Genomic DNA, 144,179 nt, shown 5'->3' with positions numbered 1-144,179 from the left:
TCCAAATTACCTCAATATCACTAGGAATGAAATTAAGTAGTGAATGAATTGCAAACAACAAATTATTTAAATAAATGCATAAAAAGAATATTTTGAGCAATATGTAGCGATCTCTTTTAAAATTACATTCAATTATTTTAATGGCCGAAAGTGAAGACATTATTATCTATGAGTAATGTACATCGTCATTGGTCAAAGCCGACGGGTTGTATCCCATGCTTCACTATACCGATATTAAGCTAGCTACACCGGAATCAGGTGATACCGTGGCCCTGTAGTTGAATGTTGTCGACAACAAATAAGTATGCACAAACATCAGAAGCATCAATCGCCAAAGTTGGCTGACTTTTAGATTTTATTCAGGAGCCATAAAGTATGTATCTGAAAGTGTTGCCAAAGGTTAATTAATTTCTATCCAATATGGCAACAGAGAACCGAGCAGAGTGTCTCTGCTACACTCATAGCATGGGAGGCAACAGCTCACGAATTACCATGCTCTGATATCGACTAGGGTAAAGAAGAGACGACAACGAAGACATACACGAATACATATACAAACGGTATACGTGGCGCCTTACAGTACAACACAACGGACGTCACGGTATAACGCGTTTCCTATCGCATTTTCTTGAGGGGTACGGAGAACTGTTCGACACACTATAACGGCAATGAATCCAAAAAGCACATGGCAATACAGTGTACAATAATTGCTGATGGCAAGGCAGTGGTTGCCTCGATTCAAAACGAAGCGACGCTGAGGTACGCTTGTGACACTCAAAAGTATCCGGACACCTATTAAGCAGCGTGGAGTGGTCGCACGGTTTGAAATGCGGTGTGACGGATTGCTCGGCCTCTCCCGCCAGAGGTTCCAGTTCTCCCTCTAGCATGGGTGTCTATGTATTGTTCTTAGCACAAGTTAGTTTACGTTAGTTTAAGTAGTGTGTAAGTCTAGGGACCGATGACCTCAGCAGTTTGGTCCCATAGGAATTCACACACATTTGAACACCCATTAATGTGGGGTGCGTCCATCCTTCGCATACATAACAGCTTGAACTCTGCTGGGGCAACTTTAGTGAGCTGTGTTAATGTCTGTGTACGAAAGGGCAGACCGCTCTTGGCCAAGAGTCGAAGCTAAAGAAGCTGGTGATGATGGACGCTGGGAAGTGGACTGAAGTCGACCTTGTAACTCATCGCAAGAACGTACCACTGGGTTCAGGTCGGCACTCTGGGCGGGCCAGCCCATTTCAGAAATGTTGCTGTGCACAAACCACTGCCTCACAGATGCAGGGTGCACCGTCATGCAGTTGCAAGCAATCATCGGTCCGGAATTGTTCCTCTCCTGCAAGCAGTACAGAACACAGTGAAATGTGTTAATATCTCTTCGCATTTTGCGTTTTCTTACGCGCAATAAGGGGACCACATCCAAACCACGAAAACCATTCCTCCATACTGAACACCATCTCCTCTGTACTTTACTGTTGGCGCTAGACGTGATGGCAAGTAACGTGTTCCAGATATTTCCGAACCAAAACCCTAACATCTGTTTCTACAAAGTATAGTGCCATTTATTCCTGTAAACTATTCGTTTCCAGTCAACCGCTGCCCAGTGGCGTCTCTCTTTAAATCACTTCAATCGTCGCTTACCAATGACTACAGAAATGTGTGGTGTATGAGGAGCTGCTTGACCATTTTACCCTACCCTACACGTTCTTAACGCCCTACACACTTTGTCGTGGCTGGACTACTGGTAGCTACTGGGAATTTCCGAGTGATTTCTTCCACTGATTTCATGAAAGTTTTTACAGTCATCTCCCAAATGCGCGACGCTACCTGTCCGTCACTACCTGAGCTGTACCCGGTCTTAGTTTAGCTGTAATTGTATTTTTACCTTTCTGCTTCACAATCACAGCACTAACAGTGGACTTGGGCAGCTTTAGAAGAAGTAACATCTTCCTGGTGGATTTGTTACTCACATAATATCCAGTAACTAGTCCACGTTCGAAGTAATTGAGATCTCCTATACCGACCCTTTCTGATTTACTGCTTCTTTACTGATAACACAGTATTGCCAGCCTCTTTTTATACTGAAGGGTACACATATCGTGAAACCTAGTGGCCTAGTATCCGGATGCTTTTCATCAGTTAGTGTAAACATGCAGTCTACGTAAGTGATGTTCAGATCCGTGTCCAGGTACAGAATTTCTGTGATTTCTCTACTTGCTTCAGATTAATGCCTGGATGATTCTTTCCACAAGATAATAGCCTATTTATTTCTTGTATCCTCGTACAATGAGAGTTAGTGCTCTATCCCTTGAAGATCACAACATCTAAGAGATGTTAAACTCTTAACCCAGTTTCCTCCATGCATGTCGGTTATGTGATTGCCATATTTGTGAGTAAATTAATGAGGCACTGAATCTAAGGTGACACGCTGATTGCCTCTTCGAATGTAAAAAGTCCTAAATATAAAAATAAAGACGTTTCCTCTCCTTTTGCACCATGGCAAGCAGTTTTGTTGTGTAAGTAATAGTTGTTCGAGCATTACGACGAACGCACACAAGTCATCAGCACTGGTCTGTCAATAAGTGTCGATCATAGTGGGCATATGCAGAACGTCGTTGTGCAGTCACTTTAATTTGTGAACTTTTAATATTGCAGCGCGTCAGCAATCGTGATAATTTAATGATTATAAAGAATCCGCCTCGATAGCAAATAGAAACCTTTTGGGCGTTCTGTTTTAAGGCGTGGTTATCCGCTCCGAAATCTAGGTCAACATCCGGTTTCTATTTGCAATCGAGGCGGACTCTTTATAATCATTACTCTAATTTGTATGAGTGGTTCATTATGGACGGTTACCCATTGTATTAGTATCGGAGCTTCGTTGAAAATGCTTTCCAAAAATTGAATGATGATATCTTTTTAACGTCACGACTACGCTGCAAAATACCTTCGCTCATATCCTCTTTGAATTTTTCCCACACATCGTTTGGTTTGGTTGACGAACATACCGTGAAAATGGTAGCGGATAATGTTCGCGTTTGAAGCGAACAGAGAGCTGACAGAGACGTCCATCCGTGTACGAGGGGCATTCAATAGGCGATGCAAACCAATTTTTTTGAAAGCGGGTTGATTTCACTCAGGACGCCAAAACGGCATATTATTCCCGACTGCTTATTTTTCAACATAATCCCCGTTTAGCGTGACGGCCTTACGCAACCTTACTATGAGGGCCTTTGTGCCTGCGTGGTCCTGTATGCCTGCACTCTACTGGTCGATGTCGAAGCCAATGCCTTGCTGCATCAGTAACCTCCCCATCAACCATGTACTGCTTCCCGCCTACTGCATCCTTTATTGAACCAAACAGATGGAAGTCACAAGGTACGAGATCCGTGCTGTAGGGTGGATCCCAGCGAGCATACATCTCTCGGTACCACAATTGGTGGATTAGTGTGCACTACCAACAGAGACGTCCAGTTGAGCAGCGAGGTGTTTGATCACGATCCGTCGATCGCTTCGAATGAGATATCCGCACGTTCCAACACTGCGCTGGTCACAGCGGCCGATCGGCGCGCGACAGATCGGGCGGGTTTACGCGACCTTGTTGCGACGCTGACAAACGACTCGCCCAACGACTCACCGTGCTTTTGATCACTGCCAAGTCTCCGTAGACATTCTGCAAGAGCCTATGAATATCTGCGATGCTCTGGTTTTTCGCCAAAAGAAGCTCAGTGACAGCTCTCTGCCTGGAATGCCGCCCCCCCCCTTCAAACACCATTTATAAGGCTACATTTAGCATCTCCACCTATCACAACGTCATGAAACTATAGTGACTGAAGATGGATTATTCCACGATGTTCTACCACAAATTCCCAATTTCTTAACCGAAACTGGCTGAGAAAAAAAGTGTTGGATTACTTACTACACGCCACTCGTAGTTCTGAGTGTCCATCACTTTCAAAAAAACTGAGTTCTTCGAAAGCTTCACTGTATGTCTGACGATGTACGTCGATCGTTCTCACAGTTTCTAATACAGATCGGTGTTTCACATTAATCAGTAGCAGTCTCAAATAGTAGCTTGTAATGTGGAAATACGGTCCAGCGCGTTATATATATATCATTTAAGACTGATTATGCCTTTCAGCTTTCAGTCTGGAGCATAGCCCCCTTATAAAATTCCTCCACGATCCCCTATTCAGTGCTAACATTGGTGCCTCTTCTGATGTTAAACCTATTACTTCAAAATCATTCTTAACCGAATTCAGGTACCTTCTTGGTCTGCCCCGACTCCTCCTACTCTCTACTACTGAACCCATGAGTCTCTTGGGTAACCTTGCTTCTCCCATGCGTGTAACATGACCCCACCATCTAAGCCTGTTCGTCCTGACTGCTACATCTATAGAGCTCATTCCCAGTTTTTCTTTTATTTCCACATTGTCTACACCCTCCTGCCATTGTTCCCATCTACTAGTACCTGCAATCATCCTAGCTACTTTCGTATCCGTAACCTCAACCTTGTTGATAAGGTAACCTGAATCCACCCAGCTTTCGCTCCCATACAACAAAGTTGGTCGAAAGATTGAACGGTGCAGAGATAACTTAGTCTTGGTACTGACTTCCTTCTTGCAGAAGAGAGTAGATAGTAGCTGAGCACTCACTGCATTAGCTTTGCTACACCTCGCTTCCAGTTCTTTCACTATGTTGCCATCCTGTGATAATAGCAACATCGTACTGACTTTTTTATTTGCTCTTAATTTTGTCCTGTCATTACTTTTTTTCTTTGGAATCTGCCTGTGTGGCCTGTAATGTGCAACCAAGTGCCAGAACTGCTGGACTGCTGAAGCGGCAGCTCGTGTAGGATTCTTTCAGGTGACCAATGATAGCTACAAATTACAGTTTGCTTTCAGCGATGAAACTGAAATTTTTTTGTCTCGGTTTAACTCATTGGGACTAGTTTTCATCGCCGTGAACTAAGTGATCGTGATCTTAGTTCTGCCACATTCTGTTGATCGCCGTTTTCTCGGATGCACTGCGCATCACGAGATTGTTGCCTGCCTGCTGCAATTCTGTCACTGGTCACTTAAAATCAGCTGCTTAGAGAGCACCTCGCGTTTCCGTTACACCTCGCGGCAGCGCTTCCATCATTACTCGGCGTTACACATTAAAAGCATTTGTGGAGTGACTCGCCGTGTTTGTGAGTCGCCTATAACGAAGTGATTGTCGGCAACCCATCTGGGCAATACTGTAGCGGCTAGTGACAGACCTCAACTGTCAAGTAATTTTAATTGGACTTTAATAATTCGTTGCCTATATTTTTTTAGTTCGTCACCTGTAAAAAGAATGAGAGAAGAGAAGCGACTAGGAAAATGGAAGTCATATGTATGAAATTAAGGAAAGATAGTTTCTTGTTTTATGTCACGAAACGCGGGCAAGTAATAATCATAGCACACACCTCGGCTAATTTGAATAATATGGAAGTGACATCTGCCCTCCCCATCTAAAAAAATTGTGGAATATTGCAACGCATCATAATATCGCTGTTTTAGCGACACATACGATTGTGCTACTACGTCGCTGTAGAATTACGTCGCCTGTATCGCAATCTTCTTCATTTATAACAGTCGTTACTTAATTGGTGGTAAGTGCGTCGCAAGCGCCTAGAATGCTGTGTAATTGGTGTTTTGTCAGCTCTTATATGGATTGTCTGATTATCTGCTGGCCTAGGTTCAATTGATGTTTTGAACAATTTCATTAGGACGTGGTGTTGGTGGAAAAAGTTTCCAAAGTAGGTAATATAATGTTTGGTGCCTGGAATCGCATAGGCTCGCTGATCAGCTTGCGTATCATAGTCGTCCATGAAGCAGATTTGTAGAAATTTATGTTCAGCACCGGGAAACGAAAGAAGTGATCCCATGCGATGATGTACGAGTATTTCCCCTTGAATTTTAAAATTTGTTTTACATTGGACTTTGAATACTCAGTGGGCTCCAAACGATGTCTTACCAAATGCCGAACTTCGCCTCTTCACAAAGTTGCCGATAAGTTTCAATCTTTGTTTTCCCACGCTGTCATGGCTAGATACCGACTGACTGGAAAAACGCTCAGACAACGATATGACCGCGCTTTCCCCGGCCATTGTAGATGCAGGCGAAAACGTAAACTACTTTCTGCAGAGCCCTCGTAGAAGACGAAAAGTCTGGAATTGCTGCGTCGTCTTCCTAGCAGTCGCTTTTAACGGAAAACCGGTGCATTGTTACTGGAAAAGTTATGTAGGTAAGTCTTTTCCACAAAATGCCTACTATTTTGCATAAAGCCCCTCGGAAATAGAACCATTACATTTTGAGACCATATCTTCCTTAAACCCTCACATCTTCACACCTGTTATCTTTAAGAATTCACTGATAATTTGCTTGATAACTTTTAGTAGCACCACTGTCACGTTTCGTATTATGTTTTACGTGTAGCGAGGAGAGTGGTGCCGTTATCCGTCCTTGTCTGCTCCCGCTTTTTATAGATTGTTTCTTCCCAAAGGGTGTCAGTGTCTGAGCGCGGGAGAAGGGAGTTCTGAACAGTGAATATTTGGGAGGAGACTTAATAACGGTTTGTAGGTCATAGTCGAAAACTGGAATTGAACGTATTTCATTTCGTTGTTAGCACTGCACTAGGCCAAACAAAAATATATAAGTGTAATACAGGTTTGTATTTGTTTGTCCACTGAGTTTCTCTCCATATACTCCAACGTATGTTTCGACAAGCTTCACCCCACTGAAAGTAGGGAGGCACTGTGAGATGAATGCACAGTAGGTGGAGCCTTCATTTTCAGGTGCTGCTTAGTTGGAAAAAGACTAGCACACGGACAATACTGGCTCTCTACAGAGCTTCGCTTCGAAAGTCGCAATTTGTGTTGAATCACAATATTTGTTGGCTCATTACCAGCCCACATGTGGTTTGCAATCGTATCAATCAAACTTGTGTACTGATACAGGGTGTTTAAAAATGACCGGTATATTTGAAACGGCAATAAAAACTAAACGAGCAGCGATAGAAATACACCGTTTGTTGCAATATGCTTGGGACAACAGTACATTTTCAGGCGGACAAACTTTCGAAATTACAGTAGTTACAATTTTCAACAACAGATGGCGCTGCAAGTGATGTGAAAGATATAGAAGACAACGCAGTCTGTGGGTGCGCCATTCTGTACGTCGTCTTTCTGCTGTAATCGTGTGCTATTCACAACGTGCAAGTGTGCTGTGGACAACATGGTTTATTCCTTAGAACAGAGGATTTTTCTGGAGTTGGAATTCCACCGCCTAGAACACAGTGTTGTTGCAACAAGACGAAGATTTCAACGGAGGTTTAATGTAACCAAAGGACCGAAAAGCGATACAATAAAGGATCTGTTTGAAAAATTTTCAACCGACTGGGAAAGCAAGGGATGAACATGCTGGAAAGGTAGGGCGACCACGTACGGCAACCACAGAGGGCAACGCGCAGCTAGTGCAGCAGGTGATCCAACAGCGGCCTCGGGTTTCCGTTCGCCGTGTAGCAGCTGCGGTCCAAATGACGCCAATGTCCACGTATCGTCTCATGCGCCAGAGTTTACACCTCTATCCATACAAAATTCAAACGCGGCAACCCCTCAGCGCCACTACCATTGCTGCACGAGAGACATTCGCTAACGGTATAGTGCACAGGATTGATGACGGCGATATGCATGTGGGCAGCATTTGGTTTACTGACGAAGCTTATTTTTACCTGGACGGCTTCGTCAATAAACAGAACTGGCCTGCATCCTCAAAAAGTACTGGTCTGGGCCGCCATCTCTTCCAAAGGAATCATTGGCCCATTTTTCAGATCCGAAACGATTACTGCATCACGCTATCTGGACATTCTTCGTGAATTTGTGGCGGTACAAACTGCCTTAGACGACACTGCGAATACCTCGTGGTTTATGCAAGATGGTGCCCGGCCACATCGCACGGCCGACGTCTTTAATTTCCTGAATGAATATTTCGATGATCTGTGATTGCTTTGGGCTATCCGAAACATACAGGAGGCGGCGTGTATTGGCCTCCCTATTCGCCAGACATGAACCCCTGTGACTTCTTTCTGTGGGGACACTTGAAAGACCAGGTGTACCGCCAGAATCCAGAAACAATTGAACAGCTGAAGCAGTACATCTCATCTGCATGTGAAGCCATTCCGCCAGACACGTTGCCAAAGGTTTCGGGTTATTTCATTCAGAGACTACGGCATATTATTGCTACGCATGGTGGATATGTGGAAAATATCGTACTATAGAGTTTCCCAGACCGCAGCGCCGTCTGTTGTTGACAATTGTAGCTACTGTAATTTCGAAAGTTTGTCTGCCTGAAAATGTTCTGTTGTCCCAAGCATATTGCAACAAACGGTGTATTTCTATCGCTGCTCGTTTAGTTTGTATTGCCGTTTCAAATATACCGGTCATTTTTGAAACACCCTGTAGATGTGAGCTGTTCATGTTTCTGCAGGATTCTCGCAATAAAACATTTATACATATGTGGAGTAATAATTGGATTACGTATCTATTGCATAAGCGCTTTTAGCCACTCCACCACTTTTCTTTTCTTTTTTTTTTGCGTTGAAAGTTCAAAATGTGTGTGAAATCTTATGGGACTTGCCTACTAAGGTTATCAGTCCCTAAGCTTACACACTACTAACTAAATTATCCTAAGGACAAACGCACACACCCACGCCAGAGGGAGGACTCGAACCTCCGCCGGGACCAGCCACACACTCCATGACTGCAGCGCCGAAGAACGCTCGGCTAATCCCGAGCGGCTGCGTTGAAAGATCTAGTCGGTTTGTTGTTGAGTTGTGGAGAATATCTTGAGGCCATATGTGATATCGCGTAAGGTGATCGAAAAACTGTGCCCTACGATTTCACTTTATTTTTGTAGCTATAAGCTATAAAAAGCGAAGCAAAGGTTGAAGTTTTTCTGTACTGGTAAGCAATCACTGGCTCTGAAATAAAACACACGATTGCAGGATATTGACCCCATTTTGCGATTAAATTAATGGCTTAACGACAAACAGACCACATGTGTAGTTCTTTATTTCACGAAGCGAGGCACATAAGCAGTGCCGCTTATGAAAATGCTATGTGACAGTTACTGCTCACTAGACGTAAAGCATCCAGCTGATAAGCAGTTTAACGTATCGAAATCATGTTTTTGGCAAAATAATGTTTAAGTATATAATTGAAGCTCATAACATTTTTACCTGATGTATTTGAGACGCCATGATATTTTTAAATAGAACAATACACTTTTTTCAAACGAATTTCAAAGATCGTACAAAGAGGAATAAAATGATACAGCGAATCTCATGCTCACAGTGACTTATTTCACAAAAAGTGCGTGAAAAAAAAAACATTGTCTAGAAAAGTTGTAGGAAAACTAATGCCCCTAAGCGTTTCGCTGATTGGTTTACTTAGATGAGAAACACACGTTTTGTGATACCCTTTTCTCTAAATTAATCAGACAAGCAAACGAACTTGGAACGGCGCAACGTTGTACGAAAATCATGTAAACGTTATGTGTGACTTTTCGAATGTGACCTAATGACTGTTGAAACAAATGATTCTAGTTTCTTTAGCGGGGATCTTGTCTCCCTCACTCTCTCTTCTGACTTTGCTTCCGACGTAGACGCACGTTTTGATAGGTGTGGCATTTTTAATGTCTACATATTTTGTTAATATATCACTTGAACTCTGAAATATTCTTATTTAAAGTGCATCGGTGCGTATGCCTTGTCCGCCATTTTAGCAGCCTATATGCAGATTTGCGTGATCAGTTATGGAAACAGCCTTCATTAGCTTGTCGTGAGTTACGAAGTCGGATTACAATTTGTTGTACGAATGTTTGTTGCCGGTATATGGTCTCACTCTATTAATGACTAACCATGAACACCAGCTACATAGATTTAATTAAAGCTTTTATTCATTTCGTTTTCTTTATCAGTTAGTAAACATTTTTAACTCGGAACAGAAATATTACAGTATGAAATTCATAATGCCGGATAAGCACGTATGGAATTCAGGGAATAAAATAAACATTTAATAAGCACATGAAAAAAATACGTGATGCTATTCGTTTCATGGACTACATTAGTACTTCACTGACTTGGAACCTCCGTATCTTTGAGGTAACGACAGTCAGATTATGTTTACAGACCTTGAAGATGTAATCTTTATCATATGCTAAATTCTCTGAAAACGGTAATACTTAGTGGAACTAGAATGAAAAGGAAGTAAGAAAATAAAGTATCTTTGAGGTGACGACAGTCAGATTATGTTTACAGACCTTGCAGATGCCATATGCTAAATTCTCTGAAAACGGCAACACTTAGTTGAACTAGAATGAAAAGAAAGTAAGATAAAGTATTTTGTCAATATTTAGCTTATGAGAGATATAGATCAGGGCCAGTTGGAAAGCGACTGGAGGAAGGAATAGGCAGTGATCTCATGAAAGGAACCATCCAGCACACATCCGAAATGATTCAGGCAAATCGCGTAAAGCATAAATATGGACAACCAGCCGAAGATTCGACCATCTTCTAAATGTAAACAGGTAATCGCTGCCCCGCCTCATTCCGAGAAATGAATAGCGATGAGAGGTGTCAGGGCAGTTGCAGAACGAGAAACGAACATCATTGTTGTAACTTATTCATTTCTAATTATCTCAATCATTAGCTTGAATCATTTGGATAAGTATTCAGTGACTAGCACTCTGTCCTCTACTCTTTTTCACACGCTTTGAGAACCTCCGCGCGGACATTATGAAATGTGCACGTCACACAAAGAAAGAGCAGTAAAAGGAACTTAGAATGTCTTTGGTTACAATGGGAACACTATTATTGATCCTTTAAAGCAGAATGTAACCTACTGAACCATGACTTACGATTTGCACAAAAAAAAATTTATCCCTTTGGCCTAGATGTCCACCGCTGCACATGTCGAATATTGAAGCTCGGACCAACTGCTGAACAGTGACAACCTCTGGACGTTTGTTTCTGTCATGATTACAAGCCTTATGTTGGTACAGGCTGTAACATTGCTTAGAAGCACAACCTACCGTCAAAGAAAATTACGACAGAATGGTTATCAGGTTCCATGGTACGCGAAACAGATTGTTCTACTAGAGAGTATCACGTCGTTTTGCTGTCATAAAGACCTTAGAATGGAAAGAACGGAATCTACACCTATGCCTCATCGACCTGGTTCAGTTAAATCAACTATAATAAAACTACACTGATTCTCTAAAAATAAATTTTCTGATCTTCTCCTATCAAGGAATTCACCATTAATCTTTCTGCAGCAAACATTTTTAATTACTTTGGCGATTCCTTATTCACTTATTGCTCCTGGTAAATATTACAGGTATATTTGTAGCAATTTCCGATTTTTAGTGGTAATCACTTTGTGCAGTTCTTCAGAAGACCTCTTTCACCGCACCCAGTGCAGTTCCTTGCCATGAATTTCCTCTGTACGACGTAAATCAATAATAGCTGATACACTGTATAGCTGATACATAGTAACAGATCTACTAAGGAGACTGTCTACACTTCGCTTGTCCGTTCTCTTTTAGAATACTGCTGCGCGGTGCGGGATCCTTAGCAGATAGGACTGACGGAGTACATCGAGAAAGTTCAAAGAAGGGCAGCTCGTTTTGTATTATCTCGAAATATGGGAGAGAGTGTCACTGAAATGATATAGGATTTAGGCTGGACATCATTAACAAGGGCGTTTTTCGTTACGGCGGAATCTTCTAACGAAATTCCAATCACAAACTTTCCCCTCCGAATGCGAAAATATTTTGTTGACACCCAGCATGATAAACTAAGGGAAATCAGGGCGCACTATACGAGTTTGGAATAACAGAGAACTGTGAAGGTGGTTTGATGAACCCTCTGGCAGACACTTAAATGGAATTTGCAGAGTATCCATGTAGGTGTAAATGTAGATTTTTAGTGTCAATATTCAGGTAAATTAATAATAACTGATACATTGTTAGTTTCAATATTCATACTGATACTACTTACTGCATGGTTATCATTATACTTTTATGTAGTGAATGCACATTGACATAGTTTTCTTGTAAGCTTCCAGAGAGATAACAATTTTTAGTCAGGGAAACGGTTTTTGAATAACAGACTATGCCGGACAATACCTACTTCTCACACAGTATATTTGGCATCGTGCAAATTGAAGTACAGTTTATTGTTCGATGATTTAGATGGGACGCATGCCGTCGCTATTTCGCAGACCTTGATCTCGGCTTTGTGAGCCTGCACGCAGCAGTGTGTTCAACGTCGGTGATAAGCTGGGCCCCTATCCACCTTAATCCCGGCAGGATTATCCGGGGCGGCGGGCGGATGGATCTTTGTCGGTCTGACAAGGTGAAGCGCGGTAACTGCTAACGGCACTGTAGCTGTGACGTCATCAGTACCTGCTGCATCATGAGGTGGCTAACGTAGCCTCTCGGTGGCCGCCGGCTGACACTTAGCCTCCTCATGACTGCACTGCACACTGTACTCATTTCTGTACGTTCCTAGCCAATTATCTACGCGTTCCTCTCTAATCAACATGAGTTTCTCTGGAGACCAAACGAGTAAGTGCAGTAGTGAGGGCAAGGGGAAGAGAGGCAACGCTAGCTATAACATTCTAACCATGCTAAACAGAATTGTGGTGTTTGTTGATTGTTTGTACCGATTTCTACATCTAAAGATTCGGAATTCGATACTTGGTTGACACTAGAATTTTTCACGGAGGTTGATGTGCATCGTTAGTTCTTTGACTTCCTCTAGTGTGACGTGATAGCATAGCTTCCATGAATTTCTTACCGAACGCCCCCTCTTGGTCATATTCCTAACGTTCATCATCCGTTGTTAATGTTCATCTACTTTTCTGATCTTGAATGATGTACATGAAGATCATACCTCTGTTCGTTTTGGTATGCTTGCTTTGTCTTCACTGAACATTTATTCCTAAGTGACATTTAGTACTGTAGATAGACACGTAGCTATAGTTTTTATGGTAACTGTGTATTATCGTCTGTGAACGGTTATCCTGGTGTTTCCTTACTATTTCGACAACCTCTGGCTTGATATGCTACAACAAATAATTGGGTGATTAAACACTTTTGTTATGTTCAAACGGTGTTTCGCACACGCCTTTTGTAGTGGAGCGTCGGCCTTTAGTGAACTGAATTATTTTTGCGCACTACTATGTTTTGTAAATTGACAATGTAGTTGACATTCACGTTTATGCTCATTCAGACAATTCTCGAGGTCATAAATTGAAAAAGATGTACATTACATGTGGAACATTTAATCAGGTAAGTGTATTACCCGTGTGTCATACCTGTACAAATTATGAAAGCATTTTAGCACACTAAGAAGTCAGGAGCTCCATTTTATGTTTTATGGGTAATGTTACAATTGCAGGTAGTATCGTCTGACTAGCTCTGTTTTTTTTAATAATCTTGTAATTGTAGTAAGATGATTGTAAGCATAAGCAGTGATCGTCTCGATGTAACAATAAGCTGTGTGCCAAATGCTCCAGAACCTCGCAAGTGCAGTGCTGCCATGGGAGATCATACACACACAGAAATGCACAGAGAATTTTCGCAAGAGTACCAACTTTAATTACTCTTTAAATGGAAATTAAAACACCTGCGGCCGTCACTTTTGCATTTAATTTATTTACGTAACCAGCTTCCGTGTTTCATTACACGATCTTCAGGTCCCCTGACCAATGAAAATTGGGAGGAATCCACTCTCGTGAGCAGTCATAACAGGAGCCAGTATTCCACAACCGGTGTCCGCAGATCTCTGGTTTACACGAAAGTATCCCTTCCTTCAACAACTGACGACCGTGAGGTATGAGTAGCAATATGTACATGCTGTATTGTGGATCGTGTCACATGCATTGTTGCGGTACTGGTACCAAATTGACACATCCACTCCACTTCTAAGTTCTGACATTAATTCTTTGTTGGGATCTGCGTCTTGTATTTTTATTTATCCAACATTACATATTCCACACATGATGTTTAGAAATCAATGTAACTGAATGTAAAGAGTATTGGCTGGTTACCTTGAAGAGTTAAAGAAACCAACGATTCGCGAATAATCGACAGTACTCAAAATCTGCATATTACTGAAGCAGGTTTATAACATATTAAGGAAAGATAATTTTGGTTTCCAGTACATATTAGAAATGTGTTATTGCAAAAAACATCTTAGATTTACAACTACGAAAGTACTAAATGAACCACTGACCTTCAGCACTTCTTTCTACAAGTCGTAACGTTGTTCTATACAATCGTTGACCGCTACCGTTTTTTACAAAATACATGGGTACAATTTTATTTACTGTCCTTCTTACGGACGTTGCTCAGAACTGGTGAAGCTTTGTAGACATGGCTGATGCAAGAGTGAACAGATATTGCAGTACAGTACAGCAGCCTTCAGAATACAGATGACGCAATCACATTCTGTTTCGTCATTTGAAATAAAACTGTATCAAATCGCATACATTCTTTGTAGTCACTGATGCAAGTACAACCAAACTGGTTCGTTTCTAACATAGTATTATTTTTTGATAGAGTACTATATTTTCATATTAATTTCGTGTATGGAATATACATTTACTTTTATCCATGTCCAATGGAATTTTCCTGGTTCCAGTCCCTCCATGACGGCCTCAGGTCCACTCAGCCTGCTATCAAGTGAGTCCTGGCGGTATTTCTCATGGGTAGAAGGCGACCAGAACGATGGCTCCGCTCCCCTCGCCCTCCTCGTGCCGAATCGAAGAAAGTCTGCACTCCACCTGCAGCCAGGCCAATAGCCTGAATACGGGCTTGTGACATAGTCTTTAACTTTTTCTACATGTCCACCACTTACGTTTATACATGTTGAGAAGCATAACACCTGCTCTGTCGACGTTTCTACATAATCCACTGTGTCGGCGACATTATTTCCACAGTGGTATCATTTCCACTTTAAGAACAAGTTAAAGCAGTTAAAATTAGCAAAATAAAACGTTTAGAAGAGCAATGACAGACCACTCTTGAGTCAGTCTCCATAATAGTTTAATTAAGAATATTGCACCATGAGGAATAGTACATAACGAAAATTAATTTAAAATTTGCAGATGCTCTGCGGTATACACTGTGGGCAATTTATTACACAGCGCTGCCAGCTCTGCCACAAACAACGGCGCTAACTGGCTAGGCATTTAGTCTGATACTGGATGACAATAACCATGCTGCCTTCAATTCTGTGCCAGGGTTCACAAGTGTTAGTGGCAGGTGAGCGGTGAAGTGCAGTTTGTCGGCAAGAACAGACGTATTCAGTAGGTCAAAGGTCAGGGGAATTTGCTATCTAGTTCATGAGTCGAACAGCCCCTCTACTGAGAGAGGTCAGGACAAAAGGGACATTATTTGGTCTATCGTTATCTTGTTGAAAGATAACGATATGGGCATCCTCAAGATAGGGGACAACAATCAGTCTTAAAAAGTCAGCAGAGTATCACCTGTTGTCCAAATGAGCAGTTATGTGAACCAGAGGTAACTATTTTCTGTACGCAGTGCCAGTCCATATCAGGTGAGTTCCCAGATCTGTATGATGATGATGAATCCAATCTGGTAACGTTCGTTCCCACTGTTGCCGGAGCTCTTGAAGCACCTGCTACAAAATTACTCTCCCGTCTAGTGGAGAACATCGAAAACACCCAGAAGCTTATCAACAGACGTTCTTTCCACGTAGCATTTGTGACTACAACAAGAGAGGGAGGAGTGACAGTGGTATACAGAATACCCTCTACCATATACGTAAAGTGGCTCGTGAAGGGTAGATGTAGATGTAGAGGTAGATGTATTCTTCGGAAAAAAACTCATCATCATTAAGGAACCAATATTTTAGTGCCAGACCATGGAACTCTTAGACAGGAATCTGCACAATGGCACCGTTTTACAGTGTTAAGTCTTCCACAGGGTTAAAAAAACACCTTTTTATTCCCTGCAGAATACTATTAAGACATTTAGTCATGTACTGCACAGTTATGTATCATCTATTAACAAGTGGTTTGAAATATAAGAATAGTATACGATTCAGAAACCAGTTAGAGCCTCTCAGAAAGAGCCAACTTGTACACTCCGTTAACTCAGTTGCAAATCGAGGCAGCAGCAGGATGTGTAACAAGGAAAAGATCGGATTCTATTACCACACGACTATAATTTGTTGCCTACACCATATTCTAAATCCTTTTACAAGTCCCATGTTAGTAACATTACATTGATTTATAGATATACTAAGAAAAAGTGGTACACAGAGAAATTGCTTGAGATTTGTCACTGAAGCTGCGGGACTTTAATATAAAGACTACATGTAAGAGGGAGATAATGCCACATGTGTTTACTGTAATACAGGGCAGATAAAACATATCAAGTTGTACATCAAGTTGCATATTGCATGGATTGAGCAAATGATGTAAACACCAGCTGTCAAATGAGAATAGGCTACAGCACATGAGGGGGCATGACACCATAACACTAAAACTTTCATCCTCTTGTGGAAAAACAAGAGAAACTAAAAATTTCCATGCGAGATCTGATTTCTCTTATTCTATTACAATGTCCACTTCTCCGTATGTTTTAAGACATGACTAAATATTTCCGCGTTGTTTTTCTGAGTATCCTCCCATGACACACTCTCCCCATATGTAGAGGTGCCAATTATACAGGAGCAGGCTGTTTATCATAACACACGAGTACGATTACAGATCTCTGACCGTGAACGGAGAATTCATTAGCTCTGATGACAAAGTAAACATTGTTATTTCTATATCAAAATTTTACCGAGAATTGCGCCATTCGGGAATGGGACAGTAGCTGGAGTTAAATGATAGAGGTCTCAGAAGTTGCGTCTTCGGAACAAAGTGTAAGTAATAGGTTTCTTTATTAACTAACTTCTTTTCTGCTGCCATCGTGACTCTCTTAGTAAAATAGAGACTACGTAGCAATGGTAAATGCATGACCTATTTTTAGAGACATCGTTGTTACCCTCGTTTCTGTTTTTAAGAAATGAAGTCATATCTGTTTTCATAAGTAGAGGAATCAGAGGTGGGTTGGCGATGTTCCATGAATAATAAAGTAGAAGTGGTTTGGTTTTTACTTCTGATTATGTAAAGGAATTCTGCAGCACATGTTTTTAAGTGTGAAAGTCTGCAACACGGTTCTGTGACACAAAACTTGACACAGCATAAGTTTTGTGACGATTACTCTGCCCATAGGCATTTTTCCAGTCAGTCAATGATCCCTGTATGGAAGACACACGTATGAGTGACAGTGGATCCCAATGCATGCGCTACTCCCGTATCCGTTTACTTTTTAACTTTTGCGAAGTGTGTGTTTTAGTAATTCTCACGTGATTGTATACTTAATATTACTATAGCAGCACTAATTACACCTGAGTCATAATCACTATCCCATTATATTTGGTTTTGTTCAGCGTTATCCGTCATTCTCTATGTACAGGCGTTCGTTTAGCCTTTTTTTTTTTTTCATCACTCTCCTCGTAGTGTGTGCTTCACGTTTGTGGCGCTACGGTAGCGAATCTCATATGGCTGAGAATTGTGTATGTCGTTTTAGTGTTTTGTTTTTTCGTAATATGGCGGTCTACACAGTCAGAGGCAGGGTACGGTCGAGATGGCTTTCTGTCCAACGGAATGGTACTGTCGTATGGTGACAGAATTCCAGGAGAACTACACTACACTTCTTCGACAACAAAGTGCTTAAAATGCATATAACGCCCTTTATACTGCGGATGGGAAACCAGACCGGGAGTGATATATATGGACGTCAGAAAGCACTCAAAACAATGCTCTCAGGCTAATCTGCGTACCACACAGAGAGCTGCAAATCCCGTGTGAGTGGACAATGGATTTTTTTATAAAATAACTATTTTTCTAAGGCCACTCACGATTTTATTTTTAAATACTGTATGCGTTTCGACGATTGACACACAGCATATTAATGCCCACTAGTAGTGACCAGATACTTTTGATCAGACAGTTCGTGCACAACGTACTTCACACAGAATACTATGCACAAGTAACAGGGCAGCACGTTTGTGCATGCCCACAGCCCAAGTGGCAGGAGGCATATGCTGTACCTAGCCAAAAATCGATATCAAAATCATTGTGTCGACCATTCCATTCTGAAATAGCACATGGAAAAATGAATAATGCGTATATTAAACACCTAAATCTTACCATGCTTTCGAAGTAGCTCTGCATTCTGTGCTGTCACCTTGTGGCATAATGCTATTGTACAAAGTAATGCTCGCCTGTGGATGTGGTACTAAGCAATGTACAGTTATTACTAACTTAATTTACTAGACAATCTACTATTGACGAGAGGATGTACTCGTAATGGAAGCAAATACATTTGTGTTAAGCATATGATTGTATCTGATACCTCACTTCCGGTGCTGGCCAGTAGATTCAGTAAAATTATAATATTATTACAGTTGAAACCATCTGTCTGCGTTTGTGAATAAAAAAAGGTGGTGAGACTGATGGCACGCGACTATCATTTGTAACATTTAAGCTTGTACGGCAACTGTTATGGATCATGCTGTGTTTAAACAAACTGCAGGTATTGTACCCATCCTCTGTGCAAGCGTTCTGTAGTAATAAAACGAGACTGTGGTGTGACTGTCACGAGCTGCTCCCTCCATATAGTGGTCGAGTCATATGCTGCCTAAAGCTGACAGTACGATGGCACATGAACAGCAGCTGTTTGTGCCTGTTTTCCTCACTCCATATGCTCAGTATATGATCTAGCAGCCCTCCAAACGTGAAGTGAGCTCCGACCCTTAACGGCTTATCGTAAAATTTATTTATTAGAAACATTTTCCGAGTGAGAGAAACTCTGTGATATTCTATGTTTATCTATGGCATGTGGGATACTGCCATTACCTATGGAGGCAAAAAATGCACCCCCTAACATGGTACATTGAGTGACGTGAGGAGATAAGACAGGCCTGGCACTGACACGGTCTAGGGCACGCAAATGCATGGTGGCGCACGTAGCGACTAGGAGCACTGCGGAGGATGGTCTGGCCGGCACCTCCGTATGTGTGGTGTGAATGGTGAGCCGCATACTTCATGTGTTTATTCAAGTGCGATGCCGGCGTGCATGGGCTGCACAGGCTCATAGAGGATAGGTAAGACCTTGGTTGTATGCAAGAGTGGCGATGAGCAGAATTATATGGCACATGCCGCAATAGGCCCCTCAGCAACGCGTTTCATGCCTATATGCTTATGCATAGACGTGGCGTATTTATTGAGACTGCTTTTAGTGGATGGAAACTTTAAATAAAGCATCTGGACAACTCTACTAGTGCTGATAATATTGTCTGGTGTGAGAATGGGCGGTCTGTGAGTTTCTTACAATGGCTCAGTTTTTGATGTGCACGAATAGAATCTGTTTACACTACTGGCCATTAAAATTGCTACACCAAGATAAAATGCAGATGATAAATGGGTATTCATTGGAGAAATATATTATACTAGAACTGACATGTGATTACATTTTCATTCAACTTGGGTGCATAGATCCTGAGAAATCAGTACCCAGAACAACCATCTCTGGCCGTAATAACGGCGTTGATAAGCCTGGGCCTTGAGTCAAACACAGCTTGGATGGCGTGTACAGGTACAGCTGCCCATGCAGCTTCAACACGATACCACAGTTCATCAAGAGTAGTGACTGGCGTATTGTGACGAGCCAGTTGCTCGGCTGCCATTGACCACACGTTTTCAATTGCTGAGATATCTGGAGAATGTGTTGGCCAGGGCAGCAGTCGGAAATTTGCTGTATCCAGAAAGGCCTGTACAGGACCTGCAACATGCGGTCGTGCATTATCCTGCTGAATTGTAGGGTTTCGCAGGGATCGAATGAAGGGTAAAGCCACGGGTCGTAACACATCTGAAATGTAACGTCCACTGTTCAAAGTGCCGTCAATACGAACAAGAGATGACCGAGACGTGTAACCAGTGGCACCCCATACCATCACGTCGGCTGAAACGTCAGTATGGCGATGACGAATACAAGCTTCCAATGTGAATTCACCGCGATGTCGCCAAACACGGATGCGACCATAATGATGCTGTAAACAGAAACTAGATTCATCCGAAAAAATGACGTTATGCCGTTCGAGCACCCTAGGTTCGTTGTTGAATACACCATCACAGGCGCTCCTGTCTGTAATGCACCGTCAAGGGTAACCGCAGCCATGGTCTCCGAGCTGATAGTCCATCCTGCTGCAAACGTCGTCCAACTGTTCGTGCAGATGGTTGTTGTCTTGCAAACGTCCCCATCTGTTGACTCAGGTATCGAGACGTGGCTGCACGATCCGTTACAGCTATGCGGATAAGATGCCGACTGCTAGTGATACGAGGCCGTTTGGATCCAGCCCGGCGTTCCCTATTACCCTCCTGAACTCACAGATTCCATATTCTGCTAACAGTCATTGGATCTCGACCAATGCGAGCAGCAATGTCGGGATACGGTAAACCGCAGTAGCGATAGGCTACAATCCGACCTTTATCAAAGTCTGAAACGTGATGGTACGCATTTCTCCTCCTTACACGAGGCATCACAACAACGTTTCACCAGGCAACGCCGGTCAACTGCTGTTTGTATATGAGAAATCGGTTTGAAACTTTCCTCTTGTCAGCACGTTGTAGGTGTCGCCACCGGCGCCAACCTTGTGATAATGCTCTGGGAAGCTAATCATTTGCGTATCACAGCATCTTCTTCCTGTCGGTTAAATTTCGCGTCTGTAGCACGTCATCTTCGTGGTGTAGCAATTTTAATGGCCAGTAGTGTATGTCTATATAACACAATGATACATCATTAATTCTTTTTAAAAAGTAAACTATCTTGTTGCTTGTCTTCAGTAACAAATGGCTGCATTCCAAGTTTGATCTATGCACTACACTTTGTTTAAGACACAACAGACAAAAAAGCAAAAAAGGCGACTAGGAGTCCCTTGGTCCCGTAGTCGATGTTCCCAGTAGTGACAGCAGTGTCACCAGAGCTGCATCGTGCTCCTGTGTGACCTCGACGTCTGCTGCATCGCATCTGAGATGCGCCAGCCAGTGGTCGCCAGCAGCAACATAACTAAGGTCCACCACCACCCACGCACACATGACAATAGTAAGATTACAGAGCGAGTAAGAATTGTAGGATTGGTCGCTATTGCCTTTGAGCTATCATGCATGAGAAATGAAGACATGCGTACTGGATTTCGTTGATACACAGTCTTAAACGCACTCTTACCTCACCTCTTAATCGTTGAGGATATTTCCAGAAGTGAGACGTTATTAATAATCCATCGCCCTGACACTTTTTTCCTTAGCAAGTGATATACAGTAACCACTTTTACGTTGTCTGTAACTTTGTTGACAGACAGATCGTGAACAACACAGTGTAAGCAATCGATGTCTCCTCTCCACCTGAAGAGGATATCCACACAATTTTTCACCACATTAGAGTCTATAGCAACTTGATGCACATGCTATTACAACTACCACAACCACCTCACTTTTTAGTATATGCATACCGATTTTTTTCGTCTGTAATCGGATTTTAGATTTTCTCAAAATGCTTCCCAGAATTCTTATCACTGTCACATGGTCCCTCTCAAATAAAAGAAATGATACTTTGACAACAACGTCGTGTTTCACAGAGACGAACTTCGACATGTATCTCGCTAGTTCGGAACGTCGCCATGCCAAAGACAAAAGTAGATCAACGTAAATAGCAGACATTCTAGGAATTTGGGAGGACAGTGAATAAGAACATACGAAGCAACGGGTCATTGTAATTACGGCAGATGTCACACCAATAACAGAAGTACAAAGGGAGTTCAAAAAGTTTTGCACAGTCGTCTCTATTTTTTTTATTTTTTGAAGGAGGAGAATGAAATTTTTGTGAACGTACTTGGAACGTTTAGCTATAAGTTGGTTGTTGTTGTTGTTGTTGTGGTCTTCAGTCCTGAGAATGGGTTGATGCAGCTGTCCATGCTACTCTATCCTGTGCAAGCTTCTTCATCTCCCAGTTACTACTGCAACCTACATCCTTCTGAATCTGCTTAGTGTATTCATCTGTTGGTCTCCCTCTACGATTTTTACCCTCTACTCTGCCCTCCAGTACTAAATTGGTGATCCCTCAATGTCTCAGAACAAGCCCTACCAACCGATCCCTTCTTCTAGTCAAGTTGTGCCACAAGCTCCTCTTCTCCCCAATTCTATTCAATACCTTCTCATTAATTATGTGACCTACCCATCTAATCTTCAACATTCTTCTGTAGCACCGCACTTTGAAAGCTTCTATTCTCTTCTTGTCAAAACTATTTATCGTCCATGTTTCACTTCCATACATGACTACACTCCACACAAATACTTTCAGAAACGACTTCCTGACACTTAAATTTATACTCGATGTTAACAAATTTCCCTTCTTCAGAAACGCTTTCCTTGCCATTGCCAGTCTACATTTTATGTCCTCTCTACTTCGACCATCACCAGTTATTTTCCTCCCCAAATAGCAAAACTCCTTTACTACTTTAAGTGTCTCATTTCCTAATCTAATTCCCTCAGCATCACCCGACTTAATTCGACTACATTCCATTATCCTCGTTTTGCTTTTGTTGATGTTCATCTTATATCCTCCTTTCAAGACACTATCCATTCCGTTCAACTGCTCTTCCAAGTCCTTTGCTGTCTCTGACAGAATTACAATGTCATCGGCGAACCTCAAAGTTTTTATTTCTTCTCCATGGATTTTAATACCTACTTCAAATTTTTCTTTTGTTTCTTTCACTGCTTGCTCAATATACAGATTGAGTAACATCGGGGAGAGGTTACAACGCTGTCTCACACCCTTCCCAACCACTCCTTCCCTTTCATTTCCCTCGACTCTTACAACTGCCATCTGGTTTCTGTACAAATTGTAAATAGCCTTTCGCTCCCTGTATTTTACCCCTGCCACCTTTAGAATTTGAAAAAGAGTATTCCAGTCAACATTGTCAAAAGCTTTCTCTAAGTCTACAAATGCTAGACACGTAGGTTTGCCTTTTCTTAATCTAACTTCTAAGATAAGTCGTAGGGTCAGTATTGCCTCACGTGTTTCAGTATTTCTACGGAATCCAAATTGATCTTCCCCGAGGTCGGCTTCTACCAGTTTTTCCATTCGTCTGTAAAGAATTCGCGTTAGTATTTTGGAGCCGTGACTTATCAAATTGATACTTCGGTAGTTTTCACATCTGTCAACACCCGCTTTCTTTGGGATTGGAATTATTATATTCTTCTTGAAGTCTGAGGGTATTTCGCCTGTCTCATATATTTTGCTCACCAGATGGTAGAGTTTTGTCAGGACTGGCTCTCCCAAGGCTGTCAGTAGTTCTAATGGAATGTTGTCTACTCCCGCGGCCTTGTTTCAACTCAGATATTTCAGTGCTCTGTCAAACTCTTTACGCAGTAACATATCTCCCATTTCATCTTCATCTACATCGTCTTCCATTTCCATAATATTGTCCTCGAGTACATCGCCCTTGTATGGACCCTCTATATACTCCTTCCACCTTTCTGCTTTCCCTTCTTTGCTTAGAACTGGGTTTCCATCTGAGCTCTTGATGTCCATACAAGTGGTTCTCTTTTCTCCAAAGGTCTCTTTAATTTTCCTGTAGGCAGTATCTATCTTACCCCTGGTGAGACAAGCCTCTACATCCTTACATTTGTCCTCTAGCCATCCCTGTTTAGCCATTTTGCACTTCCTGTCGATCTCATTTTTGAGACGATTGTATTCCTTTTTCCTGCTTCATTTACTGCATTTTTATATTTTCTCCTTTCATCAATTAAGTTCAATATGTCTTCTGTTACCCAAGGATTTCTAGCAGCCCTCGTCTTTTTACCTACTTTATCCTCTGCTGCCATCACTAATTCATCCCTCAAAGCTACCCATTCTTCTTCTACTGTATTTCTTTCCCCCATTCCTGTCAATTGTTCCCGTATGCTCTCCTTGAAACTCTGTACAACCTCTGGTTCTTTCAGTTTATCCAGGTCCCATCTCCTTAAATTCCCACCTTTTTGCAGTTTCTTCAGTTTTATTTTACAGTTCATAACCAATAGATTGTGGTCAGAGTCCACATCTGCCCTGGAAATATCTTACAATTTAAAACCTGGTTCCTAAATCTCTGTCTTACCATTATATAATCTATCTGATACCTTTTAGTATCACCAGGGCTCTTCCATGTATACAATCTTCTTTATAAGTTCGTACATAAAAATATTTTCTTTCATTTGCAGGTGAACCATAACGGACCGTGAAGAAGATGTGAGGTTGCGACAACGGTCGGCGATGGAGCTCCTCTTCAAGACCGGCGATGAGTCTGCCACATCTATTCACAGAAAGTTACTCCCTGTTTATGGGGAAGACACAGTGGATCGCAGCGGTATCCAGCGGTGGTTGCAGAGGTATACAGAAGGTGATTTCTCTCTACTGGTCAATCCACAATGCGGTAGACCATCGATGGCAGTGAGTGATGTGAATAGGGAGACCATTGACCAGAGCATCCAAAATGACAGATGTGTGACGACACGAAAGCTTGCTGAAATGCCTCGTTTGTCATTGGGTAATGTGGTATCACTGGTACAGTCACTAGGGTACAGAAAAACCTGTTCACATTTGGTGCCTAGACTATAGACAAGAGAAATGAAAACGATGAGGAAGATTGTGTGCGAGGGTCTCGTCAAGACCTTTACTGAAGGGTAGAAACAGTGTTTTGACGGCGTTATTACCCAGGATGAAACATGCTTGTTTCTGTCCGAACCTGAGAGGAAAACCCAATCCATGGAGTGGCGTCGTCCGGGCTCCTCTCGGAAGAAGAAACCAAGACTTTCACGAACAGCAGGTTGAAAGGTGATGGCTTCCTTCTTCTGGGATCAGTGTGGTATCATTTTCATTGACTTTTTGGAACATGGCTACACAATTAACCGAGACCGATACTGTTAGTTATTGGACAAGCTGCGACGTCCAATCAAGACCCACAGCCTCAGGGTCAGCCCATCAGACTTCACCATTTCAATGCCAAACCGCATACAGCCCTTATGATGCAAGGGAAAATCAAGAAAATGGGTTGGAAAATTCTTCCTCATCCTTCCTACAGTCCGGATTTGGCTCCGTCTGATTTTTACACCTTTGGTTGTCTGAAGGCCCACTCGCGCGGTAAAACATTTGATGGTGAGAAAGACCTTATTTCCTGTTTCAAGCGATGGTGTAAAAGTCAGTCCCCAGAGTTTTTCCAAAGCGCATTTACATCATGGCAAGAACGTTGGGCCAGATGCATCAGAGCTGATGGAGACTACATTGAATAGGCTCAATGTACAGCTAAATGTTCCAAGTATGTTCACAAAAAATTTCTTTCTCCTCTTGCAAAATTAAAAAAATTAGAGAATACTGTGCAATACTTTTTGAACGCCCTATATATGTTTCAAGTCTGACGCACGTGAAACTTCTTATAGTTGAAACCAAATTCTGATTACTCCCACGGTAAAATACTTTCCCTCGTTTACGTTTCACTATGACAGCGATCAAAGATACAGTATTGGTCATTCTACAGAGTGGTTTCAACTCTTATTCGTTTAGTCGAAATGTTCTAACAGAGACGTTAAAATATAAAGATGTTGTGATGCAACAGTTGCAGAAATAAAAGCGAATTACATTTCAAATCAGGAAGACGAAATGTGTTGTATATCTAGAAGACAATTTCTCAGTTGCGAGAATATAGGGTAACGCAGATTAACAGTTTTCAGAGTTATGATAAAATGCGCCCTGCTGCTAAAACTGTGCTTAGTATAGTATCCGCATGATACTGGATTTTGACTAGAGCAGAATATATCTCATCCCATAAGGACGCCGCAAGTGCGCGAACACGTCCTTCTTTAGTTACCTGATAGTACAGTGTGTGATCTGCATTATGCATATGTTATATGATCAAAAGTATCTAGACACCTACTAGTGGACATTAATTTTGGGTGAGTCTTCCACTCGAAACATAGACCGTATTAAAGAAAGAAAATAGCAACTGATAAGACTGAGACGTGCTTCCAGGATCTGCGACTGTTTCACAGTTGAGGTTAATAGTTATCCGGCCACGAGCATGTGGAATCCCTGGATTGTTTTTTCATCTCCAGAATAATTGGAATTCCATGGAAAAACGACAACGTAGTTCTCACGAAACACTGCTGACTAATTTTACGGAACATATGGTCGCGGTAGGCTGTGAGATAAACTTATGCCAAGCAATATATATCTCACGTAGACGCTATAGGAATAAGATGAGAGAGAGTAGAGCTTTTGGACACAGTCACTATTACACTGCTCAATATATGTGGAGGGTACGAAAACCTCTAAAATCTGTGGTCAGCATTCTTCGATGTGACTTGGAAAACATGCCCGGAAAACAATCGTTCCCTTCCTACAACAGTTTCAATGTAGATGATGAACTCATCCACTTCTGCTTGAGGAAATGGATTATGCACGATGCAGTATAATTATTAGGTAACAATTCGAAAGGAAACATAACGAAACATCAATTTATCATTTAAGCAAATTTCTATTAACTCTTAAACATTACGTGTTTACAATATTCCAGAACCAAAACGAACTCAGCGAACGTACCGAATAGTACTGATGTGTTACAAAGGAGGCTCAATATCAATGTTGTTACAGACATTGTACCTACATCTACATTGATACTCTGAAAATCACATTTAAGTGCCTGACAGAGTGTTCATCGAACCACCTTCACAATTCTCTATTATTCCAATCTCGTATAGCTTGAGGAAAGAATGAGCACCTATATTTGTACGAGCTCTGATTTCCATTATTTTGTCATGGTGATCGTTTCTCCCTATGTAGGTGGGTGTCAACAAAATATTTATTCAGAGAAGAAAGTTGGTGATTGGAATTTCGTGAGAAGATTCCGCCGCAACGAACAACGCCTCTTTACTTTTTTTTTTTTTTTTTTTTTTTTTTTTGATGATGTCCACCCTAAATCCAACATCATATCAGTGACACACTCTTCCGTACTTCGCGATAATACAGAGCTTGCTGCCTTTCTTTGAACTTTTTCGATGTATTCCGTCAGTCCTACCTGGTAAGGATCCCACTCAGCGCGGCAGTATTCTAAAAGAGGACGGACAAGCGTAGTGTAGGCAGTCTCTTTAGTAGGTCTGTTACATTTTCTAAGTGTCCTGCCAATAAAACACAGCCTTTGGTTAGCCTTCCCCACAACATTTTCTATGTGTTCTTTCCAATTTAAGTTGTTCGTAATTGAAATACCTAGGTATTTAGTTGGATTTACGGCTTTTAGATTAGACTGATTTGTCGTCTAACCGAAGTTTAACGAGTTCCTTTTAGCACTCATGTAGATGACCTCACACTTTTCGTTATTTAGGGTCAATTGCCAATTTTCACACCATTCAGATATTTTTTATAAATCGTTTTGCAGCGACAGCGTCATCTGCAAACAACAGAAGACGGCTGCTCAGATTGTGTCCCAAATCGTTTATATAGATGAAATGAAATGAAATGTCGTGTGACGAGGGCCTCTCGTCGGGTAGACCGTTCGCCTGGTGCAAGTCTTTCGATTTGACGCCACTTCGGCGACTTGCGCGTCGATGGGGATGAAATGATGATGATAAGGACAACACAACAACCAGTCCCTGAGTGGAGAAAATCTCCGACCAAGCCGGGAATCGAACCCGGGCCCTTTGGATTGACAGTCTGTCGCGCTGACCACTGTGCTACCGGGGCGGACGTTTATATAGATAATGAACAGCAAAGGGCCTATAACACTACCGTGGGGAACGCCTGAAATCACTTCTGTTTTACCCGATGACTTTCCGTCAGTTACTACGAACTGAGACCTCTCTGACAGGACATCGCAAATCCAATCACATAACTGAGACGATATTCCATAAGCACGCAATTTCACTACGAGTCGCTTGTGTGGTACAGTGTCAAAAGCCTTTCGGAAATCCAGGAATACGGAATCGATCTGAAATCCCTTGTCAAGAGCACCCAGCACTTCACGTGAATAAAGAGCTATCTGTGTTTCACAGGAACGATGTTTTCTAAACCCATGTTGACTGTGTGTCAATCGACCGTTTCCTTCGAGGTATTTCATAATGTTCGAACACAATATATGTTCTAAAATCCTGCTGCATATCGACCTTAACGATATGGGCCTGTAATTTAGTGGATTACTCCTACTACCTTTCCTGAATATTGGTGTGACCGGTGCAGCTTTCCAGTCTTTGGGTACGGATCTTTCGTCGAGCGAACGGTTGTGTATGATTGTTAAGTATGGAGCTAAAGCATCAGCATAGTCGGCTGGGAACCTAATTGGTATACATTCTGGACCAGAAGACTTGCTTTTATTAAGTGATTTGAGTTGCTTCACTACTCCGAGGATGTTTACTGCGACGTTACTCATATTGGCAGCTGTTCTCGATTCGAATTCTGGAATATTTACTCCGTATTCTTTCTTGAAGGCATTTCGAAAGGCTGTGTTTAGTGACTCTCCTTTGGCAGCACTGTCTTCGATAGTGTCTCCATTGTTATCGTGCAGAGAAGGCATTGATTGTTTCTTGCTGCTAACATACTTCACATACGACCAGAATCTTCTTGGATTTTGTGCCAGATTTCAAGACAAAGTTTCGCTGTGGAAACTGTTATAGACGTCTTGTTTTGAACTCCGCGCTAAATTTCGAGCTTCTGTCAAGGATCGCCAATCTTGGGGATTTTGCGTTTGTTTAAGTTTGGCATGTTTGTTTCGTTGTTTCTGCAACAGTGTTCTAACCCGTTTTGTGTACTAAGGAGGATCAGCTTCGTCGTTTGTTGGTTTATTTGGTATGAATCTCTCAATTGTCTGCCGATACTATTTCTTGGAATTTAAGCTACATCTGGTTCACACTTATATTATTAATTTCGAATGAGTGGAGATTGTCTCTCAGGAAGGCGTCAAGTAAATTTTTATCTGCTTTTTTGAATAGGTATATTTTTCGCTTATTTTTCGAGGATTTGGGGATTACAATATTCAATCTTGCTACGAGAATCCTGTGGTCACTAATACCTATACCGGTTTTGAGGCTGGTTATTAACTCAAGAATATTTGTTGCTAAGAGGTCAAGTGTGTTTTCACAACCGTTTACTATTCTCGTGGGCTGATGAACTAACTGCTCGAAATAATTTTCAGAGATTGCGTTTAGCACAATTTCGGATGATATTTTATGCGTACCTCCGGAATTAAACATGTACTTTCGCCAACATATCGAGGGTAAATTAAAGTCATCACCAACTATTATCGTATGGGTCGGGTGCATGTTTGAAATCAAACCCCAGTTTTCTTTGAACCTTTCAGCAACTGTATCATCTGAACTGGGATGTCGATAAAAGGATCCAATTATTCTTTTATTCCGGTTGACAACAATGACCTCTGCCCATACTAACTCACAGAAAGTATCTACTTCAATTTCGCGACAAGATAAACTACGTCAGACAGCAACAAACACGCCGCGGCCAATCGTGTTTAGCCTATCTTTCCGGAATACCGTGAGGTACTTCGCAAAAATTTTGGCTAAACTTATACCCGGCTTAGCCAACTTTCAGCGCCTATAACGATTTGAGCATCATTGCTTTGTATTAGCGCTTGGAGCTCTGGTACTTTCCCAACACAGCTACGACAATTTACAACTGTTATACCAATTGTTCCTGTATCTACGCTCTTCCTGTGTTCAGCCTGCACCCTTTGTGACTGGAGCCCTTCTTGTGTCTTCCTGAGACTCTCTAACCTAAAAAACCGCCCAGTCCACGCCACACAGCCCCTGCTAGCAGTGTAGCCACTTCCTGCATATAGTGGACACCTGACCTACTCAGCGGAACGCCAAACCCAACCACCCTTTGGCGCAAGTCGATAAATCTGCAGCGTACACGGTCGCAGAACCGTGTGAGCCTCTAGTTCAGACCCTCCACTCGGCTCTGTACCAGAGATCCGCAATCGGTCCTGTCGTCTACGCTGCAAATGGTCAGCTCTGCTTTCATCTTGCAAACAAGACTGGCAGCCTTTACCACTTCTGTTAGCCGCTCGAAACCAGAGAGAATCTCTTCTGATCCAAAGTGACACACATCATTGGTACCGACGTGAGCAACCACCTGCAGTTGACTGTACCCTGTGCTGTTCATGGCATCCGGGAGGACCCTTTCCACATCTGGAATGACTCCACCCGGTATGCACCCGGAGTGCACATCCGTTTTCTTACGCTCCTTGCTATCCAAGTCCCTAAGGGACCCCACAACGCGCCTAACGTTGGAGCTCCCAACTACCCATAATCCCAACCTCTGCGATTGCCCTGATCTTGCAGGCTGAGTGGTTTCCTCTGAAACAGGACAGGCGACAGCATCCGGCTCATCGACAGTGTCAGTCACATACAGCACCCGGAACCTGTTTGTCAGAGAAACTGGAGAGGCCTTACGTGCGGCCGCCTGGGAAGTCTTTCGCCGCCTGCTTCACCCTGGGCGACCTCCCACTCGACCACAGGTGAAGAGTCGGCCTCAGTGCGAGCAGTAACTGGGTTTACCACCAGTGAGGATCGATCGGAGGACTCTGACGTGCTGGTCGTCCGTTGGCTCCCCACGGCCAGCCCACAACAGTGGCGCCCATCCACTACAGCCTCAAGCTGTGTAACCAAAGTCATCACAGCCTGAGGCTGAGAGTGAAGTGTCACCAACTTGGCTCGCATCCGCTCACAACAATCGCAGTTCCTGTCCATACGGAAGGCCGTGGAAAACTAAACTATTCACATAAACGGACTATCGGCACTAGCTGCGCAACTCTACTGTAGACCCTGACGAAAATGCACGAGCTGTTTCTAGTAATACGCAGATATCCAGAAACCTAACTACGGAAGCATTCAAGTGAAACTAAATAATTTGCCCCTGATTAGGAACTTTTAATATCTCAAAAAATCAGTTTACTTTCTGATGCAAACGAAAACGCGAGAACTGTGGCTATTAGATGCTAAATTTATTAACAGAAACTCAAGAAACTAGACTATTAAAGCACATAGATGATACAAGAAAATTCGCTCCTGTTTAGGAACTCGCAAATGACACAAAAGCGGTTACTTTCCTGTTGTTGCGTCTGTCTCGGTCGGCTACTGCTGCCTGACTGGAAGCCTGACTATGAAGGAAGTTCTGGTACACACTGTCCATCCCACCTGGTGTCTCTTCAGTTTCTAGTGCAGCAGCCAGAACTCGTGCCAGCACATCTTCCTATGTCTCTACAGGAGTCTCGCAAATAAAATTTTTCTTATGACCTAACAACAAGTAGTCGATAGGATAACACACAGTGTGACATTTATTGAACTGTATGAAATGAAATCTTCATAAAATCTGAATGGTTTGTGTTACAACGTTCAAATTGCACGATTGGACGCGGAGCATGATGGGAATTAGTATGCGCATTTATGATTTGGTTTAGCGACAGAGCTCAATTTCTTTTGGATTGGTTCGTCAATAAGCAAAATTGGCGCATTTGGGAGGGACTGAGAATCCTCATTTAGCGATCGAGAAGTCTTTTCACCCTCAGTGGATGACTGTGTTGTGTGCCGTGTCCAGCCACGGAATAATGGGTGCGATATTTCTTGATGCCACGGTGACGTGAAGGTTTTGGAGGATGATTTCATCCCCATTATTCAAAGTGATCCTGATTTCCACAAGATGTGGTTCATGCAAGACGGAGCTCTACTGTATCGAAGCAACAGAGTGATGTCCTGGAGGAGCACTTTGGGGGTCGCATTCTGGCCATGCGGTACTCAGAGGCCACTGGCACGGGTCTCGTTTGGTCGCCATATTATCCGGATCTGAACACATGCGACTCCTTTCCGTGGGGCTATGTTAAAGACAAGGTGTACAGCAATATCCTAAAAACCATTGCTGAGCTGAGAACAGCCATTCAGGAGATCATCCACAGAATCAGTGTTCCGACACTTCAGCGGGTCATGCAGAATTTCGCTATTCGTCTGCGCCACATCATCGCCACTGTGGCAGACATATCGAACATGTCATGACCTAAATCCGAATATCTATAGTGGCGTTTATATGTTGAAGAAAGAGTGTGCACACCGTATTTTGTAACTAATTTGCGTATTTTTTTCATATAGTTCAAAAATTGTCATCCTGTACGAGGACAATAAGTCTAAGATTTTTCTCTTTTCCTCTACAGAAGTGGCTGCTTTGCGTGTCTGATAGGAAAAGTCGTGAAACGCTTGTGGTACATTTCCAGTCGTGGGTGGGTTTCTATTCAAAATATTGTATACTCATTCCCCTCTACAAGTCCTAGAAGTTTGTAACGGATATTTTCGAACATTCTGTATATAACACGAAAAGTACAATTAATACAGCGAGGTCTGCTTCGGTTAACAATATTACAGACAGAACAATGAGATATGTAAAGATTTATGGGTGGGAATAGCACTCCAAAGGAATGTACAATCCACTAGCTTGTAACAAATTAATGGTGTGTTGGGTTGTATTGCATGGAAAGATATAATTCCGTCACCATACTAACCGTCCGCAACATATCAATAATAATTCGTTACTTAAGTCAATATGTCTTATTACTTAAGTTACACAGTGGAAGTAATCGTAATTTCTGATATAAGCTGGGAGGACTTGATACAAGAGATGGGCGAAGCCACATGTCTGTTCTTTAATAAAGGGAAGGTTGAACATTGTAGAGACATGATGTCAAGACGAAGCTACCGTTTCTCCTACATGGATGCAATACTGAGGAAGCAAGAAGCATACTGCAAAAAAATTGCCAAGGTGTATTCGAGACCATTTTGAGGAAATATACTTTCAAGCTACAATTTATAATTATGGAGTAGACTGTTGGTGTTTGACCCTGTGGAGAACTGTGTGAATGTATTAATGCTAACAACACGGAAGTGTTATATTAAAGCAGGTGAAACGCATTTCTTCTCAATCCAGGACATTGTTCACCACAATACCATAAAATACAGAGATATTACCAAACTATGACTGGTGCACACAAACCATGTTATGCCATTGGTCTTAAGAATGAGACCCTCTGAGTTAAATAGACTTAAACCAATCCCAGTTAAGAAATATCAAACATTGAAGTAGAATTATCGAACAATTTCATTACGAATATGGCTTTCGCTCCGCTGTGGAGTGTGCGCTGCAGTAGTGTTTCCTGATATACGTCAAATATGGATTCTATTTCTTTCTTCAGGCAGTCACGAGTGGCGTTCTCACCCTGTGGCTCATGCAAGCGCATCCCAGAAGGCCCGTCAAAGCTTCAGTTCGCCAGTTTTTCTCTCATAATTTCCATCTCTGTACTCCCCTATACTTTAATGAACAAGAACTTTCGAGTAAGGACGTATGGAATCAATTAATCTTTGACAATGTGGGTATTCCAGAACAATCATTCGGTACGCAGGGAAGTGTACGCTGCACGTTGTACAGCAACCTCCTGGTAGCTGAAATCTGTGTGACAGATTTGGACTTAAAGCGGAGCCTTCACCTTTTATTTAAATCTGGCGATTTCTTGTGCATGGGTTGGTCCATCACGAGTACAAACACTTGGCTGCAAAAGAGTTGCTTCACTCGTCCGTAGTTGTAGCTCATAGAGAACCACTGAAACCGAGGAAAACTTTACAGAATCAGTTTCGCTCTCAGCTGTCCAAGCACTCTGGGAGACCGTTTCCATTTGACAGTAACGTTTAAAGCATCACACACTCAATCTAAAGAGAAAGAATTCGATTAAGATTTAAGTCTTCGACTATGAGTAGTTGGTGAATATTCGTTCTTCGTGGCCTTTCATGTTGTTTGTGCTTATTTGTAATAGTTGAATGTATTTACTTTCCAAACTTTAATGTCTGAATGCCTCATATCCCATATTTGTACATCACAATTTCATCATCTCTGTTTTAGGATTGTATGTACTCTGTATCATGCTTCAATTGGCTCGTAGTAGATAGTATGGCTCCCAGACAAATGACTCAATTGAACCCTTTAGTATTAAATATCCCATTAAAATGCATTATCCTAAAGTTCAAGCTTCGATGTCCATTTTATTATATCATAATACTTTTCTACGTAGAGCGACAACACGATAGAAGAATATTCCTACTTCCTGCACTGAAATCTGAAACAATATTTCAGCTAAGATGTCGCTGAAGGAATTGTATTAGAATTTGCACTTATTAGTCTAGACAAACAGCAGAAAACGTGAAACAGCATAGCTGAACTCAGAATTGGACCTTTTCCCTCACGAACGTTGTTTCCAAATACTTTCATGAAATACATATTCTGCTGATGTGAAGAAATAAAATAACTAGTGAGGTATTTGAAGACATGATCGATGAGACGTCAGAGAGTCGCACTAGTATAGCTGGAACTGAGAGTAGCTTTCTTTTCCAATTAACTTAGTAATCTTAAAAGAGAAGGCAAATTTTCAGCAATTTTTTATGCTAGGGAATTCAACGACGTTTTTAAAATTGCGTTAAAAAAGGACAGTGATGAAATGTAACTACTACTTTACTTCAAGTTACTTTCAAACGAGGGTCTGTGCAGTGTGATCCTTACGGATGCAGGATGATGAAGCGTGTAGCATGGTGGTGAGACCCTCTAGGCGCCTGGGCGCTAATGAGGCAGCACCAGCAAATTAAACATTTATTGACGTTGGCTTTGCAATAGAATGATCTTCTTCGTGGCAGCAGGGAGGAGGGTGGAGATCGCAGTATGCGGACTGCAACACGCTGACACGTACAGCTCAGCAGTCTCTCGAGGCTGGCGACGAGATCACCTCAGTTAACACAGCAAGAAAGGCGCTGAGCAGGGTAGCCGGCCAAGGTGGCGGCAGACGTTGGTCGTCCGGCGATGGTGCAAAGTCATGTCCTGGCCTCTCCAACACAGGAAGGCCGTGGCTGGCAGTGTTTGCTCACAGATGCAAGTAAGAGGGTGACAGCAGCTAGCACGCCTCTCCAGAACAGCGACAGTGTGACAGTGTACCAAGCCCTATGAGTTTGGCCCCCACTGAGCCAGTGATAGAAGTCTCCATTTTTTCACATCAATAGAAGAGAGATTGGCAGCTCGTAATGGCTAAGTCTAGCAGATCAAGCTGACTGCAGTCTCGAAGGTAGTTATCATCCGACAAACAGTAGTTAGCATATCACAGGTCCTTACTCAAAGCTAGCTCACTGCAAACGGAATATACACACATCAAAACAAAGTTTTGCATCACCCCTGTTCCCAGAAGTCCTAAAGACAGACGTTGACTGTGGATATTGTATCACAGACACAGTCCCTTTGACTGTTCAGAGATGTCATTAAACCACCCCAACCATGCATGAGCAGTGCCTACTAGACAGAGGAAGTCCGGCAGCCGATCAGTTTCAGTCATTCCGCCAGGAAGGAGGTACACAGCTGTTGTTGTCTATAGTTCAACCATGCCTAGAGGTCAATACCGAGGTTCAATCGCGTCCGCGTTGTTACTTTGTGCCAGGAAGGGATTTCAGCAGGGGAAGTTTCCAGGCGTCTCGGAGTGAACCAAAGCGATGTTGTTCGGACATGGAGGAGATACGCAGAGGCAGAAACTGTCGATGACATGTCTCTCTCAGACCGCCGAAACACTACTACAGCAGTGGATGATCGCTAGCTACGGATTATAGCTCGCAGAAACCTTGTCAGCAACGGCACCATGCTGAATAATGCTTTTCGTGCAGCCACAGGACGTCGTGTTACGACTCAAACTGTGCGCAATACGCTGTACGATGCGCAACTTCACTCTCGACGTTCATGGCGAGGTCCATCTTCACAACCACGACACCACGCAGCGCGGCATATATGGGCCCAACAACATGCGGAATGGACCGCACAGGATTGGCATCACGGTCTCTTCACCGATGTGTATCGCATATGCCTTCTACCAGACAATCACCGGAGACGTGTTTCGAAGCAATCTGGTCAGGCTGAACGTCTTAAACACACTGTCCAGCGAATGCAGCAAGGTGGATGTTCCCTGCTGTTTTGGGGTGGCATTATGTGGGACCAATGTACGCCGCTGATGGTCATGGAAGGCGCCGTAACGGCTGTACGATACGTGAATGACATCCTCCGGCCGATAGAGCAACCATTTCGGCAGCCTATTGGCGAGGGATTCGCCTTCATGGGCCATAATTCGCGGCCCCATAGTGCACATCTTGTGAATGACTTCCTTCAGGATAACGACATAGCTCGACTAGAGTGGCCAACATGCTCTCCAGACATGAACCGTATCGAATATGCATGGGATAGATTGAAAAGGGCTGTTTATGGACGACGTGACACACCAACCACTCTGTGGAATCGACGCCGAATAGCCGTTGAGGAGTGGGAAAATCTGACCCAACAGTGCCTTGGTGAACTAGTGGATACTATGCCACGACGAATACAGGCATGCATCAGTGCAAGAGGACGAGCTACTGGGTATTAGAGGTACCAGTGTGTACATCTATCTGGACCACCACCTCTGAAAGTCTTGCTGTATGCTGGTACAACATGCAATGTGCGGTTTTCATGAGCAATAAAAAGGGCGGTAATGATGTTTATGTTGATCTCTATTCTAATTTTCTGTACAGGTTCCGGAACTCTCGGAACTGAGGTGATGCAAAACTTTTTTTGATGTGTGTAGACAAGCTCGGGAACCTGAGTATTTATAAGTGTCTGTTGTAAGTAATGAGTTATGTCATGGCGATGATGACCAAATGTGACCTTGTTTTCTGGATTTATCAGTGGTTGTCACTCTATCTCAGTGTCTCAGCTGTGACTTTCAGCCCTTCAGCTTGGAGCTTTCTGCAAATCGGCGGGCTGAAAGGTGTTGTGTAAGATTTATATGTTATTATGGCATCTCACAGGGCTGTCGGAATGATTCCATTTACACTGTCACACTGCCAAACTGGCAATTGAGGCATCTCTCTCGAGTGATGTGTGGCATTGACCTCGGTTATGTGCCACAGTATTTGCAGTATCCTCTCTCCTGTCTGTTTGTCATTCCATTTGTGAGACTGCACCCGAGCCTGGTTTGGCTACACGCTGGCTGGGAAAAACATTTAAAAAATTTATATTCGTCCAGTATATCTTTCTGTAGCACAACAGAATAACTCTGAGAGTTTTGAAGGTAAAAGACATCAGTTAACCTTACTTACAATGTGTAAAGCTTGTACTTCTTTTTAATGAATGAAAACTGTTTTCCTGTCTGTTTGAGAGGAACAGTGAAACAAACTACTCCAATAAACAAAATTTTTGATTCAATTGTACATATGTCTCATTTAACTACTACTCCTTAAGATGTCCTCTGTTTGTTCCTGCTATTGAAAAGAACAATTGACCAGTACAACAAGCTATGTAAGTGGAAGGATTTTCTTCAAAGAGAACCTGGAAAAAGTATACGAGCTGCAAGCAGTGGTGGAGGACATGGCTCATGACTTCCAACAGACCATGACTATAGGTTACACCTTTTAGTGCAAACAGAGGCATGGGAAACACAACAGGCGCATAAAAACGTATTTTCCGTCACGACCAAATTCGACAACTGACTAGGAATTATTTAATGCAACACCCGTCTTACTGAGAATGAACGAGTGATCTGGACACACTGTGCACGGATATCACTGAAAACTAATGGATGATGCCCGCCATGGAACTGCAAATATCAGCAGCAAGAAGAACAATAATTACTGACAAGGAGAGGTCGCCAGGGGTGGCACCGACTTTTCAGAGCCACCTGTATGGTGTCTAGGTTATGGTCCGGAGTATTACACCCTGCAGAAATAATTGGATTTTCGGGTAATATTTTAGAGCATTAAATATCACAAGAGACATGGATGCTTTCAAGAAATCGACTCCACGCTGGAAACTTGTCACTGTGAGTAAGCATTTCAATATATAGCTAAATTTGTATGAGACAGATAAACATCAAAACAACAATGAAGAGACAATTGTAACAGAGTGAGATGTTAATATGCGAGTCTAGCATTGGACTGTAAAATGGAATTTTGTAGGATAATAACAAAAAGGGTTAGAAATTATTTATAAATTCATGATCTTTATTACTACTATTTCGCTAGGTTCTAATATTAATTTGATGAGTAATCAATTATCACCTGAAATTTTGAAATACGATCAGCGGTACATGATGGAACAAAAACCATAGATTCACAGAAGAAATAAATCTTCAGTTACCCCAGAAATTAATTCTATCGGTAAATGTTTTCCTTATATTGAAAATCGAAAAATTAATTCCTGGGTTTTGTGACCAATTTGAGTGAATGAGGAATATCTTCACGTTCTGAAATGAACCACAGTGCAACTACTAATATTCTGCGAAGACAACATAACATAGTTCTTGATAAAAACAAAAATAGCGTTCACCTATCCTTGCTGGTGTGAGAATGATTTTTTGACTACAGTGGCAATGGAAAAAAACAATTACGATCACGCCAGACTGAATATAAAGAATTGTTGAAAATCATCAGTACCAGTCGCCTCATTAACACAGTCCTTCTTCCTTTAATAAAACACTTCTAAAACATACGAGTTTCATCTATTTAAAGGTCATTTAACTCTCACCTTTGTAATGATAGATCTGTTCAGAATTAAAAACTAAAATATTCATTTGTAGTTCAGTTAGATGCCAAACTTCATTGGGTTTTTTTGGCTATTTTCTGATACTGTTTATGTGTAACGATCTCAGAAAATTTGTTACCTACTGCAGCAAATGATATCTCATTTAGAATTTGATCAGAAAATCATCTCTAAACATCTCCAGATACATAAAAGAGCTCCTCGCCAGGGCGGGAAGCCGCAAGGGATGTCTACTCGCTGCCGTGTCATCCTCTGACTAACATCATCACGTGGACGCGGTATGGAGGGGCATGTGGCCAACATACCCTCCTGACCGTTTGAAGACTTTCCAGACGTTGGAGCCGCTACTATTCCGTCAAGTAGCTCCTTCGTTGTCATACAGAATCCTTCTCGTGGCACCCATCTGCACAGACCACTCAGCTACAGAGGTTGACCCTCCAACTGCTACCCAACGCCCAAGGACAGGTGTGGATAAATATATGGAAACGCCAAAAACACAACTCACTACCATGCCTAACACAGTGTAGGAAAAGCGCTGGCATTCGAAATATCTTCCAGTTCCTTTAAACGGATAAACACAGGTCCTATATGGTTTTCAGGGGAATCTTACATCATTCTTCCTGCAAAAAGGTTCGATCAGATAATGAGGTGTACAGCGATCACGCACACTGTTCTTCAAAGTAGACCTAGTTATAATGGCAGCCTGCGGAGATGCGACAATTCATTCTCGTGCTCACAAAACCAGTCCTGGACGAAGCAAGCTGTGTGAGCAGGGACCATAACGTCTTGTAACACAGCATCACCACCACTGGGGAACAAAAATTGTACCATGGGATGGACCTGACCAGGCAAAATGTTCACATAATTCTTGGCAGTTATACGACCTTGAAGAATAAGCATGGAGCCCATGGAACACCAGCTATGTCTGCCCGAATTAATCCCGAACACCCATCATGTTTCACTCTTGGGATGTAAAGTCTGCTAGAAGTTGGAAACAGTGTGAAACAAGGCTCATACGCCAAAATTACTTTCTGCCAGTGCTCCATAGCCCACGTTTATGTTTCCTGTTACAGGCACGTGCGTCACCAATGAGATGTTTTGACGTTCCAGTTGGCCCTGAAATTCCCTGATTCTAAAGCTCCGTAAGTTACAGCAAAGAAAAAACTCGGAGAATATCCTACAGTTGTTGAAATTCACAACACTCTCAACTGCAACAGAGAAGTTGTGTGAAGTTGTGACCTGATGATGCATCTAGGCCACAATAAAGTTATAGAAGAATGCCAAAGCGAAGGAGTGATCGAGATGAGAAACGTGTTGCAATGTATGAATTACGGATTTAAAAAAAACACCTACCTTGATACACACCTTTAATTGTCCTTCGTTACCTGAATATGAAAGGGCTGGTTTCTTAATCTTTGTCTGTATGTCTCCAATCCTATGCGTTGATTTCAATGCGAGGGGTTTGAGAACACAGTCCCAGCGTGCAAAGACAAGTCTACCTGCGAAAGATATGGTTTAGACGCTCATGATTCATGTTCACCGTGCACCCGGCCACCTTTTTGTGTTAACTGAAGTGGCGCACATTCAGGTGGGTCAAAGGAATGAGCTCTCCAGGTACTCGATCGGAAGATTCAGGGGCTTTGGATCGTCAGGCGATGCCGTACATGGAGGTAAAAAAGATTTTCAAGACGGTCGCAACCTCATTCTCTATCAACTTTAAGCAACCTGATTCTAAGTCTGATTCCTCAGCTGAAACAGCCAATGCCGAGGCTCACATCCACCTGCGGCAGCCAAGGCACTGTTGGCGTTATTAGCTTGCCGTACCCTCCAGTGTAGTTCCAAGTAAACGCAGGAGACATCAACTCCAACTTCTTCATCTTCCAATCAAAAAGGAAAGCCACAGGATGTGCAGGTCAAGCCTAAAAAGCTCCATCTCCCCATGTAGTATCCTTTATGTACATACCACCGAAGAAACCTATTGATGGCACGACACTTAAGATATCTCATGTGGCACTCCTCTGGCCATTCCTGTTACTTGATGACATATGCTCTGGGTCTCTTCTACCATTTGCCCCAGGGGTTGGACAGTTGAGAGGCTGTTAGTATCAAAGGACATCCGCACACTTAATACTGGGGAAATGACGCACATCTGCATCGCTAATGAGGTATTCTCCATCTCCCTATACACTCCTCCTAATATTCTCCTCCTATAGTAGATACCGTAGTGCCCAACGATTTACGCTCAAGTGCCAACTTTCCACATCTACATCTACATTTATACTCCCCAAGCCACCCAACGGTGTGTGACGGAGGGCACTTTACGTTCCACTGTCATTACCTTCCTTTCCTGTTCCAGTCGCTTATGGTTCGCGGGAAGAACGACTGTCTGAAGGCCTCCGTGCGCGCTCTAATCTCTCTAATTTTACATTCGTGATCTCCTCGGGAGGTATAAGTAGGGGGAAGCAATATATTCGATACCTCATCCAGAAACGCACCCTCTCGAAACCTGGCGAGCAAGCTACACCGTGATGCAGAGCGCCTCTCTTGCAGAGTCCGCCACTTGAGTTTGTTAAATATCTCCGTAACGCTATCACGGTTACCAAATAACCCTGTGACGAAACGCGCCGCTCTTCTGTGGATGTTCTCTATCTCCTCCGTCAACCCGATCTGGTACGGATCCCACACTAATGAGCAATACTCAAGTATAGGTCAAGTATAGGTCGTGTGGTTTCACCTAGCTGCGACTACAACGCCTGAGCGGCACCGTTAGGTGGTTGTTCGAAGAGGCGACTGGCAGTATTCCAACTCCGTGAGAGCATCCAGAAGTTGGTGGACCACATCACGAATATGATGCACGATGCTACTGATTCCTTCATTTCTACATGTTCTAGGCAACCTAGAAGAAAAGTCATCCTCCAGTGGAACGAGAAATGTCCTTTAGCAATTGTGGAAAGGCATGCTTCATTACGTCGATTTAGGAACAGACCAAGTGGAGAAAATCTTGCAGCCTTTCGGCAGGAGAGGGCTAAAGCTAAACTAATCATAGTGAAGGGAAATAGAAGTGCGCGGAGAGACTTTTTGACAACTAGTAACCATTCCACTCCATCAGCGAAAGTGTGGTAGTCAATTCGGAAGATATAAGGTAAAAAAGATCCATGTCGAATATCTGTCGTATTAAACGATGGTTTGCTCCAAACAGCATCTAGTTAAACAGGGCAGACGCTGGCCAAGAAACTCTTTTGTGGTTTGTCCTTTACTAATTACACGACATCTCGATTTTGCCAACACACGGAACATACGGAGAAACAGTGACGAGACATTCCATCTGACAATTCGGACCCATAGAAAAGCCCTTCCTCCTTGTGGGAACTACAGTCAACACTAATGGTTGCGCATGACTCTGTTCCAGGACCTGATAGGATTCAACATGGCATGTTAAAATACCCAAGGATGGATGCGAAAGAAGTCCTTCTGTGCCTCTACTATCAAATACGGACTGAAGGGTGTTATCCGGATTTGTGGAAGGAGGCGATTCTAATACCACTTCTCATGTCAGGGAAGCACAAGTTATCTCCAGATAGCTACAGAAGTGCTTCGATCACTAGCTTTGTAGGAAAAGCCCCTCAGCGGCTGTCAGACCGACGCCTAATGTGGACTATTGAAAGCAAGGAATCGCTCCTCCATTTCTGATCCGCTTTTCGGAAATACCAGTCCACGTTTGACAATTTCCTCCAATCAGAGGGTGAGATACAAGAGTCATTCCTATGAAAACAGCAGTTTATTCGTATCTTTTTCGATCTGGAGAAAGCTTATGCTACCACCTGGAGGCATAACATTTTTCATCAGGTGCGCAAATGGGGTTTCATGGTCGTCCCCCATCTGGCTGTAGTCCTACCTCGTCGAAAGATATTCCTGTTATCGAGTCGGTGCAGCACATTCCGATCCATTCCCTCAACGAAATGGAATTCCTCAGAGTTCCAAGCACCACCCTCTTTTTATTACAGTAGTCAATAGTATCTCTACCATAGTAAGGAACCCAGTCACTTATTCCTTGTTTGTGGATGACTTTGCAGTATTCTACTCCTCCTCCAGTTTCATGAATACTACACGATAACTACGGCTGACCCTCAAGAGCCTGGAAGATTGGGCTAATACCAATAGTTTTAAATTCTCCACGGGAAAAACTATATGTGTGTATTTTAATCTTTCTAGTTGAGGAGAATCATCTTAGATTTTAAGACCTCAGTGAAGTTCTTGGGCCTCAACTTTGATCAGAGGTTAACACGTCTACTACATCTCCACGACCTGAAATGTAGATGTCTAAAGGCACTAAACATCTTTAAACGTGTTAGCGTTAAGAAATAGGGAGCAGATTGATCCAGTCTGCTCATGTTCAGACACCTTGACTAAGTCAACATAGTCTATGGGTCAGCTATGCCTACTTATTTAAATACACTCCTGGAAATTGAAATAAGAACATCGTGAATTCATTGTCCCAGGAAGGGGAAACTTTATTGACACATTCCTGGGGTCAGATACATCACATGATCACACTGACAGAACCACAGGCACATAGACACAGGCAACAGAGCATGCACAATGTCGGCACTAGTACAGTGTATATCCACCTTTCGCAGCAATGCAGGCTGCTATTCTCCCATGGAGACGATCGTGGGGATGCTGGATGTAGTCCTGTGGAACGGCTTGCCATGCCATTTCCACCTGGCGCCTCAGTTGTACCAGCGTTCGTGCTGGACGTGCAGACCGCGTGAGACGACGCTTCATTCAGTCCCAAACATGCTCAATGGGAGACAGATCCGGAGATCTTGCTGGCCAGGGTAGTTGACTTACACCTTCTAGAGCACGTTGGGTGGCACGGGATACATGTGGACGTGCATTGTCCTGTTGGAACAGCAAGTTCCCTTGCCGCTCTAGGAATGGTAGAACGATGGGTTCGATGACGGTTTGGATATACCGTGCAATATTCAGTGTCCCCTCGACGATCACCAGAGGTGTACGGCCAGTGTAGGAGATCGCTCCCCACACCATGATGCCGGGTGTTGGCCCTGTGTGCCTCGGTCGTATGCAGTCCTGATTGTGGCGCTCACCTGCACGGCGCCAAACACGCATACGACCATCATTGGCACCAAGGCAGAAGCGACACTCATCGCTGAAGACGACACGTCTCCATTCGTCCCTCCATTCACTCCTGTCGCGACACCCCTGGAAGCGGGCTGCACGATGTTGGGGCGTGAGCGGAAGACGGCCTAACGGTGTGCGGGACCGTAGCCCAGCTTCATGGAGACGGTTGCGAATGGTCCTCGCCGATACCCCAGGAGCAACAGTGTCCCTAATTTGCTGGGAAGTGGCGGTGCGGTCCCCTACGGCACTGCGTAGGATCCTACGGTCTTGGCGTGCATCCGTGCGTCGCTGCGGTCCGGTCCCAGGTCGACGGGCACGTGCACCTTCCGCCGACCACTGACGACATCATCGATGTACTGTGGAGACCTCACGCCCCACGTGTTGAGCAATTTGGCGGTACGTCCACCCGGCCTCCCGCATGCCCACTATACGCCCTCGCTCAAAGTCCGTCAACTGCACATACGGTTCACGTCCACGCTGTCGCGGCATGCTACCAGTGTTAAAGACTGCGATGGAGCTCCGTATGCCACGGCAAACTGGCTGACACTGACGGTGGCGGTGCACAAATGCTGAGCAGCTAGCGCCATTCGACGGCCAACACCGCGGTTGCTGGTGTGTCCGCTGTGCCGTGCGTGTGATCATTGCTTGTACAGCCCTCTCGCAGTGTCCGGAGCTAGTATGGTGGGTCTGACACACCGGTGTCAATGTGTTCTTTTTTCCATTTCCAGGAATGTATGTTGGACGCTGTCCACCATGCAGGCATTAGGCTGGCCTTAGGAGCCTACTGAACCAAACCGATTCCTAGCCTCTGTGCAGAGGCTAGTGAGGTGCCTCTTACCATTAGGGGAGAACTCCTAATGGTGCGACTTGTGAACAAAGTACACTCCATCTTCGACCATCCTGTTGCCTGTGTTTGAGTTGAACAACCCATACAACGCAGATTGGTCTGTGGCTGGCCTCCTAACCTTTTTCTGACCTTCTAGCAAACATACAAATTGTTGAGCAGGGATGGAGCAAATACCCTATTTGAATGATTAAGAGGTCCACTCTTAACTTGAACATGACGGAGTACAACAACCACACAACTCCTCCTTTAGCTTTAAAACGGGTTTTTAGCAGCATTTTATCGGAGTATGCGAAGCATACTTTCTTTTAACTGATGAATGGAAGCAAGGAAAGACCGCTGAGTGTTCTGTTATCTTCCCGCAAGTTGTCATTAAACGTCGCCGACCTACCCACTTCTCAGTGTACTATGCTGAGCAAGAAAGCATTGGAGCACATGAGACTTCTTAGCGGAGGGGACTTCCTGGTCTACATTGACTATCTCAGTGCTCTGAAGGATATTCAGCAGATAGGATAGTTCAGAGAGGCCAGCACACTATCCACCTCCCGCACAGACAGAAGAAAGAGGTGGCCTTCTGCTGGGTCCCAGTCTGCTAGATGCATGGGAATCGAGGGGAATGAGGAAGCCGACAGAGCAGCGAAGGCAGTCTGCTGGGAAAAAAACCACACCTCAACTTCACGTCCTCTTACAAGCTGTTATAGGCGACAAAGCTAGTATTGCCTGAATGGGTGCCAACGAACGGTAAAACAGACTGTTTAGCCATGGCGCACTTCCTTGAGAACTCCACGAGGGGACGAAATGGTCCTCACTCGCCCTCATATCGGCCATTGCCCAATGACGCATGATTATCTCTCTCTCGTCAAGAATAGCTCCGAAATGCAGATTTTGCGTCGTGACACTCAAGGAGCATCTTGTTTCAACATCCTGTGTGTTGGATGCTCTTAGGATGGAAGCCTGTGAGCTACCAGGGCAGTTACCATCCGTTTTAGGCTATGACGAAACAATGGCACTGTAGTTGCTGACATTTTGTGTGGCGTCAGGACTCCCATACAGTTCATTGGCCGGAGGTTTTAATGTGCTTTTCAGTGAGTGGCTCATCCATGTAGTTCGGCGATCAACCAGCTTTCTCACTTTCTCCCACTGCTTTGTTAGTTTTTACGACATGTGACAAGGATGCTACTACATCTACTGAAACTTGTAAGTCACATTTTCTGTTGGTGTGACTATCGTTACATGTGGCTATCGTTACATTACATTTGCTTTAACAAGAGTACTCCTCATTCACCAGTACCGCAGTCCTGTGAAAGAGCGCTGATGAACAATCTCTTTAACACCCAACAACTTTAAATCCATCCATCCATATACAGGGTGTTTGAAAAATGACCGGTATATTTGAAACGGCAATAAAAACTAAACGAGCAGCGATAGAAACTCACCGTTTGTTGCAATATGATTGGGACAACAGTACATTTTCAGGCAGACAAACTTTCGAAATTACAGTAGTTACAATTGTCAACAACAGATGGCGCTGCGGTCTGGGAAACTCTATAGTACGATATTTTCCACATATCCACCATGCGTAGCAATAATATGGCATAGTCTCTGAATGAAACTACCCGAAACCTATGACAACGTGTCTGGCGGAATGGCTTCACATGCAGATGAGATGTACTGCTTCAGCTGTTCAATTGTTTCTGGATCCTGGCGGTACACCTGGTCTTTCAAGTGTCCCCACAGAAAGAAGTCACAGGGGTTCATGTCTGGCGAATAGGGGGGCCAATCCACGTCGCCTCCTGTATGTTTCGGATAGGCCAAAGCAATCACACGATCATCGAAATATTCATTCAGGAAATTAAAGACGTCGGCCGTGCGATGTGGCCGGGCACCATCTTGCATAAACCACGAGGTGTTCGCAGTGTCGTCTAAGGCAGTTTGTACCGCCACAAATTCACGAAGAATGTCCAGATAGCGTGATGCAGTAATCGTTTCGGATCTGAAAAATGGGCCAATGATTCCTTTGGAAGAAATGGCGGCCCAGACCAGTCCTTTTTGAGGATGCAGGGACGATGGGACTGCAACATGGGGCTTTTCGGTTCCCCATATGCGCCAGTTCTATTTATTGACAAAGCCGTCCAGGTAAAAATAAGCTTCGTCAGTAAACCAAATGCTGCCCACATGCATATCGCCGTCATCAATCCTGTGCACTATATCGTTAGCGAATGTCTCTCGTGCAGCAATGGTAGCGGCGCTGAGGGGTTGCCGCGTTTGAATTTTGTATGGATAGAGGTGTAAACTCTGGCGCATGAGACGATACTTGGACGTTGGCGTCATTTGGACCGCAGCTGCAACACGGCGAACGGAAACCCGAGGCCGCTGTTGGATCACCTGCTGCACTAGCTGCGCGTTGCCCTCTGTGGTTGCCATACGCGGTCGCCCTACCTTTCCAGCACGTTCATCCGTCGCGTTCCTAGTCCGTTGAAAGTTTTCAAAGAGATCCTTTATTCTATCGCTTTTCGGTCCTTTGGTTACATTAAACCTCCGTTAAAAACTTCGTCTTGTTACAACAACACTGTATTCTAGGCGGTGGAATTCCAACACCAGAAAAATCCTCTGTTCTATGTAATAAACCATGTTGTCCACAGCACACTTGCACGTTGTGAACAGCACACGCTTACAGCAGAAAGACGACGTACAGAATGGCGCACCCACAGACTGCGTTATCTTCTATATCTTTCACATCACTTGCAGCGCCATCTGTTGTTGAAAATTGTAACTACTGTAATTTCGAAAGTTTGTCCGCCTGAAAATGTACTGTTGTCCCAAGCATATTGCAACAAACGGTGTATTTCTATCGCTGCTCGTTTAGTATTTATTGCCGTTTCAAATATACCGGTCATTTTTGAAACACCCTGTAAATCTTCCATACATTGCCCTCGTTTTAGAAGCACCCACGTTCGAATTCACTTAGCTCTGACATCCTTGCATTGCGAGGAACTCTATTCTGACCGGGACTAACACTTTCAAACCATCAAGGATATTGCACAGGTGCCATTCGTGGTCAGATACAACAGCGCAACCTTGAGGCTTGGCTATCACTTGCATTTATGTTCTAGCATACATTTATCACGGTGTTTCCACGTTTTCTTCGAACCCGTGTAAATGAATTACTAATCAAGTAATGTCACTTAAAGCGACGCACGTGTCGGGGTAAAGGATTTAGTCTAACTGACCTTCAACTACGATATCCTTTACCGCATGATGTGGTGCAGTGGTAAGACACTGGACTCGCACTCGGCTAGACGGGGGTTCAAAATCTGGGCATCCTGGTTTAGAATTTCCATGATTTCCCTAAATCGGTTAAGGTAAATGCTGGGATAGTTCCTTTGAAAACGGCACGACCGATTTCCTTTTTCATCCCTCCGCAAACTGAGCTCTTTCTCCGTCTAATGACCTCTATTCCGAACATTAAACCCTACATTTCTTTCATTCTTCTACAGAATGTTCCATGCTGTCTTCTAGCGACTGCACGCAGTTGCGTGTCTAGATTAAAATACAGAAAGGTTTTGAATTGTCTAATGAGGTTGTAAAAAATATCACATACAGATACGGATAAAAATGAAGTAATCAAATCAGCCAAAAAAAAAATATTCGTGAGTTACTTTATTATATTGGCTACCTTATTGACAGTATGGAACTACATTATGTTCCTGATATGAAATTATAAAATACTTGCAAGGATAATTATTAACATCTACGTTTCAGTGCAAAGGAGCACCTAATCAAAATACAAAAGATAACATTAAAATGTTTTATCTTTCAAAGACCGTTAACGAATAATTTTACTCAATGAACTTCAAAGAGAATCTAATTGTCAGTCTTCATACAATTTATATTTATTTACTCGCATCAGATGAAAGAAACTCACATTTTCATCCATGGAGCATTCAGAAATCCAATGAATGACAGCAGAGATATTGCACCAGAAATTAAGGATTGGTTAATTATTCTGCTTCTGGAGTTGGTATTCGTAAATCTTCCCTTTTACACATTCATTTAGTGATACGTTGACAATAAGAAACTTGTTTCACAGAAACATGTTTCGAGTTCGTGAGTATTTATGTACAAAATTACGAATGAGAATATAAATTAAACAATTTTCTTGAGAATTTCTTGAGAACATTATCTGTACTATTCGCATTCTCCATTTTCCAGTTGTCCATCAGCTTATTCCATTCTTCTTTGTGTGTTCTGTCCCTCGGGCCCCACTTCTTGGAAGGTCTGAACGATTTCAGTAAATGCTGAAAAATGTTTGGTAACATTTAGGCTCATGATAAATCATTAACAATTTACTAGATTTAAGATAATATTAATTATACCTTTCTGAACGAAATATTTCTTTTCTTGAAAATTCTCAGTGCCATCCACAAGGGAAACTGGACAACACCGAATGCAAACAAAACCCAACCAGCCGCTGCAAAATAAATACAATTTGTTAAAGCCTTTAGTGACTTAAGTCGCTACATTCATGAGCTTACATGAGACTATTTACAGAACACTGAAGTACACTGTTCGATCAGTACATTACAAGCGCTCTTTTTCAGTTAACAAAAATGCTTGAATCAACTGCAGGGAACTTAATATAATATGAAATCTATGTAAAAGGGACCATTAATAAAAAATAATTCTGACATTTTCTCTGCAGAGAATGTGCTTATGATAAAGCCCAGATTATTTCTTTCTGGTGGCTGATAATGCACCATAGTAACATAGGGGCTTGCAAGGTGATCACACGTTGCTGTCAACATGGTTTAGAGATTGGAGATGAATGAAGGTGAAACCCTTAAAGAGCTACAAGTTGTCGGAAGTTCATACCTTAATCAAAAATACACTCCTGGAAATTGAAATAAGAACACCGTGAATTCATTGTCCCAGGAAGGGGAAACTTTATTGACACATTCCTGGGGTCAGATACATCACATGATCACACTGACAGAACCACAGGCACATAGACACAGGCAACAGAGCATGCACAATGTCGGCACTAGTACAGTGTATATCCACCTTTCGCAGCAATGCAGGCTGCTATTCTCCCATGGAGACGATCGTAGAGATGCTGGATGTAGTCCTGTGGAACTGCTTGCCATGCCATTTCCACCTGGCGCCTCAGTTGGACCAGCGTTCGTGCTGGACGTGCAGACCGCGTGAGACGACGCTTCATCCAGTCCCAAACATGCTCAATGGGGGACAGATCCGGAGATGTTGCTGGCCAGGGTAGTTGACTTACACCTTCTAGAGCACGTTGGGTGGCACGGGATACATGCGGACGTGCATTGTCCTGTTGGAACAGCAAGTTCCCTTGCCGGTCTGGGAATGGTAGAACGATGGGTTCGATGACGGTTTGGATGTACCGTGCACTATTCAGTGTCCCCTCGACGATCACCGGAGGTGTACGTCCAGTGTAGGAGATCGCTCCCCACACCATGATGCCGGGTGTTGGCTCTGTGTGCCTCGGTCGTATGCAGTCCTTATTGTGGCGCTCACCTGCACAGCGCCAAACACGCATACGACCATCATTGGCACCAAGGTAGAAGCGACTCTCATCGCTGAAGACGACACGTCTCCATTCGTCCCTCCATTCACGCCTGTCGCGACACCACTGGAGGAGGGCTGCACGATGTTGGGGCGTGAGCGGAAGACGGCCTAACGGTGTGCGGGACCGTAGCCCAGCTTCATGGAGACGGTTGCGAATGGTCCTCGCCGATACCCCAGGAGCAACAGTGTCCCTAATTTGCTGGGAAGTGGCGGTGCGGTCCCCTACGGCACTGCGTAGGATCCTACGGTCTTGGTGTGCATCCGTGCGTCGCTGCGGTCCGGTCCCAGGTCGACGGGCACGTGCACCTTCCGCCGACCACTGGCGACAACATCGATGTACTGTGGAGACCTCACGCCCCACGTGTTGAGCAATTCGGCGGTACGTCCACCCGGCCTCCCGCATGCCCACTATACGCCCTCGCTCCAAGTCCGTCAACTGCACATACGGTTCACGTCCACGCTGTCGCGGCATGCTACCAGTGTTAAGGACTGCGATGGAGCTCCGTATGCCACGGCAAACTGGCTGACACTGACGGCGGCGGTGCACAAATGCTGCGCAGCTAGTTCCATTCGACGGCCAACACCGCGGTTCCTGGTGTGTCCGCTGTGCCGTGCGTGTGATCATTGCTTGTACAGCCCTCTCGCAGTGTCCGGAGCAAGTATGGTGGGTCTGACAGACCGGTGTCAATGTGTTCTTTTTTCCATTTCCAGGAGTGTATATGAATCAATGGTTTTCTAGGATATAGCCGACAGTGAAATTCAGTGTTGAGGGTGTCAGCACTGTATAGCACACAATCCATCCTTCATGTGCTGTTGAAGATTCACTAACATTTCCAGTTACGGCTGTTTTAGCACATAAATACGGTCACTAGACAATGGGACAATGTAAGGGAAGTGGCTTATAAGGTAAATCATCTTCCGCCTCTACATGGTGGAAGTGAAGGATATTGGGAATGGATGGCATATCCATGGGCATAAGCCGACTACTTCGGCTTTCGGCACAACGCCCGTGACCAGCGGGTAGTCCGTTCCACTATCGCAGGCGCTCCTCCATGGCATACAATGACGCAGCCAGCGGCGATAGCACGCTGCTTATATTGGGAACATTATTGCAGACACGCCAAAACACGCCTGCTGACACGCCGACATCTAGCAAACGTCACCAGGGGCGCCAGCTTACTGCCAATCAGCTTGCGAGTCGGCGGCAGTGGCGCTGCCATCGCAGTGACGACGTTGCATCTGCCGTTACGTCTCGCCGAGCGCCGCGCGCTGTCCTTGGGCCTGCTGCTTGTAAAGACGCAGCAGCCAGGCAGCAGTATATCACCTCGCGGTTCTAGTCATGCTCTGGAATGAACACCGGCCCTCACAGCCCATCATTCGAAGCTCACACCAGCCGTGCCACGTTGGCCCAACATCCATCGCCTTCGGAGCCTTCGTTCGTCCGATGCTGGGCATTCTCCGTACTCGGTACCTCAGCGGCCATCCAAGTAAGATACGCAACAGAATCTGCACTGAGCGGCCAATCGTCAGGTCGGTGTCTTCGTCCCCTCTGACTCTGGCCTTCCCAGATTTGGCGTCCCCTGAACTGGTATTCTGTTTGAACCTGTACTTAGCAATTACCGTCACGACCTATGTCGTGATAGACTTTTGGCTTCGCCACGTCCATACCAGATCAAGAGGATTCTTTCAGTTGTGCCATCCAGAAGCCACGGTACGTTGAACTTTGCCATTTCCATGCCGTGTTAATGAAATGTCACTTAACTGCAACTCGGGGTGCAGCCTACCCAGGACAGATCAATATGAATTTGAGGTCAACTTCTTTGGGAGATGGAAATTCGTTAGGAATTCTTTTGGAATTGTGCTCTAGACAGTGTGTTTTACTGTCGAGCTCTCGTGCGTTTTTACGTACCGGCAATCATTGTCGGTCGCGTCGTTAGAGTGGGGACAGGCAGGCGAAATAAATGTTGATGACAGGTAAGCAGTGGTAATGGAATGAGATGAAGAATGTTAATTGGGGAATGCAGAGGAAGGGGTGACACTTAATAGCTGCTAAGGAAGCTACGTTCGATTTAAAGCTGCTCAGTTATTTAAGGTTGATGACCACATGTGAATGACAAACAGTAACTGTCCTATACGAAGTTTCATGGAAACGTCAGTAATTTTTAAGGAGAATTTTCCGTAATGGCATTAATCAACAATGTATTTGGATCCACTCTAAGTCACTGCAGCTACAATCATTCAGAACAGTAACTACCACTTCTGAAGTCCCGATGTAATTTCTGTCCGATGTAATCTACAGGCGAACGAACAGCTCCACGCCTTCACCCATCTCGACTCTCCACAACCCCTCTCTTGAAAAACATTTTACCAATGTACGGTTTCCTAGCCTCCTTTTAAAATTATCAATGCACCAGCGACCTGCTCCAGCTTCGCACAGATAGTACTAGGTGTCTACAACCGGACTTGTCTGGAGTAGCGGTAATTCTGTTTACGACCCACCAGAGAACACTAAGTAACTGAATATCAACTCAAAATTCTAGCAGTGATCATATTTGTATAGAAAGTGGAACAAAGTTGTTGCATTTAGCCTCTTGAAGAAACTCTTAAAAACTTATTTTTCATATTTTGACTGTGGTCCAGCAGGCATTTTTTACGCATTTAATTTTTTTTACTCCATGGATAAACTCTTCAGAATTACTAGAAAAAATGAACATATTACATTTTGATGTCACACTTGATAGGGCCACGCACAAATGACCACGTTAAAAACACTGTGCACTTAGGTCAATTCCAGTACAGTTCAGTGTCTGGCCCTTCTTTTTTGGTGGAGTCTTTTGACTGGGTTGATGCTGCCTGTCGTGAACTCGTCTCCTATGCCAAACTCTTCATGTCAGAGCAGCAACTGCAGCCTATGTCCTAAATTATTTACTGGATGTATGCTAACATCTGTCTTTCTCTACAGTTTTCACCCTCTGCAGCTCCATCTAGTAGTTTAGTACCATGGAAGTTATTCCAAGATGTCGTAACAGATTTCCCCTCATTGTGCCACTCCTTCTTGACAGTGTTTTCCATATATCCATCTTTTCGCAAATTCTCCTGATCTTCCTCATTCCTTCGTCTGTAGCAGGACATCGCAAATGATTCGATTCTCTTCTTTTATTTTTCCAACAGTCCATGTTTCACTACCATACAATGCTGTATTCCAAACGTTCACTCTCAGAAATTCCTTCCTCAAATTAAGGCTTGTGTTTGATAATAGTAGACTTCTCTTGGTCAGGAATGTCATTTTCGCCAATACTAGTCTGCTTTTTACGTCCTTGTCGCTCAGCGTATCTTGAGTTATTTTGCTGCCTAGGTAGCAGAATTCCTTGACGTCGTCTACTTCGTGATCCCAAATTCTCATGTTATGTTTCTCGCTATTCTTTTGTCTGCTGTTTCTCATCACTTTCGTCTTTCTTCGATTAACTCTCAATCCGTATTATATACTCGACAGACTGTTACTGCATTCAACGGATCCTGTAATTCTTCTTCACTTTCACTGAGTATAGCAATGTCATCAGCGAATCTTATCATTAATAACCATTCACACAGACTTTTAATCTCACTCTTGAACCTTCCTTTCATATCCGTCATTACTTCTTCGGTGTACAGATTGAACATTAGGGGCAGAAGACTACATTCCTCCTTTACACAAGTTTTAATCCGAGCACTTCGTTCTTGGTCTTCCAGTCTTACTGTTCCCTCATTGTTCTTGAACAAATCGTATCCCGCAAGAATAATGACACATCTCAAAAATGCATCTATATCTACAGCGTCATCGTACTGCGCAAACCACCTAATGGTGTGTGGTGGAGGGTACTTTCGGTACCACTATCTGATCCCTCCAACTCTGTTCCACTCGCGAATTCTGCGTGGAAAGAATGATTGTCGGTAAGCCTCTATATTGGTTCTAATTTATCGAATTTTTTCCTCGTAGTCATTACGTGAGATGTATGTGGTGGGAAGTAATATATTGACCGACTCCTTCTGAAAAGCGGTGTCCCGAAATTTAAATAATAAAACTCTCCGTGATGCACAATGCCTCCCTTTAACGTCTGCCAATGAAGTTTGTTTAGCATCTCCGTAATGTGCTATCGCCAGCAAAACGATCCCATGACGAAACGCGCCGCTATGTGTTGGATCTTCTCTATCTCCTCTATCAGTCGTACCTGATAGGGATCCCAGGTAGATGAACAGTACTCACGAATCAGGCGAACAAGCGCTTTTTAAACCACTTCTTTCGTGGATGAGTCGCGTTTCCTTAAGATTCTTCCAATGAATCTGATATCTGTTTTTCCAACTTAAGGTCACTCTAGATAGTTACGCCTAGATATTTAATGGCTGTCTCCATCTGTTTGTCATCAATAGTGTAGCTGTACAGTAGTGGATTTCTTCTTCTATGTATGCTCAATTTGTTACATTTATTTATGTTCAGCGTCAACTCTCAGAGCCTGCACCATTCATCAATTCTCTGCAGGTCGTTCTGCAAATTCTTACTATCTTCTGGCGTTGCTACTTTGGTATAGACAACTGCATCATCTGCGAATAACCTTAAAGAGCATCCGACGCTTTCTACTAGGTCGTTTGTGTATATTGTAAACAGCAACGGTCCTATCCCACTTCCCTGTGGTACACCGGATATTACGTAGGTCTATGATTGTGTGGTTCTGTCTTACAGCCTTTCTTAAAAACGGGAATGACCTGAGTTTTTTTCCAGTCGTTAGGTACCTTTCTTTGCTCAAGCGATCTACGATAAATTACTGCTAGAAGGGGAACAAGTTCTTTCGCGTAGTCTTTATAGAATTTTATAGATATCTCATCTGGTCCTGACGCCTTTCCACTGCTAAGCGATTGTAGTTGCTTTTCAGTTTCGAGATAGGTTATCTCAATTTTTGCCATTTGGGCGTTCGTACGGCGATTGAAAGGAGGGACAGTGATACGATTTTCCGTGGTGAAACAACTTCGGAAGACCGAATTCAGTATTTTGGCCTTCTGTCTGTTATCTTCCGTTTCGGTGGCGGTGTATTTGCTGAGATAATGTGTAGATGATTTTGACCCACTTACTGTTTTTACACACGACCAAAATCTCTTAGGGCTTTTACTCAGGATGGTTGACAACGTCTTACTTTCAAAATCATTGAACGCTCATCTCATTGCTCTCCTTACGCTCATTTTCACTTAGTTCAGCTTTCGTTTGTCAGCTAGGTTTTTACTTCTCTTGAATCTGAGATGAAGTGCTCTTTGTTAACGTGGCGATTTTCTAACACTGCTATTAAACCATGGTGGATCCTTCCCATCCCTTAAACCTTACTCGGAACAAAATTGTCTGGGGCGTATTGAATGATGCCTTTGGATTTTTTTCCATTTGTTCTCCACATCTTCGTTCCTGTCACCCTAGCTGAGCAAATATATCTTCCTATGTTTCTTAACATTCTTTGTAGGACACGTCGTCATGGATGCTGTCACAGCCTTATCATCACTGATACCATCCTTTACGTTAACTGATTTGATGAGTTCAGACCTGTTTGTTACCAGGAGGTCTAAGACGTTACCCTGTCGATTTGGTCTCTAGCTATCTACTCAAGGTAATATTCGGACAAGATATCCAGAAAAGTGCCACACGACTCCCTGTCTCAGCACCAGTTTTGATGACGTAACACTCGCAGTCTATACCTGGCAAGTTGAATTCACCCTCTATTACAACGCCGTGATTAGGAAAGAAAGAATAAAGGCTGTAAAGCTTATACTGAAACAGTATAAGCTTCCGTTAAATTTCAAGTAAGTATTGTCGGCAGCAAATTCCATTATATTTTCCGTGCACTTTGGGGCACCTCTCTAACATTTTTCAGACGTATGGGGTGTGATCAGAAAGTAACGGGAATTTTTTAATTTCTCTGGCTTGATATACCCAATTAAAAAGTTTTTTTCGTCTTGTTGGTACTCATGTTCCTGATGTATGTTTGCATTTTTAGCTGTTTTCAATATTTAGTTTACTGTTGATAATCTAAAAGATCATACGTGTTTTCGAGTGCTCGGCGAATTTTTACTTTCGAAAAATATGGCTCAAAGAATCTGCACTAAATTTTGCTTGAAAATGGAATAAAATGCAGCACCGCGTTCTAAACGTTTACTGTGGCTTTTGGCAAATATATTTGTAAGACAAGACTTAAACGTTTCAAAGAGGGTCGCGAAGATGTTGAAGTCGAGGACGGACGCCCAAGCACGTCAATTACTGATGACAATGTGGAAGGAGTATAGAAAATGGTTCTGGAAAATGGCCGAATCACCGTCAGAGAGATTGCTAACGATATCGGCATATCCCTTGGCTCACATCAAGCATTGTCCTCGGATGTGTCGGGCATGAAACATATTGGAGCAAATTTTGTTCCGAAATTGTTGAATTTTGACAACAAAAGCATAGTCATCGCTCAGAAATTACCGAATGAAGTCGGCAACGATCCAGAACTCCCAAACACGGGTATACGGGTATTACGCCGAAACCACGGTCCAATCTTCTTAGCGGAAACTCCCTGAAGAGCCAGGATCGAAAACAGTTCGGCTAGTACGGTAACATGTGAAGTTTTTTCTCACTGCTTTCTTCGACTAAAGTCGAATAGTGAATCATGAGTTACAACCTTATTGTCGTGCAGTCAATAAGGAATATTACCTCAAGGCTATGTGCCGTCTGCATTAAGCAATACGAAGAAAAGAGCAGAATTATGGCAAAACCGCTCATGGGAATTGCTTCATGATAATTCTCCCGCTCACACCTCAATGGTTGTTCATTATCTTTTGGCAAAACCCAAAACCGTTATGTTGTCTCAGCCACTGTATTTGCCGGACATGCGACTTCTTTCTATCCTCGAAGGTGAAGAGAACCACCAAAGGAAGTCTTGGAAGCTCTTCTGCAACTCACGTTTCCTTACAGTGTTCAGCTTCTTCAGCGATTCTGTATTGATTTCATCAGTTGTGGCAACAACTGATGAAACCAATACAGAACCGCTGAAGAAGCTGAACACTTAAGGAAACAAGAGTTCCAGAAGTGCTTCCACGACTGGTAAAAGAACTGGCACAAGTGTATTGTATATGTGGGGGGTTACTCTAAAGCGGGCAAGGTTTATATTGATAAATAAATCAAGATTCTTTAAGAAAAACAAAATTTCCGGTTACTTTTTTATCATTCCTAGTATACCAAAAACTGCCGTTTCTAGACTTGTGTCACTTCTCCTGCCGGAGTGCGATATTCTAAGTTACTCGTCTTTCCCTATAGCTTACTCACATTTTTTCTCAGAATTTCGAACATCTTGCACCGTTTTACACTGTCGAATGCTTTTTCCAGATTGAAAACTCCTATGAACGTATCTTGATTTTACTTCATTGTTGCTTCCATTATAACTGCAACTGTCCCTCAGGTGCCTTTAGCTTTCCTGAAGCCAAACTGATCGTCATCTAACATATCCTTAGTTTTCTTCTTCAGTCTCCCTGTGTTATATTGTCAGCAACTTGGATGCATGAGCTGTCAACCGGATTGTGTTATAATTCCACCACTTGTCGGCTCTTGCTGTTTTCGGAGTTGTGTGTATAATGCTTTTTTCCGTAAGTCTCATACATTGTACACACCAAACACCAACGTGACTAGTCGTTTGGTTGCCGCCTCCCTTAATTATCTTAGAAATTCTGATGGAATGTTATCTGTTTATTCTGTCTTATTTGGTCTTAAGGCCAAAGTTCTTTTAAATTCTACTGCCGGATGCCCTATCTCTTCCCTGTAGACCCTTGCTTCCGCTTCTATCACTCAATCAGACAATTCCTCCCAGTCATAAAGATTTTCATTGTGCTCTTTCCTCCTATCCACTCTTCCCTCTGCATTGAACAGTGGGATTCCCATTGTACTCTTAATATTAACGCCCTAGCTTTTAATTTCATCGAAGGTTGTCTTAAATTTTCTTCATGGTGATTCAGTTCTTCCCGCAATCATTTCTTTCGATTATTTCACACTTTCCATACAGTCATTTCGCCTTATGTTTCCTCCCCTTTCTATTTATTTCATTTCTACGTGGCATGTATTTCTGTATTCCTGAATTTCCCTGAGCATTTTGCACTTCCTTCTTTCATCGATCAACTGAAGTACTCAATTTTCTACCCATGGTTTCTTCGCAGTTACCATCTTTATACCTAGGTTTTTCTTTCCGACTTCTGTGATTGCTGTGTTCAGAGATGTCCAGTCCTCTTCAACTTAACTGGCTACTGAACTATTAATTATCACCGCATCTACATCCGCAGACAACTTCAGGCGTATCTCTTCATTCCCTAGTACTTCCGTATCCCAGTTCTTTGTGCATTCATTCTTCCTGCCTAGTCTTTTAAACTTCAGCCTACTCTTCATTGTTACTAAATTTTGTCTGAGTCTTTATTTGCTCCTGATTACGCCTTACAATCAAATATCTTACTTCTGAATCTCTGAATGACCTTAGTGTAATCTAAATGGAATCTTCCCTAATCCCCAGGGCTTTTCTAACTACATGTCCTCCTCTTGCGATCCTTGAACAGAGTATTTGCTATTATTAACTGATATTTACTGCAGAACACAGTTCGTCTATCTCCTGGCTCTGAGCACTATGGGACTCAACTGCTGTGGTCATCAGTCCCCTAGAACTTGGAACTACTTAAAAATAACTAACCTAAGGACATCACACACAGCCATGCCCGAGGCAGGATTCGAACCTGCAACCGTAGCAGTCGCACGGTTCCGGACTGCGCGCCTAGAACCGCGAGACCACCGCGGCCGGCGGTCTATCTCCTGTTTCTCTCATACTGCCATGTACATATCCTCCTGTAAACCTTACTTCTTGTCCTTCCCCTACAATCGCATTCCAATCTCCCATTACAATAAGATTTTCGTCTCCTTTTGCGTACTGAATGTTGTCGGTGTTGGTTTGCTGCCGATCCGATGAAAACAACCCTTTACTGAACTGTTTATTGTAAATCACTCTCTGCCTTACCTTTCTATTCATAACGAATTCTAACACTGTTATACCATTTTCTGCTGCTGTTCATATTACCCTGTAGTAATCTGACCACAGATCCTCGTCTCGTTTCCATTTCACTTTATTGTCCCTCCGTATACACAGATTGAGCCTTAACACGTCCCTTTTTAGGATTTCTAGTTTCGCTACCATGTTCCAACTTCCGTTATTCTTCGCCCTGGCTCGTAGAACGTTACACTTTCGACAGTTATTCATTCTTTTTCTCAAGGTCACCTCCAGCTTATCAGCCTCCTACAGGAGATCCGAATTGGGGACTTGAACCTCCCTCCGCTTCTCCACCCTCTTTAACAAGGCCGTTGCCATAGTGAGGGTCACTTCCTTCTCCTAAAGTCTTCAGGTGGTATTGATAACGATTTTTACTCAGGATTTAAGCAATGGCGGATTTCAACCCTGAACCGAGCACTTGTTGATTACTAGTCAAAGACGCTAGCTCTAGACCGTGAGAGAAACAAATCCGTCAAAGATTTTTGTTCATGCTTTAAATGTGGTTCAGCAGGTATATTCTGAGTAGTTAAAGTATTTCTTTGTTTGCTACATATATAAATTTTTCAGGTTTAGGCAAAAAATGAACATATTACGGTCTGATGTCACACGTGGCAAGGCCAGGTACAACTGGCCATGTGAGAAACACTGTACATTTAGGTCAACTGCAGCAACTTACAATGTCTGGCTGCATGCTTAGTTAACTGTCATACTAAACGTGAGTTCACTGGGGAACTAGAGCTATTTGAACTGGAAAGGCGTTTGTCGGGGTATCTGTCATCGGTATACATGGTATCAAAACAGATTTTCCAGTTCACAGCCACTTACCATTGTGCAGAATATCAAAAAAAAATTCTGGTTAGTTATTCGGAGCCTTGTTCCGTTGCAACGTCAGGTTGGGTTTAAACTTCTCAATAAAATAGTACTTGCACCTACTCTCAGTATTAATTCATGCGATGGCACTGTTTACTCCCTAAGACTATGTCAGCATAGCAATACATTTGTAAAGGGGCTTCAAACTTGGACAGAATTAAGTCATCTACTTTGCTCTTTAGTTCACTTGTAAGTGAAAATACAGCCCTTCCCGTATCTAATGAAGCATCTTAGTTGTTATGTTGCAAATATCTGGATATACTTTTTAATTAATTATGAGTCGTTTGTCAGTGAGACAGAGACATTATTAATTTTTGTGTTACCGTTTGTTTCATGCCTTTCGCGATCTCCCGTTTTGAGGACGTTATAGGAAAATTCAAGCTGATGAGCCAAAACGTTATAAATAGTGCCCACCTTGACACTTGATGCCTTCTGGTGGCACTGTTGGCACGTGACACGGTAACAAAAGTATGTAAGCAGCACAGTCAAGGACGAGGAATCACCCTAGCGCTGAAAATGGGGAAATTCATTGAATTCGTTTGATTCTGACAAAGGTTAGATTATTGTCATGCAGAGTCTGTGAACCAGTATCTCGAAAACGGCGGAGCTGGTCGAATGTTCACGTGCTACTATCGTGAGCATCTACAGAAAAAGACAGGACAGTGAAACTACCATTAGGCGCTCATTGGTTCATCCACGATTCTTCACAGAACCTGGGGTTCAGAGGCTTGTCTCCTCTGTAAATTAAGATAGATGGTGATGTACGGCATCTCTGCCGAAAGAGCGCAATGTCGGTGAGCGCACTAGTGTTTCGAAGCGCACCGTTCAACGTACATTGTTGAACATTGAGCTCCTCAGCAGGCCTCCCCCTCATGTTCATATGTTGACCCAACGACATCATCAATCACTATTGCAGTGGCCACGGGATCATCAGCATTCGACCGTCGAGCAATGAGAACGTGTCGGCTCTTCCGGTGAATCAAATTTTTGCTACAGTAGGTCTCCCTTCATCTCAACAAACGCGGTCATCGACGTGAACATGGGCTCGAAACGTGCAGCCCGCCACGGCGCATGCTGGTGAGAGCAGTATTATGCTATGGGAGTCATTATTCTGCGTTTGCATGGGACCTGTGGTAGTAATTCAAGACACGTGACAGCTGCGAACCATGTGCGTCCCTTGATGTCTGATGTTTTCCCCGAGGGCTATGTCGTCTTCCAGAACTGTGCCGCAGTCGTGTGGAGAGCGTTATAGTGAACTCATGCTGATGTCTCAGCGAAAAATTCGCCTCATGTAAATCTTATGGAATCCATCTGGGTCTCTACTGGGTGCCATCACCACGTACGTAAATCAGCGGCCCTATACTTACGCCAAAGCGAATTACATGACCTGTGCGTAGGCATCTAATACCACATACCTCCACAAACCTATCAACAAACTTCGGACCCTGATACGCAGTGTCAGTAATGTATTTCGTCCCAAAGACGGACAAACAATTTATTAAGCTAATGGTCATAATGTTTTGGCTCATTAGTATATTTTAACTTATCTAGAAGATGTTGTTGTTGTTGCTGATGTTGTTGTTGTGGTCTTCAGTCCAAAGACTGGTTTGAGCCTATAGATATATCACGGCACTACACTGATCCCATATTTGAATGTTGTGTAGGGGCAGTTGAATTTATTGAACTTAAACCTCTAATTGTTGTTGTTTATAGGCCCCTAACTCTGACTTCAGAGCGTTTCTGCTCAAGCCAGAGAGTGTTCTTGGTTCACTTTATTGGAAGCACGAAAAATTAGTTATATGTGATGACTTCAATACTAATTTTTATTAGATTTTGCTAGAAATAGAATGTTGGTATATCTCCTAAACTCATATGATCTGATACAGATAGTGGTTTTTTTTTTCAAGTAGGGTGCAGGGGAACAGTAGCACAGCCATAGAAAGTATTTTTAATCATTCTTCATTGTTAGATGGGCAATCTGTTAGTATTAGGATGAATGGCCTTTCAGACCATGATGCCCGACTTTTAACACTAAAAGGCTTTTTTACTCAAACATATGTCACATAGAATTACAAACTATGTAGGAAAGCTAATCCAACGGCTATAGAGAGTTTTTTAAACCTCGTTGAGGAACAAGAGTGGCAGGATATTTATAGCGACGATAACATAAATGACAAATATAATGGTTTCCTTAACACATTTCTCATGCTCTTTGAGAGTTGCTTTGTATTAGAACGTTCTAAACTAGGTACTAGCAGTAAAAGGCAACCTGGGCGGCTGACTAGTGGGATAAGGATATCATGCAGAACCAAGAGGGAATTACATCAAAACGCTAGAAGTAGTCACACTCAAATACAGTAGCCCATTACATACACTATTGTAAGATACTTAAAAATGTTATTAGGAAGGCAAAGAGTATGTGTTACACAAATAGAATAGCTAATTCACAGGACAAAATTAAAACCATATGGTCAGTTGTGAAGGAAGTGTCTGGTCAGCAGCACAAGGCCGATGATGTTAAGACAGTGCGTAATAAAAATATTTCTCTTACGGTTAAATCAGATATGTTTACAGTATTTAACAATCATTTTCTGAGCATTGCAGGTGAATTAAATAATAATTTAATTTCTACAGGGAATCATATACCTCTCTTGGAAAATCACTTTCCGAGATTGATGTCTGAAATACTTCTCTGTGATACTGACAAGGGGGAGATTGAATCAATAATTAAGTCACTGAAGACTAAGGACTCTCATGGATATGATGGAGTGCCTAGCAGAATATTTAAGTACTGTGCTGCACACGTTAAACCTGTACTTAGCCATATTTATAACTTTTCCTTTAAGAATGGTCAGTTTCCTGAACGTTTAAAGTACTCAGTAGTAAAGAAGCTTTATAATAAGGTATTAAGGGATAATGTACACAGCAGTTTTAGATCTATTTCTATGCTATCAATGTTAGCTAAAGTTATTGAAAATGCTGTGTATGTATGGATAATTGATCGTTTTATATCAAATAATTTGCTATCTTATGTACAATTCAGCTTTAGAAGTCGATTAACAACTGAAAATGCTATATTCTCTTTTCTCTGTAAGGTATTGGATGAATTCAACAAAATGTTTCGAACGCTAGGCCTAATTTTTGATTTAACTAAGGCGTTTGATTATCTTGAACACGAAATATTGCTCCAAACGTTGGACCATTATGGACAACGGGGAGCAGCACCCAACTGGTTCATCTCTTACTTTAACAACAGACAACAAAAGATAATTATTGACAGTGATGAGAATGTGTGGTGTGTGTACTGTAAGACCTTCGGTGCACACGCCATCAAATTAATTGACTTGTCGCTCTAACGAAGTAGGCGAGTGTCAGCAATATGTCTCGTGGTCTTATCGTGGCGTGTTTATCTTCTGCCGTTAGGTCGGACGATAGAAATGCCACTTGCACGCTTAGAGTAGCAGATTAACGGTGACCAACCTTAAACAGAACTTGATTAATTTTCACACACATTTATTAAAATAATAAAAAGCATAGACATTACGTAACTTGATTCTGGATTCTGTTTACAAATGACAATCTGAAGTTCCTTTGGTCTTGGTACATTAATCTTATTCTCACATACCTCTGATACTTTACAAAGTGTCTATACTTGTACCTTCGTGGCTATGTACAGGAATATGATAATCTTATTAGGTGCAGACTGAAAATTGACTATAGACTGGTACAGACTAATGCAGACTGGTACAGGCTAATGCAGACAAATGCAGACTGACTAATCGGAGGTCTGTACACTCATTATAATACCTCCCATGTTCAGGTATCACTGCGCGAGTGTGATCCACGAGGAGAAAAGGTTCTACGTTAGCAGCAATCTCATTGGCTGCATTACATATTAATATGCGGATCGGTGGAAGCAGAATTTGGTCCGTCTCTAAGGCAGCGCCATCTCGTAATGTAGAAACAGATGAGCTCTGTGCCTGTGCTGTTGTGCTTAGTGGGGCGCGCTCTAGTGGGAAAGTTGTGTACGCGCTGACTACGCGGAACTATGTACACAACAGATTGGCTGTGATATGGGGTCTAAGTGGGTTACGGTCAATTGGAAGGTGCACCAGGGATCAGTGTTAGGGCCACTCCTCTTCCTTATTTATATAAATGATATGCCTTCTAGTATCACAGGTACCTGTAAAATATTTCTGTTTGCTGATGACACTAGCTTGATAGTAAAAGATGTTGTGTGCAACGCTGGCTTGGTTTCAAAGAGAATAGTTCATGACATAAGTTTATGGCTTGTAGAAAATAAACTAACGCTAAATCACAGTAAGACTTAGTTTTCACAGTTTCTCATGCATAAATCAAAAAACCCCGGCGTTTTAATTTTACTGAATGGACATATGATCAGTGAAACTGAACAGTTAAAATTTTAGGTGTTCAGATAGATAGTAAACTGTCATGGAAAGCTAACATTCAGTATCTTGTTCAAAGACTTAGTCCTACCAATTCTACTGTTCGAAGAGTATATGAAGTAAGTGATCGTTCAACACGAAAATTAGTCTCCTCTGATTATTTTCATTAGTTTATGTCGTATGGTATTATATTTAGGGGGTAACTCTTCCCATTCTATAAGGATATTTTGGGCTCAGAAACGGGCAGTTCGGGCAATAAGTTGTGGAGTTTCACAAACCTCTTGTCGACCCCTGTTCAGTAGTGTGTGTATTTTGACACTGTCCTCTCCGTATATATATTCTTTACTGTCGTTTCTTGTTAACAATATCAGCTTAATGTCAAGAATTAGCAGTTTTCACTCATTTAGTATTCGGCAGGAATCCAATCTGCATTTAGATCGCAGTTCCTTAAGTCTTGTGCAGAAAAGTGTGCAATATACTGCTGCATCCATTTTCAGCAAGCCAAAACGAGAATTCAAAAGTCTTATCAGTAATCCACGCACGTTCAAATCGAAACTGAAGAGTTTCCTCGTGGGTCACTCCTTCTATTCTATTAAGGAATTCCTTGAAACATTAAGCTGGTTCTTATGTTGTACTGTTGATTTAGTTACTTAAATTAATAGCTTGATTTTTTTCATAAACATTTCATTTTTCATTGGTTTTTACTTTTATGTTGTAATTTAATGTACTGACACGTTACATGACCATGGAGATTTGCTCCTCAATTCGGTCCTACGGACTAGACGTATAAATAATAAATAGTAAAATAAAAATACAGCTCTCCATTCTAGTCTATCTTGTGCAAGCCCCTTCATCTCTGAATAACTACTGCAACCTACATCCCTGTGAATCTGCGTAGTGTATTCATCTCTAGGTCTCCCTCTACGATTAATTTCCACGCTTCCCTCCAGTACTGATGTCACAGAACGTAATTATCCTCCTCAGGTAGCAAAAAATTCAAGAATTATCACAACTAAGAAAGCAGCTCTTGAACAGAAATCTATGAAAAACAAGGCTCCTCCACAGAGCTATCTTTTATAACTGTTAATTCCTTACAATTTCAAGGCTCGTAAACAGTAAGGGGGTGCCTGAAATCCACCAAAAGTCGTCAAGCTTTTAAATATTACTTCGATAAGCATACAGAATTAAACCAGGGTTTTAAAATACACAAAGTACATTAAATATTTAGCCTTCAGACAGTAAATTAAAAAATAACACTAAGAAGAAGAATGCATTTAAGAGCAATTACCAAACGGCCACCAGCATAAGAGACCACAGGAACCAAATATTAATACTAGTTAACGCCGAAGGGGCAAATAATAGTTCTAAAGCCAAGTAATAGTAAAGGCGACCTGTAGTTCTGTCAGTACCACCAATTTCACCCAAATTAATACACAATATAAATACCAAAATAAAATTAATTACGTACGGACAGCTGTTGCTCGTTAGTCTATAGCGTGTATAGTGACAAGACAACCCCCTGTGAAACGTGAGACAGAGATTTACTAAAATTTAACGGTAAATAACACATTGCTTATTAAAAGGACAAAGCAAAAGTTAACAAGAAATAACACGCTTTGTTATTAAAGGAACACAGTTTTACCCATGCGCCCCAGCCGGTCGTCACCACACAACATTACAGGGACATGTGGTTCGATAACCAGGCCGGTAGAACTTTTTACTGCAGAGCACAAGGGTTTCTAAAATTTTACTACCCAGCTGCAGACTGGTGTAAATCAGATGCTCGCCGTAGTTTCGACGTTGTTCTCGGATGAAATTAAACCCGTGGCAAGCCCCTTGTCGACCAGGTAAGACAGCATAGTCAAGGGCTCGGACTGCAACTTGCAACTCGCCGCTGCACAAGCAGGAAGCAGACACTTGTACCAGCGGGGCTGCCCCGTTAACGGTCAACGCGTCCGCCTCGCTACAACTGACTGATACAATAGACTGTGTCGATACTCCAAGCGGATACAGCTGCCGAAGCCAGTACCTTGGCCATTATATGGAGCCACCACCCAAATGTCATCCACGAGTCACATTAATGCAGTGGTTGCTCAACCAACTTGCTTACCCGAAGCTCAAGCACGAGTCTTTATCTTCGCAAGGCACTTCGCCGATGCCCCATCGCGGGACGCCCGAACCGCAGTTGCCAAGCAATGGATCAAAGACATTACGCTAGTACGGCAGATATCGATAAAAGCTCTCACCCAGCTCAGTGTAATTGGTTAATTCTTAATACGTTGTTTTGTTTGTCCCCTGCACACAGTTACCCAGCTGATGTAGGTCGTATAATTCCTATTTCTGTAGCATTTTTTCTTATTAACACTGATGATCAATGCTCAACAACTCTTTCGTATTGTCATTTCCGTTCTACAGAATAAAACCGTTTCGGCCTTATACAGGGTGTTTCAAAAATCACCGGTATATTTGAAACGGCAATACAAACTAAACGAGCAGCGATAGAAATACACCCTGTATTAACATTTATTTGAACTAATAGATAGTTTCTTAGTTCGTAGGTAATCCACATTGTTTTCATTCATGTAAGGATATTAGCCAAAAGTAATTCACTTACCATAAGCACTATCAGGATACAATTTGCCTCCATAGGTAGTTAACGTGTTTGTGACTAAAGAATATATTAGCACAACCATCAGGAAGATTGGAGTAATGAATCCCCAACAAAGCCTCCAGTAAATTCCGGTCTTCCTTCCAAGCATAAAATAGATGTCCTGACAAATTCTGTCAACTCCTGTAATCGTAGAAGTATATTAGTATTCTGTCGATCTTAGATGAATGTTTTACTCAGCTTCTGGGGTCGTCTCATATTTACCATAAATCCAACAAATGGCTACAAGTTCCATCGTTGCGAGAACGTACACCACTAACGTCACTCCGTAATGGTCAACCAGATTTAGAATCCATTGTCCACCCTGGCAATATTAAAAATGACAAAGTTAATATTTTACAGGCAACCTGTTTCGATACTTCATTCTTTAAAGCGTGCACATTCGTTCAACTTTTATTTTGTAGTCCTACTCACGGGTGTGATATAAACCAATCCAATCAAGAAGCCGACAACTGCTAATGTGATGGCAACTGCCCAGTACTTTAGGGACGGGACCTGATCACAGATAATTGTGATAATGCAGTTCGCCATTGATGCGACAGATCCAATTCCCAGCACAAACAACATAAAAAAGAATAGAACGGCAAACAGCTGAAAAGAAAATAACATTTAGTTAACAAATGGCGAGGTTTATACAACAACTTGAGACTCCTTGCTAAAAGATAACATACACTGACGTGACAAAAGTCATGGGCCAGCGATATGTCTACACACACACTGCTGTAGTATCACGTACACAAGGCATAAAAGGACAGTGCAATGGCGAAGCTATCATTTGTACTCAATTGGTCACGTGAAAAGATTTCCAATGTGATTGTGGCCACACGACGGAAATTAACAGACCTCGAACGTGGAACGGTAGTTGGATCTAGACTCATGGGATATTCCATTTTTTAAATGGTTAGGGAATTCAATATTCCGAGAGCCCCAGTGTCAAGAATGTGCCGGGAATACCAAATTTCAGACATTGCCTCTCATCACGGGCAACGCAGTGACTCAAGCCCTTGAATGAACGACCGAGAACAGGGGCGTTTGCACAGAGTTGTCAGAGCTAAAAGACAAGCAACACTGCGTACGACGAATGTATCCGTTAAGACAGTGAGGAAAAATCTAGCGCTAATTGGCGATGGCAGCAGACGACCGACGCAACTGGTTTTGCTACCGGCACGACATCGTCTGCAGCGCGTCTCGTCAGCTCGTGACCATACTGGTTGGATCCTAGACGACTGGGAAACTTTGGACTGGTCAGATGAATTCCGATTTCAGTTGGTAAGAGCCGAATGAATAGGGTCAGAGTGTGATGCACACCCAACACCTTCTGATACTCAGGCCTCGAGGCGTAACTGTGATGTAATCGCCGCTAGACTGTCATTGTAAACCAGCATCAGCGAAAAAGCGTGAACTTCTTTCGCCAAAGCATAACAAAATCACACGACTTAGCTCTCAACTACCAATCTGTGTGTCATTCAGAAAGAAGTTGCGCCGAACTTTATCATTCACAAAGAAATTGTGCGGTTCCTGTAAGCTATAGCGCAAAACAGATCTCCAGCAGAAATGGATATCTACACTACACAGTGAAAATTTTCAGGTTACACAGAATTCGAAGGTAAGCTCAGCATCTTTACAGTTCAGTTAGATTCTCTCAGGGAGCGGGTGCTTTAATATAGAGAGCATGAGCAACTTACATTGCGTTTAAGTTAGCATGATGTCCAGTTGCTTAGTAAAACGTGATTTCGGTTGACCTGATATCTTTCTATAGCAGAGCAAGTACATTGTATACAGCATCGAAGCACTGCCAAACTGTGATTTACTTACTCAGAAATATTTTTAGCATTATAACATAGAATACTGAGTCAGTTTTAATCGATTTGTTCTGAAGGCAACCGAAACTAATCCCAAGTTTCCGTTAGTACTTATTGGCATAATTTCCCTTGCCCGTTATCATATGTAGCTAATAACAATTTCTCTCATTATTCCAAAGTCTGCGAGCACCTCCTCACTGAGAACATCATTCGGAGACATACTGATTATTTCGACAACTCTACAGGGAAGAAATTTTCTGTGCCCCTTCCGAAACCTCGCCTTAAACCGGGAGCCATCTCATGCATTCTGCCTTAACTGTCCGAAGTACCTTTCCTCAGCTTCTTGTCTAATGGAAAATGTGAATGAGAGACGGGAGTGTCTGGAAAACAGAAACTTAGAAACAACTATTGCAGCCAGTGTAGCAATTCATTCCCAATATGAACAGGAAAGATGTTTTGTGGCCTTTAATGGCTCCTTAAGAGCTTAGACGGGATCAAGCTGCCAAAATATTGGCATATTATAAAATCAGACAGGGCATTAGTTTTATTCTGATAGAAACAACAGATATTCCACACTTTTGTGTTCTGTCCTAGTGTATGCTGATCGGATTGTGCAGTTGTATGTTGGTAAAAATATAATCACAAATCTTGGTACAAGGAAATTCCTATTACTATTAACAAATTGAATCATTTAACTGACGTTATTGATAACTTGGAAAACTTCACCAGAAAGAACCACTTTCTATTCATAACCAATTATTTGAAAAATAAGGCAAATTCTTTTGATGAGACTGAAAGCAGAAAAATTAATTTTTTATGTGAGCAAGTGAATTTAATAGTGTCCAAAAGAACCATTACGATACTCGTCAGATTGTATTATATTTTGTAGTATTTTATTTTCAATATCACCACATACTAACAAATGTATAAGAAGTAAACACTATATTGTGTTAACCCATACTAATACAATGTATAAGATTTGTTCACATTTTCAAATAAACCCAGCAGCTGAGCAGCTAGGTGACAATTTTCTGTTGCACACAAAACAGATGTTCAGTTTCTTCGTGAATTCATGTTGTTTCACTAATGGTCGATAAAATTCACTTGAAGCCTTATTTAGACTTCACTGGAGGTACAACTAGGGTGTTGCATTCAGTTGGAAAAGTGTGGCAACTAGTGCTCAGATTTTTATGACACAAAGTTTGCTTTCTTCGTAGAAATATGTAGTTAACATCCTTCCAATGAGAAACATAAACGGTGAAGAACTCTTCACTCTAACTAAGAAAATAGTTTCTGGGATAGATGCAACAGGTTTTCAGGTAGTCTGTGTTGTTAGTGACAAAGATTCTATTAACAGACGGGCAATGTCATTCTTTGCCCCTCCCCCCCTATACTGTCAATTGTTTACAAACAACCTTGTAATGATACTTAAGCACTTTTAGCGCTTTTTTGTATTTTAGATTTTGTTCACACATTAAAATGTGTCAGCAACAATTGGATCAACAAAAATTATCCTGATAAAACAATAAAATACCTCAAGTTTGAAATAGTTTCAGGAATTATGCAGCTGCCTATGGCCAAGTTCCCTGCAGTTAAAAAGGTACAAGACGCAGAATGTAAACAGGCAATAAAATTTGTCAACAAACTTAATTTAAAGTCTCTTTATCCAAGCAATCTGCTGTGACAAAAAATTAAACTTGTGCTTAATGTTTTCAATAAGATGACTGGCCAAGGTTTGTTAGCCTTGAGGGAATATCATCTTATTGAAAGTGTTGAGAGCACTGCTAAAGTAATTAAATTGATTTATACATGGTGGAACATTTTAAAAGTTATCTCACCTGGTAGAAATATTCGTTTCGAGCATTCACTTTAGAAACCACTCTCCAGCACAAGTGATGAAAATGTCAGATATGTAGACATATTTTTATCGTGCTTGGATATATGGAAACATTGTCCTGATCATACATTTGGGTTATCCAATGACACATATTTGACCTTATTACATACCACTCATGAAACGCCATTTCAAATGATTACATCGAAACATCAGAATTAAAAACAGATGTATTTCTATAAATCAAGTCTTATGATCAATCAGTATGCTTTGAAATCAACGTAAATGGTAATCAAAGTTTTGTTTACTGGGTAGGTTGGTCAACATATATACTTAATTCCGCATTTCTTGTACAGATAAATCTACAGAAATTAACTACATTACTACAGAGTGCAGATTTTTCACCGGATATTTCTTTGTAAACGTCGCTTCTTTTTGTTGCAGTGCTTCATATATTAAATGAAACGAAAATCGCGTTCAATCGGTGGTTTCAGTTGCTTTGCTTGTACGGCCATTAAATCCAGCACTGTAGCAGATTCTGTTCGCCCTCAAGCGGCCTACCGGAAATGATGTTACACAGCATACTCCTCTTGAGGGGGAGGCCTGTGTGTTAGAAGGTGTAGGCAAACGCCGCGAAGTCATGGACCCAAATTGTCAGCAAGGCAGTGAGCATGCTGGAGGTTTCACCATAATGATGTGGGTTGTGGTTACGTGGAATGTACTGGGTCCTCTGGTCCAATTGAACAGCCCATTGACTATAAATGGTCATGTCTGTTAACTTGGAGACCATTTGCTGCCAGTCATGGTCTTCATGTTCCCAAAAAACGATTGCGTTTCACCGGAGCGCAATTGCTCGCGATTGGTTTGAAGAACACTCTGGACAATTCGAGCAAATGATTTGGCTACCTAGACCTCCCAGCATGAATCCCAGCTAACATTAATGGGACATAATAGAGAGGTAAATTCGTGCAGTACATCTTGCATGGGCAACATATTCTCCGTTATTGATGGCTATAGAAGCAGCGTGGCTCTGTATTTCTGCAGGGGACTTTAAACTACTTGCTGAGCCCGTGTCAGGTCGAATTGCAGCACTGTGTCTTACGAAAGGCACGTCACTGCCAAGTAACACGGTTCGATGAAACTTGGACCATATGTAGTAACATCTGCTATAGTATAGTACAGAAGTTAACTGAAAAAAATGCGATAAGACGAATAGAAATGACACTGGTGTTCAAAGATGATTATTTACAATGAATGGACAGTGATTTATGAAAGTGCCCTTGACAGTACAAAAGGTGGGAGATGGTCCTTAATCGGGTATGTGATCACCACAGACGGCAGTGTATGCTGTGCAGAATGCTTTCATGCTAGGGACCAGGTTGGCAGTTGGTACGCCCATGCAGCGTTAAACCTTCCTTCGTCATAACACCTACACCACCAAAGCAATAATGTTCAACAATATTCTTGGGTGCATTATGTTGCCTCATATGTCATGAGATTGGAACACATAACTAACACAGGTACAATGTCGAACATGTCCGTTTTGGTGGTCCAGGTATTGTGGTGTGGAGAGGCATAATGTTGCATGGGCGCACTGACCTCCCGAACACAGTACATTCATCGTCAACACTCCTGTGTCCCTGTACTCCTTCCCCATATTCGTCGTTCCAGCGGTGTATTCGATCCGATCCTGACTTCATTTTAATGGATGAAAATGCTCTATTGCATCGAATTGCACAGGTGGAGGAGCTGGTGAGACGAAAGGACATTGGTCGAACAGAATGGCCTGCCCATTCCCGACTTAAATCCCTTCAGAAACGTGTGGTATCTGTTTTGCAGCTGATCTCAAACACCATGGAATGGCATGGAAAGCCTTATCACAACAGCTCCTTACCAACCTTGTGGCCAGCATGGGAGCACGATGCAGAGCATGTATTGTAGTGGTGATCACACATCCAATTAAGAATCATGTTCTGCCTTTTGTACTTTCCAATGGACCACCATAAATCGCGGTGACTTCAATGTAAATTATAATCTTTGAATAAAGTGTCATTTAAGTTCGTCTCATTACGTATTTGTTTCATCTCCTTTCTGTACTATATTGCACCAATTCTTTGTATGTATGGTCCGAGTTTCGTCGATCTATGTTACTTGGCAGTGATATATCATGTGAAAGCTAATTTCGTCCTTATTTTCTCCACAGCAGTGTACAAAGGGACTGAAAATGGATCAAGATTCGGTTAAACGAAACAAAGAAGCCAAATGCGTAACTGGAAATTACGGAGTAACCTTGCAAACAATCATACCATCTTAGAAAAGAATTCCCGTATTTTAAATTTCTATACACGACTGCACTCCGGAATGTAGCACACGTATAAACACAAAAATTCAATGGTAAAGATTCTGGGCTGGTCACTTGTACCTCACAAGTTAGCAGCCATTTAAGAAAATGTCTCCTAAGTGCAAGGCCTGACTTGATAAAGAAGCAGCCATTATATATTTATCATTGATAACGTGAAGTGTGATATTTTCATAGCTAAATTTAAAATAATAAGTTAAGTTACAATAATTATCAAGTGGTTCAAATGGCTCTGAGCACTATGGGACTCAACTGCTGTGGTCATCAGTCCCCTAGAACTTAGAACCACTTAAACCTAACTAACCTAAGGACAACACACACATCCATGCCCGAGGCAGGATTCAAACCTGCGACCGTAGCAGTCGCACTACAATAATTGTCCACCAGGAAAGAAAATTATATAATGTATGAAGCTGATTTGCATAGACTGCTTTGTACAATTTATTCTTTAAAAAAAATGTGTGCAAATAAGCACTTAAGATGATAGACCGAATGAATAAATAAATAAAAGCAATAGGAGTTTGACGAAAAAAAGTAAAAATACAAAGTAAGATATATTGGTCCCAGAAAGATAATGGGTCTTTGATGAAATTTTGTTTTCAATAAAATGGTACACATTGAAAACTAACGCAAGAGCCGACTTCAAATGAGTGGATCAAATAACATGCCGGCATCTTAAAATTTATTTTATTTTTCACAACTTTCCGGCAACGATCATTAATTTAAAGAAGACAAGATTTACCAGGGACCTGGTCTTAAGCTTTCGGCATTAGGTAAGTGGGCGGTAGGACGCAACGCGCCAGTATTTCCTCTGGAAGTCATTGAACTGAACTTCATCTGTAGATTAACGTCTGTTCGTAACTAAATTAGTTCGACATGCAAATTATTTTGAGACCAACGAGATAACTGTACATCTTTCTATCTTATGAGATATATCTCTTCAGTAATCGTCTATTTTACTTGGCAAACTTATAACAGTATCATCACTGCACTCAACATTAAACTCCTTTGTGTTTTTATAAATGATAGAAGTATTACTAAATTATTATATTTGATGATCCATATTACCTGAGGAACTGCATCAAATTTAGCTATTGCATCAGGATATGAAATAAATGCTAAGCCAGTTCCGCTTCTTACAACTCCAGAAATGTCGTCAACACCCATTTCATATGCAAGATTTCCTAGGATGGAGAAGATAGTGAAACCAGCCAGTAGGCTGGTGAACGTATCCAGCAGCGTCACTATCATAGCATCCCTGAAAAAAGTTTTCTGTTATTAATAGTTTAATGCTAGTGTATAATAAGTAACTGTGACCTGTCGATACTGTTTTTACCTGTATATATTATGCTTGAAGTTGTTGTATGACGCTAGCATCACCAGTGTACCGAATGACATGGAAAGTGAGAAAAAACACTGCGTCACAGCAGCGTACCAAACCTAGAATTACGGTATTACAATAGTGACAACATAATATATGGACTTTTCCTTAACTTTTATTGGTATATTAACACGCTATGCTGTAAGCTTCTTTCGGAGTGAAGAGTACAACAGAGAGAAATATATCACTCTACTTCGCAAGTGCTTAGAAAGATTGTCTTTGCTGGTGCGAAAAGACTTGAAAGGTAAGTTGCACGTTATCATAGCAGGGCAAGTAATTTTTATTCAATGCTGCACTACACATCAGAGTCATAAATGACTCTATTTTTCTTCATTGACACAAAGTATGTTAAAAAAAAAAACAATGGTCGGAACTTTGCGCAACAAGGGTGGCACACTGTTAGAGGAGAGTATAAGCTCCGGGGTTCCTGCAGACGCAATTCTGCTGCAGTTAGGATAACAAGTTCACTACAGTGCGCAAGTGAAATGGGGTGACAACTGTATCCTAGACTATAGAAATCCGCTCCTTGGTCACGAAGCAATTCTAGAACCACTGTGTAAACGTCCTTATCGTTGGAATATATCTTTCCTCCCAGATAGTCTTTCAGTTTGATGAAAAGAAGGAAATTATGCGCTGCAAGATCTGGATTGTATCACCAATGTGCGGCCTTGGTCAAATTGTTGGCACCACGTCACTAATTGCTTTTGGTCCTTATACTGGCAGAATGCCACAGCGAATCTGTGAGCAATTAAGACGTTTTCTGGACTGAATGGCCGAGAGGTTCTTGGTGCTGCAGTCTGGAACCGCGCGACCGCTACGGTCGCAGGTTCGAATCCTGCCTCGGGCATGAATGTGTGTGATGTCCTTAATTTAGTTAGGTTTAAGCAGTTCTAAGTTCTAGGGGACTGATGACCTCAGAAGTTAAGTCCCATAGTGTTCAGAGCCAATTAAGACGTTTTGCCCACAAGAAACGTAATGTGCCTTATACATCAACTCTGGAGTGCGGATCTGGTTGCCGCCCAATTTCACTTGCACAATGTGATACACTTGTTAATTCGAACTGCAGCAGAACTGTGTCTGCAGGAAACCCAAAATATGTACTCTCTTCTGACAATCGATCACTCGTCTTGTGCAGAGATTTTAGTGTGGTACGACATGGGTAACTTACTTTCTGAAATCTCTAGGTATCAAAAGTATGATACATGAATTGAATCACTCCTTGTAGACACACAGTCACACAAAAAACGGAAAGCAATGATGTTCAAAGATCTATTGAGAGGTTATCAGGTAATGGGAACTCCTTAAATACAGAAAAATTGTACTGTGAACAGATTTACACTTAGGTTACTACTCTAAAAAATATCAAATTATCAGTAGAGGGAATTTACTAATTTTTTATCAAAACGTACTAATGATAACTGCTTGTCATTGCACGTCTTGAAGACAAACCAATCAAAAAGTTAGCATACACATAAACTTGAGAGAGAGAGAGAGAGAGAGAGAAAGGGAGAGCGAGGCAGAGAGTGAGAGAGAAAGAGACAGGAGACCATATGTATGTATGTATGTATGTATGTCTGATATCTCCGCCAAAACCGCTGGATCGAATCCAGCAAAATTTTGCACACAAACAGTAAACTTCATGTGTATGAGCACTGTTGGGTTTATAGTCACATAGCTCAATACTAGATGATATATCGACAAATCATACAGATTATCCTGTATAACAGGTGTATTGCGAGGAAATAGTATCATTTTGCCTTAACAATACTTTGCAGGCAGCCTACATGTCAGGGACAAACAAATCATTATCAATTCCTGTCTTGAACGGCAGGCGTGTTGTGGGGATAGTATCGACCTGCTTTACCGTCCTGTCTTGCAGGAGCTACGTATGCAAATGGACATGGATGGTGGAATGTCATTAAATGCCTTTCAGCTGTCTTGTTCTCTAACTGAATTTATTTGGCTACTTGTTTCAGCATTTAACTACGCCATCTTCAGACCCATGACTGATGTGTAGGAAGATTCTACTTCGGTTCTGATCAAAAAAGGGGCCAGCAATAATAGTTTTAGTAGATTTCTGCTTGCCAAAGCGATCATCTACCAACTAATAAGAACCTAGGTAGAATCTTCCATATCGGTCAGGGGCCTGAAGATGGCGTAGTAAAACGCTGTTTGCCAAATAAAGTAAGTCTGGAAAGTAAATGACTGAAAGATATTTAAGTTGACATCTTGTATCTAACAGATGAGTCCTACAACCACCTCTAAAATGATGGACATACAGAAATTGGATGGGGAAAATTGGCATAAATAGAGGAAGAGATGGGCACAGAGAGGGGCAGGATGAGATGTATAAGGAGAAAGAGGCCAGCGGAGGATGGACAGAGAGAGCGGGAGGCGGAGATTGATAGGGTCCAGTAGGAGATAAATAGGGACAGATAGTGATGGACAGGGAGAGGTAGCCAGGGGGGGGGGGGGAAGCATAGGGAGAGGGGCCAGGACGATATGAAAAGAGAGATGTGGGCGGAAGGAGATGGACAGTAAGAGATTGGGCAGGAGATGGACAGTGAGAGAGGAGAAAAGAGATGGGGGAGACAAGGGGAGAAGAAGATGGGATTGGGGAGGAGGAGATGGACAAGGGGAGAGGCAGGGGGAAACGACATGGTATAGCATCACTTCTTGAAAAAAGTCATGAAAATTACTTTATGGGTAGGTGACTACAATGGAGCCGCTATTTAATCTCAGTAAATGTAAAACGGCGTCTCATAATAATTTCCATTTCATTTTAGGCCTGAGGTACAGTTTTATTGAAAGAAATTATTTTAAGTGAGTACACTGCCATTGCACGTAGGCAGCTATACTGGAGCATCAAGCTTCACAGAGAAAAATAATTGTTTGAATATTATATTAAATTTCTTTTCGTACATCGTGAGTAAGACAGATGTCTTCACGTTAGAATATGCAGGATATTTCTGGCCATCAATTCTTTCAGTATATTCAGAATTAAATAGCTATGAAGAAATTTTATCAATTTTAACAGCAATGGCGTCGCTTCAACAATGTAATTACAAATGGCCAGTGCAACATTTAATTGTTATATAATTAATTAAATAAAGGGGACAGGGAAGGTAATTTCTTGCTACTAACAAAAACATATACTGCATTAAATACTAATATATTTATTTAGCAGAAATTCCAAATACAATACATGTAGTAGAAATAATTCTTTACAGACCGTAATCGAAATGCAACATCAGAACCAACCAGGCAAGAATAACAAAGAAGAAGAAGACAGAGAAGACAATGAAATCATTTCTTGTATACTACGATACAGAGATACCAGTAATTCAATTCTCTGAGCACGTATAGTGCCTCCATTGTAGTCACTATCGATTAAGTAATTTACATAACTTTTAAGAAGCAATGCTATTGTGGACACACGCAGAGAGAGAGAGAAGAAGGACAAAGATAGAGGGACAGAACGGTAAGAGATGGAAAGGTTGAGAAGGAAGAGGAGATGGACAATGAATAACAGAAGTAGGGGAGGAGGTGTTGGACAGAAAGAGGGGATAGTATGAGATAGACTGAAAGAGAGGAAGAGAGAAGGACATATATACATACGTCTAAGATGCACTTTTCATCGTGCTGGAGATGTCTGTAATCCATGTCTCAGTGTGTCATACCAGAATGGCAATTAAATACCACACTCTAGATTGCTTTTTATTGCACAATTTGATACTGTGTCTAGCCTTCAGTTACAAGGATTTTTTGTCTGTAATTCATTGGTTCTAGCCACTTCCCGTCATCCTTCAAGTGTATTCATCAACTGTTAACAACATTTTGTAGCAGAAGTGTGCCTGGAGTAAACCTTTCCACATTTTTTCAACAAATATCTGCACACACTCTAGTCAGCCTAAACCACAAATTCGGCGTATTATGCACAGTGACAAACGTTAGCAGGAACTTTTATTTCGTATGTTTTAATAGCTACTTTTACGTCTGTAGGCAAGAAAATTTAAATTGGTAGAAATTTCGACATCAAAAAAGAATAACCCCAATAAATCTCGGAATATGTGTGGAACAGCGACAGCACAGAAATGATGTAAATGTATATTTATTAGCTTTCTCTCTAGTGTTATTGGGAACAACAGGATTACTATATTCTTATCTAGTGAAGAGTCGTTAAAGGCGGTGGGAATAAGGAATAACCAGTGAGACACATCTACTGCAAAACGCTTTAATATTAGAAGGGTGAGCTCTAATGTCCTACAGTAATCAGTCTCCGAGAAATTTGTTTGTCACACAGTGACTATTCGTATTGTATGGAGCATACTGCTATGATATGTGAAGAGTGTCATATGCAGTGAGGAGATATCAACGGACTATGGAACTCGACCACAACACAAGTTGATCCCTATGTTGTCTGCATGGCCATAGGGAGCAATACAGTTCTGTCTACAGAAATGACGGTGGAGCTCTGAAATTAAGACTAGCCATGATTCAAGTTGTTCTCTGTTGATGGCGACATGTGTTTGATGCTACTGTGATGCTTGCGCTCTTGAAGACTACTTGGTGGAAAGCCACAGCGGACAAATATGAAGAACAACGAGGAAGGGTGCTATTTGGGGGTGTGCAGTATACTCATCACTCGTACAACTGATCTGATACAGCTCTTCACTATATCCTCATGTGATAACCTGTTTATCCTCAAGTAGTACTTATCTTCACCGTCGTCAATTATTAGCTGGACATATTACAATCCCTCTTGCATCATGGAAGGTTATTCCCAAATTTCTAATCACATTCCTCTCGTCCTGTCCTTCCTTCTCCTGAAAGGTTTTCACATGTCTTTTTCCTCGCCGATTCTGCGGAGTACCACTTCATTTGTTGTTTGGTCAGTCCACTCAATTTTCAACATACGTGTTTAACATCATGTCTCAAAAGCTTCAGGTCTCTTCTGGCTTTTTACTGCCCATAACGAACTTACACATCATCATCCTGTTATCCATTCACAGTATCAGGTAAAGGCCTATGTTTCATACAAGAAACTTTTGACTCCGAATAATTTCCTTGCCTGTGCTATTCTGCTTCTCTCATCTTCCTTGCTTCGTTCATCATATGTTATCCCACTTTCAAGTTGTAATGCAACTGATCAGTGGTCCTGTTTTCGTTATCTTTTCTACCTACTGGTAAATTCTGAGAAGCTGGTACATAAAAAATGTTCTGAAATTACATAAATCTGGGTTTTTGAATGAACAAATGGTAATGTATTGTTTCATTTATATTCAAACATAAAAAATTATGTTCGGTCCATGCATCGAAAGTAACTATTATTAATTTAATAATTTTTCAGAAAACATTTTTTTCGCATTTCCATTTTAATTTTAAATTGTAATTACAGTTGAAATTATTGCCATTATCACCATTTTTGTAAATTATTCTGAAAATATTTGAAAATAACTAATTAGCTATGTATAAATTTCTATAGAAATAAAAGAATCGATACTTTGTAAGAATTGTGTCCTGTGTGTGGGTGTATCTTTGTTCTTCAGGGGTTAATATGTGGATATGGTATGGAGAAGCACACAGTTAGATGCTCACCGTAACAGTATGAAGACTAACTTGTGATATTATGTGGAATACAAAATTAAGAAAATAAAACATCAGATGGAAGAAACTGAAACAAGCAGTGATCAAATTTAAACAATAAAATCCGATCACATTCTTAATTGTGAAATTTATTGTTTCAGTGAGCCAAGTTTTTTGACAATCTATGTTTATTAATGATAAATTGCTGAGAGGAAATGAGTACCAATGTGTTTTACTATTATTCTGCCTTACTTCTCGCTTACAATAGTTGCACTGTATTGGTGCAGGAATTGTTTGAAAAAGTGCTCTTCTTTGTCAATTTCTAATATTTAATTGTTTTTCACATGAGAGGACCATAATAATGTTGGTGCTCTGAGATTTTGGTGTTGTTGTTGTTGTCTTCAGTCCTGAGACTGGTTTGATGCAGCTCTCCATGCTACTCTATCCTGTGCAAGCTGCTTCATCTCCCAGTACCTACTGCAACCTACATCCTTCTGAATCTGCTTAGTGTACTCATCTCTCGGTCTCCCTCTACGATTTTTACCCTCCACGCTGCCCTCCAATGCTAAATTTGTGATCCCTTGATGCCTCAAAACATGTCCTACCAACCGATCCCTTCTTCTAGTCAAGTTGTGCCACAAACTTCTCTTCTCCCCAATCCTATTCAATACCTCCTCATTAGTTACGTGATCTATCCACCTTATCTTCAGTATTCTTCTGTAGCAGAGATTTTGGTACTGCAGTAAATTTATGTCTTTCAGACCAAGAAGGAGAAGTAGATGCGAATTTACAAGGAATGTGGACCAATGAAATTATTCCTCAACTGAAAGAATTGTTGTTGGATTGAAGCCCAAATACATCAATCATTACTGGTGGAAAATAAGGCAATGATTATTAACTAATCTGCTGGTTGTCCCTGATACATCAATGTATGTGATCATGTGATTGCTGCATAGCCAAATACTTTACTTTTTTTCATAATTTTTGGTGTGAAACTTAAAAGCCAGTAAACATGTTTAAGAAGAAACTAGAAAGAGAATTAATGAAATGCAAATGTATTCAAGTTGTTGCACATACAGTAACAGCTAGTTTAGAATGGATACTAGTGACAATTGAAGTATCTGTTACAAAAAAAAATTAGAAAAGATTACTAAATGGCCAAAACAAAATGTGGCACTGTTGAACAATCACAGAATAAATGTTTCCAAGCTACTACATGAAGTAGAATGCAGCAAAACTGAAATTAGTGTTCAAGACGCTATAGTAAACGTGCAAATTTTGTCAAAATTTTAAATTACTGTATTGAGGGAAAAAGTCAAAACAAAATTTTTGGAAGTGAAATATTAATAGTAGCCAGTATTGAAGAAGTTTATGTTAAGAATTTGAAGATGAGTCCAAAAACGTGACTGAAGCACAACCTATTTTAGTAGCTGAACCTATCAATGTAGTTAGTGTTGAAAATATTGTTGCTTATAAAATAATTAACAGAGAGGAATGTGTAAATAAACTATTTAATGGTTAAAAAAACAAATTGCTTTTATCTTGAAAAATGTTAATGTTTTAGGTAAAAATGTGAAGAAGTAGTCAATGTTGATGAAGAAGCTAGCTTTCTTGTTTTTTGAATGAGAATGGTAACCAGCGAAAATTAAAAGGAAGTGTCAGAGGTGTAATGATAGGATTATCAGCACTGTGCACAACAAATCAGGAGAAGCCTTAAAAGAAATTTTGACAATAATTCAAAAACAGGGAGTTAGAAGAATACTGATCTAAGATATACATTATGTTGACTCATGTAAAATAGTTGTATCTGACAAAACATATGAAAATCTTCATCTTTTAGTTCCACTGAAGGAGAGAATATTTGCAGTATGTGAAAGCAAATTACATCTGTTCATGACATAAAGGTACATAATTTTCGTTTATTTGTGTAGACTTGAAACAAAAAGTCAATTAAGATATACCAGTAATGTTATGCACGATTATGGAATGATTGTAGAATTATGTTCAGTTTTGACTTTAAACTGGAAAAAGTGCAGCCAGGTGAATTGCTACAAAGAGTGAAAAAGCCTCCAAACAAAGAAATGTGTCTTGGAAAACCAAGAGAGGTGTAACAATAGTCTATCTGTTACTGAAAAGCCAAAGAGTTCTGCATATGCATTTTGGAAATTGAAATTTATGATTTAATTTTATGACAGTTCATAAATTTTTTGTTATTACAATTTATACATATAAAAGTATTTTCAGTATAGAATGTTTGTGCATATCTATGTTAGGATTTATGTTCAATTGTGTTTGATAAATACTTTTACTTGAGTTATGCTTAATGCTGACGACTTGAACTAGGTTGTAGGATAAAAAATACTAGGAAATGAAGCATGTTGTGTTGATGTTATTTAAAATGATTTTGTACATAGAGTAATATATATTTTTATCAGGTTTGTGTTTTGTTTGTTAATTTTGTCATTATTTAGACGAAATTATGCTGATTTTAAAACTGAATATACAGCACACTGTTGTGGACAAAAAAATATTGTTAGGTATCATTTAAGGTAACATGGAACATTATTATGCTTTGCTGATAATTTTTGGATGTATTTTGGAGTCATTGTACTGATCTGAAGTGGAATTTGAATAATCAATATTTTTTGGGAAATAATATCACTAAATGTCTTCTGAGTTTCTATAATGTTTGGTTTCATGGAAAGGTTTCATTTTGGATACATTTGGTAAATTAACATAAAACATTTGTGAGTAGTTTTGCTAATATGGGAAAGCCATAATGTTAGACTTGCTCACTAACTATTTGCTGTCAGCACCTGCATAGAATTATTATTAAAAAATGAAGCTAGGATAAGCATTTTGTGTTGAATATGTAGCAGATTAGGCTGACAAGTCATGTAAAATTTGAAGTTTTATTTCATTGCAGTTACGTTTTTGATGAGAATGTTCTCTATGGAGAGAAGATTGTTTTTTAGATGAGGCAGGTAGAATTTGAGTACTATGACAGAAGACAGACATTAGAAAAACCATGAATAAGAACCAAATGAGTTTCATTTCATTTATATATATACTTTGATCAAAATATTTTTAATTTTTGCAATTTGGAGAATGTTTCTGTTGCAAGTTTTCTATGTGTTTTGAGAATTAAGGTGATTAAAGTGATGCTGAAATGATGTTCTGTTGAAAGTTGACATGAAGTAGAAGGTGAAGAAGTCAGAGTTTGTAAATCGTATTCTGATTTATAGTATAGTACATTCACTTGCAAAATAATGTATGTGTTTACATCAGGGATTTAGTTGAAGGTCATAATGTACCCACTGTTGATCTGAGAGCTAAGAAAAAATTGTTATTATGTTTAATAATTTGTAGACAATAACGTGATGCAATAACAGAAATAGAGAAAGTAATTAACAATGAAAATAGCTGTAATCCAATGATGTATACTCTCCAGTACTATGTACCACCAGTTTGATGGAACAATTCTGATTACATTAAAATGGGATAATATTTTTTGGTATGAAATAAACTGAAGTGTACTAGTGTACTGTGAGTGTTAAGGAAGTTTTCTGTGTGAATTTTGTGTTTTTGAGAGTTACTATTTTACTCTGATATGGACTGTGCAGTTTAGTGTTTCTGGTTGTAAATATTACTGAATGATATTGCACTGTTGTGCTTTATGTTTTGCCCTCACTTGTCTGATGATGAAAAGATGAATAGATTGATTTAATGAAATTTCCAACATTATTGTACATTCTTAATCAATTTTAGGTTTCATCAGTATTAAACAAAATTACGTTAAGGAAGGAACTGTTTAGTAATTACTTTAAATGAAAATCATGATAGGAACCAAGTGAATGAAAAAAGATCAGTAATAGTTGGGGGAAGAATCCTTAATTATATGTTATGCATGGTTAAGGGGACTACCCAGGATATTATTACACTGTCCAAATACTACATTCAGGCAGTGCAGCTAGTGGCTGTGTTGGTCCCAGACTCAGAAGCACTCTGGTCAGGCTTGGAAGGTATACCAACACTGAATACTGTTCACATGCCTAGCCATGCTTTTGTGCTGGGCAGGGTAGTGAAACTTGCATAAGGTTGTCAGAGGACTTATTGCCATGCACGTCACTGTTCTGAACTGGTTAAAATACTATTAGAAGTAGTGAACTGACGTAATGTAGTCAATGGTATGTGGCCACGGGGAAAATCCAGTTAGTACTGATCCACACCCCACTGCAAGAAGTTTGGCTAAATAAACGTTGGATATGCACCTGATTCTTCTAAATCTTACTCAAGGACAAAAGAATTGCGGAACTTTATGACCCCAAAATAAATTCAGTTGAAACAAGAATAACCCAAAATAAAAAATAGGAATTTAGTAGGGCTATAAGAAGTGATATGAAGGGAAAAATTTCGAAAATATGGAAGAATGTTTTATCACTGAGGAACAGAGTAATGGAGGCTCTACTGTTGACACGTGTATTAAAAAATAACAGTATCACAAATAAAAAAGGAATGGAAGGACTGGGTTTAAAAATAGAAAATGTTATACAGAAATCATTCAAGGCCCTGTGCCAACATGTTCAAATTCTGGTAAGAAGACCTCTATTGAGAGTTAAGAAACTTGGTAAGCGACAACAGATCCAACTACAAGTAAATAAAGGTGAGTTTAATGTGTAAGCAGTACAACAACTGATCAATAGTTCTTCACTGAAAAATTACCGATGTGATACCACAAATGACAAGCAGTGCCTATTAGAAGAACTTGTTCAGAGACACTTATTTGTTTTAACACACACAATCGGAAGAAACAGATACAAATGGACTTAGCAAGCAAAAGAAGGCGCCAAAAATTAACTCCACTACATTTTCTCAAACGAAAACGAAATTGTACTAGATGTAACAGTCCTGAATAACTTTCGAATTATTGATGATAACACTCTCTAAGATAGAGAATAAAATTAGATGTAAGGCTATTAGGCAGAAAGTCAGAGGTAAGTATCAATAGGCTTTACTTAAAAATAAGGAGGTAAACCAGAATATGCCAAGTAACAATTCAAATAACTTCGAAAATGAAAGATTTGCAGGCTTAGGCAATGTAGGTAATTACTGAACAAGGGTATATCTGGGCACAAAAAAATTGTTGCAGCTATAAGCTATCAAAAGAGAAGTATGACAAATGGAACAAAGCTTATAGAGGGTGAGAGGTGTACTATACAAGATAGTTTGCACATAATGCAGCACACTGACTGCATAAAACTATCTGGAAAATTTTCAAGTCTATTTCGAAACGGAGTGCAGTCGATACACGCCATTTTTTATCGTTTTTCGATGCTGAAACAAACGTCGACACTACTAAGAATACTGTAAGACATTTAATTTCCTTACATACAAACACACACATGTTATCTTTGTGAAACAATAATTTTTACACGTTATTAATATTTATAGAGAAATATTTGTCTAAAATATTGTATAAAAATCGATGAGGGCTATCAGTGCACATAATCTCATTTATATGTAATTCCTGAGGATACTAGAAGTATGGATCATTATTGTGTACAGAATGTCTCATTCAAGATATGAAACAATTTGCAGAAAACACATCTCTGTGATTTCCTCTTGTCGTATTTCTCAGACAAATCTTTTAACGAACAAACCTAGTACCTTACTCTCCCGAGCCTGTCGTATTATTAAACATCACACTATTCGGGAAATAACATAAAAGCAATCTCACATTTGGATTTGCCAGCTGCTCCCACTGTGGCGTGATGAAGAACAGTATTCCGTCAACAGCGCCCTCCAGGGTCGCGCCCCTTACAAGCAGCGTGATCAGTATCACGTACGGGAAGAGAGCCAGGAAGTAGGACGCCTTTCCTGAACTCTTCACACCCCGAAGCACAACTAGTGCCACCGTGGACCAAGAGAAGAGAGACCCAAGTACGAGGCGCCAGTCCGGAACTCCAATACCTTCTTCCAGGGTTTCAGGTTCGTTGAGCACGAACTTCCTGCAAACATAAGGCAATTCAGCATCCTTGCTGATCAGTCCTATCTTTCGTTAGTGGTTTATCAGCAGTAGTATTACAGTGCGAATGCTTCACTTTCACAGTACTGTGAAAACAACTTCTACTGCATTATAATATTATTTCGGCTAACTTGAAACTAGGAAGCGCGCTGTTTATCATTCTGACACAGATTCATTTTCCTTATTCCCATCCTTTCCATCAGATAGTTACGTCTAACAGTGCGTTAATTCCATACGATTTTGCCGCTTCATCCTCTAAAATGTTCAAAAAAGTCCTTGTGACTATTATGAAAGAGTGTTTGATTCTTTTTTCCAGAACTTTCTTACTATACACATAAAAGGAAAATATTGTTTTTGGCTAGGAATGGCTAGATAATTCTGGCCCATCAGACCACTAGTGGTGGTGATCATACACTGTCTGTCCGTCTTCCACAATAGGAGTGCTCTTACTTGTGTTACATTATTCTCACCTACGTATTTTTTCAGACAGCTTAAATATTCATCGGTAAAGTTTGTACCTATGAAAAGAGAGCAAAATCTTTGTTAATGGCTATAGGCCTACAAAAGTGGTTTTTAGTGGGAAACAGCAATACAACAGTGGCCTGATTTCTGAATAGTTCGTGCAGATTCTCGAATTTGAAATGGCTCCTTAGTTAACGAAGTGTTTCTGTACGTGATGTTGGAAGATACCGATAGAAAAATGTTACCAAAGCGTATCTTCCGAAAGTTAATAAAGGTATGTACTTCCATGAGCCGTGACATATTGCTAAATACACTAGAAAGTTAGGCAATTAGATTTCAGCCACACACTTTGCTTCAGGCTTTTCTAATCAGTAGGACGAAGAAATAACACAGGATTCGACTGGGACACTGAAACATGGAATGTTCAGTGGGACCCCAAACTAGGAATACTTCTTTCCTTATTTTATAGGATGGTCAGAAATGGTCCGAAAATCTTGCAAAAGTGTTCAGGGCAGGTTGTTCTGAGGAATAACTGTTCAGAAAAAAAATCGATCTGTTGCGCCGTTCCTGAATGAATTAGCATTTAAGATGGCCAGTCAGGTCGTTGGGCGGGCAATTTTGAGCGGCCCGTTGAAGACGATATCGCCAAGCGTGTTCACCATTTGGTTTCCTAAAACCCAAAATGATATCGATACAAAAATTGGACATTGGACGGAAGTGAGATTTGAACCCGAGCTAAATGTTGAGCAGTCTCGTGCGCTATCATCTACGCTATGAGAACAACTGACACTACTTGTATCTTCCGGACCGCTAGGATCGGCAAGCGCAACAATCTGATTGACTAACTTCAACACTAATTAACTCGGAAGCGGAGCAACATACTAATTTTTTTCTTAACAACTATTTCTCAGTACAATCTACCATCCAACAACCTTTAAGGTCCATGTTTGAAACTAGTAGACTTCTCTTGGCCAGGAATGCCCTTTTTGCCATTGTTAGTCTGCTTTTGATCTCCTCCTTGTTCCGTCCGTCACTGCTTATTTTACTGGCTAGGTAGCAGAATTCCTTAAGTTCATCTACTTCGTGACCATCAATCTTGATATTAAGTTTCTCGCTGTTCTCATTTCCGCTACTTCTCATAACTTTCGTCTTTCTTCGATTTACTCACAATCCGTATTCTGTACTCATTAGATCGTATGTTCAGCTCAGCAGATGTAATTCTTCTTCACTTTCACTGAGGATAGCAATGTCATCAACGAATTTATCCCTGATATGCTCTCATCTTGAATTTTAATTCCACTCTTGAATGTTTCTTTTATTACCATCATTCCTTCTTCGATGTACAAATTGAACAGCAGGGACGAAAGACTACATCCCTGTCTTACGGCCTTTTTCAATACGAGCATTTTGTTCTTAGTCGTCCACTCTTATTATTCTATCTTGATTCTTCTACATATTGTGTATTACCCATATCTCTCCGTAGCTTACCCCTATTTTTCTCAGAATTTCGAACATCTTGGACCATTTTATATTGCCGAACGCTTTTTCCAGGGATACAAATCCTATGAAGGTGTTTTGATTTTTCTTCAGTCTAGCTTCCCTTATCAACATCAACGTCAGACCCACCTCTCTGGTTCATTTACCTTTTCTAAAGCCAAACTGATCATCATATAGCACATCCTCAACTTTCTTTTCAATTATTCTGTATATTATTCTCGTAAGAAAATTTGATATATGAGCTGTTAAGCTAATTGTGCGATAATTCTCGCACTTGTCAGGTCTTGAAGTCTTCGGAGTTGCGTGGATGATATTTTTTCGAAAGTCAGATGGTATGTCGCCAGACCAACGTGAATAGTCGTTTTGCTGCCATTTCCCCCAAAGATTTTAGAAATTCTGATTGAATGTTATCTATCCCTCCTGCCTTATTTAATCGTAAGTCCTCCAAACTCTTTTAAATTCTGATTCAAATACTTGATCACCTAACTCTTCTGTATTGACTCCTGTTTCTTCTTTTGTGACATCAGGTAAGTCTTACAATCATAGGGGCCCTGCGTGCTCTCTTTCCACCTAGCTGTTCTCTCCTCTGCATTCAATAGTGGAATTTCCGTTCCCCTCTTAATGTTACCACCCTTGTTTTTAATTTCACCGAAGGTTGTTTAGACTTCCTGTATGCTGAGACTTTTCTTCCGACAATCATTTCTTTTTCGATTTCTTCACATTTTTCATGTAGCCATTTCGTCTTAGCTTCCCTGCACTTCTTGTTAATTTCATTCCTCAGTGACTTGTATTTCTGTATTCCTAAGTTTCCCGGAACCGTTTTTGTACTTCCTCCTTTCATCGATCAACTGAAGTATTTCTTCTATTACCCATGGTATCTTCGCAGTTATCTTATTTGTACCCAGGTTTCCTTTCCAGCTTCTGTGATGGCCATTTTTAGAGATGTCCATTCCTCTTCAACTGTACTGCCTTCTAAGCTAATCCTTATTGCTGTATCTGTAGCCTTGGAGAACTCCGAGTGTATCTTGTCATTCCCTAGTACTTCCGTATCCCACTTCTTTGCATATTAATTCTTCCTGTCTAATCTCTTAAACTTCAGCTTACTATTCCTCATTACTATATTGTGATCTAAGACTATAAATGCTACTGGGTACGCCTTACAATTCAGTATCTGATTTCGGAATCTCTGCCTGACCATGATGTAATCTAACTGAAATCTTCCCATATCACACGGCCTTTTTCAAATATACCTCCTCCTTTTGTGATTATTGAACAGAGTGTTCGCTATTAATAGCTGAAATTTACTACAAAACTCAATTACTTTTTCTCCTCTCTCAAATTTTGTCCCAAGCCCGTATTGTCCTCTAACCTTTTCTTTTACTCCTTCCCTTACAACTTCATTCCAGTCCCCCATGAGTATTAGATTTTCATCTCCCTTTACGTACTGCATTACCCTTTTAGTATCCTCACATACTTTCTCTATCTCTTCATCTTGAGCTTGCGTTGTCTATGTTGGTTTGCTGTCGATTCTGAAAAGAACAACCTTATCAGTGAACTGTTACAGTAACACACTTTCTGCGCTACCTTCCTATTCAAAATGAATTCTCCTCCCATTATACCATTTTCTGCTGCTGTTGATATTGCCGTTACTCATCTGACCAGAAATCCTTGTCTTTTTTCCATTTCACTACAAATACCCCTATTATATCTAGATTGAGACTTTGTATTCCCCTTTTCAGATTTGCTAGTTTTCCTACCACATTCAAGCTTCTGCCATTCCACGCGCCGACTCGTAGAACGTTATGCTTTCGTTGATTATTCAGTCTGGTTTCGTGGTCACCTCCCTCTTGGTGATCCCCTGCCGGAGATCCGAATGGTGGCTACTCCGGAATTTTTTGCCAGTGGAGAGATCATTACGACACATTTTTTCAATTACAGGCCGCATGTCCTGTGGATAAACATTACGTGTCTTTAATGCAGTGGTTTCCATTGCCTTCTGCATCCTCATGCCGTTGATCATTGCTGATTCTTCTGCCTTTAGGAGCAGTTTCCGACCTCTAGGACAAGAGAGTGCCCTGAACCTCTGTCCGCTCCTCCACCGTATTTGGTAAGGCCGTTGACAGAATGAGGATGACTTCCTATGCGTGAAGACTTCGGCCGCAAATGTTGATTATTAATCAAAATTTAAGCAGTGGCGGGATTCGAACCTGGGACCGAGGACGTTTTGATTACTAATCAAAGATGTTAGGGGTATAACATCTAAGGTTTTCACCTTATTTGACCGCAAGTCTTTCAAAGCTCTGCTAAACTTTTCATCCATTACGTCTTCCACATCGATTTCCATTTCTTCTTCTATCACGTTATCAAATGATTCCTCCCCCTCACAGAGGCCTCCAATGTACTCTTTCCAGCTAACTGCCGTGAATATTAATGTTGGCGCACTTGCTTTTATTTCCACCAAATTTTGTTTTGACTTTTCTGTACCAGTGTGACTTCTAATGATGTATTCCCATCTTTTCCTAAACGCTTTTTGTATGTCCGTCTTATGTAGACCAATGGAAGTAGTCCTTCTGTTACCCAAGGTTTCTCCGCAGGTAGCTCCCTCGTATCTATGTTTGACTGACCAGCATACGTTATTGCCCTTTGAAGAGTGCCTTTTCTACTCCTGCTGAACTGTGTACTTCGGTATTAATTATTTCAGTATGTACAATGTCAGAGAACTTCAAACGCATCTCATCAATCCTCGGCGCTTCAGTATCCCACTTATATGGACATTGATTCTTCTGGACGTTTCTCTTATATTTCAGACTACTCATCATCATTACTAAATTGTGACCTGAGTCTGTATCTGCGCCTGGGTACGTCTTACAGTCCAATATCTGATTTCCAAATAAATTTTTGACTATGATGTAATTCTGTTTGAATCCTGACGTGTCTCCAGGCCTTTTCAAAGTGTACCTTGTCCTCTTCGGTTTTTAAACAATATATTCGCTATTACTAGCTGAAATTTATCGCAGAACTCAATTAGTCTTTCTCCTGTCTCGTTCCTACTGTCGAGTCCATATTCTCAAGTGAATCTCTGTTCTATATCTTCCGTAAAACCATATTTTTCGAATGGCTATTCCTTTGAGATGTATGAGGGGCAATCAAACGAAAACCGAAGAGCTGCCACAAGGGACCATGGAATGGTTCCATTCAAAATTAATCACTATACTCGTTAAGACATTTACCTCACTGGGAGATGAGAGTATAAATTCCTGTTTCGACGAGTGCAGTCGGCCGCTTACAGATCCTCAACCGCACCCACTGTTGCACTTCCTAACCGGACTGAAATAGACGTTCACGCATGTCTTTATTCAGGTTTATGTGAAAATGACATGGTGAAAGATCCGGGCTGTAGGGAGGATGTTGCAGGGATTCCCAACCGGGTCGCTGAAGTGCAGCCTTCGTCCGATTGGCGGTGTAGTGGCGGGCGTTATCGTGCAACAAGATGCTTCGTCTGCTCGTCGAGTTGCTCGAGCGTGGAACCACAATCAATGTGCAGCGCTAAGAAGACTCTTTGCAGAAACTGCGACGTGCAGTAACGTCAAAACGACAAGGAATGCTGACGGACGGAATCATCGCATGCAAGAGCGGCTGCTGTTGTGGAACCGTCAGCGGTCCACCGCGTTCTTCGAAATAGGTATTGATCGTCTCGTCTTCCAGTGGGATAAATTTCTTCACGCTTGGGGTGATTACTTTTGAATGGAACCGTTCCATGATCCCGTTGTGGTGGGTGTTCGGTTTTTATTTGACTGTCCCTTATAACTGCGTGGTGTTCGTCAGTCCTTAAGTATGAATTCTTAAAGCATTTATCAGTGCTAGTACCTTGTGTAGAATGAGAATTTTTGTCAAGTAACTGACGTAAAACATCGGGGAGTCGTATAGCGATGGTGTTCACAAGAGTAAATGTAATAATGCATTTCAGACAACTTACAGAAAGTATAGTTCAGACGAACTTCTCTTCCCTGTTACATTCACTGTGTTGTTGCCTGAGCCTTTTACAGAGTCGAAGCAGGTATCTCCCCACTCCGGACGACACCGCGACCACGGCAACTCGGAATTGAAAGACATCACGAAGTAGAAAGTGGTAAGCGCCATTAGAGAGCAGTAGTAGCACAGCACCATCAGGTTCGCGAAGAGCTGTCCAACACCAACGCCTGAAACCGTAGAAAGACTCTTATAAAACTGGGCTGCAAAATAGAAGTCACAGATTACTGGCGTAGGTAATACGAGCTCACAACAAACCAGTGGCATATGTTATTGAAGCTTAACACTTACTTCGTACAAAATAAAATAAAAAATACTTACCGCGATTAGTAGTACTGCAGTTGGGACTGGAATTGAACGGAAGCGTCACTGTTACGGAATAAAGCAACTGTCTTTCTTGTGAGTGTGTGTGTGTGTGTGTGTGTGTGTGTGTGTGTGTGTATGTGTGTGTGTATCTACTGCGTTCGTTTATTGTATAAATCTATCGATCCGTTTGTCAATGGTGAACACCTGGAAGAGATCATGCAGTTAATGGTGAAATTTCTGTTAAGGAAATTTAGGTTCTTCCTGGGAGGTTTCACAGCAAGAAACATGGCGGCCCTGCAGTCCCCGTCTTACAATAGCACTGAAATGACAAGGGAGCTCGCCGGTGCACCCTTGCAATGTCCCACTGTAACCAGCCAGTCCCAGATGACATTGACTGCAGCAACAAGTCACCAGTCAGCTATCACCACTATGCTCGCCTGAAGAAGCCGTTCCTAGAACGTACCTGCTACAGTCGTCGACAGTTACTTACGACAGGTGAGAGATCTCCAGTACAAATATTAAGCACTGTTGTCGTGCCGAAGGTGTAAACACTTATACACTGAAGACCTTGAGCCCCTACTCCAAGAAGGTAGAGTATCCATAAAAGGGTCCTTTATACCAGAGTTTAACATAACAGTCGCGACACATCCCCTCGATTTTGAAGCCTACTGCGCCAGCAGCGCGCCAAGCGGCCAGTAGGTAAAACTGTTGAGCTCGGCTCGATTGTGAAAGCGAACGTGAATAGTAGTTGTTTAATTTGGTTTGTACAATGGTTTTTTCAAACGGGAGAGTCTGTAGTTCAATAAATTGCAGCAAAAACAAAATGAAGACACCACATGTCTTTTTTTTAGATTTCTTAAGGACCCTAAGAAGTATATACCATCATGTCACTAAACTGTACCGTCAGGATTCGCTTGCAAACTACATGAGTGGTAATGATCAATGTTTCGTGTTAGGAGCAGAAAATGGCTAGTGAATAGCAGATGAGAAGATCTTATGAAAAAAGATCCTATTTACTTTTATAATAACGTTAAATTTTGTTCGGTACACTCGAACAAAACCAGTTCATGAATGTAGATAATAATAAACTCGTGTGGAATACAGTACCCACACTGTTGTGAAACCCCAAATAAGCCACCGCAACTGACGATAAAGAGGAAACTTCTACAAAGGTTGGACAAGTCATTTAAATCTGTAAAACATTCCAGTGATACAGAAGCAGCTTTCCATGTATCAGTGCCAGATTCATCTGAATCGTCAAGAAAGACCTGCCTTGATGGTGATGTGGTTAGTTTAAATGCCGTTATTCGTGTCTTGCGAAAGGGCGTGAAGTGTCAGAACGTGCAGATCGATAGACTTCGTGCAAAACTATTATGGAACAAGGAAAGTGCCTATCATTTTAAATACAGACAGCAAAAGAAACTTTATCAGAAGGCTCAAGTGAAGAAGGAAAACAAATTTTGAAAACTATAGGATCCCGATATTTACAAATGGATGCCCTTGACTTGTTAAGCCAGACTAGCATGCCATTGAAGGAGAAACGTGCTGCAAGATGGAAAGACGAAAATAAACTGTTTGCTCTAAATTTATTATATTACAGCACTCAGGCATACTGGTTGTCAGAATGTTTTATGCTTCCGCCAGTGCGTACATCACAGAGGGATGTAGAAGGCATGCAAATCAAATGTGGGACAAGTGACAACATATTCCACCTTTTAAAGCAGAAGGTACAGAATTTCTGATTTTGCCTGAAACGTAATGTAATCATCTCGTTATAACGTTCTCAACGTATTTCTCCCACTATTTGGCAGTTGCGTGCCCCACTTAGAATCATATTAAGATGACGGTCGTACTTGTGGCAACAGGCGACAATGACTAAAACACAGTAGGCCTACGGAACGACAAACAGGCATCAATCCATTTTGCACACAGAGGTACATGTCTGTCCTTCTTGCGTGCGAATCTGTATGCTTATATTCTTTTGATGTCAACCTGGCAAGCAACAGTTCTATCCAACGTTACAATTGCGTCGTAACTTTGTTGTAGCTTGCCACTAAATTCACGTTAACAGCTTTTACAGCAGTGAGGTTAGATTGCGTTTATACCATTCACACGCTTCAAACATTCAAGGAAAGAGTTATATGTCTTTTTATTAATACCAGTTTATTGTAAACTAAATGTCTAAATAGGGCTGCACCCTTGGGGATATACACGAAATAGTATCAGGGCACCACTCACAAAAAATCGTTTTATCGTTTTGAACAGCTGCTTATTGGTGCTCTCAGTAAAGTAATTTAAGATTGAAATTTCATTCCTGGAGGATATTGTTACATACTTTATGACTGTGGATAACGTAATTTGTTATAATGGAAAAATTGCAGGTTGCTAAAGGAACACTTGCCTAAAGTTTGTCAACAATGCAACTACCGTACCGACTTGCGGCACTAAAAGCACAGTGTTTGTGTGACAACCTGCATCCAGGTCTACAACCTGGCTTGCTCACTGTGATGTTATCACCTACAAATTGTTATTGTTTTGGTACTTACGAATGTAAGTTGTTCTATGACTAAGGCTAACGATGCTTTCCAGTGCTTATTGACCATCTTTTCATATTTTGAACGATATGTTACCTGTTAAGCATTAACATAGTTTATATTCACTGTTAAATGGCTTTGTCAAAGTGTTCACTTTTACATCTAGAATTGGCTCAACATTATTTTTGCTCAGGTGCTGTACAGTGTTTTTGTATTCTACTTGATTCTACATAATTTTATTAGGCTATGTTTCCTACAGTGGTTAAAGATCTGAAAATGGTTTCAGACAGCAACCGAAACTACATTCCTGGAAATGGAAAAAAGAACACATTGACACCGGTGTGTCAGACCCACCATACTTGCTCCGGACACTGCGAGAGGGCTGTACAAGCAATGATCACACGCACGGCACAGCGGACACACCAGGAACCGCGGTGTTGGCCGTCGAATGGCGCTAGCTGCGCAGCATTTGTGCACCGCCGCCGTCAGTGTCAGCCAGTTTGCCGTGGCATACGGAGCACCATCCCAGTCTTTAACACTGGTAGCATGCCGTGACAGCGTGGACGTGAACCGTATGTGCAGTTGACGGACTTTCAGCGAGGGCGTATAGTGGTCATGCGGGAGGCCGGGTGGACGTACCGCCGAATTGCTCAACACGTGGGGCGTGAGGTCTCCACAGTACATCGATGTTGTCGCCAGTGGTCGGCGGAAGGTGCACGTGCCCGTCGACCTGGGACCGGACTGCAGCGACGCACGGATGCACGCCAAGACCGTAGAATCCTACGCAGTGCCGTAGGGGACCGCACCGCCACTTCCCAGCAAATTAGGGACACTGTTGCTCCTGGGATATCGGCGAGGACCATTCGCAACCGTCTCCATGAAGCTGGGCTACGGTCCCGCACACCGTTAGGCCGTCTTCCGCTCACGCCCCAACATCGTGCAGCCCGCCTCCAGTGGTGTCACGACAGGCGTGAATGGAGGGACGAATGGAGACGTGTCGTCTTCAGCGATGAGAGTTGCTTCTGCCTTGGTGCCAATGATGGTCGTATGCGTGTTTGGCGCCGTGCAGGTGAGCGCCACAATCAGGACTGCATACGACCGAGGCACACAGGGCCAACACCCAGCATCATGGTGTGGGGAGCGATCTCGTACACTGGCCGTACACTTCTGGTGATCGTCGAGGGGACACTGAATAGTGCACGGTACATCCAGACCGTCATCGAACCCATCGTTCTACCATTCCTAGACCGGCAAGGGAACTTGCTGTTCCAACAGGACAATGCACGTCCGCATGTATCCCGTGCCACCCAACGTGCTCTAGAAGGTGTAAGTCAACTACCCTGGCCAGCAAGATCTCCGGATCTGTCCCCCATTGAGCATGTTTGGGACTGGATGAAGCGTCGTCTCACGCGGTCTGCACGTCCAGCACAAACGCTGGTCCAACTGAGGCGCCAGGTGGAAATGGCATGGCTAGCCATTCCACAGGACTACATCCAGCATCTCTACGATCGTCTCCATGGGAGAATAGCAGCCTGCATTGTTGCGAAAGGTAGATATACACTGTACTAGTGCCGACATTGTGCATGCTCTGTTGCCTGTGTCTATGTGCCTGTGGTTCTGTCAGTGTGATCATGTGATGTATTTGACCCCAGGAATGTGTCAGTAAAGTTTCCCCTTCCTGGGACAATGAATTCACGGTGTTCTTATTTCAATTTCCTGGAGTGTAGTTATAAAGCTTTCATTGTGATAGGAAAATTGCGGTCTAGGCAATAGAAGGTTTTACTTTTAAATTTTTTTTATTTAATAAACTCTGAGATTTCGTTAGAGAAAGCAAATATTAGTTTTACAACCACTTTCGATGAATCACTGTGTATCATAGTCCCATGACAGTTACTGGTGGTTATTTTGAAAGGTATGCAAGCTTATTCGATGCAGCCTTTGTCTTCTGTTCCAGGAGTCAAATCCTAAACCATCTCGAACCACAATTGTAGAACAGCGAGACGACTGCGATAACGAAAATTCTGGGTATGTTTCAACAATTTCGCACATGTTCATGGAAGATAAGTAATACTAAGATAAAAAGCCTAAAGAAGAAACGAAAGAAATCAAGATGATTACATAAAGATGCCAAAACTTATGCAAGCATTAAGAAAGAACAGTAGTGTACGTAATAGGTGAACTTTCATATTCTAATCTGCAAGATATCTGGTGTTAGAGTTCACATGATGACGACTGACAGCTTGACTTCTAGCGTAGCATATATATTATTAGTATCTGGCGTTGAATATACACTGAATAGCCAAAGAAACTGATACACATGCCCAATAACGTGTTGGGCCATCACGAGCACACGGAAGTGCCGCAACACGACGTGGGATGGACTCGACTAATGTCTGAAGTAGTGCTGGAGGGAATTGACTCCATGAATCCTGCAAGGCTGTCCGTAAATCCATAAGAGAACGAGTATGTTGAGATTTCTTCTGAACAGCATGTTGCAAGGCATCCCAGATATGCCCAATAATGTTCATGTCTGTGCAGTTTTGTGGCCAGCGGAATAGTTTAAACTCAGAAGAGTGTTCCTAGAGCAACTCTGTAGCAATTCTGGGCGTGTGGGATGCTGCATTGTCCTGCCGGGATTGTCCACGTACGTCGAAATGCGTAATGGGCATGAGTGGATGCAGGTGATCAGGCGGGGTGCTTACGTACGGTGTCACCTGTCAGAGTCGTATCTAGACGTATCATGGGTCCCATATCACTCCAACTGCACACGTCCCACACCTTTACGGAGCCTCCACCAGATTGAACAGTCTCCTGCTGACGTGAACACTCCATGGATTCTCTGAGGCTGTTTCCATACCCGTTCGTGTCAATCCGGTCGATACAATTTGAAACAAGATTCGTATGACGAGGCAACATGTTTCCAGTTGTGTCGTGCAGTTATCAAGGGTACACCAGGGGGCCTTCGGCACCGAAAGCCCATATCGATTATGTTTCGGTGAATGGTTCGTACGCTGACACTTGTTGATGGCCCAGCATAGAAATCTGCAGTAATTTGCGGAAGGGTTGCACTTCTGTCATGTTAAACGATTCTCTTCAGTCGTCGTCGGTCCCGATCTTGCAGGATCTTTTTCCGGCCACAGCGATGTCGGAGATTTGACGTTTTATCGGATCCCTGATATTCAAGGTACACTCGTGAAGTAGTATACGGGAAAATCCCCACTTCATCGCTATCTCGGAAATGCTGTGTCCCATCGATTTGATAACCTGCCACTGTAACAGCAGTAACCTATCCGACAACTGCGCCAGACACTTGTTGTCTTACACAGGCTTTGCCGAACGCAGCGCCGTATTCGGCCCGTTTGCATATCTTTGTATTTGAATACGCATGCCTACACCAATTTCTTTGGGCTTCAGTGTCTACTGTTAGATGATCTACCTCTGAGGCCTGTAACAGTTTCCTTATACATTATTCAGCCTCCCTTACAATACATAAAAAACAGGCAAATAAATCTGCAACTTTTTGGAACTTCTTCCAGATACCTTAAAATTGATTTGTTGCGCAGCAATGACGCAACTTTTCTCAAATATCTCGATTCCCTATACTATAAAGTAGTTAGGATAGGTAAGAAATGTGTTCAGTGTTGGTGATATGAGGAAAACAACAGCAGCAATATTTGCCAACTGGGCTCTCCGAGGGGTCTATAATTTCCTTGCTGTCAGAATGTATAAGAAAATAACGAGAGACCTAATTTGGAGCACAACTGACAGTGGAGAGTAACACTAAACGCCGCGAGACGATATAACAACTAAGAAGAGGGGTAAAGTCAAGATGAATATCAGACTATTGAAAAATATTGCATCTTGATCGAAAAAAGTGACATTATTATATTCGAAATTACTACAAGAAAAAGTAGTGAACAGGGTGGGCAGAAACAGTGTTAAAAGTTACTAAAGGTATTACAGGTTAGGTTGCGCTGAGAAATAATTATAAAGAAAAAATTCGATACGTTGCGGTGTTTCCGATTTAATTAGCATTGAAGCCATCCAGGTCGTCGCTTGCGCAAATTCAAACAGACTGTCAAGACTGTCGCCAACGTGTTCCTCGTCTTGTTTACCCATACCGAACAAACTTAGCTTTTCCTCATCTAGCACAAATTTCTGACGTTTTAATTGGTAATGAACATTTGAACAAGTGGTAGCTACCATCCCTGCAGATGTCTCTGTATTATTGCGTTTCGGCGCTTGCAAGTGATGGAATTAGCGTACGCATGGACCTGATTGGCTAACGTCAGCGGTAATTAAATGGGGAACAAGACAACGAATTGATTTTTTTTCTTCACAATTATTTCTCAGCACAATCTACCATGCAACATCCTTTCTAGCTTTTCACACTGTTTCTGACCGCCCTGTAAAACTGACTCTAAACGACTACCGCGTACGGATGCTGAATAATTGCCGGTATAGTGAAGAAGAAATTTGTCCATAAAACAGTTTTAATAGAGAAATACACAGTGACCAAAAGAGCAAAGATATCAAAGAATGCATTAAAATACTTAAGAAAATGACCAGATTTAAAATAAATGGATGCAGAAACGAATATCTTCGTCAAAAAGGAGTCAAACATTAATAAATTCGTAACAGAGTGCGAAAAAAGCTATAAATACATTTTGCAGGAAGGATTTCGTAACTATCGAATCGCTACAAGCCACAAATTCGATCTGTCCAAAAGGAAATTGTATCAATGGATGAAAAACAAGGTTACATTAAGAGCTCAAAGTGGAGAAACGTACTTTAAAGAGAAGCGAGATTACACAGCGGCAATTTACGAAGGAAAGCTGCAGTCATCTATGAAATACGTACTGCAGCTGCACGTTTAAAAGAATCCCCAAAATGCACTCTACCATGCGCCACAGAATAAAGTTCCTTACCGATAACTCTGAGAAAATAAGACGACGTACTGGTAAGTGTGGACTACATAGAAGACTTCTTCATATCAGTAGAGAAACATCACGAAGATGTCGGGCATATAATTACAACAAATGGAAGGAAGTAAGACGATACAGAATTAGCACAACAAAGCGTCGTGAACTATTAGTAAGTAAACAGCAGTATTGTACACACTTTGATTACGATAATCAGTTAAAATCTGATGATGATCTTGCAAGCCGTAAACCGCTTAACTAAATCAATCAACGCTGCAGAATACCCCCAATATTGTGTTTTTCAATCATAATTATGAAACGTATGTTTTACCAGGCCTGGCCTCCAACTGCAGTTCACATGCTATTAAATAAATGACCTCATGTTGTATCATAGGCATATCTAGTGACTCCAGGCAATCGACACTGCGTTAGAGAATAAAAGTTGATCCTCTTCAAGAAGACGGAAGCAAAACAAATAATTTACAGTTCAGATAAAGAACGCACAAATAAGCAAGCAGAACAGTTTGTCATTCCAGCAAGAAGATATTCCCGCTTACAAGAGGAGACAGATTTCAGTGTATCGGACAGTTTAACATGAAAATTTCATCAATACGCTTTAGACGTATATGTGCCCAAAAAAGTTGCAATGGATGGAAAAGAGGTGCTGTGACTCGACAATCGTGTTAGGTATCTGCTACTAAAACAAAGAGAGCTCTGCTGAAAATTTAATCGAAATCAAGCCTCAAAGGCAAACAAAAACTAAACTGAATTAATAGTAGCGCAAGGAGGGCCACGCGAGAAGCGTTCAACGAACTAGGATGTAAGATTGTCTACCAAGTTGGCAGAAAATCCATAGAAGTTTTGGTCCTACGTTAAATCAGTAATCGGATCGAAGCCATCTTTCTAGACACACTGTGACCAAAAACGCCCTGAAACGATGGATGACGCAGAAAATGCCGAAGTACTAAACGTCTTTTTCGAAAACTGTTTCATAGGGGGAGATCGCACAATAATTCTTCCTCTAATAAGTGGCACGAACGAAAAACCGAGCACACTGGAGTCCCATTCGGGGGGACGACGGTTCAAACTCGCTTCCTGTCATCCTGATATAGGTTATCGCTTCAGGCAAATATCGGGATGGCTCCTTTGAAAAGGTACGGCTGACTTCTTTCCTCGACCTTCCCTAATCCGATGGGACCGATGACGTCGCTGTTTGGTCCCCTTCCCTCCTCTCTCCCCCCCCCCCCCCCCCCCCCCAGCAAATCAACCAACCTTACAGGATACCAGTTCGATTCTACATAGAATATGCGGAAGAACTTGCCCATGCTCTAGCAGTATTGTACCGTAGTTCTCTGAAGGAGATTGGGGAAAAGCACATGTTCTTCCTGTTGTCAAGAAGAGTCGTTGAACAGAAGCGAGAAGCTATAGACCTTTTTCTCAGACATCGGTCTGTCGTGGAGTTTTGGAACATGCTTTATGCTAGTGTATTATGACATTCCTGGGGACCGAAAATCTCCCAGTAGGAATTAACATGGGTTCCGAAAATAGCGATAGTGTGAAACCCAGCAAGATTTGCTCCTCCACAAGACCCAAAAACCAATAGATAAAGGCACCTACACTCCTGGAAATTGAAATAAGAACACCGTGAATTCATTGTCCCAGGAAGGGGAAACTTTATTGACACATTCCTGGGGTCAGATACATCACATGATCACACTGACAGAACCACAGGCACATAGACACAGGCAACAGAGCATGCACAATGTCGGCACTAGTACCGTGTATATCCACCTTTCGCAGCAATGCAGGCTGCTATTCTCCCATGGAGACGATCGTAGAGATGCTGGATGTAGTCCTGTGGAACGGCTTGCCATGCCATTTCCACCTGGCGCCCCAGTTGGACCAGCGTTCGTGTTGGACGTGCAGACCGCGTGAGACGACACTTCATCCAGTCCCAAACATGCTCAATGGTGGACAGATCCGGAGATCTTGCTGGCCAGGGTAGTTGACTTACACCTTCTAGAGCACGTTGGGTGGCACGGGATACATGTGGACGTGCATTGTCCTGTTGGAACAGCAAGTTCCCTTGCCGGTCTAGGAATGGTAGAACGATGGGTTCGATGACTGTTTGGATGTACCGTGCACTATTCAGTGTCCCCTCGACGATCACCAGAGGTGTACGGCCAGTGTAGGAGATCGCTCCCCACACCATGATGCTGGGTGTTGGCCCTGTGTGCCTCGGTCGTATGCAGTCCTGATTGTGGCGCTCACCTGCACGGCGCCAAACACGCATACGACCGTCATTGGCACCAAGGCAGAAGCAACTCTCATCGCTGAAGACGACACGTCTCCATTCGTCCCTCCATTCACGCCTGTCGTGACACCACTGAAAGCGGGCTGCACGATGTTGGGGCGTGAGCGGAAGACGGCCTAACGGTGTGCGGGACCGTAGCCCAGCTACATGGAGACGGTTGCGAATGGTCCTCGCCGATACCCCAAGAGCAACAGTGTCCCTAATTTGCTGGGAAGTGGCGGTTCGGTCCCCTACGGCACTGCGTAGGATCCTACGGTCTTGGCGTGCATCCGTGCGTCGCTGCGGTCCGGTCCCAGGTCGACGGGCACGTGCACCTTCCGCCGACCACTGGCGACAACATCGATGTACTGTGGAGACCTCACGCCCCACGTGTTGAGCAATTCGGCGGTACGTCCACCCGGCCTCCCGCATTTCCAATATACGCTCTCGCTCAAAGTCCGTCAACTGCACGTACGGTTCACGTCCACGCTGTCACGGCATGCTACCAGTGTTAAAGACTGCGATGGAGCTCCGTATGCCACGGCAAACTGACTGACACTGACGGCGACGGTGCACAAATGCTGCGCAGCTAGCGCCATTCGACGGCCAACACCGCGGTTCCTGGTGTGTCCGCTGTGCCGTGCGTGTGATCATGGCTTGTACAGCCCTCTCGCAGTGTCCGGAGCAAGTATGGTGGGTCTGACACACCGGTGTCAATGTGTTCTTTTTTCCATTTCCAGGAGTGTAGGTGGATGCCGTGTACCTTGACTTCCGACAGGCGTTCGGCACTGTCGCCGAATGAACTACATACGAGCGTACGGAATATCATACCAGCTTTGTAATTTGGACTGAAGAGTTTCTAGCAAATATAACACACCATGTCATTCTCAAAGGAGAGGAATTTCCCGACTTAAAAATAGTTTCCGTGTACCCCAAAGATGTGTTGTAGGATCATTCCTTTTCAGTAAATGACCTAGTAGATAAAGTCGTAAGTTCCATGATAATTTTCGTGAATGATGCTGTTGTGTACAGAGAAGTAGGTGCCTTAGAAAATTGTAGCTAAATGCAGGAAGAAATTCAGAGGATCACGTTTGGTGCAAGGTATGGCAGTTGTCCCTCAACACACTCAAATGTAACGTATTGCTTATACATAGACAGAAAGACACTTTGCTGCATGACTTCAAGATTGAAAAGCAACCATTGGAAATAATTACTTCCATAAAAATGTGCAACAATATGCTTATGGAGCGATTGTAAGTCGAATGACCACATAAAATTATCGCAGGTGAAGAAGATTCTATATTGAGATACGTTGGAAAAATCCTCAGGAAATGTAGTCCATTAGCAAAGGAAGTAGCTTCCAAAATATTCCTCTAATCATTACTTGGCTATGGCTCATCAGTCTGTAATCCGTACCAGATGCGGTTCATAGAAGAAGTAGGGAAGAGCCAAAAAAGAGCAGCATGTTTCGTTACAGCTACAGTTACAATGAGGACTAAATAGTCTCGGAGACGCTCAGTCAACTCCATTGGCACGCGCTGCAAGAGAGGCGTTCTGCATCATGGTGTGGTTTTAATGTTAAAGTTCCGAGAGTCTACGTTCCTAGAAGAAAGAATCAGTGTACTGCTTCCTCTGTCGTAGATCTTGCGAAAAGATCGCAAAAATAAAATTAGAGAGATTCGAGCCCACACAGACGCTTACCAGCAATCATTCTTTCTGCGAACCATTTTCGACTGGAACAAGAAATGGAGGAAGTGGCACTGGTACACAAAGTACCCTCCGCCACAAACCGTAAGGGGGCTTGCGGAGTATAAATGTAGATATACATGTAATGGCTCTCCAATCGGTGCCCATTCCAACGGAAATTAACACAGTTACAATAGCAGCACGATAATACGAGGGCTGTTCAATAAAGAATGATCATTTTTTTTTTGACAACATACCTTTACTCATTCTCGTAATTTTGATGCTTCTTCACAAAGTAGTCTCCCATGAATGCGATGCTCTTGTCCCAGCGTTTCTGCCAATCTTCAAATACATACTGCAAACCATTTTTTGAGAAGTCCAAAATCGCCTCCACAGCCTTCAACACTGCTGCTGCTGATTGATAATGCCTCTCACGAAGGCGTATCTTCATGTTAGGAAATAGAAAAAAGTCACTTGGGGCTTAATCCGGACTATAGGGAGGGTGACAGATGCACTTCACGTTGATTTTGCAAGATATTCAGCTACAACATTGGCAATATTGGGCCGTGCGTTATCGTGGTACAGCATCCAGCCTGCTTCACGGAAATGTGGTCTTTTGCTCCTTATACGAACTTGCAATGTTTTCAGGGCATCCCTGTAGTGCTGTCCAGTTACTGTTGTGTATGCAGTTACAACATGCTGATAAACCATTCCATGAAATCAAAGAATGAGATGACTATAACTTTCCCATCGGAATCAACCGCTTTTGCTTTTTTGGGGGTTGGTGATGAAGGAGATTTCCACACTGAGCTTTGCTGTTTGCTCTCAGGATCAAAATGATGTAGCCAAGTTTCATCAGCAGTGATTACTTTTGAAAGAAACTCCGGATCTTCCTCTAACATCAACTTTACCTGCATGCAGACCTGTACGCGAATGTCATTTTGTTCGGGAATCAACTCTCTTGGAACCCATCGCGCACAAACACACGTCATGTGTAATTTTTCTGTCACCAATCTAAGGGTGAAATGTTCAGTATTTCAGAAAGTGATCTTAAGGTAATGCGTCGATTCTCTCCCACAATGACAGCAGCAGTGCTGATGTTTTCTTCTGTAAGCTGGAACACGGCATCCACCTTCCATTCAAATTGATTGTCTCCCCTCCTTAAACATTTGAAACTACCTTCGAGCTGTGCTGCAGGGAAGAACAGACTCTCTATAGGCCTCCTGTAGCATTGTATAGGCCTTGTTGAGACGAAAGCAGAACTTCAAAGTCGCATATTGTTCCTCGCGTGTTACCTCCATTTCAGCGGTAGGCGATACTGAACATGTGTGACCTTGCCTGCCTCTCACAGGTAGGAGCCAGGAGTTCCAACAATGAAACTACTGCAGCGTATTTGTTGCACATTAAGCTAACAGAATATTATAAGACTAAATTTTAGCGCAAGAAATTATGATCATTCTTTACTGAACAGCCCTCGTATTTGAATTATTCCGAAACCACAAGAAACATGACTCCCTGACACTACAAACATGGAACAAAAGAAGGCAGTAAATGGACGATAGCGTGTTATGATTTTACCTACACTATGAATCTAAAGATAACGCTGTAAGTTCATACTGCAACGTGTAATACTGCAGTGTATCGCAGCATGCTGGAATAATAATGTTGACAGCAATTTCGAAGTGTGCAGCTTTGTAGGTTTATGAGTGCACAAAAACAGCTTCCTCTACTTTCTTCTCATTATAAGACTTAATTGCTCTGTAATCGGCAGAACGGTTACTGACTTCCAAAGCTAGGTCCGAAGACGCATTTTTCATTATTTTGGTCTCCTTCTGCGTGGTGTATTCTAAATTATGGTTATTTTGTTACATATGCCGACATCCCAGGCTACGAAAGAATGACGACCAGCTCGGCTGCAGATCTGCCAACTGCGTCTGTTTTTACAATTTCAAACACTGCGGTGTCTCTGAAAATGAATAGATGCAAAGCATTTTTGCCTACAGTTTCAAGCGAATTATATCAGTATTTTCGGCCTTTTATGCTATGTTTCACATGAAATGCTTGTCGCTGAAGATCTAATCAAGATGCACAATTAATGGAAATAAACAGCTGAGCACTTTATGACCTCGAGGCAGTTTCATACAAAGCAATGAGACTTAATAATGAGAACAGGATACAATGTTTTAAGAGTAGGGTAAAATAGGTATAGAATGAGGTATGTATAGAAAGAGATGCTAATGTCAGATCAAATGCACAGTGAATCTAAGTCAATATTTGCAAGTAGCCTTCCTAAGAAGTTATCCAAGAAATTAATTTTAAAAAAAGTAAGCCATATATAACTAATGGAATAAACTCTTGTGTAAGAGGAAGAGGGAAATATGTGCTAAGGTCAGAATAAGATAAGGTGTGACGTTACTTGTACCCTACTAGTATTTTAAAGAAAGTCACTAAAATGTTCGGAAGTATTGACACCCTGACAAAAATTAATCACACAGATACCAAGACTACGACTATATGGGATATTGTCAAGTGAGAGATAGTACAGCAATACAGTGGACGAGACTGCATAGCAATTAAACTAAATGACAATGTTGTGACTCATAATTTACAGGCCACCACAACTTTGAACCATCGTTTCCTAAATATAGCAACAAAAATAGTATTAAATGGTTTCGTTGAAGAAGCAAGAGAATAAACTGGAAGCGTCATTTCATACAACTAAACAACTAGAAGTAGCACCAACAAGCTTCACAGATTTTTTTTTAAATATAAAACTTCTAGAATCAAAAGCTAGTATGATGATGGAATATCGAGCAGAATCCCGAAAAGCTGCTCTAACTTTAAAAGTAATGCCTTTAGTGCTATATGTAAAGCATCAATATACAGGTAATTTTTCCAGATAGATTTAAAGATAATATTGTTACATCTCTTTATAAGAAAGAAGACACGAAAGACTAAAATAATTATCGTTCAGTTTCCTCACTAAAATATCTTTCCAAAATATTAGAGAAAGTAATATACTCACAGTTGACACATGTTATGTAGCATATGACAGCACGGATTGCAGAAGGCTTGCTCAACTGAGAATGCTATTTATATATTTAACCACCAAATACTACAAGCCATAAAACAATAAAATATAGCCAGTTGGTATTGTATATGATGTTTCTAAGGCGTTTGATTGTGACAATCATGTTGCACTCTTAGAAAAAGTTTTAAGTTATGTTTATTATGGATTTACACATTAACTGACTAGAACCATACTTAACTAACTGAATGCAAAAAGTTGTCCGGAATAATTAAAACACTTATGGAAACCTACATAATTTAATGTGAATGGTCAGAAATCACAAAGGGAGTCCCACAGGGTTCCATTTTGTGTCCACAGCTATTATTTATCTATGTAAATGAACTTCCTCTTAACATTCGAAAAGCAGCATTTTTGAAGATGATACTAGTTTATAATAAATCCCATTAGAGGAAAAGCAACAGAAGAGATTGTTAACAACGTTTTTCAAACAATTATTAAGTGATTCTCTGACAGAAGACACTGTCTAAATTTTGAGAAAACACACTGTTGTCAGTTCTTTACTATAAACAGAGTCATTATAAAAACAGATGTAACACACGGATAGGATTCCTTAAATAGGATAAAATGCTCCAAATATCTAGGTGTATATATTGGTGAAAACTTGAACTGGCAGAATCATATTACTGAACTTCTCAAACAGTTAAGTTCAGCTATATTAGAACAAATAAGCCCTCGGTCACAAATATTAAGTCAAAATTGACCAGGTTTCGACGCTACTATGAGCGTCGTCTTTAGATTAAACTAACTGTTCTAAAACATATTAGGTATATGATATATTAATAAAATTAAAGTTTGTACTGACTGGAAAGAGATGGAGTACTTACAAGTCACATTTAAAAAAATCTACGACGGAAAGGCGATGTCATGAGTTGTTGCAAATAAGATAGCGAGCCGCTAAGGGCTGCTCGTACTTGAGTGAACAAGGGTTGCAACAAGACTGAGGTGCCCACATTAGAAAGTGTGGGCAAGTAAACATGTTGATGCCACTAGGGCCCTCTAGTAGCCGCAGAAACAACTAGGCTACTGTACTTTCAAAATTAGACAAATGAAATTGTGATGCAGCTGATTCAGGAATAACGTAAGCACTAGTAATAATAGGATGAAGTTACATATTTATCTGCTTTAAACAGAGATACATTTTGTAACGTAAAAAAACGTCAGTTATGACATACAAGAAAACGGCAAAGATGTAACAGGAAAACAACATTTCGGTACACTGCATGAGGAAATCTGAATCAAAGATCAAGCAATGGCTTTATACAGTGGAAAAAGTTTTTATTTCGCAGCTGCAGCTGTTCTTTGAGAATGAGGCCATCATGACGAGAGAGATGTTTACAATCTCCAATTCCTCTAAAACATCTAACCTACGCCCCTTCTTTTCGGTATGCAGAATCTTGCTATGCCCTATGGCTTTAGGCACGTGTCCACTAATTAAGAGATGATCGGCAAAGGATGAATGTAATGACTGGGACCGTTCTTTCTCAAAAGATGTTCTTTATAGCTGATGGTGAATGCATGTCCAGTTTGCCCTATATAATAGGAGGAGCTGGTATCACAGATGAACTTTCTGTAGGGGAGCGAATGGATCCCAAATTATGAATGAAGTTTCTCTTTAGATTATTATTAGAGAAGTTAACATTGTAGTTGTATTTGGTGCGAAGCATTCGCTGAATCTGATAGGAAATGGGTCCTAGGAAAGGAATAGAAAAACGTTTCTTTGGGTTAATTTCAGTGCATGAGGTGTTGAGCGTGGTAGTTCTTGCAGGTTTCTTTTTTAGGATATTGTCCACTATGTTAGGCGCATATTCATTAGTGATTGCTATGGTTTTAAGTAAATTAATCTCCTCATTAAACTTTTCTGTTGAAAGTGGTATAGACGTGGCTCAGTGGATGGCAGAGTGAAAAAAAGGCCATTTTTGAAACTGCGAATGAAAAGAGGAAGCAGACATGATTTGGTCAGTATACGTTTATTTTCGAAAAATATTGAAAGTGATGTTATTGTCTACTATTGTAAGCCTCAAGTCTAAATAATGTAATTGGCGGATTACGTTTTCGAGTTCAATAGTGAAAGAAATTTTTTAATGGAGGTCGTTAAAAAGATTAAATATATGATCAATTCTATCGGCGGGTCCGTTATAGATGACTAGAATATCATCATCGTATCTTGTGTAAGAAAGGATACCTAGTGAAGCGGCTGAGACACGGTTAAACAGCTTTTTTTCCAAGGAATTGATAAAGATGTCGGCAAGGATGCCGGCTAAAGGGTTACCCATAACGAGCCCATCAGACTTCTGGTACAGTTGTCCGTTGAATTCAAAGTAGTTGTACTTGACAACGACATTAACGAGATTCATAAAATCGGTAATCTGTTCACCTGATAGACCTTTTTTAAATTGACGTAAATTTTCTTCCACAATGATGAGCGTCCCATGTACCGGGACATTTGTATAAAGATTTTTAACATCTAAGGAAAATAAGCTTGGTGTCTGAACTCCATACCAAGTTTTTAATATTTTGGACCAAAACGTGGCTGTTATGAACGGAATAATTATTTTAGAAAACGAAAGATTTTTTTCAAAGTTTTGTGTAGAAATCGGGCCAAATCGTGATATGCGCTATTCATGCTGTTGGAGATTGGACGTATTGGATGATTAGGTTTATGAATTTTGAACTGGGACCGAAGTTTAGGAGGCTGAGGGTTCATATTGATGAGTAGTTTCTTTTGGAAAGGTTTTATAAGAAATTCTGCATTGTTAATGGCTGACCTCACTTCTTTCTGTAATTTAGGAGTCGGATCATCATGCAACTCCGATATGTTGTTTTCACTGAAGAAATTTTCAGTTTTAGAAATATACTCAGAAATATAAGCAATGACTAGACAACAACCTTTATCGGATTTAGTTATTAAAGCATTTGCTGTTTTAAGTTTATTATTAATGGAAGTTACTAAAATTCTGTTGTTATGCGTAGCATTAGGAAAAGTAGCTGTATTTTTCTCTAGCATGCGGGTTACATCAAACGCAATTCTCGCTTTAGAAGCATTATCTATCTTATTATAATCGAGACCGATTTTTAAATCAACAAGCATATTTTATCTCACATTTTTGTCTGACAGGTTAGGCCTGACATTGTATTTTAGTCCTTTTCCTAACAAGAATTTTTCATTCTGCCGTTTTCTTGTATGTCATAACTGACGTTTTTTTACGTTACAAAATGTATCTCTGTTTAAAGCAGATAAATATGTAACTTCATCCTATTATTATTAGTGCTTACGTTATGCCTGAATCAGCTACATCACCATTTCATGTGTCTAATTTTGAAAGTACAGTAGCCTAGTTGTTTCTGCGGATACTAGAGGGCCCTCGTGGCAACACCATGTTTACTTGCCCACACTTTCTAACGTGGGCACGTCATTCTTGTTGCAACCCTTTTTCACTCAGGTACGAGCAGCCCTTAGCGCTCGCTATCTTATTTACAACTACTCATGACAACGCCTTTCCGGCTTAGATTTTTTTAAATGTGGTTTGTAAGTACTGCATCTCTTTCCAGTCAGTACAAACTTTAATTTTATTAATGTGTTATATACCTAATATGTTTTAGAACAGTTAGATTAATTCTGAAGACGACGCTCATAGTAGTGTCGAAACCTGGTCAAGTTTGACTTAATATTTGTGACCGTGGGCTTATTTGTTCTAATATAATTCTGACACGGTCACTGAATCTTAGCAGCTATGTTCAAAGTTTTAAGTTCAGCTACTTTTGCTCCTCATATAATTGCTGGTCTTGGAAAAAAACGAATCTGCCTCCTGGCGAATTATGCATGTTTCCACTCAATAATATGTTATGGGATAATTTTGTGGCTTAGTTCATGACTTATAAAGAAAGTGTTCATTTACAAAAACGACCAGTAAGAATAACATGTGATATTCAATTGAATTTTAGCTGTATCATCACAATACATGTATTGATCCTGACATGCGTTATAAATAATCGATCACAAATTAAAAAGAACAGTGATGCCCATAACTACATCACTAGGGGAAAAAATGACCTTTATTACCCATTATTAAAGCTGCCAGTGGCTCAGAAATGATGCTACAACAAACATTCTTGTTAATTTGCCCATTAACGTAACTAGTTAACTAACTAACTAACTAAATAGGTCACTGAAAATAAAGAGAGATAGGTAATAACCTTTTTCTTGGCTATTTCATCAGTGGCAGACAGCAAAAGTTTAGTTCGTTGCTTCTTCCACGGTTCGTACTCAACGCAATTTATTTTGATGTGAAACGTGGCTGTATATTACAAGCTGAAAGCAGTATACGAGCTACATCATCCGTTGAATGGACTGACAGATGGTAACCATTTTCTTGATTATACTTAGGGCTATTTATACTAATATGGTAACGAACTAAACGTAATCTATGTCAAACATCGCAGAAAAACCACCATTTGTATGTAGCACAAACTGTTAATAAAATATTAAATGAAGTACATACATTTATAATCTAGATAACTTCGATTTTCAAATTGATTTTATTAATTACTTCATCGTTAAGAAAATTGTGGTCAGTGACTTGTGAAAACTTATGAAATTAAGTTTTAACTCACCTCTGAATGCTGGACATAATCTCCACAATTTGATTGATCCGTAATTCGAGAACTGTCCAACGACCATTTCTAAGTAGTACATTGGCCTTCCAATCAAGAAAAGGACTATTATGTAGGGAATTAGAAAAGCTCCACCACCATTTTCGTAGGCGACGAATGGGAAGCGCCAGATATTTCCCAAGCCCACGGACATGGCGATACATGACATCAGGAATTCTATGTCTTTGCCCCATTGGTCGCGTTGAACGGTACTGCCAGGCAATGATTTCTTGAAAAGAGAAATTTTGTTACTGATAGACTTTCGTCGCTATGTGCAGACAGTAACTGCTGTTTTTATGTTATTATGTTTCAGCAATAAAAGATCGCCCTGAACCATAATATTTAATTTTCTTATCACAGTTCAACACTGTACAACGCCATTCACAAGGGCGGTATTTTGAGAATTACATCTTAATCAATAAAGTGAAATTCCAAATGTGAAAGTTTCTACATCGATCGATACTTCAGATATTCTATGATCGAAGGAAGTGGAAAAACTAAGACAGATGTAACTCCCAAAGCCTAATGTTAGTCTAAGAAAGTTTACAAAATTACGAAAGGCGTTGGACTTAAAAAGGAAAATAAAATATTTTAAATGAAGGCTGTATAATAATACTGAAATATCTGTAACTAAAAAATATTCTACTATTTACGTAATATTGCAATTAAAAATTTATTAGCAGTAATGATGTTGTTACAATTACAGACATCATAGAGAAATAAAAAGTCAAAGTTGAAAGGACAGAAGAAACTGAAACAGTCACAGTAGGCTTATTTTTCTGTTTGTCGGTCGTTATCTTTATTTTAAAACGACATGTTTCGCGCACTGTACTACAGTATACGACAGTGAAATGACTGTTCTGTTAGGACAGGTTACTCTGTATAAAAATGGGCAACATTTCCCGAAACTGGTCTTTTTTAAATAAAAATAGCGATCGATAGACAGACAGAAAGACAAGCCAAGGATCGTGGATAACAACTATCTTTGGCAAGTATGTCCAAATTTTGCGAAACAGTGACGTTCTACTGAGCCGTCACGAGACGGAAGCATGTCCTTGGACTGTTATGAACATAACATTTTCATTAGGGTGGAACCACCTAAATATGACAGTCATTTCGGATGCGCACACAAACTGTGGAATGTAGATCAGTTCAGTTTGGTTTAATATGGGACTGGCAAAATGTGTACGGCTGCTGAGCGGTGAAACGGTTGCCTGTTCTTGATAATTTTTGTTTTACAGGTATTAGGGCATGGTCTGTCTCTATGCCTCATATTTCGTGGCAAGCCATGTCTCCACAGTATCCTTTCTTTCAGGAGTGCTAGTTCTGCATGGTTCGCAGGAGAGCTTCTGTAAAGTTTGGAAGGTAGGAGATGAGGTACTGGCGGAAGTAAAGCTGTGAGGGCCGGTCGTGTCGTGCTTCGATAGCTCAGATGGTAGAGCACTTGCCCGCGAGAGGCAAAGGTCCCGAGTTCGAGTCTCAGTCGGCACACAGAGGTTTACTATTGAAATTTCAAGAGAGCACTCTCCTGGAAGAGTTCATCAATGTATTACTGCCGCCCAAATACGAGAAATGACCACGACCAGAAAATTGGAGAAATCAGGGCTAATACAGAGGCTTATCGACATGTAGTCTGCCAACGAGCCGTTCGCAAGTGTAACATGGAAAAGGGGATCAGTTAATGGTCCCAAAAGTAACATACACCCATACTTTTAGGTTGCTTTCGGAGAATGATGTAGATATCCTTCGCAGCATTTAAACATTCAGGCACTTTTCTTGTCGGCTTAAACGTTGTGTCAATACAGTATTTTCTTAGCACTCTACTGATGCAGCCTGTGACATTTTACGAATGAAATGAAAATTTTCCCTTTAACTGATGCTTTTTTTGTCGGTGACTTCTGATGTTTGTGAGAGTACCCATTCCTTTTGAAAGTAATTCCTAGGTGATTGAGCTCTTACTCTAAGTACTACAGCTCACATACTCCATTAGTTCGCTACACCAGGACCTTAATTAATTCCTTTATTTACTTTGATTTGAATTTCTGCGAAGGTATGTATCCGTGCGAGTGGGCTCTCTGTACATTTTGTGACCTAAAGTTCCATCAGATTTTATAAGTACCTGTAAACTGAGGCGACAAAAGTGGACTTGACATGGACTCAAGGAGTCGTTGGAAGTCACCTCCGGAAATACTGAGCCATGCTGCCTCAATAGCCATCCGTAATTTTGAAAGAGTTGCCAGTGCAGGATTTTGTGCACGAACTGATCTTTCGATTACGTCCCATAAATGTTAGATGGAATTTACACCCAGGCAAACTGGATGGCCAAACCATTTGCTAAAATTGTCCAGCATGCTCTTCAAACAACTCGAGAACAGTTGTGGGCCCATGACATGGCACATTGTCATCCAACAAAATTCCGTCGCTGTTTGGGAATATTGACGTCCATGAATGGCAGCTTGTACAGTGCCTTCTTGGCAACCTAATTCCATGGTGTCGCTGGATCTACGCCACGTTCGAATCCTATCAACAGCTCTTCCTCATCTGACCAGGCCACGGTTTTCCTCTGATCTGGTGTCTAGCCGATAAATCACGAGCCCAGGAGGGGCGCTGCAGATACGTCGTGCTGTGGGCAAAGACACTCACTTCGATCGTCTGCTGCCATAGCCCATTAATGCCAAATTTCGCTGCACTGTCCTACTGGATACGTTCGTAGCATGTTCCACATCAATTTCTGCGGATATTTCAAGCAGTCTTGCTTGTATGTTAACAATGACTAAGCAAACGCTACTGCTGTCGGTCGCTAAGTGAAGGCCGTCGGCCACTGTGTTGTCCGTGGTGAGAGGTAACGACTGAAATCTGCTATTCTCTGCACTCTCTTGACACTGTGGGTCTCGAAATATTGGATTGCGTAACGATTTCCGAAATGAAGTGTCCCATGCGTCTATCTTCAAATACCATTCCGCCACCAGAGTTGTTGATTCCCGTCGTGCGGCCATAATCACGTTGGAAACCTTTTCACATGAATCACTTGAGCATAAATGACAGCTCCGCCAAAGCATTGTCCTTTTTTACCTTTTGTACGAGATGCTAGCACCATCTCAACATGCGCATTATGCTGTCTCATGACTTTGTCACCTCAGTGTGAATGTCCAGAAATGAAATTTGACTTTCTTTCTCTATTTTCGCGGTGAAATTTATATTAAAATTAATATTTTTCGCAAAATTTAGAAATTCTGAGAGTTCGTTTTGTCTGAGGATTCCTCTTGCGTTAGGAGACGAAACTTTAGGCATAGAAGCACGTGTTGGATTACGGCTTAATGCCAATACCACTAAAATCACCAATAACACTAATCCTGGCACAGAAAGTCTACCATATATGAGTCTGCATGTTGCAACAAGACACGATGCAGGACGAGGAAGGTCAATATGCAGATTAGACGGACCACACGCTTGAGTCTGCGTGTGGACAGACCATGAGAATAAGTTTGATGTAGGTACGTTAAATAGTTGAATTTTCAGCTTCTACGACTTGAGTCTTCTTTTGAAAGGTTGGTTGGTTTGTCGGTCCCTCTTCTTTTGAAAGACTCACGCATGACTCCCTCCAAGACCTATGTATGAGATACTGAAAATAAATATCAGTTGAAACTGGTTTAGCCACTGAATATTTGACTGTATTACCTGATTGAAATAAACCTTATTGGTAAATGAGAAAACATCTTATTACAACTCTTATACTCTCAGATTTTTGTGTTTTCTTAAGTTTAAACTGCTACTTAATATTTATTGGTTACATCATGTTCTGTCTTGAAGAAAAATGTTTGTGAATTCCTCTTTTCCACAAGTTCAAGAGAATTTGCCGTCCGTGTAAACCTCATGGCGATTTTCTGCTACTGCAGTCTCTGTCTCTTAATACTTTTCAGTCCGACGATCTGGACAAAAGATTGCAATTAATCTGCACCACATCTACATCTACATTTACATCTACACCTACATGGTTACCCTGTTATTCACAATAAAGTACCCGGCATAAGGTTCAATGAACAATCTTCAAGCTGCCTCTCTGCCGTTCCACTCTCGAACGGCACGCGGGAAAAACGAGCACTTAAATTTTTTTGAGCTAGCCCTGATTTCTCTAATTTTATATTGATGAGAAGATCCCGTCGCGACGAAAAGCGCCTTTGTTTTAATGTATCATGTCTGTGGCTCTATCTCCCCTACTTCGCGATAGTGCAAAACGAGCCGCCCTTCTTTGTACTTTTTCGATGTCATCCGTCAGTCCCACCTGATGCGGATCCCACACCGCACAGCAGTACTCCAGGATAGAGTGAACAAGCGTAGTGTAAGCAGTCTCTTTGGTAGACCTGTTGCACCCTCTAAGTGTTCTGCCAATGAATCGCAGTCTTTGGTTTGTTTTACCCACAACATTATTCATGTGATCGTTCCAATTTAGGTTATTTGTAATTGTAATCCATAAGTATTTAGTTGAATTTACAGCTTCCAGATTTGTGTGACTTACCGTGTAATCGAAATTTAGTGGATTTCTTTTAGAACTCATGTCAATAACTTCACACTTTCCTTTATTCAGGGTCAATTGCCACTTTTTGCAGCATACAGATATCTTATCTCAATCATATTGAAATTCTTTTTGGTCGTCTAATGACTTTACAAGACGGTAAACGACAGCATCATCTGCAAACAATGTAAGACGGCTACTAAGATTGTCTCCTACATCTTTAATATAGATCAGGAACAATAGAGGGCCTATAATACTGCCTTGGGGAACGCCGTTTTACTCGATGCCTTTCCGTTTTTTACTACAAACTGTGACCTTACTGACAGGAAACCACGAATCCATTCAGACAACTGAGTTGATAGTCGACAAGCACGAGGTTTGGTTAGAAGACGCTTGTGAGGAACGGTGTCGAAAGCCTTCTGGAAATCTAAAAACATGGAATGAATTTGACATCCCCCGTCGATAGGACTCATTACTTCATGAGTATAAAGAGCCAGTTGTGTTTCGCAAGGACGATATTTTCTGAAACCGTGACTATGTGTCAATAAATGGCTTTCTTCGAGGTACTTCATAACGTTCAAACACAGTATATGATCCAAAACACTATTGCAAATCGACGTTAGTGATATGGGCTTGTAATTCAACGGATTACTCCTAGTTCCCTTTTTAGCAATTGGTGTGACTTGAACAAATTTCCAGTCGTTAGGTACGGATCTTTCTCTAAGCGAGTGCTTGTATATAATTGATGTATATGGAGCTATTGTGTTACCAAGTTCTTGTAAGACTTTTCCTAAAGCCAGAGAAGATCGACAAGCGTGGTTTAAAAGAGTTATACGTCGCTCTGGGAGGAATATCCTCATTTAAAGGTTGATTGACAGCCGAGGGTTGCTGCCAAATTCCAGAGGACCTGAAGCACTTCATAGGTAAGCTAGAAGCCTTCTCGCCACAAACAAATGGAGCTACTGTTAATGTGATGCCTTCTTGATGACTGAGAGATGCATAGGATAATTTAGGTTCACTAGTTTGTAAGCTTAGGGACTGATGACCTTAGTAGTTAAGTCCCATAAGATTTCACACACATTTGAACATTTTTGAACCTTCCTACGTAATTTGCATACTTCGAATTAGATATCCGTATGATCCTAATATCTGTTGTCTCTTAGTGACGCACCCATTTCTACGAGTTGCGGCGTAGTCACAGCAGAATTTTCTCCTTGATCCAGGAAGATTTTGATATACACTCCTGGAAATTGAAATAAGAACACCGTGAATTCATTGTCCCAGGAAGGGGAAACTTTATTGACACATTCCTGGGGTCAGATACATCACATGATCACACTGACAGAACCACAGGCACATAGACACAGGCAACAGAGCATGCACAATGTCGGCACTAGTACAGTGTATATCCACCTTTCGCAGCAATGCAGGCTGCTATTCTCCCATGGAGACGATCGTAGAGATGCTGGATGTAGTCCTGTGGAACGGCTTGCCATGCCATTTCCACCTGGCGCCTCAGTTGAACCAGCGTTCGTACTGGACGTGCAGACCGCGTGAGACGACGCTTCATCCAGTCCCAAACATGCCCAATGGGGGACAGATCCGGAGATCTTGCTGGCCAGGGTAGTTAACTTACACCTTCTAGAGCACGTTGGGTGGCACGGGATACATGCGGACGTGCATTGTCCTGTTGGAACAGCAAGTTTCCTTGCCGGTCTAGGAATGGTAGAACGATGGGTTCGATGACGGTTTGGATGTACCATGCACTATTCAGTGTCCTCTCGACGATCACCAGAGGTGTACGGCCAGTGTAGGAGATCGCTCCCCACACCATGATGCCGGGTGCTGGCCCTGTGTGCCTCGGTCGTATGCAGTCCTGATAGTGGCGTTCACCTGCACGGCGCCAAACACGCATACGACCATCATTGGCACCAAGGCAGAAGCGACTCTCATCGCTGAAGACGCCTGTCGCGACACCACTGCAGGCGGGCTGCACGATGTTGGGGCGTGAGCGGAAGACGGCCTAACGGTGTGCGGGACCGTAGCCCAGCTTCATGGAGACGGTTGCGAATGGTCCTCGCCGATACCCCAGGAGCAAGAGTGTCCCTAATTTGCTGGGAAGTGGCGGTACGGTCCCCTACGGCACTGCGTAGGATCCTACGGTCTTGGCGTGCATCCGTACGTCGCTGCGGTCCGGTCCCAGGTCGACGGGCACGTGCACCTTCCGCCGACCACTGGCGACAACATCGATGTACTGTGGAGACCTCAAGCCCCACGTGTTGAGCAATTCGGCGGTACGTCCACCCGGCCTCCCGCATGACCACTATACGCCCTCGCTCAAAGTCCGTCAACTGCACATACGGTTCACGTCCACGCTGTCGCGGCATGCTACCAGTGTTAAAGACAGCGATGGAGGTCCGTATGCCACGGCAAACTGGCTGACACTGACGGCGGCGGTGCACAAATGCTGCGCAGCTAGCGCCATTCGACGGCCAACACCGCGGTTCCTGGTGTGTCCGCTGTGCCGTGCGTGTGATTATTGCTTGTACAGCCCTCTCGCAGTGTCCGGAGCAAGTATGGTGGGTCTGACACACCGGTGTCAATGTGTTCTTTTTTCCATTTCCAGGAGTGTATCTTTTTTCCAGATACGAATCGCAAAAAATTACATATCAGGTTATTAATTTCGGCCAGTAATGACTATCTTCAAATATGATTACACATAGTTAGCTTATCACACCGAGTCATCATTTGCAGAAATGTTACATTCACGATAATGAGCCAAACCAGCTTCATCGTATACATATAAAATTGTACAAGCACATTTGTGGTAATATTAGGCTAATAAATAAATATGCAAAATAAAGGATGGCTGTAGGTCCAACGTTCGGATCCACGAATATTCGATGTGTTCCCGCTACAGGATTCCTGCTTCCATATACAGCTTGTACGCCACGATAAGTTTATCAATGCAGACAACGGATGCTGCATGTGCAATGAGAGCCACCGAGTGGCTGTTCCGGCCAGAACAATACAGTTCTGGACGTACAAGATATGAGTTAAACTGCTCCGAGCGTCACCTAAAAAGCCGTGTAAACATGGTCATGTGAAGATAAAAGATGCTGACTGTCAAACAAGGACTACACAACACCATACCGGGTCGCCTGGAAATCGACACGTCGCACCGACATCATTCCTGCCGCTCAGATCTTCATGCAGAGCCACTTCCGTCATGTGGTGAAATAAAATGGTTGAACCCTCCGCCGCTCTTACGTATCCAATTACCGATTCGTGTCAACGTGTCCTGATATAATGAACCTGAGAGTTTTATGTTGTTTTGCACGGCACCAAAACGTGCCAAAAATCAGCGAGCTAAAATGCGATTTTTCAGGGGTGATACCTCAAGTTCCCACGGAGGTAGGGGTCAAGTGTTCTGGATAGCCTTTGCCTAGTGACTATCTGTATACCTATCAGAAGAACAGTCATACTGTAACTGTCCCACAGTAATGGATCAAAACCAAAACATTACACAATTCTTACATCACAAGAAAATTGGGCAGTTCGTTGGATCTTTTTCATTGAGGGTGTTCTGGAGTCTGACTTAGGTGGCTTTTAGAAGCACAATTTTTGCTGGAGTGCTTCCTGAGAAAACCCGTAAAACCTTGATTTTTGGGTACCAAAAGCACCTTTTGTGGGGATGGCCACTTATACAGTTCCTTTTTTTGGAAGATTGTCGAAATTTTTACCATATGTTCTTAAGACGATCTTCTCGGGGAACACTGAAACTATTTTCTCTATCATATCACGTTACCGAGATCCAAACATTCGAGATTATGATACGTATGCATGAAAATATGGACGTAACATCCGGTCTGACGCGTGAATGTAGTTTTAATTGACGTAGTGAATACTTTGAAAGGGTACTGGGGTCCTCTCAAGGGTTATAAGCTCACCAAAGACTTTTTAGTTGCCACTCTTTCACCAGTAAAATTTTATGGCACGCTCTCTGTGTAATGGGCACTTCACGCCTGCACAGGCTGTCTCGACCTCTGAAGTATCCTACGGTGATACCAGGCGGCGTAAGCAATTTACAAAAAATTACTTTGTCACACTAAGATTCTTTGTGCTTGCAAATCAAGCACCACATTTTTTGGTAGACTGTGGATGTAGCCTAAAAATATTGTGTTTTTTTATGGACAGTAGTGTATAGTGAAGTTGTGCTGGATGGGAGACTCTTTTCTATTAACCTCATACACAATCATTTGTTATTTGTATGTGTCAACGTATGTAAACGGGTCAAAGTTTGTAAATAAACTATCCCAACTTTACAGACCTGCCGAATTCGTTTTATATAAGCAGCAGACCTTGTTTTAATACGGAAACAGCTGAAAAATGCTTCTGTCGGAGCACAAAAAGACGAATGAACTCATATTCTCAATACTCTGAGAGAAAAGTGGGGAACTAGCCACGACAGTTCTCATTCCGCCCTTCTCGCCAAGAATTTTGGCATGCGAACACACTCACGCTTCTTTGTGCTGAAAGAGAGAGACAGCGTCGGTGGAAAAGAGAGGAGGCAGCGACAGTGCGAGAGAAATAGAGAAGAGACAGTGATGATGGGAGACAGGAAGTGGCAGTGAAAGAGAAAGACAGATGTATGAAAAAAATAGCAGTGGGAACCAAAGAGAGAGGAGATAGTGGTGGTCAGTGAGAGACAGTGGCAGTAGAAAAGAAAGAGATTGTAGCAGTGGGAACAAGAAATAGAGGAGCCTGTGGAAATGAAACAGAGAGATGAGTGAAACCTATACAAATAGGCTTGGGTGGGTGTGGAACCGCTAGACAGGCGAACTATAACATTTTTCCTCATATCCTATATGCACGTGCTACAAGTTTCTCAGCCGACGGGTTAAAATTCAAAGGTCATATATGGTGAGGAGACAATGGTGGTTGAAGAGAAATACAGCAGACGTAAGCGAGAAAGCAAAAGATAGTGAGAATCGGAGAGGAAAAGAAGGTGACAAAGACAATGGCAGCGGGACAGACAGACAGTGAAGGAGACAGCGGTAAGGAAGAAAGAGAAAAAGGGATGAAGACAGCAACAGTGGGAGAGACAGAAAGGAGACAGTGTCAATGGGAGAAAAATGAGACGATGGGAGAGAGACATAATATATGGAGAGTGACAGGGAGAGTCTTGATAAAAGAGCGCGAATATGTTCACATATTAAAACTTTTGGTGAGAAATGCGAAATGAGCATTAAGGCAGCTGGTTCACCCTCCTTTCTGTCACGGTCTTTTAAAGAGAAGCATACTGGCTCCGACAGGAGCATTTTTCAGCTGGTGACTTATGTACTCAACATGGGGCCATTCCAACACATCTGAATGTTACTGAATAAATTTACTACAGTTTTGGAGTTTAGCGTGAAGCTCTTCATTCTATTTCCATTTTGTTTCAATCTTTAATAACAAGTTTCTATAATAGCTGCGTACCGCGTTGTCAAAATTTAAAACTTACTTCTTCATCACTATTAGTGGAACTATCGACAGCAGGTGAAGGTTCATCTCCATCAGGGGAACAATATTTGAGGTCTCCATTTACTTCTTCAGGATCCTGCAAAATATAACAATGTTTTACAACTAAATTCTTCCGGAATTTTGAGGAGTTCTCTAAACATGCAATTTTCTTCTCAAACTTACATTTCGTCACATATCCGTCAGTCAACTTATAACTATTTTCATAAAAAAATGTCAATCAAAAACTCGAATTTGTCAAAATATAATCCGATGATATGTGGCTCTCTACAAGCGTACTTTGTTGATAAACACTATTTCCTGGTTCATTCGAAAGGATAACGATGGTTTAGGTATTTTATCCTTGCTTAGCAAAGTTCAACTGTGAGTCACCGTATCAGTTTAATGTGTTATCAGAAATCGAACATACAGTAGATTTCTACCATCCTTCCTGGAGCGCCAATAATCTGCCGATCTGCAAACTGAGTTCTGTTACCAACACTTGTTCTCTGATTCTCCTTCTTCCAGTATTTCACTAATATGACTGCCGCGAGGAATGATATGAAAGAATCTGCATCGTTAGGTAAATGGGAAAGTACTGGAGAAATTAGCAGTTCATATCCGACCAGGGAGGCTTAATTTATCTCCAGCGTAGATTAATGGAAAAGAAATTAGAGAATCTGTTAGACCATGATTAATTTTCCGTTCGGAAAGGGAAAGATACCAGAGAGGCAGTTCTGACTTTGAGTTAGATAATGCAAACAAGACCGAAGAAAAATCAACAACCGTTCATAGGATTTGCCCAGCCTGAAAAAGTTTTCGACAGTGTAAAACGGTGCAAGTTGTCGACTTTCTGACAATAGGAAGAGACAAGTGATACACAATATGCACAAGAATCAGAAGGAACAATAACAGTGGAAGACCAAGTACGAAGTGCTCGGATTAAAAAGGGTGTAAGGCAGTATGTAGTCTTTCGCCTCTCTATATATCGAAGAAGCAATGATGGAAATTAAAAAAAAAAGGATTCAAGAGTGATGTTAAAATTCAAGATGGAAGGATATCAACGATAAGATTCGTTGTTGACATAGCGATCCTCAATTAAAGTGAAGAAGATTACAGAATCTGTTGAATGAAATGAAGAGTCTAATGAGTACAGAACACAGATTGAGAGTACATCGAATTAAGGCGGAAGTAATAAGAAGTAGCAAAAATGAGAACAGCGGGTAACTTAACATCGAAATTGTTCCCAGAATGAGATTTTCACTCTGCAGCGGAGTGTGCGCTGATATGAAACTTCCTGGCAGATTAAAACTGTGTGCCCGACCGAGACTCGAACTCGGAAGTTTATCGAAATTGTTGATCACGAAGTAGATGAAGTTAAGTAATTCTCATACCTATGCAGCAAAGTAATCCATGGTGGACGGAGGATGTAAGAGGAAGACTAGCACAGGCGAAAAGGGGACTCCTGGCCAAAATAAGTCTGCTAGCATCACACGTAAGCCTTAATTTGATGACTAAATTTCTGAGAATGCTTTTTTGGAGCACAGCAGTCGATGTTGTTAGAGGGAGCTATAGAGGGTAAAAACTGTAGAGGAAGACACAGATAGTGATTAAAAAGTAGTGTCTTATATAAGTAACTGGAAATGAACTCAGTATTGCTATAGAATGACTAGTGTCTTAGGTCGAACTCATCGAAACGCTCAAACAGGAATGTAACTGGATGTCAAATGGCACACATTACAACCGTCTAGTTTCAAATCTTATTTTATTTGACAACCAGTTTCAGCGTTTTACTACGCCATCTTCAGGTCCCTGACCGACGTGTAAGAAGCTTCTACCTCGGTCGTGATTAAAACAGGGGCCAGAAATACTGGTATTAGTAGATTTTTGCTGTAGCGGTCATTTCAACCATCATCTGCAGACATGTAACTGTTTTCCGCTATATATATTCTCAGAGTGAAAACGATATAATTCTGCACTATTGACCAGGAAATATATAAGAGATTATTTGTTCATGTGTTTCAGTTGCATTGTTTGCTGCTGGATGCGCAGTCACTCTTCCTGGAAGAAAACAGTAACACAATTTGAAGGCAATTGAAACAAAAGACAATTTCAGATGCAAATTGTATATGTAACATCATTAGTAACTACTGTTTGAATTAGATATCTACGTCGTAATCTGTTTGAAACAACCTTTCATCTTAAAGGAAGTGAGTCACTGAAGACACGTTTCGCTCTATCATATCTATAACGCCAAGTCAACTGATAGACGACACGTGTGTATTAATTTAAGACACCATAGGCAGTGTTATTCCTCAAGCGACTGATATTGATTTATGGTTTTAACCACGAGAACCACTGTTCCATCGTTAAAAAAGCCATATCACGGGTTAGGTAAGTACACTAACGAGAAGAAGCCACAATACGAAGAAAGTGTTTGCGACTTAAACGAAAGCTGGCAAGCCTGTTTCTACATCTGAAAGATGATGTCTACTCAGATTTTGCGCCAGTGGCATACGTTATTCAAGAACGCCTTTAAGGCGACAAAGACGCTATTTTCAACATCTCACTGAGTTTGAAAGACATGGTGTAACAGAGCTACGAGAAGCTGGACGTTCCTTCTGCGATAGTAAACAAAACCTTGGCAGGAATGTAGCCACTGCATATGATCTCTGGCAGCGATGGTCACAGGAATGGCCACAGTGCTTCCTACTCCATCTGTAGTAGCATTCTGAGCAGTAGTTGGCATCACAGAAACAAAACGAACTGACACAAATCAATTACTTCAAGGACAGTTCCGAGCCAGACGTCCTGTCGGGTGCATTTCACTGACCCCAAATCAGCGCCATTTGCCACTACAATTGTGTCAAGCGAGAGCTCACTGGAGGGCACGGTGGAGCTTTGTTGTGTTTTCTGGTGGAAAACTGGTTCTGTCTGGCGCCAATGATGGAGTGTATTGGTTAGAAGGAGGCCAGTTGAGAGCCTACAACCAACCTGTCTATGTACGAGGTACATTGGAGTCATGGTCTAGGGTGCGATTTAGAATGACAGCAGGAGCATTCTCTTGGTTATCCCACGCAACCTGATTGCAAAATTGTACGGAAGTCTGGTGATTCATCCTGTTGAGCTGCCGTTTCATCCCTCACACTTTCCACCATTGCCAAACAAAGTACTCCTCCAGTCCTCATTCGCTGTCGACTCATTCTTTCTTTTAGTCAAGTTGTGCCACACAGCTATTCCCTCCACAATTCGAGGCACCGCTCTTCTATTAGCTTCTCCAAGAGTAATCTTCTGCAGAACTACATTCCAAGAGCTTCTGCTCTTCTCATCTGTACTGTTCGTCACCTACATTACATTTCCGTATTAGGTTACACTCCAGACAAACTTAGTGGGTACTTAAATTTGGATTCGATGTTAACACATGTATCTCTTTCAGAAACGCTCTTCTTGCTATTACCCGTTTGCATTTTGAGTCCTCTTTCAGTGGTCGTCAGCTATTTCACTGTCCAAATTACAAGCATCAACTGCTGCTCCTATGTATCGTTTTCTTATCTAACTCTCTGAGCTTTTCCCGACTTAATTCGATTACGGTTATGTTTTCAGCACGCTATTCATTCCGCTCAATTGATCTTCATTGTCCTTTGCCATCTTTGATAGAATTACGATGTCATAAGCAAATCTCAAAGATTTAATTTCGTCTTTGTAACATTACTTTCCTTTTCCTAATATCTCCTTGGTTTCCTTCAGCACTTGTTCTACACTGAGATGACAAAAGTCTTGGAATACCTCCTAATATCGTATGGGACATTCTTTTTTCCGTCGCAGTACAGCAGATCGACGTTGCATAGACTCAACAAGTCGCTGGAAGTACTCTGCAGCAATATTGAATTGTGCTGGCTCTATAGTCGTCCATAACTGCGAAAGCGTTGCCGATGCAGGATTTTGTGCGCTCTCTGACCTCTCGATTACGTTCCATAAATGTCATATGGGATTCATGTCGGGCGATCTGGGTAGCCAAATCGATCGCTCGAATTGTCCAGCACGTTTTTGAAAGCATTCGCGAACAGCTGTGGGCCGGTGATATGACCCATTATCATGGGAACTTCAAACCCATAATTGGTTGCAAATGGTCTACAAATAGCGAACATAATCATTTCCAGTTAACATCGCTTTAGATGGACCAGGGGACGCAGTCCATTCCATGTATACATAGCCCCCACCATTAAGGAACCATCACCTGCTCACACAGTGTCTTGTTGACGACTTGGATCCCTGGCTTCGTGGATCAGCGCTATACTCGAACCATACCTTCAGCTATTACCCACTGCAGTCAGGACTCATCTGACCATGGCACGGTTTTCCAGTCTCCTAGGGTCCAGCCGATGTAGTCACGATCCCAGGAGAGGCGCTACAGGTGATATGCTGTTAGCAACGGTGTTCATACATGTATACATAGCCCCCATGTATACATGTATACATAGCCCCCACCATTACGGAACCATCACCTGCTCACACAGTGTTTTGTTGACGACTTGGATCCCTGGCTTCGTGAGATCAGCGCTATACTCGAACCATACCTTCAGCTATTACCCACTGCAGTCAGGACTCATCTGACCATGGCACGGTTTTCCAGTCAACATCGCTTTAGATGGACCAGGGGACGCAGTCCATTCCATGTATACATAGCCCCCACCATTAAGGAAACATCACCTGCTCACACAGTGTTTTGTTGACGACTTGGATCCCTGGCTTCGTGAGATCAGCGCTATACTCGAACCATACCTTCAGCTATTACCCACTGCAGTCAGGACTCATCTGACCATGGCACGGTTTTACAGTCAACATCGCTTTAGATGGACCAGGGGACCCAGTCCATTCCATGTATACATAGCCCCCACCATTAAGGAACCATCACCTGCTCACACAGTGTTTTGTTGACGACTTGGATCCCTGGCTTCGTGAGATCAGCGCTATACTCGAACCATACCTTCAGCTGTTACCCACTGCAGTCAGGACTCATCTGACCATGGCACGGTTTTCCAGTCTCCTAGGGTCCAGCCGATGTAGTCACGATCCCAGGAGAGGCGCTACAGGTGATATGCTGTTAGCAACGGTGTTCATACATGTATACATAGCCCCCATGTATACATGTATACATAGCCCCCAACATTACGGAACCATCACCTGCTCACACAGTGTCTTGTTGACGACTTGGATCCCTGGCTTCGTGGATCAGCGCTATACTCGAACCATACCTTCAGCTATTACCCACTGCAGTCAGGACTCATCTGACCATGGCACGGTTTTCCAGTCTCCTAGGGTCCAGCCGATGTAGTCACGATCCCAGGAGAGGCGCTACAGGTGATATGCTGTTAGCAACGGTGTTCATACATGTATACATAGCCCCCATGTATACATGTATACATAGCCCCCAACATTACGGAACCATCACCTGCTCACACAGTGTCTTGTTGACGACTTGGATCCCTGGCTTCGTGGATCAGCGCTATACTCGAACCATACCTTCAGCTATTACCCACTGCAGTCAGGACTCATCTGACCATGGCACGGTTTTACAGTCAACATCGCTTTAGATGGACCAGGGGACCCAGTCCATTCCATGTATACATAGCCCCCACCATTAAGGAACCATCACCTGCTCACACAGTGTTTTGTTGACGACTTCTATCCCTGGCTTCGTGAGATCAGCGCTATACTCGAACCATACCTTCAGCTATTACCCACTGCACTCATCTGACCATGGCACGGTTTTCCAGTTGCCTAGGGTCCAGCCGATGTAGTCACGATCCCAGGAGAGGCGCTACAGGTGATATGCTGTTAGCAACGGTGTTCGTGTCGGTCGCCTGCTGCCATACCCCATTAACAACAGATTTTACCGCACTGTGCTAATGGATACGTTCGTCGTACGTCCCACATTGATTTGTGAGGCTATTTCATGCAGTGCTGCTTGTCTGACAGCACTGACAACTCCACGCAAACACCGCTGCTTTAGGTCGTTACGTGAAGGTCATCGGCCACTGCGTTGTCCATGATAGAGGTAATTCCCGATATTTAGCATTCTCGGCACATTCTTGACAGTATGGATCTCAGAATATTGCATTCAAAAACGATTTCCGGAATGGATTGTCCAATGCATCGACAACCAACTACCATACAGTTCTCAAAGTCTGTTAATTCTTGTCGTGCGGCCATTACCACGTCGGAAAATTTTTCAGGTGAATCACCTGAGTACAAATGACAGCTCTGCCAATGAACTGCCTTTTTATACGCTAAGTGGTACTACTACCATCTGTATAAGGTGCATGTTAATATCTAATAACTTTTGACACGTCAGTGTACATACAGAATGAAAAGCATGGAGAGGTAGGGTAGGAAGCCAACGGCCTTGCCGCAGTGGTAACACCGGTTCCCGTCAGATCACCGAAGATAAGTGCCGTCGGGCTGGGCTAGCACTTGGATGGGTAACCATCCGGTTTGCCTAGCGCTGTTGGCAAGCTGTGTGCACTCAGCCCTTGTGAAGCAAACTGGGGAGCTGCTTGATTGAGAAGTAGCGGCTCCGGCCTCGTAAACTGAAATAAGGCCGGGAGAGTGATGTGCTGACCACATGCCCCTCCATATCCGCATCCAGTGACGCCTGTGGGCTGAGGGTGACACGGCGGCCGGTCGGTGCCGCTGTACCTTCCAAGGCCTGAAACTTTCTGGCAGATTAAAACTGTGTGCTGGACTGAGACTCGAACATGGGACCTTTGCCTTCCGCGGGTAGGTGCTCAAGGAGACGAGGTACTGGCAGAAGTAAAGCTGTGAGGACGGGGCGTGAGTCGTGCTTGGGTAGCTCAGATGGAAGAGCACTTGCCCGCGAAAAACAAAGGTCCCGAGTTCGAGTCTCGGTCCGGCCACAGTTTTAATCTGCCAGGTAGTTTCATATCAGCGCACACTCCGCTGCAGAGTAAAAATCTTATTCCAAGGCCTATTCGGAAGGAGTTTAGTTTAGTTTAGTAGGGTACAACACTTTTTCATACCCTTCTCGTCGTCGGAACGGAGCGGGAAAAACCGTTTTGTAAACTCAGTAACATAATCACGGAGGACAATAGCTGCTTATCGAAGTGAACAGAAGGATAATATTGACAGTAGGCATTTATGACTAACGAAAACATTTTAACCCGCAAACATTTGAATACTTACGTACGACTATCATTTGCAAAATCACTTGTACGGATCTCACTCCTCTATGTATGTAGCACTTGTAGTCTGGCTGAATTGGGAAGCAGTCGACATGGAGCTACTGGAATACGGGTAGTGGAAGATGACAAGAACGAGCAAGACGGAAAGAAAAACTAACATCGAAATCTTGAGGGAAGTCAACAGAAGATTATTAAAGGAAATAGAAAAGATAAAATAAAGTGTGCGGGATATGTCATCAGACACAACGCCTTTATCATTAATATTCTTGAAGGGAAAGTGCTGAGAAGGAAAGGAAGAAGACGGGTTAGGATGAAGTATTTGGGAGACATCTAGAAGAGTATAGGACGTGACAATTACATGGAAATGAAATGAAAGGCCAATGACAGAAGAGAGAGGTTGCATCGACAAGACATAATCCTTTAGAATGTATATGTACGACTCTTTGTAGTGCGGCTTCTGTACAAGTTTTAGACAGCCTTTGCTCCCTGTATGTTTACCTGATAGCTTAAGAATTTCGACGAGTGTATTCCATTCAACAGCGTCAAAAACATTTCGTATCTACAATCGCTATTAATGACAATTTACCTTTTTTCAACGTATCTTCTAAGATAACACATAGGGTCGTGATTGTTTCGCATGTTCTAATTATAGCTGATCGTCCCCAGTAGGCTTCTACCAATCGTTTCATCTTTCTAGTACTTTGTAATCATAATTCATTAACCTATTAATTCGGAAATACTCATACGTACATATCAACATTTGCCTTCTTTCGTATGATGATTATTGCATTCTTCTTTAAGTCTAAGGGTACTACACACCATGTCAATTAGTTTTGACATGGTTGATTTTCCCAAGTATTGCTCAGCGGCTATATCTGTTCCAGCTGAATCGTTTCTACTTAGGTCTTTCAGTGCTCTGTCAAATTCTTCTCACAGCATCGCTCACCCGAACTCACCTTCATCCATACGCAAGTTTCTTTCCTTTACATAACCTTTCTATACATTCGTTCCACTTTTCAGTCGTCCTTTAGTACCAGCTTGCCATCTGAACTCTTGAACTTCACAAAACTGAATCTTTACGGTCCAAAATTGTACTACATGCAGAATCTATCTTTCCTGTATTCATTCATAGTTATACGCACTGCATTTCATTTCCAGGCTTTTTGTGTTTTGCCATTTCGCACTTGCTATCAGTCTAATTTTTTCAAGTGATATTCTCATTTACCTGCGTCACTTGCTACATTTTTACATTTTCTCCTTTCCTAAATTAAATTTTATGTCTCGCATGTTATCTAAGAATTTCTGTTAAGCCTTATCTATTTACATAACTGTTGCTGTGCTGCCTTCTATATTTCATCTCTCAAAGGTAGCCACAGATTTTCTATTTTATTTACAAACCGCTCATTAACTTCGATAAACCTAATAATTAACATATAATTCCCTGTAGATATACACCGTACAATACCGTGGATACGGTTGAGTAAGCAAAGGAACAGTACAACATTGTTCAGCATGTCAAGTCTATGTGCGCTATGTAGCGGACGTCAGTTATAAATTAGCATAAAACAACATAGAACGCTCCCGTGATACCATGAGTATCAATACCTGGTGAGCTAAAGGTCCCCATATACAGGAAAAATGATCAAAAACCGACCGCATATAATAGTCTATGCGATTTTGTAAAATTAAGCAACACAGATCAATCAATTACCGAAACAGCTCTGTCGGCAGAAATCAATTCATTGTAAAGCCAGATGGCAGGAAGCTGCACTTACACTGTGTGATCAAAATTACGCGGACACCTGGCTAAAAATAACTTACAAGTTCGTAGCACCCTCCATCGGTAATGCTGGAATTCATGATGTTGGCCCACCCTTAGCCCTGATGGCAGCTTCCACTCTCGCAGGCATACGTTCAGTCAGGTGCTGGAAGGTTTCTTGGGGAATGGCAGCCCATTCTTCACGTAGTGCTGCACTGAAGAGAGGTATCGATGTCGGTCGGTGAGGCCTGGCACGAAGTCGGCTCCAAAACATGCAAAAGGTGTTCTATAGGATTCAGGTCAGGAATCTGTGCAGACCAGTCCATTACAGGGATGTTATTGTCGTGTAACCACACAGGTCGTGCATTATGAACAGGTGCTCCATGGTGTTAAAAGATGTAGTCACCATCTCCGAATTGCTCTTCAACAGTGGGAAGCAAGAAGGTGCTTAAAACATCAGTGTGTACTGTGAGAGCGCCACGCATACCAACAAGGAGTGCTAGCCCCCTCCACGAAAAACACGACCACACCATAACACCACCTCCTCCGAATATTACTGGCAGATGACGTTCATTGAGCATTCGACATACCCACACCCTACCATCGGTTCGCCACGTTGTGTACCGTGATTCGTCACTCCATACAACGTTTTCCTACTGCTCAATCGTCCAATGTTTACGCTCCTTACACCAAGCGAAACATCGTATGGCATTTACCGGCGTGATGTGTGGCTTATGAGCAGCCGCTCGACCAGGAAATCCAGGTTTTCTCACCTCCCGTCTAACTGTCTTACTACTAGCAGTGAAGCTGGATGCAGTTTGGAATTGGTGTGTGATGGTATGAATAAATGTCTGCCTATTACACATTACGACCCTATTCAACCGTCGGCGGTCTTTGTCAGTCAACGGACGAGGTCGGCCTGTACGCTTTTGTGCTGTACGTGTCCCTTCACGTTTCCATTCCACTATCACTATGGAAACAGTAGACCTAGGGATGTTTAGGAGTTGAAAATCTCGGGTACAGACGTATGACACAAGTGACACCCAATCATCTGACCACGTTCGAAATCCGTGAGTTCCGCGGGGCGCCCCATTCAGCTCACTCACAATGTCTAATGACTACTGGTCTCTGATACGGAGTATCTGGCAGTGGGTGGCAGCACAATGCACCTAATATAAAAAACGTATATTCTTGGGGGTGTCGGGATACTTTGATCACACAGTGTATTACCGCAATCGCGCGCAGTTGATGTTTGACATTTGTCGTGTTGTTTCTTCTAAATCATTTATGTACATCTAAAACAACAGGGGGACTACAATACTTCCTTGGGGAAGAGCACACATTACTCCTGTTTTACTCGATGTCTTTTCTTCAGTTATTATGAAACGTGGCCTTTCTACAGGAAATCACGAATCCAGTCACACAACTGAGACGATACTCAATAATTCCGTAATTTACTTAGAAGTCACTTTGGAGAAACAATGTCAAAAGCCTTCTGAAAATCTAAGAAAATAGTCAATTTGACATCCCCTGTCGGTAACACTCATTACCTCGTGAGAATAAAGAACTATTTATGTTTCACAAGAACGATATTTTCTGAATCCGTGTTGGCTATCTGTCGATAAATCGGTTTGTTCGAGGTAATTTATAATGTTCCGCCATGATGTATGTTCCAAAGTCCTACTGCGAACTAACGTCAATTAGTGATATGGGTCTGTAATTCAGCAGATTACTCATATTTCCTTTCTTGATGTGACTTGTGCAACTCTCCAGGCTTTGGCTACGGATCTTTCTACGAGCGAACTTTTGTATGTGACTGCTAAGAATGGAACTGCTCTATAGGCATACTCTGAAAGGAATCTGACTAGCATACGATATGGACACCGAAGGCAGTGCCTTTTTTAAGTGTTTCATGTGTTTTCTTAAGTGTTTTAAGCTGTATCTTAACAGTGAAGACAAATCTTCAGTCTTTTAGACGTAGGCAACGATATCTTCAGATGTGGCAACAAGGAGGCCGCAGCATAAACTATTCTTACTTTAAACTAGTCCACCAGAAATAAGCTTGTTGTAAAGAGTGCTAATAGCGTCTTGCTACACTGTTATACAGATAACTTATGTTATGCAGGGTATCCCATTCGAAAGAGGCCCCACAAACAAACATTTCCTTAAATTCGAGTAAAAATCACGAAATGAAATGAACGTGTCTCATCTTGTTCATGGGTAAATAAATGTGAATCACAAAAGGTGCTGGAAGTGACCGCCCTCGACTTGCAAACACAGCTGAACACGACGCTGCAGATCCTCGAATGTTGCAGCCAGAACCACTGGTGTCAGTGCCTGGATTTCACGGAATGTTCTTTCGTAAATCTTCAAAGTTGTGTGGTTTGTTCCTATACACCTCGCGCTTTAGGCCACCCCACAGGAAAAGTCAGGTGGTGTCAAATCAGGTAACTTTGGGGAGCCACAGTCCTTCCGAAGTCACTCTTCCAGAGAAAAATGATTCGGCCTCAGCCATGGTCACTTGAAACGTGTGGCATGTGGCGCCATCTGTTGGTACCAGCCGTGGGTAAGCTCTTCATCGTCCAACTGGTTCACAAATGCCCGAAACATTTCGACGTAAACTGCACTTTTCACCGCAGACTCGAAAAAATTGAGTCCGACTATGCGAAGCTGTGATATTGCACAGAACACGCCAATCTTTTGTGAATGCAGAGGTTGCTCGACCAAGGCATGTGGATTTTCATTACACCACAAACGAATATTCTGAGAGTTTACAGATCCAGAGAGGTGGAACCATAGCTCATCACTGAACCATGTGTACTGCAATATTCCTGGACTCTGAGCAATAAACCGCTGAAACCAACGGCAAAATGTAGTGCGTTTGCGTTTACCACTGACATTCAGTTCTGAACAACTGTCAGCCTGTATGCCGGCCTTCTTCCCAAGTCTGACATGTGCTCCGTGACATTGAACATTCCTGAGATAAGCGTCTAACAGACTTTTGCAGGAGATGCCAACATTCGTTGTTTCACGTCAGTCACTTTTTCTTCCGATAATGGTGGTTGTGCTTATTGTAAAGATCCAACACCTTTCCACTGCTCTCATTTTGTTCACTAACTTTCGTATGCAGCATATAGACTGTAGATACTGGTCACCAAACCGTTCAAGAAACATTCGCTGACATGTCTTAATGGAACCAGTAATCCATTATTGTTACACAACAAACACGTCCTCCTCGAAGGAATAGCGATACATTATCATTAAACACTCAACACTGAGCTCCAGCCAAATCGACCCGAGGAAACACACTCTTGTCTCAAGCGATGTTGCAGAGTGTAGTGATGCCATGTCAAATGTCGCAAATTACAGAGGGCAATTTCAGAGGAAATGCTACATATGTTTGTAGCGCCTCTTTTGAGTGGGACACCCTCTATTAGCTACACAATTGATCTTTTCTAACGTTATAAACCGCGTTTAGGTTTGGATGTCAGAATGAGAGTTTGTATCTCGCTATAACTTTCACACCACCTCGCTCGGTGACTGATAGGTATACTCAAGCACCGCAGCAGAGTTTTTTGAATACATTATCTCTGGTCACGATTAGGTAACATTACATACAACTAACGAGCCTCGATCGTTTCGTGAGTGGTGGGCAGCAGATATCAGGTTTATATTAATATTAGATTGCCAAGCATCCACACTTATTAATGGTAGCGATCCTACAGATGCATTCTTGAAATTCCACATTGGCATTCCAGTAGCAAGCCATCCGACTTTAGCTGTAATATTCCAGGAATCCTTTCGAGATTTCTTGGGTCTATGTTGACGCGCAGTGTATTGACAATAGCTAATGTTATACCCTCGATTCTTTGATATACTGACATGCCACTACTCGACTTCCATCCCCAACAACTCACGTTCTCTGGACTCGATAAGGATTTTCTTTTCTTTTCCCTTGTTGTGAAATTTGATCAAGTGTATTGCAAATCACATGTAATTCGTATTATAGATGGTATCTTCTCTCAGCCACTGTTTCGGTTTGTCGCAGTTTCTCTGTGTGATTTAAATTACAATATACACTACTGGCCATTAAAATTGCTACACCACGAAGATGACGTCCTACAGACGCGAAATTTAATCGACAGGAAGAAGATGCTGTGATATGCAAATGATTATCTTGTCAGAGAATTCACACAAGGGTGGCGCCGATGGCGACACCTACAACGTGCTGACATGAGGAAAGTTTCCAGCCGATTTCTCATACACAAACAGCAGTTGACCGGCGTTGCCTGGTGAAATGTTGTTGTGATGCCTCGTGTAAGGAGGAGAAATGCGTACCAGCACGTTTCCGACTTTGATAAAGGTCGGATTGTAGCCTATCACGATTGCGGTTTATCGTATCGCGACATTGCCGCTCGCAGTGGTCGAGATCCAATGACTGTTAGCAGAATATGCAATCGGTAGGTTCAGGAGGGTAATACGGAACGCCGTGCTGGATGCCAATGAGCTCGTATCACTAGCATTCGAGATGACAGGCATCTTATCCGCTTGGCTGTAACGGATCGTGCAGCCACGTCTAGATCCCTGAGTCAACAGATGGGGACGTTTGCAAGACAACAACAATCAGCACGAACAGTTCCACGACGTTTGCAGCAGCATGGACTATCAGCTTGGAGACCATGGCTGCGGTTACCCTTGATGCTGCATCACAGACAGGAGCGCCTGTGATGGTGTACTCAACGACGAACTTGGGTGCACGAATGGCAAAACGTCATTTTTTCGGATGAATCCAGGTTCTGTTTACAGCATCATTATGGTCGCATCCATGTTTGGCGACATTGCGCTGAACGCACATTGGAAGTGTGTATTCGTCATAGCGATACTGCCGTATCACCCGGCGTGATGGTATGGGGTGCCATTGGTTAAACGTCTCGGTCACCTCTTGTTCACATTTGAACAGTGGACGTTACATTTCAGATGTACTACTACCCGTGGCTCTACCCTTCATTCGATCCCTACGAAACCCTACATTTCAGCAGGATAATGCACGACGGCATGTTGCAGGTCCTGTACGGGCCTGTTCGACTGCTGCCCTGGCCAGCACATTCTCCAGATCTCTCACCAATTGAGAACGTCTGGTCAGTGGTGGCCAAGCAACTGGCTCGTCACAATACGCCAGTCACTACTCTTGATGAACTGTGGTATCGTGTTGAAGCTGCATGGGCAGCTATACCTGTACACGCCATCCAAGCTCTGTTTGACTCGATGCCCAGGCGTATCAAGGCCGTTATTACCGCCAGAGGTGGTTGTTCTGGGTACTAATTTCTCAAGAATATGCACCCAAATTGCGTGAAAATGTAATCACATGTGAGTTTTAGTATAATATATTTGTCCAATGAATACCCGTTTATCATCTGCATCTCTTCTTGGTGCTGCAATTTTAATGGCCAGTAGTGTAGTAACCCAGGTTCAGTGTTTCAGTGCCTTCCTTAAATCACTTATTTCAACACGGTCCAAAAATACGCCTGGGTCTCCATTTACCTCCATACAGACGGGACGTTAAACTTTAGTTACGTCTGGCAGTATCACATTTACTTCCACATAAACATTTATTGGTCTCGTGTAATTGGTGATTCCTCCTCACCACCAGCTGACGGTGCATTTGCTGGTACACTGTCTTTTATTCGGCTGCCAACGATTTAGTAGCAGATTGCTTGTTGCAAGACAACACCATTTTATGCCGATGGATTATTTGTTATGTCGTTAACAGTTCTAATCATAAGCATAAGGAAAAACACACAACTACCCGAGCACAAACGTCCCGTCATAAGTGTTAGTGATCTGAGAATAGCTCATCGTTAAATGGAAATGTTCAGATAAGTTCTGGTATACCGCGTTTTAGTTTAAGGACAGAGAAGAATATTCATTGAACCGAATGAATAACATTTAATTCGCTTTGTTACAAAAATTCTCCAAGCGATTTTTCCCGTCCAGTGGAGCTACCTCCTAAACCTTATTTCTCATACCGACTCCATTTTTATTTTATTTTAGTGTCTACGCTATAAATGTATCAAATAAAGCTCTTATTTGTTTAAACGCATAGAATCACCAGTACAATCTTATTTCCACTTTTGACGTCTTCGCTAATCTTCCTATCCCCTTAGCCATATCTCCAATGAGATCAAGCTTCCTCAAGCCTCCTACCTTCTTTCTCCTTTTCTCCTTCTAGCCGACCATTTAATGTTCTGCCACCCATGAGACTCATCATCTCACTCTACAAGTACATACACACTCCGCTAGCCACTGTATCGTCGTACCAATATTATTTTCTATCCTATTTGATTCGTGCACTGAGCGACGGGAAATAACACCCACTAATCTCCTCTTACTCTCATGATCCCTACTCGAGAAATCAGTGGTGGTAACGTAATTGTATTTTTCGAATACATCAGTTCCCAATTTACTCAACAGATCACTTTTTATGTTTCGTCGTTCCTTAGCTGCTTCTATATTTTCGGAGTAGTAGTGCATTATGCTACTAAAGGAAACGCTGCTTTTTTCCTGTCATTTTTCACACACCTTCAGAGACAATCTGTAATCTTGTTACTCCATATGCGCCCTCCTGGAGTAGTACTTAGTCTACGTACACCAGGATGTTCAATTACTGGCGTTTATCAAATACATCTCAACTGAATACCTTACTTTCACTGTCCACAGTATTTTGGTGTATGAGTTTACTTTAGCTAGTGTTTCCACTAAAAAAAAAAACTACAATTCGCAGCACTATATGTAGTAAACACTTCCAACCGACACACACTGAACCGTGAAAATGAGGTGTTCAGCCGAAATTTGTTCCATAAACACCATAAACGAGACGTCCTGAGGCACGCAGACCAAATAAGTGCAACTCCATGACGGCGCACATGGACTAATAATATCACAAATCACCACTTAAAATGCTTCACAAATACAAATGAAGCCAAATGCGTATGGCATAAAACGAGAAGTCGTCATTTATTTGAATAACGGTCACATCTCTAAAAAGTTGAAGAAAATTAAAAAGAACTGCAAAATTTTTGGCTTACCTCATTTGTTCCCTCTGCATTTTGCTGATTTCGACTTGTCAGGTCTAATTCACTACCTTCATAGCCATGATTATCCTTTCCTTGACCCTGTGAACAGTAAGAACATTGGTACAATAGATACTTGGTACGAAAACATTTAAATGACAACTTCATCGTTGGATTCTGCGCAAGATTATTATTTTTTGTGTTATTGTTGTGATGCACTGAGCTGTGCATAATTGGACAGCCATGACTTGCTACACATTCTTTGGCAACAAGTATTTTAGTTCTAAAGACATGTTGAGCGTAGCAACCGTTTCACAATGGTGAGCAGAAATAGAAATTCTTATACGGGATGAAAGAACACAATAAATCATGTCCCACAGTCGCTGTAGGGGTATTTTTATTCAAATGTCCGGTTATTCCGCGAAGTATTTACTCTCAGTTATAAAACATACAGATGCCATACGTCACGTGAACAGTTTCACCGTATAACAAAAGTTAGACGTCAAAGTGATAAAGCTGAACTGAATCTAAGAGTTTGTAGGATACGGCCTGTAGACAATGAATACTGAGGTACATATACTGTATATCTGTCTAGCACCAATTTGGTTGGTGGACGTCTATTTAGAGCCCTACATCAAGTAAACACCAAGCCATAAAAATCAACATAAAAACTGAAGTTACACCTAAAAATGACAAAGTTTCACGTAACAGTACTGAGAAATCTAAGAATATATAACAACTCTCTTCGTAACACTACTGTGGAGAGCTCTAAGACGAGATTAAACCACCTACGGCGCGCACAGATGTGTTCAAGCACTCACTCTTCCGACACTTGATACGCGAATGGAACTAGAAAAAGTCTCAACACGCGGCACAACGCAAAGAAACCCCTGACCTGTACTTCATGTTGGTTTTCACGGTATGTATGTAGATGCAGAACAATAGTGGTAGTCTGAGCAGTGCAACGCCTGTATAAGGCTCGAACATGTTAAACGTTGATTTCAAAGTGAGAGCAGCCGAACAAATAACTAATTAAAGGTCCATTATAGATGTGTAAATTAAGGACATTTTTAATCAACTGGTGTAATGCTGTATGTATGATGCAAGGTCGTCTACGATCAAAACGTGCGTTGATGAATAGAACACTGACTTGGGTTATATTTCCTAAAGAACGTAACTGGATCAGGTAGTAGTGTCAAGTAAGTTATATTTGACTTCCTCAAAAACAGCAGTAGCTAAATTTATTTTATGATGGAGGGCTAAAGGGGGACATGAGTTCAACTGGCCAGATCATTACACGTCAGGATTCTCGTACGGAACTTACAGAAATTTACTTAGTTCAATTATAGAGAGCAAAGCAAAGGCAGTGCATCAGTACAGTGTTTATACTAACAGGCTTGCAATGAGAAGGCACATAGTAATTTACAGGATATGACACTAATGTACATTAATCTGTCCAATGCTTTTTCCACAATTAGTGTAGCATGCATTCCGGGAAGAGTTCTATTTGAAACACAGTAGGAGACGTTGGGATGGTAAGTCATAAGAGGGCTACATTCTTGGGATGGCTTGATCATCTCTTGTTGCAGTTTGGACGCATAAATAATTTAAGCTATTCTTGTGGTTCACTGATGCATTTACCTCCATGGTCGCCGTTGAGGGAAGCTGGTTTCTTTGAGGGTGCAGCGCGGCAGACACATCGATTTCCTGTTCACCTGTGGTTTGGCAGTACTTCAGAAATACGAGCCAATGCAAGGCAAGTTTATATACCGCACATCACAGTTCCTTATCAGCGTTTATCTCGCACGCGGAGGGGTTCTTTAGACCTTCGCTGCTAAGCTGTTGCCGTAGTCATGTGATCTAGAGACGTTTTGCCTGAAGGAGAAACAAAAAAGTTATATTAACAGTTAAGTGCTTGCGTTTGCCTCGGCTTCGTTACTTCTAGCGATTAACTCCCACCTCTTTCTTTATGCAAGTATTGTAACATTTTCGTAGCGAGCAAAAATTTCGTACTCTTACTCTTATTCGACAGGAACCAATGAAAACAGTCTAGATAATAGATAGCTTTCATGCATAGGAACGAGTGTTACAGACAGAATATGCAATGCGCTGTAGACTGTGTCTTGGACGAATTTCCCCATGCACCCACGAGGGCTTCGGCCAATTAGCACCCATGTTATGTTGAAATGGTACATTAGAATTCGTCCAGACGCAACAACTCATGATGAGGCAGTAAACTGAAATGGCACTGCCTGCGCCTACACCGAAGCGTTCTGTCAGGCAGAAAAGATTTGGTTGGTCTCTGGTGACTGTGGAGGGGGGAAGGGAATGGGTAGGGAGAGAAGGGGAGGGGAAGCAAATAGTCTTTGTCAACGTATTTCTGGGGAAGAAGTTTGCACTTTATAAAAGAAAATAAATGTAACTGCCAAGTACGGAAACAAGTTCTTATCGTTTGTAATATGACAACTGCCGTCGCAGAAGTTACTCCAAAGCGCTAAGTAGAAGAACTGTATTGCACTCATACAATATATTGTACAAATTTCATTTCTTATAGGCAAATTGTGAAATTTTCAGTGAAACCTGCCATTTATCTTTAATAAGGAAACCTGTAATTATTATCACTACCTTTGTGTCTTCCCATCTTTCCCATGCAAAACGAAGTGTCATAACCGTATAGATCACTTAAGAATGTTCCATATTCTTTCCTGTGCAGGTAAAGTACAAAGTTAATGAAGAGAAAGGTACCTAATTTACCAGATAAACTGCGATCAGGGGCATTACCAGATGGAAACAAATAGCGCTTAACAAGTCTGTCCAGGAGGTCGTACGTTCGTACGTTCGTCCTTATGTTGTCCATAGCCTGTGGAAACAGTTCTGAGCACTGGCCAGAAAGTTCATCCAAAGGTGGCGAAGGGCTACGGTATTTATTGGTGACTAGTATAAGGAACATAACCCGATTCTATCCCAACTGCGACATCCCTTGCATTAGACAACAGGAGTGCGATGTCACAGAAAAGTGTGCGCGAAATATTTCAGAAATGTGAAGTTTACGAAAGGGGAGGGAAGTGCAAGTACAATTTCTGATGACAAAATTCTGTTATCAGGGGACTTACCGTCATCTACTATAGCGTACGAGCTAGTCTAATCGCAGATGTGACACGCATTTCGAACGCTATTTTTTCGTGCTATTTTCCATCTCTCTCTTCATTATGGCAGGGCTGCATACAGCGTACATTATTTTGTTGCCACGGAAAGAGTATTGTGTACCGAATTTGCATAGATATTCCAATTACACTGCCTGACAAAAGGAATGAAGCGACCGCTACTGTGACCGAACGGTTCTAGGCGGTTCAGTCTGGTACCGCGCGACCGCTACGGTCACAGGTTCGAATCCTGCCTCGGGCATGGATGTGTGTGTTGTCCTAAGGTTAGTTAGGTTTAAGTAGTTCTAAGTTCTAGGGGTCTGATGGCCTTAGATGTTAAGCCCCATAGTGCTCAGAGCCATTTGAACCATTTGAACAAGTGAAGCACCCAGAAAACATGATCGGATATTAATGTAATTTGTACACGTACACACCGTCGGCGGATATGCAAGTGATTGCAATGACAATCCTCTGTGTCAGGTAAATTGGCCGCCAGACTGCAATAGTGTTCTTCGTGGTCAGTGTTGTTACCAGACCTGGTAGGGTAAATAAGAGCAATGAACAGCGTCAGATTTGAGTGAACGGTGTGAAGGACACGGAGAAGCCAGTACTCGTGTGAGACACCATTACCATTACTTGATAGAGACAATTTGCCCTTCTGGCGGAATCGTGCAATGTCCAGATTTGTGGAGCATGCGGATGTGACAGTGGTTCGATATTGGCCTTCATGGGGATGACTATGTCTGATCACCGCAGCGGAGAATCGCGATATTGTACAATAAGCACGCCGTATCCCCTTCACACATCCATCTGGTATCCGAGAATAAGTAATGGCCTTCTTGCAACACTCGGTGTCATCTCGCATCATTGGCCGGAAATTAGCAGCTGCCGTTAACACAACACAAACGGCTGCGTATGCAATGCTTCCGTGAGTGATAAGACTGACATCTAATGAATGGTGTCACATTGTGTCCGGCAATGAAACGCTGTTCTGGGCCATCATAGTCGGTGAGTATGGCGACGACATAGGGAGAGGCCATGTTTTGCCAATGTTTTGGCGAAGCACAAAAGTTTTACTCCTGGCTTCACGGCATGGGGAGCCATCAGGTATGGCGTCACGGCTGGTGTGATTTAGCGAACCCTGGTAGCACAGTGGTACGTCACGAACATCCGGTAATCTCATGTGTTACCTCTCGTGAGACAGCATCGTCGTACAATTTTTCCGCTGGACATCGCTCCTCCAGACTTGACACGTACCTCTACGAACTGTGTGCGTGATATTGAGGTACTCCTGCGGCCAGCAAGACCACCAGATCTGTCAGCGACAGAACACGTGTTGAACCAGACCGGGCGTCAACTCCGTCCCTGGGCCACTGCACGCTTTCCCATCCGAATCAGTGCATCCATCCATGGTGGGTGCAGTGTCATACTAATAAGTGAGCACGTATAGTCAAATTGTTTCTAAATTTGACTCTCTTTTGTAATCACTTAAATAGCATCATGTACCCGCTCATCCTGTGAATTTCACTTTCTTTCCTCCTCTCCTTATGGGTGCTTGACACTTTTTGTTAGGCAGTGTATACTCTGAACTGGAAAGGTTTTTGTACGTAAACAAGGAACTAAGTCTCAGTAAATTACAGATTCACTGAATGTAATGAATCAGTTGTAGTGCACCCGTGGCTCTGATAAATTCATAATTTTTTTTCCGTCTGCCATCGAACAAATTTGGAGTTTTCAAGGTTATTGACACGAGACAAAAATGAAGGAGTTATTTAGCTTAAAACCTCTATGCACCATAAACAACTTACCTGACAGTTACCTATAGGAAGAAACGATCACATAGTTGTAAATGAATGCGTAAAGACTTTGGAATTCCTTGACCACGAATCAAGAATCCTACTTTCTGTTCCTCCTACAAGATGCAGATCTTCGTGGGCCATCCTGACTAGGTTTTCCGTGCTTGCACTAAATCACCTCAGGCTAATGCCATCACCGTTCCTTTGAAACAACCACGGACAACTGCCTTCCCGTCCTTCCCAGCTAGCGTTTCGTCCATGACGTCGATGGCAACGGGCCAGTGGACTGGTCTTTTTCGTGAATATATGAAAACTGAAAGTTTCGAACTGTTGCCTCTGAAACATGTCCTCCTTCCTCTCTATTTAGAGCTGTTTGTACAGTCACGTGTCTTGTTTAGGAACTTAGTCAGAATTTTGACTGATAACTCTTTTGCAGGACCGCAGCCACTTTCTGTTGTTACGCATTATGTTTCACGTGTACCGAGGAGAACGGTGGCGTCATCTGCTATTGTTTACTTCTGTTTTATGAGTGTGCCGCGGGGCGCTGTAGAATTCCCGGTTCTATTGGAAGAAGTACCCCTATCCGAAAGCGGGCGAAGGGCGGTCGGAAGTGGGGATATTTAGGAGAAGATTAACAGTTCCGGTATCGTGGTCGAAAACTGGAATTGATCCTATTTCGTTTCGTTCGTGGGACTAAAATATTTGTAGGTCTAGTACGTGAATGTGTGTGTGTGTGTGCCCAAAATAAGTAAACTAATTTCTTGCTCAGCATATAATGCAACGCACGATTCGACAGGCTACAGATAAGCAATATGTCTTTCTTATCCCACTGAAAGTAGGCGCACACAGCGAGAAAGAGTCCACATTAGGGGCAGGCTTCATCTGCATAGAATACTTAGTTGGATAAAATCTATCACAAGGACAGTGCTGACTCTCTGCAGAGTTCCCGGATTTACTGTTCTTGTGCTAAATCACAACAACTGTGGGTCTGATACCAGCCTACGATTTCCAATCGTCTCAATCAAATTTGTGTCCACTCGTGTATATGAGCTATTCAGTATGTTACAGGATTCTTACGGTGAAGCATTTTTACATTTCAGACTTGATGGAGGAATCTGTAAGGGTTGGTTGCGTGATTACCGTTTCAGTGTAATCAGCCGTTCGAGAATACAGTATTATGCGTGAAAATTCTAGTCCATCTGTTTTTTAAATGTGGAGAAATCTTGAGATCATAAGTAATATCACTTAAGGTGATCGAAAAACTAACTACTCCTTAGGTTTTTCAATTCATCCGTATAGATGTAAATTTTAAAAAG

At 41.9% G+C, this 144,179-nt stretch overlaps 1 protein-coding gene and 1 pseudogene across 1 annotated transcript; one reads left to right on the top strand and one right to left on the bottom strand.

Annotated features, from left to right (window-relative positions):
• Positions 1–48,456: 48,456 nt before the first annotated feature.
• Positions 48,457–139,714, bottom strand: LOC126336291 (sodium-dependent nutrient amino acid transporter 1-like). The gene is made up of 13 exons (XM_049999824.1): positions 139,566–139,714; positions 137,940–138,026; positions 121,898–121,993; positions 111,840–112,107; positions 92,344–92,566; positions 86,121–86,391; positions 74,753–74,856; positions 74,485–74,674; positions 67,836–68,012; positions 67,626–67,725; positions 67,368–67,544; positions 49,191–49,285; positions 48,457–49,112 (listed from the first exon to the last, which is right to left on the bottom strand). Exons 1-13 carry the CDS (start codon positions 139,569–139,571, stop codon positions 48,942–48,944), a joined length of 1,965 nt encoding a protein of 654 aa, XP_049855781.1. The 5' UTR covers positions 139,572–139,714; the 3' UTR covers positions 48,457–48,941.
• On the top strand, positions 128,290–128,407 carry LOC126337200 (5S ribosomal RNA; annotated as a pseudogene).
• Positions 139,715–144,179: the final 4,465 nt, after the last annotated feature.

The sequence above is a fragment of the Schistocerca gregaria genome, chromosome 2, assembly GCF_023897955.1.
Source record: "Schistocerca gregaria isolate iqSchGreg1 chromosome 2, iqSchGreg1.2, whole genome shotgun sequence".
NCBI classification, from domain to species: Eukaryota; Metazoa; Arthropoda; class Insecta; order Orthoptera; family Acrididae; genus Schistocerca; species Schistocerca gregaria.
This window is presented reverse-complemented; position numbering and strand designations above follow the sequence as displayed.

Coding starts and splice junctions, on each gene's coding strand:
- LOC126336291 (XM_049999824.1), bottom strand. Junction 121,994..137,939: donor ATGCAGAGGGAACAAATGAG/GTAAGCCAAAAA, acceptor TATATTTTGCAG/GATCCTGAAGAAGTAAATGG. Junction 49,286..67,367: donor GTATCCTGATAGTGCTTATG/GTAAGTGAATTA, acceptor TTTATTTTGCAG/CGGCTGGTTGGGTTTTGTTT.